Here is a 120609-nt window from a genome sequence, read left to right as displayed (position 1 = left end):
TGTAATATTTTCCCTTCAACTTTACCATATTGTGACAAAACCTAAATTTGCAATATTTAGCATTTAATAACAGTAAGTCAAGTTTTGCCTTCCATCCCCACCATCCCCCTAAAACTAGTGTCCAACAGAAACACCCCCACTGTGGTGGACATGAGTTGGCCACATGATTAGGAAAAGCAGTGAGGGGCGGGTACAGAGGTGGGGAGTAGTGGCAGCGCCTGGAAATAAGACCTCTACCCACAGGCTAAAAGTGGACACTCAGGTCGCAAGTTTTAGGGGAAAATCTAAGAGGAATAAAAACAAACAAACAAACAAACAAAAACTGGCAACTGATTTTACCTAAACAAAGATAACAATTCTTGTTGGCCCAATTTAAGTTGTAGATTAATCCCTGCAGATATAGTTTTGAGTTGCACTCACAGTGCATCAGAGAGAGAGGAAAATAACTTCGGTGAGTGTCCTTGAGTTCCTGCAGACTCCTGTGTGATTGGCATGTTCATGTGTTTACTACTGATGAGCAAATACAAGGGCAGGTGACATGGTGTTTCAGCAGTGCTTCTAGATGCTGTGCCCGCCGGCGACCTCACGGGCTGCCCCCGTCTGCTGCTGGAAGACGTTGATGGCGCCCTCGTCCTCCATTTCCAACTGTGCTGGGTATCTGTTTCATCAATTGGTTGCCCATCAAACCTGAATCAAATTTGTCGCATCGACAAGCCCTGGCTCTCAGAGTATGCCTTAATCAGCTTGCTCAGCAGAGTGTGCCTCTTGATTTTGAACTGGACAACTGACCCATCCTGCCCAGCCGCTTTCAGATGGATGTGATGGTTCTCTGTCTTTGCTCCTTCCTTGGGCTTCTCCTCGACATGGCTGTGGTGGCGGTGGGAGGGCAGGCCCCAACAACCTACTTTTAAGACTTGGAAAAGCTGGCTACCAAATTTATATAGCAGGGAAAGAGAACTGAATAGCTAAAGATATCCTAGAAAAGAAGAGTGAAGTGGGAGGACTAACACTTTCGATTACAAATCTTAGTATCGAGCCATAGTAGCCAAACAGCATGGCACTGGCACAATGACAGGAGTAACGATCAATGGAATCGAACTGAGGGTGTGGAAACAGGTAACCAAGTTTATGGGTATTTTATCTTTGATAAGGCCCCCAAATCCACTGAATTGGGACAGAATACTCTTCAACAAATGGGCATGGAGGAACTAGGTTTCAATAGCCAAAAGAATGAAGGAGGACCACTACCTTACACCCTATACAAAAATTAATTCAAAATGATTAAAGACTTATATGTAAGAGCCAGTACCATCAACTTCTGGGAGAAAGTGCAGGGAAACATCTTCAAGATTTAGTAACACGAAGTAGCTTCTTAAACTTTATGCTTAAAGCACAAGCAGCAAAAGAACAAACAGACACATGGGAACTCCTTAAGATCAAGAGCTTCTGTGCCTCAACGGTATTTGTTAAAAAAGGTGAAGAGACAGCCAACTCAATGGGAGAAAATATTTGGTAACCACATGTAGGATAAAGGCTTGATATCATGTGTATATAAAATATATATACAGCTCAAAAATAAAAGAACCAACAATCGAATTGTAAAATGGGCAGAGGATATGAATCGATACTTTTCTAAGGAGCAAATGCAGATAGCTAAAAAGCACATGAAGAGCCCTCTCTTTCTCCGCCGGCCCGCCGCGCGGCGCCCACGCCCCGCAGCAGCCGAGCCGCCCGCCCTCCTTCTCCCCCCTCCTCCCCCTCCTGCTCCGGCTGCTCTCCAACCACCACGGTGCCCTCTTACCCCGCCTTCACCGTGCTCCTCCGCCACCAGCCTCGACAGCCTTGCCGCCCTCACCTTTCCTCCTCCAGAACAGCTACTGGGGGAGTGGAGATAATACAGAGCAGCTCCCGGACCCATGAGGGAGATCAAAAGGACAGCGTACCCCATCCTGGAACGGCTGACTATCTGGGAGAACCAGCTCCGGTGAGATCACCAAGGGGCACGGGCTTTCCTGGGTGGGACGGCAAGCGACCGGAGTCCCTCCCTTCCACCTTCCCAGGCCAGCTGGTAGAATTGGACAGGCGGTCCCCTTAGGCCGCGGCGGCTGGTGCCCCCACCACACGAGGCCCCCCGGAACAACTGAGATAGTTGGGTCGGAAATCCCCAGACTGCGGAGAACAGTGACCGGGGAATCCCTTCCAAACACGTGACTCCCCCGTCGGCTGGGAACAGTGCACTCTCCCGGGCTGCGACAGCTGGCGCCCTCCCGCCACGCTTGGTGCCCCGGGCCGACTAGCTAATTTGGCCGGACGCTCTCCTGTGCTGCGACGGCCGGCGACCATCCCCGCCTTCGGAACCCCAGGCCGGCTGGCATTCTTCCAAGACGCTTCGGCTGCCGAACCTCCCCTACGGCGAGAATTTTCCAGAGTTAAAGGACCCACAGCAACTTTCACTGGTGGAACCCACAGACAGGCGTGTACCACGGGCGCCGCCTGCTGGGCAGGATAAGAAAAACAGAACCCAGAGATTGCACAGAAAAATCTTTCAACCTGTGGGGTTGAACACCCAGGGAAATCTGACTAAATGCCCAGACGCCAGCAGAAGATAATGGATCACGCTCAGAAAATTGAACATATGGCCCAGTCAAACGAAGAAACCAATAGTTCAAATGAGATACAGGAGCTGAAACAACTAATGCTGAATATACGAACAGAAATGGAAAACCTCTTCAAAAACGAAATCGATAAATTGAGGGAGGACATGAAGAAGACATGGGCTGAACATAAAGAAGAAATAGAAAAACTGAAAAAACAAATCACAGAACTTATGGAAGTGAAAGATAAAGTAGAAAAGATGGAGAAAACAATGGATACCTACAATGACAGATTTAAAGAAACAGAAGATAGAATTAGTGATTTGGAGGATGAAACATCTGAATTCCAAAAAGAAACAGAAACTATCCGGAAAAGAATGGAAAAATTTGAACAAGGTATCAGGGAACTCAAGGACAATGTGAACCGTACAAATATACATGTAGTGGGTATCCCAGAAGGAGAAGAGAAGGGAAAAGGAGGAGAAAAACTAATGGAAGAAATTATCACTGAAAATTTCCCAACTGTTATGAAAGACCTAAAATTACAGATCCAAGAAGTGCAGCACACCCCAAAGAGATTAGACACAAATAGGCGTTCTCCAAGACACTTACTAGTTAGAATGTCAGAGGTCAAAGAGAAAGAGAGGATCTTGAAGGCAGCGAGAGAAAAACAATCCATCACATACAAGGGAAACCCAATAAGACTATGTGTAGATTTCTCAGCAGAAACCATGGAAGCTAGAAGACAGTGGGATGATATATTTAAGTTACTAAAAGAGAAAAACTGCCAGCCAAGACTCCAATATCCAGCAAAATTGTCCTTCAAAAATGAGGGAGAAATTAAAACATTCTCAGACAAAAAGTCACTAAGAGAATTTGTGACCAAGAGACCAGCTCTGCAAGAAATACTAAAGGAAGCACTAGAGTCAGATACAAAAAGACAGAAGAGAGAGACATGGAGAAAAGTGTAGAAAGAAGGAAAGTCAGATATGATATATATAATATAAAAGGCAAAATGGTAGAGGAAAATATTATCCAAACAGTAATAACTCTAAATGTCAATGGACTGAATTCCCCAATTAAAAGACATAGACTGGCAGAATGGATTAAAAAACAGGATCCTTCTATATGCTGTCTACAGGAAACACATCTTAGACCCAAAGATAAATATAGGTTGAAAGTGAAAGGTTGGGAAAAGATATTTCATGCAAACAACAACCAGAAAAGAGCAGGAGTGGCTATACTAATATCCAACAAATTAGACTTCAAATGTAAAACAGTTAAAAGAGACAAAGAAGGACACTATATACTATTAAAAGGAACAATTAAGCAAGAAGACATAACAATCATAAATATTTACGCACCAAACCAGAATGCCCCAAAATACGTGAGGAATACACTGCAAACACTGAAAAGGGAAATAGACACATATACCATAATAGTTGGAGACTTCAATTCACCACTCTCATCAATGGACAGAACATCTACACAGAGGATCAATAAAGAAATAGAGAACCTGAATATTACTATAAATGAACTTGACTTAACAGACATTTATAGGACATTACATCCCACAACAGCAGGATACACCTTTTTTTCAAGTGCTCATGGATCATTCTCAAAGATAGACCATATGCTGGGTCACAAAGCAAGTCTTAACAAATTTAAAAATATTGAAATCATACACAACACTTTCTCGGATCATAAAGGAATGAAGTTGGAAATCAATAATAGGCGGAGTGCCAGAAAATTCATAAATACATGGAGGCTCAACAACACACTCTTAAACAACAAGTGGGTCAAAGAAGAAATTGCAAGAGAAATTAGTAAATACCTAGAGGCAAATGAAAATGAAGACACAGCATATCAAAACTTATGGGACGCAGCAAAGGCAGTGCTAAGAGGGAAATTTATTGCCCTAAATGCCTTTATCAGAAAAGAAGAAAAGGCAAAAATGCAGGAATTAACTGTCCACTTGGAAGAACTGGAGAAAGAACAGCAAACTAATCCCAAAGCAAGCAAAAGGAAAGAAATAACAAAGATTAGAGCAGAAATAAATGAAATTGAAAACATGAAAACAATAGAGAAAATCAATAAGACCAGAAGTTGGTTCTATGAGAAAATCAACAAGATTGATGGGCCCTTAGCAAGATTGACAAAAAGAAGAAGAGAGAGGATGCAAATAAATAAGATTAGAAATGAAAGAGGAAACATAACTACTGACCTCACAGAAATAAAGGAGGTAATAACAGGATACTATGAACAACTTTACGCTAATAAATACAACAATTTAGAAGAAATGGACAGGTTCCTGGAAAGACATGAACAACCAACTTTGACTCAAGAAGAAATAGACGACCTCAACAAACCAATCACAAGTAAAGAGATTGATTAGTTATTCAAAAGCTCCCTAAAAAGAAAAGTCCAGGACCAGACGGCTTCACATGTGAATTCTATCAAACATTCCAGAAAGAATTAGTACCTACTCTCCTCAAACTCTTCAACATAATTGAAGTGGAGGTAAAACTACCTAATTCATTCTATGAAGCCAACATCACCCTCATACCAAAACCAGGCAAAGATATTACAAAAAAAGAAAACTACAGACCAATCTCTCTAATGAATACAGATGCAAAAATCCTCAATAAAATTCTAGCAAATCGTATCCAACAACACATTAAAAGAATTATACATCATGACCAAGTAGGATTCATCCCAGGTATGCAAGGATGGTTCAACATAAGAAAATCAATTAATGTAATACACCATATCAACAAATCAAAGCAGAAAAATCACATGATCATCTCAATTGATGCAGAGAAGGCATTTGACAAGATTCAACATCCTTTCCTGCTGAAAACACTTCAAAAGATAGGAATACAAGGGAACTTCCTTAAAATGATAGAGGGAATATATGAAAAACCCACAGCTAATATCATCCTCAATGGGGAAAAATTGAAAACTTTCCCCCTAAGATCAGGAACAAGACAAGGATGTCCACTATCACCACTATTATTCAACATTGTGTTGGAAGTTCTAGCCAGAGCAATTAGGCAAGAAAAAGAAATACAAGGCATCAAAATTGGAAAGGAAGAAGTAAAACTATCACTGTTTGCAGACGATATGATACTATATGTAGAAAACCCAGAAAAATCCACAACAAAATTACTAGAGCTAATAAATGAGTACAGCAAAGTAGCAGGTTACAAGATCAACATTCAAAAATCTGTAGCTTTTCTATACACTAGTAATGAACAAGCTGAGGCGGAAATCAAGAAACGAATCCCATTTACAATCGCAACTAAAAGAATAAAATACCTAGGAATAAATTTAACTAAAGAGACAAAAAACCTATATAAAGAAAACTACAAAAAACTGTTAAAAGAAATCACAGAAGACCTAAATAGATGGAAGGGCATACTGTGTTCATGGATTGGAAGACTAAATATAGTTAAGATGTCAATCCTACCTAAATTGATTTACAGATTCAATGCAATACCAATCAAAATCCCAACAACTTATTTTTCAGAAATAGAAAAACCAATAAGCAAATTTATCTGGAAGGGCAGGGTACCCCGAATTGCTAAAAACATCTTGAGGAAAAAAAACGAAGCTGGAGGTCTCGCGCTGCCTGACTTTAAGGCATATTATGAAGCCACAGTGGTCAAAACAGCATGGTATTGGCATAAAGATAGATATATCGACCAATGGAATCGAATAGAGTGCTCAGATATAGACCCCCTCATCTATGGACATTTGATCTTTGATAAGGCAGTCAAGCCAACTCACCTGGGACAGAACAGTCTCTTCAATAAATTGTGCCTAGAGAACTGGATATCCATATGCAAAAGAATGAAAGAAGACCCATCTCTCACACCCTATACAAAAGTTAACTCAAAATGGATCAAAGATCTAAACATTAGGTCTAAGACCATAAAACAGTTAGAGGAAAATGTTGGGAGATATCTTATGGATCTTACAACTGGAGGTGGTTTTATGGACCTTAAACCTAAAGCAAGAACACTGAAGAAGGAAATAAATAAATGGGAGCTCCTCAAAATTAAACACTTTTGTGCATCAGGGAACTTCATCAAGAAAGTAGAAAGACAGCCTACACAATGGGAGACAATATTTGGAAACGACATATCAGATAAAGGTCTAGTATCCAGAATTTATAAAGAGATTGTTCAACTCAACAACAAAAAGACAGCCAACCCAATTACAAAATGGGAAAAAGACTTAAACAGACACCTACCAGAAGAAGAAATACGGATGGCCAAGAGGCACATGAAGAGATGCTCAATGTCTCTGGCCATTAGAGAAATGCAAATCAAAACCACAATGAGATATCATCTCACACCCACCAGAATGGCCATTATCAACAAAACAGAAAATGACAAGTGCTGGAGAGGATGCGGAGAAAGAGGCACACTTATCCACTGTTGGTGGGAATGTCAAAGGGTGCAACCACTGTGGAAGGCAGTTTGGCGGTTCCTCAAAAAGCTGAATATAGAATTGCCATACGACCCAGCAATACCATTGCTAGGTATCTACTCAAAGGACTTAAGGGCAAAGACACAAACGGACATTTGCACACCAATGTTTATAGCAGCGTTATTTACAATTGCAAAGAGATGGAAACAACCAAAATGTCCATCAACAGATGAGTGGCTAAACAAACTGTGGTATATACATACGATGGAATATTATGCAGCTTTAAGACAAGATAAACTTATGAACCATGTAATAACATGGATGGACCTAGAGAATATTATGCTGAGTGAATCCAGCCAAAAACTAAAGGACAAATACTGTATGGTCCCACTGATGTGAACGGACATTCGAGAATAAACTTGAAATATGTCATTGGTAACAGAGTTCAGCAGGAGTTAGAAACAGGGTAAGACAATGGGTAATTGAAGCTGAAGGGATACAGACTGTGCAACAGGACTAGATACAAAAACTCAAAAATGGACAGCACAATAATACCTAATTGTAAAGTAATCATGTTAAAATACTGAATGAAGCTGCATCTGAGCTATAGGGTTTTTTTTGTTTTTGTTTGCTTGTTGGTTTGTTTGTTGTTGTTGTTTTTTACTATTACTACTACTTTTATTTCTTTTCTTTATATTAACATTTTATATCTTTTTCTGTTGTGTAGCTAGTTCTTCTAAACCGATGCAAATGTACTAAGAAACAATGATCATGCATCTATGTGATGATGTTACGAATTACTGAGTGCATATGTAGAATGGTATGATTTCTAAAAAAATAAAAAAAAATAAATGGAATATAGACTGTAAAAAAAAAAAAAAAAAAAAAAGCACATGAAGAGCCGCTCATCTTCACTGGCCATAAGGCAGATGCAGATCAAGATGACAATGAGATATCACCTCACACCCATAAGAATGGCTGCTATTAAACAAATAGGAAACTACAAATGTTAGTGAGGATAAGGAGAAATTGGAACACTTATTCACTGTTGGTGGGAATGTATAATGGTTCAGCCGCTGTGGAAATCAGTTTGGCGATTCCTTAGGAAACTAAGGAATTTGAGTTGCCCTATGACCCGGCAATACCAATACTTGGTACAAATCCAGAAGAACTGAGGGCAATACACAAACAGATATTTGCACACTGATGTTCATAGTGGCACTATTCACAATTATCAAGAGATGGAAACAATTCAGTTGCCCATCAACAGACGACTGGATAAACAAAATATGGTATATTCATATGATGGACTATTATGCAGCATTTAGACAAAAAGAGATCCTGAAACATATGACAACGTGGATGAACCTAGAGGACATAATGCTGAGAAATAAGTCAGGCACAAAAGGACAGTTACTGTAGGATTCCATTGTTATGACTCAGGTAAAGGTAATCTCAGAGGTTACAAGGTAGCCTATAGCAGAACTAGAGGTGCACAAAGGGGGTTAGAGATGGGGAAAGGCTACTCAAAGAGGTTGAATCTCAATACAGGGGAACGGAGAGGGGTGATGAAAACTGCTCAAGTGGGTTGTAAGTCGCACTGCCATGTGGAAGTTGACCATGACTGAAAGGGGGTGTATAGTGCCCTGCGTCCCAAAGACTAAATGTATCATTATAAACAAGCTCTCACATGAACTACTTCAATGGTTCGATAGTGGACAAGGAGTCAATGGGAGAGGGATACGAAGGAAAACCAAAATTGCATGTTGTGGCCAACAGTTAACAGGCGGTTAGAGAGTGCAAATGGCCACAGTCTGCTAAACCCCAATCAACATCACTCCTGTTGACTTTTAAGAGCACCTGGGGCTTGAACTATGACTCTATAAAGGTTTCATGCACCAGGTTTCCCTTCCTGGAACCTATAATTCCCAGAGGGTTCCTAGGTCAGATAAGTCCTGAAACCCGGAGGGACCAGGGTCTCCAGGATTACCAGTTGATTGCATCCCCTGATCCTTCAGTGTGGATGCCCTTCTCAGCATGAAAGAGTCGGAACAGGCATTCCCCAAGGATCCCTGTAGAGTGGGAGAAGGATTAAAGGTGAGGAAGGAGGCATAACAGAGAAAACGGGATTTAACAAACGAGCAGGGCTGCTGAATCACTATATTAATATTCCTTCCAGCCTCCAGTGTTCTGGAGCAGTGAGAAGGAAAAGTCTGAGATGGTGGAATGGTAACCCATGACAAACTCTGGGCCTGCTCGGTAGCTGCTTGTTGAACTGTGCTTTGAAAATTATTGCTTTTTCCTGTATTTTCTTTGTATATATATTATATCATACAATAAAAAAAATCCTAGGAACTTCCCAGGAGAAGTGCAAAATATTTTAAATGTCTATAACGTCTGATGCTGATTCCGAGACAGCTTATTTGTATCTGTGCTGCAAATGGCCAAAGTTCCAAAAGCAAGGGGCCGAGCACAAATACCTATTCCTTTTTGACAGAGGCAAGATGGTGTACATTATTTTTAAAAGGCTCTGTTCCTTTTAACTTTGTTTAGCTTCTCTGAGATATTAATTTGTAAATCTTGAAGTATTAAAGACATTTTATTACATTTCTTTTTCCCCTTTTGGTCAGGAAGGCACTGTCAATCCCATGGTGCCAGGGCTAGACTCATCCCTGGGAGTCACGCCCCACGTTGTCAGGTAGACCTTCACCCCTGAATGTCACGTCCCATATAGGGGGGAGGACAACAACATTCCTTACAGAGAAAGGGGCCACATCTGAGCAACAAAGAGGCTTCCTGGAAGCAACTCTTAGGCCTCGTTATGTAAAAGGGAAGACATTTTGGAGTTGCTTCAGAGCCAACTAGATGCAGAAGTGCTGGAAGTGCCTAGAGAAAGCAGACACCTAGACACGGATGTTTGGAGATGCAGAGCCCAGCAGACGTCACCATGTGCCTTCCCGTGAGATGCTAGGCAAGCCCGAACCCAGAGTTTTGCCCTGGAGAAGCAAGTGAAGGCCCAAAAACATTTAGAGAGGAAGCCAAAGGAATCAGAACCTGGAAGCAACAGAACTGGGAACAAGGACCAGCAAATGCCACCAGTGCCTTCCCAGCTGATAGAGGAAACCTGAACGCCATCATCTTTCTTTGGAATCAAGGTATCTTTCTCTGGATGTCTTAATTTGGACATTTTTAAGGCCTTAGAACTGTAAACTTGTAACTGAATAAATCCCCTTTACAAAAGCCAAGCTATTTCTGGTATATAGAATTCCGCCAGCATTAATGAACTAAAACATACAGCAATTAGCAATATCTAGCTAAAGCTTGTATAAAAGCAGCCTCCAAAATAGCCTCTGAACTCCACTTAAACTCTCTTAGCCACTGATCTTATTTGTTACATTTCTTTTCCCCCTTTTAGTCCAGAAGTAAGTTGATTCCTTGGTGTCAGAACCAGGCTCAATCCTAGGAGTCATGTCTCCCGCTGTCAGGGAGACTTTCACCCCTGAATGTTATGTCCCAGATAGGGGGTCTCCATTTTTAAGATAATTTTGTTGGATATAGAATTCTTGGATGGCAAGTTTTTATTTTCCTCTAAGGACTTTAAAAATGCCTCCCCATCATCTTCCATGGTTTCTGATGAGAAACCCACTGTTAATAACAAGACAAGTCACCTCTCTCTTTTTGCTCACAAAATCCTCTCTTTGTCTTGGGGATTTTGACAGTTTTGCTATAATGTGTCTTGCTGTATCCCTCTTACAGTCTGTCCTGCCTGGAGTTCATTGCGCTTCCCAGATGTGGACATTCTGATGACTATCATCAGACTCGGGAATTTTTCAGCCATTTTTTCCCCCCAAATCCTTTTTCTGCCCCTTTCTTTCTTGTCCTTCTGGAACCCCAAATTTGCATATGTGGGTGTGCTTCATAGTGTCCCGAAGGCCCCTTAGACTGGTCATTTTTCTTCACTGTTTTTCTTTCAAAGCTATTAATCCTTTCTTTTGCCTGTGCAAATCTGCTGTTGATCCATCTAATGAGTTTTTTTCATTTCAATTACTATACTTTGCAGTTCTGAAATTCCTGTTTGGTTCCTTTTTATAATTTCCATCTCTTTATTTTCTTCAGAAAACATTTTCATAATTTCCTTTAGTTCTTTGTATGTGGACTCCTTTAGCACACTGAATATATTTAATGTAGTTGATTAGTCTTTGACTGATAACTTCCAGTGTATGCGCTCAGGGATGGTTTATGGCAAATTTCCTTTCCCTATGAATAGGACATACTTTCCTGGCTTTTTGTGTGTTTTATAACTTTATGGCTGAGAACTGGACATTCTCAGTATTGTGTTTTCATGACTCTTAAAATCCAATTCTCCCACTTCTCTGGGATTGCTGGGTGTCTTAGCTCCCTGAGCTGCTCAAGCAAACATGTGCAGTGGGTTTGCTTAAATGATGGAAATTTATTGACTCAAAGTTCTGAGGCCAAGAAAAAGTCCAGATCACAGCATCATCAAGGTAATGTTTTCTTCCCAAAGGCTGTGGTGTACTGTGGCCGCCTGCAATGACCCTTGGCTCTGGGCTCTTCTGTGACATGGCAAGGCACATACTGGCCTCTTGTTGCCTCTCCATTCTCTCCGGGGTTCCACTGAATTTTAGCTTTTTACTTTCCATGGCTTTTTTTGATGTGCCTGAATTTCATTCTGCTTATAAAGGTTACAGTAATAGGACTGAACTCATCCTGATTGGGGTGGGCCTCACCTTAACTGAAGTCACCTCAGCAAAAGGTCCTACTTACAATCCACAGGATTGGATTAAGTGTAAGAACATGGTTTGCTAGGTGTATGTAGCTCCAAACCAACACACTAGATGGCTTTTGTTTGTTTGTATTGTTCTGTTTTATCTCGATTACTGTTGAGGACTGGAGCTGTCAAGCTGTGACTTTTTCAATCAATTTTTGCTCCCAAATGGAGACTGGAAAGAGACAAGTGGAAAAAGTAGGTACTGCTTCTTAAGACTCCTCTGCTGCTTTTGCCTGAGGAGATTTGGAACTTTGGCCACCCTCAGAGCTGGCCCCCAGCGGTCTGCAGTGGTCAGCGATCAGACCACACACATCTGGATTTTCTATCACTGGAAAGCTGCACGAGGAGCCCCCGCTTCAGCCCCCACTACTGCCTGCCATGTGGATGGGGTTGGGGCAGTGTGGTGGCAGGAAGGTATTTACTGCACTCGCCAGCCTCTTCCTCCAGTGCGTCCCTGGGTGCTGCCCACTAGACTCCAGAGCTTTGGAATTGTCAATTCAGACAGTGTCTGCAATTTCAATCATTATTTTGGTGGAGGGACCAATTCCCGGAGCTTCCTACACTGCCATCTTCCTAAAATCCGTCATTATTATTTTTGTTTTAAACAATCAATACTCTTTAAAGAGATTTAAATAATAAAAAAATTGTCTTTCATATTTACCCATGTAGTTAGCATTTCCTACTCCTTTTTTTTGCTACATTTGATTTTTTTTTTCCTCCACAGAAAACACTAGAGAAACTTCAGGCCAAAAATACATCCTGAGTTTCAACAGTGTAGAGTTTTATTACATGAAGCATTAGGCAATATTAAAAGTCAATAATTTTTTATTTAAGGTATTCCAAGTGTTGAGTTTCATTCTACTGCTCATCAAACTCACCTAAGTTCCTCTGAAACTTGAGGCAAAATTTACCTTTATGATAACCCCTTTTAAAAGGAGTTCCAAACTGTTAAGACAATCTTGTCACAATTCCTTTAGTTGGTCTTGTTTTCATCTCCACTTGTGTATGGACGTACAGACCAATGCATCAAAAATTCCCTCCCTAGTATTCTTGGAAACTAATTTCTTCAAATTATTCACTGTAGGGCCTTCAGAATCAGAAGTGGTAGATCTGCAAGGTTCTCAATTTCAGACAACTTCTTACCATGTGTTTGCATCTTATTCACTACTAATTCTTCCCACAAAGTGGAGCCCTGTGGGATATGCCATACCTAAAGTCAGAAAAGTTCACTATTAGATCTTTCATACTTTTAGCAATGTTCTGTCTCGTGGTTCCTTCCCACAGATCTAATAAGTAGTTCTGTGATTAAAGCCAAGCCAAACTGTTAATTTTTTTAGGTCATTTCCTCCTCTTTTGTCCTTTGTGTAGATGTGCATTTTCATCTGGAATCGTTTTCCTTTTGCTTGAAGAATTTCCTTTAACTTATCTTGTAATGCAGGCAGGTCTGCTGGTGATGAGTTCTCTGTTTTATGTGTCTGAAAAAGCTTTATTTGCCTTCATTTGAAAGTTATTTTCATTGGGTATAGAATTCTAGATTGATAGTTCTTATCTTTCAGGAATATGAAGATGTTGTTCGACTGTCTTCTTGCTTGCATTGTTTCCAGTGAGGTATCTCCAGTATTCCTTAACTTTATTCCTCCGTAGGTAGCATATCTTTATTCTCTAGTGCCTTAAAATTCTCTCTTTATTACTATTTTGGGAGAGATTAACTTTATTGAGATATAATCCACATGCCATACAATTCACTCACTTAATATGAATAATTCAGTGTTTTCTAGTATAATCAGAGTAGTATAACTATTACCATAATTCTGGGACATTTTTGTCACCCCCTAAAAAAGCCCTCTGCCTATTAGCGACCACTCCTCATTTTTGCACACCCCCCTCAGCTCTAGGAAATCACTAATATACTTTCTATCTCTGTGCTTTGCCTATTCTGGAAATTTCATATAAATGGAACCATATAATATGTGGTCTTTTGTGACCAGCTTCATTCACGTTGACATGTTTTCAACATTCATCTGTGTTGTAGTGTGAATCAGTACTTCATTTTTGTTTCCAAATAATTCCATTGTAAGGGCATTCCATATTTCATTGATCCATTCTTCAGTTAACGGATATTTAAATTGTTTTCATTTGATAGTTATTATGAAGAGTGCTGCTATGAAAACTCATGTACAAGCTTTTCTGTGAATATAAGTTTTCCTTTTCTTTGGTACAAACTTAAGTGTGGATATTTTGGGTCATAGGGTATATCTATGTTTAACTTTCTGGGCTGGCATTCTGGAAGACTGTTCTCCAAAGTGGCTACACTAGTAATGTATGAGAACTTTAATTTCTTCCCATATGCACTAACATTTGTTATTATCTCACTTTTTTATTCTAGCAATTCTAGTGGTTGTAAATGGCATCTCACTGTGGCTTGATTTGCATCACCCTTTTGGCTGATGATATTGTGCTTATTGGCCATTTGTATATCTTCTTTGGAGAAATGTCAGTTCAACTCTTTTGCGCATTTTTATTTACTTTTTTTGGCATGAGCAGACTCCACTTTGCCCACTTTTCAATTGGGTTGTCTTCTTATTATTGAGTCATAAGTGTTCTTTATATATTCTGTATACATATCCTTTATCAGATATAAGTTTTGCAAGTATTTTCTCCCATTCTGTGGGTTGTTTTTTCTTTTTTCTTTTTCTTTCTTTTTTTTTTTTGATGCTGTCCCTTGAAGCACAAATTTTTTTTTATTTTATTGAAGTCCAATTTATTTATTTTTCTTTTGTTGCTTATGCTTATGGCTCATACATATGAAGGCTTTGTCCAAGGTCTTTGTGCTGGTTTGAAACTGTGATGTACCCCAGAAAAATCACGTTCTTTCAATCCAATCTTGTGGGGCAGACCCACTGTTGGTTGGGACCTTTTGATTAGTTTTTTCCCTGGTGATGTGACCTGCCAATTCAAAGTGGGTCTTAATCAGCTTACTGGAGCTTTTAACCAGGAAACATTTTAGAAAAGCTGATAAGCTTTTAGAGAAGCTTCGAGATACCAACAGAAAAATGCCCCCCGTATATGCTAAGCTAAGAGATGAAATCCAGAGTTGCTCTGGAGAAATTGATGAAAGCTCTGCAGATACTTAGAGAGGAAGCCACCAGAATCAGAAGCTGAAAGCAACGGAACCAGGAGCAAGGACCAAAGATGCCAGCCATGTGCCTTCCCATGTGACAGAGGCATCCCTGATGCCTTACTGTGGATATATTCATGGCCTTAGAACTGTACATCTGTAACCTAATAAATTCCCTTTATAAGAGCAATCCATTTCCAGTATATTGAAATCCAGCAGCTTTAGTAAACCGAAACAGTCCTTCATGACCCAAGGGCCCAGTGGTTGCTCCTATATTTTCTTTTAAGAATTCTATGGCATTAACTCTTGCATTTAGGTTTGTCATTCACTTTGAATTAACTTTTGTGTATGGAGTGAGAAAGGGGCCCACCTTCATTCCTTTCTACGTAGATATCCAGCTGTCCCATCATCATTTGTTGGAAGACTATTCTTTCCCTAATGAACTGTTTTGGCATCCTTGCTGTTTTGGTTTGCAAAAGCTGTCAGAAATGGACTGGCTTTAGCAATGGGGATTTATTAGCTTACAAATTTACAGTTCTAAGACCATGAAAATGTCCCAGTTAAGGCATCAACAGGACGATACCTTCTTTGAAGACCAGTTACCAGTGAGCTTGGACTGCTCCGTAAGAGAGCAATGCACCTGGTGTCATCTGCTGGCCCTTCTCTCCAGGTTTTGTCGCTTCAGCCTCGGCTGCTGTCTGTGTCTTTTCCCCTAAACTTCTCTGGGAGTTTCTCCCTATTTCATCTCTTTGCTTCTGCATCTCTTAGCTTCTGCCTTTTGTACTCTTATGAAGGACTCCACCTAGGGACCAAGACCCACCTTAAATGGGGAGGGCCACATCTTAGCTGAAGTAACCTAAGCGAAGGTCCACCCACAGGAATGGATTGAAATAACTTGACCATTTTGGGGGTCATAACAGTTGCAGACCAGCAATAGGAAGGTTTATTCCCAGACCCACTCTAAATTTATTCTATATAAGTCCATCTTTGTGCCAGTATCACACTGTCTTGATTATTGTAGGCTTGCGGTTATATTGTGAAGTCAGGAACTGTGAGCCCTCTAACATTGTTCTTTTTCAAGATTGTTTTGGCTATTCTGGGTTCCTTGGATTTCCATATCAATTTTAGGATTTGTCAGTCAATTTCCGCAGAAAAATAAAAGCTAGTTGGAACTTTGATAGTGATTGTGCTGAATCTGTAGATCAATCTGGAGAGTATTACCATCTTAACAATATTAAACCTGATCCATGAACTTGGGACATATTCACATTTATTTAGATCTTCTCTAATTTTTTAAACCATATTTTATGGTTTTCAGAGTATAAGCTTTGTTTGATTTGTTAGATTAATTCCTGAATGTTTTATTACTTTTGATGCTATTGTAAATGGAAATGCTTTCTTACTTTCATTTTCAGATGGTTCATTGTTACTGTAGAGAAATTCAATTGATTTTTGAATTTTGGTCTTGTATCCTGCAACGTTGTTGAACTTGATTATTGAATTCCTTGTATTTTCTAGATACAAGACTATACAATTTGCAAATCAAGGTAATTTCTTCCTTTCCAATCTGGATGCCTTCTCTTTCATTATCTTGCCTAATGCCTAGCTGGAACTTTATGATGATGAATGGAAGTGGCAAAAATAGACATTCTTATTCTACTGCTTTCTTAAAAACAATTCGACTATGATGTCTTGATGTAGTTTTCTTCAATTTCTTGTATTTTGAGTGTCATGGAGCTTCTTGGATCTCTGGGGTCTAAAGCCTTTATCAAATCTGGAAAATTCCTCAACCACAACCCCATTTTTGGACTCCAGTTAAATGTATGTAAGTTCTCTTGAAGTTGTCCCACAACTCACTAATGCTCTTTTCACTTTATTTTTTCCCTCTGTGGGTTTTATTTTGAATAGCTTTTATTGTTGTGTCTTCAAGTTTACTAATATTTCCCTTTACAGTGTCTGATCTTCCAAATCCAATGTATTTCTCATTTCAGACATTGTAGAGCTCATCCATAGAAGTTCATTTGGGTTTTTTTTATACCTTCCATGTTCCCTTTAACACCTTCCCTCTATCTAAGAAGAGACATCTGTGATGTAGCTTTTACTGTCCTTACTTATGAATTCTATCACCTGTAACATTTCTGGGCTGGTTTCAATTGACTGATTTTTTTTCCCCTTATTTTGGGTCACATTTTTCTGCTTTTTTTGCATGCCTAGTTATTTTTGTATTGGATGGCAGACATTACGTTTTTGGGTCCTTGCTATTTTTGCATTACTATAAATGATCTTGAGCTTTCTTTCTGGGGTGCAGTTTAATTACATGGAAGCAATTTGATCCGTTTGGGTCTTGCTTTTACATTTTATTAAGTAAGACTACAGCAGTGCTGAGTCTAATGCTCATTATTTCCCGCTGAGGACTCCACCCTGTGCTTGTGAATGACAAGGTTTTTCCAGTCTGCCTGGTGGGAGCTACACTGTTTTTGACACTGGGTGACTTCCTCCTCTAACCCTTTTGGGTGCTTCTTTTCCTGGCCTCAAGTGGTTCCCTCACAAGCCTGCTCTGATCAGACTTGCGAGAGAACTGCTGTAGCTCTCTGGAGTTTCTCCAGCCTCTCTCCTCTCTCGTGCTCTGCCTGTCGACCCTGGAGCATTGGTGCTCTAGTTTGCAAGGTGCCAGAATGCAATATAGCAGAAACAGAATGGCTTTTAAAAGGGGGAATTTATTAGTTGCAAGTTTACAGTTCTAATGTGCAAATGTCCAAGTTAAGGCATCCAGGGAAGGATATCTTGGTTCAAGAAGGCCGGTGATGTTCCGGGTTTCTCGCTCAGCTGGAAGGGCACGTGCTATGTCTGCTAGCTTTCCCTCCAGGCTCCTTCAGCAGTTTCCCCAGCGCTCTGTCCGTTCTTTCTGGGCTCTCAAGCGTTTTCTGAAATAGTCCCTCTTAAAAGGCTCTGGTAAGCAACCCCACTTGGAATGGGTGGGTCACATCTCCATGGAAACCACCCAGCTGAATGAGGACTGAAGGTCATGGCTTTCCCGGGGCCCACAGGGATCCAGGTCAGCACCCTTGGCCTCCCTGAACTCCAAACTCTGTCTCCCCAACACGGGGCTGCTGGGTCCCGCCTGGTGCCTCTTCTTTCCGTGGCCTAGAAATCCTCCACGGGGCCGTGGCAGCGCTCCCACCTCGGTGGGTCCTGCAGGGATCATGGCTTTCCTTGTCCAACGTCTCCGTCGCTCTTGCGGGAGGTGAGCGTGGTCCCTGCCACTTGGCTGGGCAGGAAGCACAGACCCCCGGTGGGGTCACAGCCCCACTTTGCGTCTGAGGCTTTGTGACCTGCCTAAGGTCACAAGAAGTAAGGGGCACCGAGGGTTCACACACACGCACATGCACGCCAGGCGGCACCCTGTGCAGGGTCTGGGGCAGGGGCCTACAGGCTTCCCAAACGCAGGGCAGCCAAGGCTGGCTTGGGCTGCAGCAGAGACAGTCAGCGTCGGCCCACCTGTGTCCCACTTCACATTCTCTCTTGACTCCGCTGCTGCTGTGAGTTCCTGCGTGCCTCTGACCAAGACAGCATGTCCTGACCGCCCTACCCAGATGCAGCCTCGTTGTGTGTGGGTGCCTCCCCCAGACACCCCGAGTGTGCATCACAGACGCAGGGGGCAGCAGCCAGGGCACCCGGCCTGTTCACACACACGCATGTGCACATGCAGCCCGGCCCTGAGATCACCGCTGCCCAGCCCTTTACAGTTCGCTTATTCCCTGCAATGCCCCATCTTTCAGTTTTGCAGAAAAAATGCAGCTCTGACTGTTAAGATACCTGAGGCCCCTTGCACGACCAGCCATGGCACGGGTCCCCGACCTGAACCTGTACCTTTACGGAGACACTGTTCATCTCCACACATGCTGAAACTGCACCTAGCTGCACACACATGCACTCATGCCTCTCATGTATCCATGTTGCAACACACACATGCACCATATCATACATACACCAGTGCACATGCACTTGTGTTGCACACATGGCACATGTGCAATATGTATGTACATAAGGCACACTGGCACCGTGCACATACCTCCAGGGCACACAGACACGCACATGTGCACACAGATGACATGGCATGCACACAGCCCACATCTGCGGACCTTCTGCTCTCCTTCCAGGCTGGCGGATGACAGCGCCCCATGCTCCCTGCGTGGCTGTCGGCTGCCCCAGCTCCTGCTGCCTCTGGTCCCTCCTACTTGGAAGATGCTGCCTCGCTGGATTTGGGCAGAACAGATTTGAGGCTGAGGCTAAGGTTCGCTGGGGGTAGTTTGAAGGAACTCACACATCCTCGGCCTCTGACCTCCGAGGGTCCCCGTGTCCTCAGGAGGGTGTCTGTGTGTGGCTGCCCAGGCCCTGACCTGTACGCTTTGCTGAGCCCCACCTATCCACAGACAGGCATCGGGGCCCCTGGCCTCAGCTAGGGCCCAGGAGTGGAGCCCAAGGCCACCAGGGGCCAACTAGGGCAGCGCACTCAGCAGAATTCCAGGAGCCCAGGTGCTCTGCTTTCCCGGCTGCAGAAAGGGCAGCGCTGCCCCGATCGGCTTGGTGGCATGGTGTCAGTGTTGAGGGAGTGGAGGAGGCCAGGTGGCCCAGCAGTGGGTTCTGGGGATCTTGGCCTTAGTCCAGGCATGGGGCTTGTGAACCCTCAACCCCAAGTCCCCATCTTGGGTGACCCCTTGGATTTCTGTCCCAGGCCAGCAAGAGAGGCCACGAGGTCCAGGGCCCTTAAGGCTGAGCCATTGGGAAATCCCACCCTGCCCTGGGTGGGAATCCCCCTTCAGAGCCCAGGCCCGCAGGCCCACAGTCAGTACTGAGGCCAGGCTGGCGGGCAGCCAGGCCTGCTGCTTGCATTTTCTCTTTGCCCAGCTGCTGCCCCTGAGTCCCTGCCCCAACCCTGCCAACTCCTTGCCCAGCCACATTGCCAGGACCCAAGTGATGGGTCCTGAGTGAGCAGGGTGCCCTGCTCTGTGTTGACCTTGTGTTTATATTGCTGCTGTTTGTATTTATTTATAGGTATCGTAATAGATGCTGTTTTTATTGCTTTGTAACAAGTTAACCTAAAATGTATCGGCTTGAAATGTGCATCTGTTATCTCAGCCATCCAATGTCTTGAGGTTCGACTGCCCAGCACATTCTCTTCCCGACTCCCTGTCACGGCTGGAGGCTAACAGTCACAGGCCCACAGAACCTTCCAGCTGGCTGCCCCCGGAATGACGAGAGACAAAGAAGTGGAGAAGGACAGATGGACAGACAGTGCTTGCTCACAACCTAACCTTGGAGTGACAGCCCCATGCCCTGCAGTGCCCTGCTGGCCACATGCCCTGGTAGGTGCCCATGACGTGGAGACCTGACTCAGTTCCCCTGGCCACCTGGGCCCTGGACCAGTGCAGCCCACGCTCCCGGAGCCAGGCCGCGAGGGGCGGGGCGGGGCAGGGGTCTCCGGTGGTGGGCTAAGTCCCTCTCACAAGCTGGGGCGCTAGACACCTCAACCCCGTCCCTACCCTGAATTTCCAAGTGCTTGGAGTTTAGCGGGACCTGCCAGGCAGACTTCTGTCACCACCAGGCCCGATTCTCTCTCCGACTCCAGCATTGTGCTGAGCTGCCGTTGAGGGGTCCCCAGCCTGGCCTCCCAAGCAGACACGGAGCGCGACACCCACGGGCAAAGGCAGGCCAGTGGGGTGCACAAGAACCCAGCATACTTTTCCTGCTGCTTGGTCCTGCCCTGGGGGGGGGGGGACTGTCACGGCCCCTGCGCCCTGTCCTGCTGGGTGTCCTGGCGAAAGGAAGTCGGGGCCCCCCTGGAGCAGTTTCCTCTGTGACTCAGCAGGTAGCGCCTGCAAAAAAAAACTAAGATAAAAACAGCTGGGGAAGAGAAGGTCCAAATCCCCCCATTTCCCCTCACCCCACCCGCTCAGCCTCTCTGAGGAGGAGGAGGGGACAGGAAAGGGTGGAGAAGGAAGAGACGGGAAGAAACATGGCACTGGAGAACCACTGGGGAGAAGACGGGTGGCCCGGGAAGGGCTGCTCTGCTGGGGAATCGCCCCCTCGGGTCAGAGGGAGAGCGATGCCCTCGAGCCTCCCCCCTCCCCGGAGCTCCCCCCAACTCCCTTGGCCTTGAGTTCAGGCTGAGCTTCTGGTGGCATCCCAGAGCTGCTGGTGCCCTCCCGCCAGGACAGGCTCCTTTGCACTGTCCACACCTCCTCTCTCTGTCCAGGCTCTGCCCAGGCCCAGCTTGGCGTCGGGTGGGGGTGGCTACTTTGAGAGTGGCGTGGAGGGAGCCAGAGCCGCCGTGCGCATTGCCTAAGGGCATGGCGGCTGTGCAGGGCGCTGCCGCGGACTCACCCCCTCCTCCTGGCCCAGCCTCTGGGCGCGGAAATGGCCGTCAGCACAGCCTGGGCACCACAGGGTCACTCCTCATCGGGGCCTGTGCGCCTTGGCGGCCGGAGCAAGGTGCGACTCCCAGGTCAGTGGCCGCTGTGCAGCGCTGCCTGGTGGCCTCTGGCTCTCACACGGTGGGTGAGGCTGGCACACCAGTCCCCTCCCATGGAGGGGTGGGGGTGGGGTCACCGCAGGGCCTGGTCCTGTGAGGCAGCCCCCCGAGCCCGGCCCCAGAGCCCTGTCCTGGTGGGTGTCCCAGGCACACGCTCACCTGTGGATGGGTCCTGGAGGGTTTGCTCTGAACCCAGAAACCAAACAGGTGAGGCTGGTAGACCCAGTCCACGCAGGTCACCCCAGCCAGAACTGCAGCCCAGGGCAGAAAGCAGGTGCCCCTCGCCCTAGCGGAGCAGCCATGGCCACATGCCCTCACCTTGCAGGGCCCCCGATGCGGCCTGGAAAGGCACCGTTTACAGAGCAGCTCCCTTCCAGCCCCGTGGGGCTCCCTCGGGAAGTCGGGGGCTTCCCCCTTCCTGCCTGGCCACAGGGGTCCCTCACACCTCACACCCCAAGGCTGGCCTCTGGCTCCAGGGCAGATCCAGGCAGAGCCATTGGGTGTTGGCGAGGAGGCAGAGGCGGGAAGGGCCGCCCAGAGCCCACCGAGTCCCCCGCCTCCAGAACCAGGCTCCCTAGGCGCGACCCTCCCGGGAACCAGGTTCTGACCCTCAGGCACCTTCCACAAAGGCGTTTCCCGTTTGAATTTAAAAAAACAAAACAAAACAAAACCTTCCACGCAGCCTCTGGCAGTAAATATTTCGGGGCACAGTCTCTGCAAGGTACCTCGGCCCCAGCGCGGAGCGCGGCCTCACCGCAGCCATGGCCTCCAGGGCGCACAGTGGCCCTGCGCTCCAGCGCGGGGGTCGGCGGCGGGTGGTGGGGTCAGTCCGGGCGGGAGCACGAAGGCGGCCCCAGAGCCCGGCAGCGGGGAGGGACCCCCGAGCGTGGGCAGCCGTGGGCGTCTGGCGAAGGTGTCTGGCGCCTGGGCCTCGGCGGCGGCGGGCGACAGGGCCTGGCGACGTGAAGGGCCCAGCTGGCCCAGGCAGGCCGCCAGGTGGCCCAGCAGGCGGGAGCGCACGTCGGCTGGGACGCCCTCGCAGCCGGCCAGGAAGCGGCTCACCTCGGCCAGGCACTCGTTGAAGCCCGCGCGGTACTTGCCCAGGACCGCAGGGTCAGCGTTGAGTGCGGCTGCAAGGGCGGCAGGGGCTTGCTGTGGGTGGCCTGGGTGCTGGGCGCTTCCGCTTCCCTCCCTCCTGCCCGCGCCCGCTCGCGCCTCACCTGTCACCTGCACGCGCCGTAGGCTCTGTAGATGCCTCACCGTCATCTCCAGGATGTCTGCTTTCTCCAGCTTTGCATGGCGGGAACTCTGGCGGCAGGGACGGGGGGAGGCTGTAGCCAGCCATGCCCTGGCCTCGGCCCCCCCGCCCCTGGGTGCCGCCACTCCCGCGCCGGGACTCACCTCTTTCCTGAGGGCGTCCAGGATAAGGGTCTTGAGCTGGGCGAGGCTGTCGTTGATGCGCGCTCGGCGCCGCTTCTCCATCACCGGCTTGGAGGACTGCGGGTCGAGCTGTGGCTGAGCCCCGGGTCCGGCCGCCCCCACTCCACGTCCCCCCTCGCCGGCCAAGACCCCACCTTGCGGTGATCGGTCGCACTCCGAGGCTTGTCCGGGGTCCGGCTGGCGCTGGCGGGCGCTGCAGTCAGCGGCGAGGCGCTCGGCTGCTCCGGGGCGTCCGCGGGCATGGTGTGTCCCACGCGGTGCGCTCGGCGGATCCCGGCTGCAAGCGCGCGCGGCGCTTTAAGGCCCGCGGCCCGGCGCGCTGGGCTGTGTGAACCCGGCTCCGCATTCTTTCCCACACTCGCGCCGCCAATGGCAGGACGCGCGAGGCCGCCGCCCCCGCCAACCGTCCGTCAAGCGCGCGGCGGGCGACAAAAGAGGGTCGGGGACCCCCGCCCGCGTCCAGTCTGGCACCGCCGAGGCGGGGCGGGGAGCCCTCCCCGCGGGGGGCTGTGAACCGCCGCGCCCCTCCCCCACCGCTTCCGGCAGCGCGCCGGTGGGGCCTGGGGCTCCCATGGCCCCCCTTCCCGCGGAACAGGGGCCACGGAGTTGACGGGGGTGGGGAAATCTACAAAGACCCGAGGCCTCACACCGGACCTGGAGCGTCTGTGGGCAGCCCTGCGCGGTGGACTCTGACCTGCGCCTCTGCCCAGTCTCCGGGCCCCCCACGCGCGGTGTTATGCCGCCCCTCCCCTTCTGCCGCCGCTGCTCTCTGCCCACCCAGTCACCCAGTCCTCACGAGCACTTACGAGGTGACTGCTGCCCCACCCCCCACCCCTCTCTTCCCTTAGCACCCAGCGTGGGGCCTGCAACACAATAGGGAGGGGCCAGCCCACAGCGGCCACCGGGCCAGGTAGAAGTGGGGAGGGGGCTCTACTGGTCGAGTCACCAGGCAGAAAGGTGGCCCCTGGCCACCCAGATGAGCTTCCTCATGGCAGGGCCGGCAGTGTGACACCGCAGGCGGGGCCTGGTGGAGCAGAGTGTGACAGCGCAGGCGGAGCGTCGTGGAGCAGAGTGTGACACTGCAGGCGGGGCGCCATGGAGCGGTGTGTGACACTGCAGGCGGGGCGTCGTGGAGCAGAGTGTGACACTGCAGGCAGGGCGTCGTGGAGCAGAGTGTGACACTGCAGGTGGGGTGTCGTGGAGCAGAGTGTGACACTGCAGGCAGGGTGTCGAGCAGAATGTGACAGCGCAGGCGGGGCCTGGTGGAACAGAGTGTGACACTGCAGGTGGGGCGCTGTGGAGCAGAGTGTGACACCGCAGGCAGGGTGTCGTGGAGCAGAGTGTGACACCACAGGCGTGGCGTCGTGGAGCAGAGTGTGACACTGCAGGCGGGGTGTCGTGGAGCAGAGTGTGACACTGCAGGCGGGGCGTCGTGGAGCAGAGTGTGACACTGCAGGCAGGGCATCGTGGAGCAGAGTGTGACACCGCAGGCGTGGCGTCGTGGAGCAGAGTGTGACACTGCAGGCGGAGCGTCGTGGAACAGAGTGTGACACTGCAGGCGGAACGTCATGGAGCAGAGTGTGACACTGCAGGCGGGACGCCATGGAGCAGAGTGTGATACCGCAGGCGGAGCGTCGTGGAGCAGAGTGTGACACTGCAGGCGGGGTGCCATGGAGCAGAGTGTGACACCGCAGGCGTGGCGTCGTGGAGCAGAGTGTGACACCACAGGCGGGGCGCTGTGGAGCAGTGTGTGACACTGCAGGCGGAGCGTTGTGGAGCAGAGTGTGACAGCGCAGGCGGGGCCTGGTGGAGCAGAGTGTGACACCGCAGGTGGGGCGTCGTGGAGCAGAGTGTGACAGCGCAGGCAGGGCGCCATGGAACAGTGTGTGACACTGCAGGTGGGGCGTCGTGGAGCAGAGTGCAGTGGTGGCCGGTGGCAAGCTGGCGACACAGCCAGGTAGGTACTCAGGTGACGTGCGGGGAGGATGCAGGCCTGTGGGGGCGGTGGCCTGGACCTTGATGTCCACTTTTAGTGTCGGCTGCCACAGGCTTTGTCTGGGACGGGTCTGGGGGCCTGGGGGACTGTCTCAGCCACTGTGGGAGTGGACGGTTGTCTCCTGAGGTGTGAAACTCGGGCTGGCAGGTTCACGCTGCCCGTATTCGTGCCCCTAGGGAATCCCGACACCTGGGGCCTCCCCTAGAAGCCTCTTCTCCTCTCTGAGACCAACCCTTCTCCGACAGGCTCTAGTCCCATGCGTCCTTCGGGAAGCCCTCCCTGATCCCGGCCTTAAACTGGCCCTAACTCAGGCCTCTGCAGCTGTGGCTAGCCCGGGGCCAGGCGGGGGAAGGTTCTGGAGCTGAGCGACAGCGGCAGATAGAAGAGACCGTGTCCTGGCTTCCTGTCAGGAGGGGTGCTCAGCCTGTCCCTTCGGCGAAGACACAGCACCGGGAGAGATGTTTCCTGTGCTGCGGACTCGGGGGCTGGAATTCAGCCTGGAGATGCGGCAGCAAGAGCCTGTGCCTCGTTTGTGTGATGGTTTCACAGAGGGGCACATGTCTAAACCCAACATCCCGTGTTCCGTAGGGGCAGTTTGTCGGATGTCAGTTGTGCCTCGTTCACGTTGTGAAGAGTCAGACTCAAGGCTCTCCCAGTCCTGAGCGTCCTGTCTGGTCAGCCTCACGGCCCTAGATTCAGGGGTGCTCAGTCAGACAACTGGATTTATGATTTTAAGAAGAAAGATAGGAGCATGCTGTTGAATTTGTTAACAAGTTAGGATATTCTAGAACTTAAGATTTATATGTTTAATTTCATTAAACTGACACGGCGCACTCAGCAGGGACAGATGCTTCTTCCTGTGCAGCCTCCACGAGCAGCTCCTGCTGGTGTACGGCCGCTGGGAGGGTGAGAAGCCGAGTGTACCTTGTCAGTTCTGTGGGGAGAGGAGAGTGTGTGTGCACGTGTGTGTGCATGCGTGCAGGTGTGCACGTGCGTGTGCATGTGTGTGCGTGTGTGTGTGTGTGCCTGCCCTTCTTTTTCCACTTTTAAACGGGATGGTCAGGAAAGTCCTCATCAAGTCGGCTTGGAGGGGGGAAGCAGTGTGGGGGGGTGTGAGTGTTCTGGGGGGGAAGCAAGTGCAGGGACCTGTGGAGGACAGGGGCGGAGTGGCACCTAGGGAAGGGTCCTGGTGCCACTGGGTGGAGGGCAGACTCGGGGGCAGTGGCAGGGGAGGGGTCTGCGGTCACCGCAGGGAGAGGTGAGGGCCGGGTCTTCAGGGGACGGCGCTCGGGCAAGGGTCCCTGTGGTGCTGCTGGGCAGGTGAGGGACTCGAGAGCAAAACCAAGCCAGCCAGGCATTGCTGGGGCCGAGCGTCCTCTCCCAGGAGCTGCAGGTGGGACCGTGTCTCCTCGGGTGCCTGCTTGGCCTGGAGCGGCCTGGGGCCTGGAATCCACACAGCGGGGGCAGTTTGGGGCAGACCTGGGCCCTGCCAGGCCTATTCCTGACCCTCAGAAGCTCCTTTGGCCACCATGGGTAGGGGTGATTTGCTGTGTAGCAAGCGATAAGCTGTGCAGGCCTAGAATCTCTTTTCTAAGCCCAGCGAGCACAGAAATTCTGTATCCTGTGCCTGGCAGTTCTGGGAGCTGCAGTTATCAAGGTGGGCGCCCTGGGCCAGGAGGACCTGCCTCTCACCTCTGCCTCGAGAGCACCTGCAGCTGCGCCCCCCCCCCACAAGCTTCCTTCTTTCTGCCCTCCCTCCTCCTCGCTCCCTCCCCCTCCTCTTCCCCCTACTTCCCCCTCCTCCTCTCCCTCCTCCTTCTCCCCCTTCTCCCTCCCTCCTCCTCCTCCTCCCCTCCTCCTCCCCCTCCTCCCCCTCCTCCCCTCCTCTCTCCCTCCTCCTCCTCCTCCTCTTCCCTCCTCCCCACCCTCCTCCCTCTATCTCATCTCTTGGCCTGTTCTGCTCAGTACCAAGGCCTTGTCTTCAAGTTCCCTGGGCCAGGATGGGGGTATAACTCCAGGACCCTGGTTCCTGGGTGGCACTGGCCTCAGGATACACCTCCCTCGGAAGGCGCTGGTGCTGCTGTGTTGCCCGGCTGTGGCCGCTTTGCTGGGCAGGGACCGGGTCATTTTGGGGTTCTTCCTGAGCCACCTGCCTGGAGCCCGGCAGCTCTTCCAGCCCTTGGGTGGGTGTTGGTTTCTGTGGCTGTGTCAGTTTTTAGTGAGAGGGGGGTACTCTCCAAAAAGGAGAAGTCCCGCAGATAGAGCACAGGAGCCTAAGAAAAAGTCTAAAATTTTGAATTTGTAACTTAAATATATTCAACATAAACTTTAAAATATCTAAGTAGGCAATTCTAACTTTTTTGTGTTGGAAGGGTCTGTCGCTAATATGGGGTAGGGAGATGCATCTATTTGATGTTCTGGAGAGGTTGGGCTCTCTAGGTCTCAGGACTTATCTGGACTAGGGACCCATCTGGAGGTTGTAGGTTTCTGTAAAGTTACTCTAGTGCATGGAACCCTTGTGGAATCTTGTATATTTATTGCCCGAGGAGTTCTTTAGAATTGGCTGGAACGGTCCTGGTTGGGGGTTGGCAGGTTATGACAGGTAGCAAGGTCTAACTGAAGTTTGCGTAATAGCAACCTCCAGAGTAGCCTCTTGACTCTGTCTGAACTCTCTCTGCTCTGTTTCTTGTAAGCCTGCGGTTTTCTTCTCACAATAGCAATACAGTTTACGCATGGGAAGAGTCAAGATATAAATTTAAAATAATAGAAAGAACGAAATTAAACATCCCCTCAACAATTTTGAGGTCCATGTGCCTTTTTATGATGGGGAGAGGGTCCAGGGTTCATAGGCAGAACAATTATGCTTTTTCCACCTTTTTTGTTTCCAACTTATTTTAGGCTAACTTGTACCTCTTCTGTGCTGTTTCTAATGGTAAAAAATAGAGCCATCCACATATCCAATAGTGGGGAATTGGTTAACTGAATTACAGTCTATTCTATAATTGATTCATTATTCTGTGCGGAGCATATGCAGCCATTCAAAAAACCTAAAATGTATCTGTCAGCCTCTCAGATATTTAGGATACACCTTCCCATGAGCCAAACAGGGCCCAACACAGGGAGGCCGATAGTATGCGTTTGTATTTTTTTTTTAATTGAGGGGAAATTTATGTATCACAAAACTAATCGTTTTAAGGTGAGAGGTCAGAGCATTTAGCACATTCACAAAGCTGTGCACCGCCACCTCTGTCCGGGCCCGAGCCCCTCCTCTGTGGGGCAGGGGCGCTCCTTTCCCAGCCCCACAGTCGGGAGCCCCCGTCCCACTCTGGTGGTTTGAGGCTGTGCGCCCAGAAAACCTCACCATCCTCAGGCCAGTTGTCCCCCATGACGGTGGGCCTGTGGGGTGTCACTTCCAAGGGGCTGCCCCAGGTGGGGCGACACCCTGCAGCCTGCAGGGGTTCCAGGAGGCGGACAGCAGGACGCGGGACCAGAGAAGAAGCTGGAAGCAGGCGCCGGGCTGTGCCACAGAGGGCGCCAGCCCACTCTAGACGTTCCCACGGCCTCCGCCTCTTGTGACAGCCAACCCGTCTCTGGTCGGCCGTCCCTTGGCCGCCTCAGCCAGCCAAGGCAGTGCCTATCGGTTTGGCTGTTCCGTACTCTCGTCTAAATTGTCAATATCACGGGGCCTTCGGCTCTGGGCCCCTTGCACTGGGCATGGTGCTTTGAGGTTCTTCCACTTAGCAGCAGTCGCAGCACCTCATTCCCTTCGTGGCTGCGTAATATTCCATTGTCGGATGTTGTGGGGTGAGACGCAAGCCCCAGAAGACATGCTCCAGTGCCCCTCTGCCCAGCGTGGAAATAGCACTGGGGGTCCCGACCCCTAGTGCTGGCACGCTTTGCCGAAGGAAAAGGTGGAATGAAGGAAAAGGTCCCCGTGGTCGAAGTCCAGCTCCCCAAGACTGCAGCCAGCAGCCTTCTTTGGAGACCTTGATGGGCTCGTGCCCTGCTGGGCGCACCCCCAGGGCACCAGGAGGGCAGGGGCCACTTGCTCCGAGCCTCTGCAGGCCACCGGGCCCTGGGAAGGCCGCAGAAGCCGAGGAGCTGCCGGGCGCCCCACAGCCACTGCCCACTGCTGCCCCAGCTCCGCACCTCCATTCTCCGGTGGCGTGGGGCACCCCACACGCACCCCTGGTGTGGGGTGCCACTCGCTGTGGTCTGAAAGTGCATTTTGCTAGTGGCTAACGATGTCGGTCAAACCTCCATCTTCTTTGAGAGATGTCTGTCAATGCCCGTTTGCGTTGGGTTGCTTGTCTTTTTGTGGTTGACTTGTAAGGCTTCCAGACCCTGATCAGATACAGGATTCGCAAATATTTTCTCCCATCCTGTGGGTTTGGTTCACTTATTTGATAATGCCCATAAGTTCATTTTTGTGCAAAATGAAAAATAAAGCTCTTCATAAAAAGAGAATCTGAATATATACTGTCCTAAATCCACGGCGAGGACCTGTGTGCACTTTGGATTGTGCTTTCCCTTTTTGTGCCTGAATAAGCTGGCAACGCCTCCCGCGTTCACTCACTTGCGGGGAGTACAATGCGAGCCGGCGTTGGCAGGCACTGGTTCCCGGCCTGGGATCTCGCTAAGGCCGGGAAGCGCCCGCACCGGAGCTTTCTGCGGGGACGGGGCGGGGGCTGCCTGGTGTCTGTTTTGGTTTTGCGTCCGCGGGGGCACGGCTTGGGAAACGGAAACCGAAACCGAAGCGGCCGGGGCGGCCGGTGCCTCCGCGCCGACTCCACCCCGCGTGTGACGTGAGCGCCCCGGGCCATAAAAGGGCTGCGCCGGGCTGGGGCCGCTACGAGACTCGAGGAGCTGAGCGGCCGGCGGGAAGCAGTGTCCGGGACCTCGGTCTGGAGGAAGCAGCAGCCATGGTGAGGCGGGGGCCGGGGTGGGGGGGTGGGGGGCTCGAGCCCTAAACCCCTTGGGGGAGGCCGCAGTGTCTGAGCGCTCACGCTGTCCCCGCAGGGCAGGGACCTGACAGTGAAGATGCTGGACGGCAAGGAGTTCGCGATGCCCCTGAACGACTCCACGATGGCGTCGGAGCTGCGGCAGCAGATCGCCCAGAGGTGGGGCGTGCCGGCTTTCCAGCAGCGGCTGGCGGTGCACCCCAACGGCGGGGCGCTGCAGGATGGGGTGCCCCTGGTCAGGCAGGGCCTGGGCCCCGGCAGCACGGTCCTGCTGGTAGTGCAGAGCGCTGACGAGCCCCTGAACATCCTGGTGAGGGACAGCAGAGGTCGCAACAGCTCCTACGAGGTCCGGCTGGGGCAGACCGTGGGTGAGCTGAAGCAGCAGGTGTGCCGGCGCCAGAACGTCCAGGCCGACCTCTTCTGGCTGAGCTTCGAGGGGCGGCCGATGGAGGACCCACAGCCACTGGGGGAGTACGGCCTCGAGTCCCAGAGCACCGTGTTCATGAACCTGCGTCTGCGGGGGGGTGGGGCGCGGCCCGAGGTGCTGCACTGAGGCTCCCTGCCCAGTTGTAATCCCACCCCGACCTGAAGCCTGGACAGTCAGGCGACAGTAATAAATGCTGACCCACACCGAGAAGCAGGGGCCTCGCATGTCTTCTCACCTTGTCCTAGCATCCCTGTGTCTGCCCCTGGCACCCCATTCTCGTGTCTGTCTGGCCCAGGGTGGCTCATGTTGGTAACCAAGGGGCAGGACCTCCCAGTCACAGGGTCAGAGCCTGGTGGCAGCAGATCGGTGGCCTTCTCCCCTCCGCGGACACTACAGACAGCTGCCCCCGCGCGCTGGGGACGCCCTCCTCTGAGGGAGAGAAGGGTTGCCGTCGGCCGTGTGAGCTCTGCAGGCCCTGCCCAGCCTCTGCACACCTGGGGCCTCAGAGCCCCCCAAGAAGATGGTGGACATGGGCCCTGGCCTGATCGGGTGGGTTGTGAGGGAGCTAGGGCTCAGGGGTCAACAAGAGAGCCCCCACCTCCTTCAGGGCTGAGCAGACCCACTTACTGGAGAGGCCATGGCCTTCCCAGACGGGGTGGCTCCCTTGGGCACATTGACAGCCCCTTCCTCACAGGATGCTTCTTGTCCCCTGATTCTGTGCCAGTTTCCCAAATGGGGCGCAGGTGGCCAGGCCTGGGCTGTCTTGGACTCAGGAGAGAGGTGGGGGTGGGCATGCACCTTTCGGGACAGACTGGACAGAGGCCATGGTCCTGGGGAGCTCTCAGGGGTCAGCTCTTCCACACCGATTTGGCTAGAGACCCACAAGCCCCTTCTGGTCAGTGTGTGTGGTGGGAGTCCATTCTGGGCTGGGTTCCCAGTTCTGGGTGGGCTGTGGCCACTCTCCGTGGACATGTGGACGTGGGGGTGGGGGCAGGGAGGGGGTGTTTCCAGACTCCAGCCTTGTTTCTTGGGTCTCATCATCCCACCTTTGGGCCTGACCTGTGCTGGGTGGAACTACTGGCCCAGGTGTGTGCCCGCCCCTTTTCCCGGCCAAGATGGGGGTGGGGTGGGGGGTGGTTTCTCCAGAAGGGTCTCCCGCAGGTCACTCTCCACAGCCTCTGGGTGGGAAATCCGTGGCTGGCTTGGGGTGCAGGCTGCAGTGCAGACTCAGCCCGGGGGGAACAGAGTGGGTTTCCTTTGCCCCCACCCCATCTTCAGCTGCCAGCCTCTGACTTGGACTCCCTGGGCCTCGGTTTACCGCCTACCTGGCCCGGCCAAGCTGGAGAAGAGTCTCTGCGGGGCCTGGGAGGGGCGTGGCCGGCGGCCCAGTGACGGAGTCGCCCCATAAGGACGGCAGGAGGCGCCGTCCGGCCTGCAGTGGGGCCCGAGCCCCGGGCGGTGCCAGCTAATTCCCGCAGCGCCCCGCTCGCAGGGCCCCGGCCAGTCCAGGGTCGCCCCCGCGGACCGGCGGTGGGGTGTCGCGGTTCCTGCGGCCCGGGGAGTGCGCCGCTGCGCAGGGCCGAGGAGTCAGGCGGCCTCCGGCCCCGCCCCCGCGGCCAGGGGGTCAGGGCGGCTCCCAGCCCAGCGCCGCCTCGAGCTCCTTGGAAGTCCCGTCACGTCCCTTCCAGATCATACATTAACGCGACTTCAGCCGCATTTCCTGGAGAGGGAGGCCCGGGAGAGGGAGGGGCGTCTGTCCGCGGAGAAACGCCGCCGCCGATCGCTCGCCCCCGGCCCGCCCCCCGCGCCCGGGCCCCGCCTGCGGCCCGCGCCGCTCTCCCGGCGCTTTGTTCGCGGAGAGCGCGAGTTGGAGGGCCCCGGGCTGGCCGGGGGCTGGCCGGGGGCTGGCCGGGGGAGGGGCTTCTGGTGCCCCGCCCCCTCCCCGCCTCCCGGAGCCGCGGCCGGTCCTGTCCAGTCCCGTTCCCGGCGCGGCCCGGCCCGCGCGCTCCGCCGTCCTCGGCCCCCGCCCGCGCCGCGCCATGGCGAGCCTGCGGCCGCTGCTGCTGCTTCTGGCGGTGGCCGCGCGCGCCCTGCCCGGCGCCGGCGGGACGTGTCCCGAGCGGGCGCTGGAGCGGCGGGAGGAGGAAGCGAACGTGGTGCTCACGGGCACGGTGGAGGAGATTCTCAACGTGGACCCGGTGCAGCACACCTACTCGTGCAAGGTGGGCCCCCGGTACCCCGACCGCCCCCCAGCGGCTCCCCGGCCCCCCAGGCCCCCTTGAGCGCCTCGTCCCCCCGGCCGCGGCCCTGCCCTCGCGATGCCGCCTCCGCGGCGACCCCGCCCCCAGGTCGTGGGAACTGGCCGCGACACTCCGCAGCCCCCTTGCGGCCCCCTTGGCGGCCGCCGAGTCCCGAATGTTCCCGCGCGCGACGGGCTGGTTCCTGCAGTGCCGCTGCGGTGCCTCCCTCCTCGGCGCGCCGACCTAGGAGACCCTGTCGGGTTTGCCCCGTGAGAAGCAAGCGCACCCCCCACGGCCACCGCGCCGCCCCCACCCTAGCCAAAGAAAGGAAGTGGGATGAGGGAGGTTGGGGCCGGTGGGCTGGGCGGCCCCCCCCAGAGGCCTTAGCAGGGGAAAGAGGGGTTGGGCAGAGAGATGGGGTGCATGGCTGAGCCCCCCAACCCCAGGAAGGCCCGGGGAAGGGGACGGGTGCTGTCGAGAGGCGTTTGGGGCCCATCCTGAGCCACAGGGGGTCAGGGCCAGGTGCACGTGCCCCCCTCTTCCGAGAGCCTGGGCTCCCCTGGCCTGGGAGAAGGTTGTATTCCCGGCCTCCCCTCAGCTGGAGCGGGGGTCCCTGGGTTGGGTGTGGTGGAGTCTGTCCCTGGGAGCCCAGACCCTCCCCAGCCCCCACTCCGCCCGCTACTCTGGCCCCCAAAACCACCTCCCAGACTAGAAACCATATCAGTTCTCCTCCAGGAGACTGGCCAGTGCGGGCTACAGCTGGGCTCCGCGCAGCCCCTCCCCTCCAGGCCCCCCCCCAACCCGGGGCACCCTGCCAGCTCCCTGCAGGATTTTCCTGACTTCCGCCCCGCGGCTCCTGGGTGTGGCTGGGGTGGGGGGAGGAGATGAAAGCCGCTCGGCCCCTCCCCTGCTTGGGCTGCGGGGCCTACTGTGTGTCCGAGGAGGGGGAGGGGGCAGAGAAGGGGCCGCTGAGGCGCTGCCCGGGAGACGGGAAGTAGACGGTCCCAGCAGGGCCCTGGGCGGGCAGACTGCCCCCCACATTGCCTCTCCCCACCCGTCCGGAAGCGTGGGTTCAGGGCAGGCCCGGCCCCCCAGTGCTCCCCAGGCCCCGTGGGTGCCTGTTCTAGAGGGAGGAGGCCGTGGGGTAACCGTGTAGGCGTCCCCAGGGTGTGTTTGTCAGAGCAGGTGCCTGCAGGGCGTCAGGCAGGAGGGTGGGGTGCCCTGCGCTGCCCAGACTTGAGTCTGTGGCTCCCAGGCTGCCTTGGCTGTGCGGCTGGAGCCCGGGCGGAGGGGCGTCCACTTCCGGGCTGCCAGGAGGCCTGGCTTTGTCCTCTTGGGGCCTGAGTGGGGTGGGCTGAAGCGACGGGGAGAGCAGAAGGGACTTAGAGGGCAGCCGCTCAGGCCAGGTGGGCCTCGACCCAAGTGCAGCCTGCGTTGAAGCAGGACCGTGTTGGGGTCTGGAGTCTGTCAGGCCTGGGAAGTGGGTGTCGCCCTCTGTGGGGTGGTCGTGGTTATGGGAAGCCTGTCCTCAGGGGGGGCCCATGTGGGCAGCAGCCTCTGGCTTCCCTACAGCTTCTGCCTGGAGTGGGGGCGCTGACCCCCGAATCCCCTCATGCATCCAGCCTAAACAACCAGGGATGGTCCCCAGCCCCCAGCCGGGTCTTTGCCTCTGGATCTGTAGCCCCCTCTCCCTCCAGGGTCAGTGACATGTGTCCCCATATCCACCCCAGGTTCGGGTCTGGCGGTATCTGAAGGGCAAAGATGTGGTGGCCCAGGAGAGCCTGTTGGATGGCGGCAACAAGGTGGTGATCAGCGGTTTCGGAGACCCCCTCATCTGTGACAACCAGGTATCCACTGGTGACACCAGGATCTTCTTTGTGAACCCTGCACCTCCTTACTTGTGGCCAGCCCACAAGAACGAGCTGATGCTCAACTCCAGCCTCATGCGGATCACCCTGCGGAATCTGGAGGACGTGGAGCATTGCGTGGAAGGTGAGAGGGGTGGGGAGGGCCAGGCCGGTGGTGGTCAGGGGCCAAAAGGGGGTGGCGGGGTGTGGACAGAGGAAGACGTCTGCTGGCTGGAGCACGCGAGGTCAGCAGCTTCAAGACCCCCTGCCCCCACAGAGCCAAGTCCCAGCTCTGCGCGAGGACAGGCCTCGTCTGCTCCTCCCCAGCCCCCCTCCCTGGGAGAGCCTTTCTCCAGGGGAGAAGCTGGACCAGGTGAATGTCCCCTGGCAGGTTTGGATCCTACACGAGCTCCAGGTGTGGAGCTGCCCTGATTGGGAGGGGGGTGTCCCTAGGTGAGATGAGGGCTCCTCGTCTGCCCCTGTATTTTGGATGGCTTTGCAACACCCTCCCTGCTTAGCCTCTGGGAGATCGGGGGAGCCACTTGACCAGTCCCTCCCCCGAGACGGTTCCAGTTGGGGGCTGAGATCCTTGGCTGGGGACCGGGGCTGGGGGGATGTAGGAGTTGCTCTCCACCCCCACATCCTGCCTGTCCCCTCCTGTCTCCTGGGAAGGATGTGCCCAGGGCAGCCAGGCGAGCCCACTTCCTGCCAGGGCAGTGGAAGGGTCTGTGACTTCCTGTCCCTCAGACTTGCTTGGTGCCAGCAGGAAAGTCCTACCTGCAACCTCACTCACTGCTCCGGCTCCGCTTGGCCCTTGCAAGGTCTCTGTGGGTCCCCATGTTTGCCTGGGAGCTGTGCCGGGGTTGTTGGACCCTCCCAGCCTGCGGTCAGCTGCCTCCAGACCTCCAGGGTCTGGGGCCGGTGGTCCAGAGAGACCTGTGGCGCCGGGCCCCCGCCTGCCCTTCCAGCCACTCTGCTGCGGAACCTAAACCCCTCACTGGGGCTCCTGGGGGGACTCAGTGGGTGGCCAGGTGGCCTCCTGGCCGGGGATGGGGGAGGCAGGGGCAGCAGTGACAGCAGCTGGGTGAGGGGGCGGGGGGCGGCCCGGAGACAGGCGGGGGTGTGGACATGATGCTCGGTTATGGGAATGGGTGGGTGGGTGCGGGGAGGCCCCCGACCCCAAGCAAGGGACTCCGTCCCATGGAGTGGTCTCAGAAGGGGCAGGAGAGGGCTGGGCAGTCCTAGCACTCACGGGGCTGCCGGGCGGGGCTGGCCTCAGGGTCTGACTGAGTGACTGCGGCCTCCACTGTGGGGACAGAGGGCTCGTGGCGGGAGGGTCACTCGAGGCTGTGCTCCGCGGGTCAGCTGAGAGGGGGGTCTACAGGAGACCCCAGACCACAGGAAGGAATGGAGCCACCAGCCCCAGCAGCTGAGACTTGGGAGCCAGCCTAGGACCCCTGTGCCCTGTGGGCCCCCACTGCAGTGTCCTGAGGGGCCTGGGGGCAGGTGGAGGAGGCAAAGCCCCCAGGTGGGTGCAGGACAGGCCAGGGTTGGGCACCAGGAGGCGTGACCACCCTGCCCCTGCATCCCTGATGTCAGGTGGGGCCTGGGAGGGGACAGGTCTAGGGAGCCATGGAGGGGGGCCACCTCCTGTTCTGTGGGAGGGACAGGCTGAGCCTACCGACCCCTCCCCACTCTGTCCCCAGCGGCACAGGGAAGAGACCACCCACGGGGATCCCAGAGGGGACACAGCCTCCATGGTGGCCGCAGCCCACTCCCCACTCCAAGCGGGGGAGGCCGTGGGCAAAGCTGGTTGTGTGTCTGTCTCTGGCTGACTTGTGTGTCTGTCTCTGGCTGACTGCGGCTGAGCAGCCGCCCTGAGGCCACTGTCCTCGGACCCCTGAGGGAGGGGTCTGTGCCCCCCAACTCAGCCGCCTCTAAAGGCACCTGCTGCCGGGCAGCACCCTGGTGCCCACCCCCGGGCCTGGCCTGCAAGCCTCCCCGCCCCAGCCCTGGAGGCCCCTCCCCAGCCCGCCGGATGCACATTCCTGGAATAGCTGAGACAGGTATGCGCTGCGCCTGCTGACACCTGAGGGGAGGGGTGGGGCGGGGCGGCTCTTTTGGAAGCAGACCCCCACCTCCCCTTTGCTCAGCGCCAGCCCCATGTGCCCTGAGGCGGGCGTCTCTGCTGGTCCGTGTCTGGGTCCCCCCCCGAACTCCCTCCCTAAGGCACAGGGGGCGGCCCCTGAAGCCCCCTGGAGGGCCGCCTACCTGGCTACGGGGCCCACCCCTCCCCATGGCGGGCCGGGCAGAGAAAGGTTGCGTTGTTTCCCCCTGCTGTGCCTGGCGCAGGCACTGGGCTGGGGTCCAGTGTGGGGCCAAGGCTGGCCGGGGGCCTGCCCGGCCCTGCCCAGCCTGCAGCCGGGGGTCCTGGCGGCCACCTCTCTGGCCTGGCTGGCCTGCTTCTGACCTGCAGAGGCCTCCCTTGTAGCCTGCCCGGCGCCCCCAGCCCCTCCCCTCCCCGGGCAGTCTGGCTGCAGGCGGGGGAAGGGGCCCTGAGCAGTGTGGGGAGTTCACCGGAGTCCTGCAGGGCTTTGCTGGCCAAAGCTGACCCCGCAAGGCCCGGCAGCGTGGCCACCTGGGGCCCCAAATGCCCCCCTATAGGAGGGCAGGACCAACTGGACCCCACCCAGTCCCGCAATCTCCTCGCCACTTTCCGCTGGAAAATGGAGTTATTTTGAAACTGCCCTTCCCCTCCCCTTTCTCCATCTACCCGGGCCACACCCAGGGGAGCTGGGCATCCCAGCCATCCCTGCCTGTGTCCCCCAAACCCGCCATCATCTGTAGTGGGAGCTGAGTCCTGGGCTGTGCAGACAAGGCAATGGGGGTGTTCAGGGAGGTGCTGGCAGGTGGCGTCACTGGGCAGGGATGGCTGGGGGAGAGGGGAACAGGGACTGCGGGGGGGGGGGGGGGAGTGGTCAGCAGACTTCAGGGCCACGGGGGTCCAGCCAAAGGTGACTTGGGCCATCCCCCTGTGCTGTTGGCCAGCGCTGACCCTGCCTGAAGGGTTAATCCCACCCCCACCCGATGGGAATCCAAGGCTGCCCACCAGCAGCTCCACAGGAGGGTGGGAACACAGCTGCACACACTGACCCCTCCTCCCACCACCCCAGCCCCCCCCGCCAGCCCCACACTCCAGGAGCTGCTCCTCTGATACAGGAGTGAAGGAGACCCAGCTGCCAGGCCTGGGGGCACAGGCTGGCAGGGGCCTCGGCAGCCCACCGCGTGGAGCCCCTCACGGCCCCAGGAAGCAGGTAGCACAGGCCATGAGAATGGGCAGCTGCCACAGGTGTGCAGCCTGCAGGAGAGGGGGCGGGGGCCCCACCTCCTGCCCTGGATTGGAGCTCCTGGCTGCGGGGCCTTCAGCAGGGAGTGAGGGCCCCCCCAGCCCAGATCCTGAGAACTTCCTTTGAGGAAGGCCCACTGCTGCCAAGGCTGTGCACAGCGGGACCTGGGAAGGGCAGGCAGGCTCCACCCCTGGCCCCCCCCATGGAAGGGAGACTGGGGGAGGGATCTGTCGTCACTGGCAGCAGCTGTTTACAGCTGTGTGCGTGCCTGTGTATGTGTGAGCAAATGCCTCTACACATGTGTGCTGTGCTCACACGTGCATGCCTGCAGGTGTACGTCTGTGCTTCTGTGTGTGCAAGCATGTGCCCTGTGCGTGTGTACATGTGCCTCAGGGTATGCAAGCGTGTGCCTAAATGCATGTGTCTGCTGCCTGCACACACACATCTGTGTCTGAGAGTGCACATGCCTGTGCCTGGACTAGGCTCCTCCCGCTCCCGCGCCCCCAGTCCTCATGTACTCGTGTCCATCCTGCCTGCTGCCCCTGGTGCCAGGCTGTGCCCCCTACTCCTGGCGAGGGGCACACACAGGTGCGGGGCCCTTCTCTGGAGGTGACTGGCGGTCTCTCGGTGTCAGTGTTGAAAGCACACACTGGCAGGACTGCCAGAGGACAGGTCCTGAGGGCCCATTTGGGTTCACTGTCCCCCATGTGTCTACTGGACCCTGGTGGCAGGACGGAGCAGGAGCGGCTGGGTCTGCTGCTGGCCTGAGGGGTCCCGCCCTTTCCACCCACCAGTGCCGGCCTGGGCAGCCCTGTGCCTGCACAGGTGGACGGTGCCCAGCAGGAAGGGGTGAGGACGCCAATCCACCCATCTCTCTCCCTGGGGGGCGCAGCGGGGGATCAGGAACGCAGGCTCATTCATTTGCTCATCGCTTTGTTCCTGCTTCGTGCGTGCCCACGCCCCATGCCACCTGCCAGTTCCGCAGGAGGGCAAAGGTGAAGGGGGCGGGCGGGGCAGGGAGCGGCTGTGTCCGGTGGGGGAGAAAGCTGCTGGGGGCCCCTGGCTGGCTGCGACCTCAGCCGACCGCCCTCCTGCCGTCCTGCATCCGCTTTCCTGTCTCTGGCGCTGCCTCATGCTGAGGGTCTCTCCGCCCCTTGCTTGCTGTACCCTACCACCCCTGCTCATCCCTGTGGAGCCCCTGCCATGTCCCCTGACTCAGGGAGCATTGAGCAAGCTGGGGCCACATCCCAGCTCCCCGAACTCCCCTTTTGATTCTAGAGCCGGCCGGGTCAGTCCGCAAGGGCAGGCTGGGGCAGCTGCGGGGGTACAGAGGGCACCTGCCCTGTTCCCACCTCTTTCCAGTTGCCCCTTGGCCGGCCCCACTCAGCTGCATCCTCTGGTGGCTGCAGCTGCCTCCCGCCAGGTGTCCGGCCCGTGGCGTTGTCCCCACGCCCCTACCCCCTGGCTCCTGGGCTGCTCCTTGCCCGAGGCTTTTCTTCCAGATTTGTGACCCCAGCCCCCACTCTAGCAGGCATCGGCCCCAGGCTGCTCCCATCCAAAGCCCACAGCCCCAAGCCCCACCAGTCTGTCCTTTGCATGGTGGAAACGTGATTAGAATGTAACTGCCCTGAGGGGAGGGTGTGTCCGGCGCCAAACCCACTTGTGGTGGGGGGCTGGCCAGTGAGGGAGGGGCCCTGCAGCCTGCGGGCCGAGCTTCGAGTACTGACCAATGAGGGGTCGCAGGCGGCGGTCAGCGTGTGTGGCCGCCTTCTCCGCTTGCCTCGCTGCCCGGCTGGCAGGTGTCACCCCTGGCCAACACCCTGCCAAGTGGCAGATTCGACCCCAGGCTGACCCTAGGGGCCTGCGGCACACTGGGCAGGAGTGGCCTTGGCCGGGTCCAGGCAGTGTGCAGGGGTGCCCCTGAGGACAGTGGGCAAGCACGGGGCTTTGGCCCCGAGCCCGGCGGGAGGCTCGCCCCAAACCGGCAGTCCTGGCCTGTGCTATCCCCCGGGCCGGGGTGGGAGGGACGTTGTGGGGGGCCCTGCCGGCCATTCCTCTTCCCCCGTCCCCCCGGACTCCCTGCTGGGCAACTCCAAAGACTCCAGGCCCCACCCCCACCCCTTCCTCTCCCAGCGAGCCGGACCTGCCGGCGGGAGGGAAGGAGGGGCCACCTCCTTGGGAAAAAGGCCGGCGCGGCCTTGGGGGCTGACTTGTCCGCCCTGGGCCCAGACAGTGCACACGCAGGCATGAGTCCCGAGGCCAGGAGGCCCTGTCGGTTGCTGGGACAGGGGCTTGCGTGGGCTGGTCAGGGCTGAATGAATTTGAGTTTGGAGATCCCAAAATAGCTCCAGTATCTGAGCTCTGCTCCCCAGGCTGGGCCGATGGCCTCAATGGCCCTTTGTCTGCTGTGTCGGGAGGCCTTTGAGAGCTCCTTGGGGTGGGGGTGGGGCTCCCCTTCCCCCAGGATTGTGGGCCTGCCCTGCCGGAGCATGTCCACCCACCCCCAAGAGCGGTCATAGACTGCCTACTGGACCTTGGCTGGTCCCAAGGTCTCAGCCTGTTGGAGGCGTCCCCTTAGAGACCCCCAGGGGCCCAAAGATTGCTGTGCACCAGCCCCTCCCCCATGCCTCCCGCCCGTTCCCTGCCCACTCCCTGATTCTGCTGGGGGTTCAGGCACGGGGTGCGAGTGGGTATGTGGTGTAGTGGGCACTGCCTTGGGGCCTCCCCGCCAGGAGGGGTGCTGGGCGCAGCCCTGGGCTTTCTAAGGCTCTAGAGGGGCTTTAAATGGGCACATGCGTGTGACTGCCCCAGGCACCCTGGAAGTCCCCTTCTTCCCCCATCAGCCTGTGGGCTTCTGGAAGCTAGGCTCTGCCCCGGGGTCCATGGTGGGGGGGGTGACACTGGTAGGACAGAGGGGCTGTTCTTGGGGGGCTGCAAGCAGTGCCAGTGTCCAGTGAGAAAGAGGGTGGGGGGCCTGCTCCCTGAGTGGTGAGGGTGAGACAGGCCGGCTCTGGAGTCAGGGGTGGTCTGAGCGCGATGCTTCTCAGGGTCACTTGCCATGCTGTGGCCTGGGGGACACCACGCTGTGTAGAGCGGCACTAACCGTGGTCAGGTCCACCTTTAGGGTGAGTGAGCTTGTCTGTGCTTGTGACCGTGAGCAGGTGGGTGCATGTGTGAGAGCTTGTACGGGTGTGTGTGAAAGTGTACGTGTGGTGTGCGAGTGTGCACTGGTGTGACAGTGGAGGTGGGGGCGTTGCAGTGCTGAGTGTGCTTGCAGCTGGGGTGGGGAAGCGGCTGGGGTCGTGCGGGGAGGGTGCTGCGTGGCCGGGAGAAGGGCAGTTGGGCGCAGGTGATCAGGTCCCGGCTGGAGGCGCCGGCTGTGGGCGGCTGATGGACACCTGAGGGTGTCTCCCAGAAGGCTGAGGGCGATGGGGGTGCAAGTGGGGAAAAGGGTGGGTCTCGAAACAGTCGCCCCCATGGTCCTGGCTGGGGAGGGTCTCAGGGTTTCAGAGGGGGGGTGCCCAGGAGGTGACGTGTGGGCAGCGGCACCTGGCCGGGTCCAGGGTGGCAGGAAGATAGCGAGGGGGTCAGGGATGATACAGAGCAGGGGATGGGCCTGGGGGCACCCTGGGGCCCACTGACCGCAGGCGCTGGGCGAGGACCTTAAGGACTGTGTGCCGGGGGGCAGGGGGGGCTGGGGGTGCTGTCACCCGCCCGCCCTGTGCGCCGTAGCCCCGACGTTCCCAGGGCGGCCGTGGCGGGCGGGGGGGTTGTGCTGGGGGTTGAGGCGTTTCCGCCGACTCCTGGGGGAGGGGCCGGGGTGATTTCTAGGCCTGCAGTCCCACGCCACGCCCCATCTGGGCCCCTGCCCAGCTCACCCCCCATCGGATATGAACCTGCATCCCCTCCCCTGCCGCCACCGAGGGTGGGGACAGCAGGAGTGGAGGCACGCGCACAGCACACACAGACTGAGGCCCAGACTCACACCCTCTGAGACCCCAGCCCCACACCACCGCTCTTTACACACTCAGCTGGGAATGAGCTGGTGCCTGGAAGGGTGGGAGGGGGCTGCCTCACCCACACGCCCCCCCCACATCACCCTGGCCTCTGCCCTTCCCAGAAGCCCCTGGCTGCCAGCACCCCCCACCCCTGCACCCCAGCCCCCGTGCCCCCAGCTCTTGCCCCACCCTGCGCCTGCTTCCTCAGCCTTTGCTCCAGCCCCTGACCGCCCCACCCCACTGCTGCCCCAGCCCCTGTCCCTGTCCCTTGACAGCCCCTGAGCCCTGTACCCCCAGCCCTTATCCACCTCCCTCAGCCCTTGGCCTCCCCCACCCCCCCCAGCCCCTGCCTCCAAGCCCTTGCCCCCCCCCCCCGTCCCTGCTCCCCTTTGTGCTCCCTCCATCCTCATCCCCCATCCGCTCGGCTTCTGGACTGCGACTCCCCACAGACGCCGGTGTCCCTGGGGGCACCCTCCTTTGTCTCTGCTCAGCGCCCTCCCTCCCCCAGCGCCCTCGCCCCTCACTCACCGCCTCAGCCGCCGGCGAAGGCAAAGGGCGGCCGGCTGTGGCCGAGGGCGGAAGCCGGGAGCGGCCCCTCCGCGCGCTCCTTTATTCTCATCCTCCAGCCACCGCGGCTGCGCTCCTCCCGCGCCTCCCGCTCCTCCGCTCGCTGCCATCCGCCGCCTCCCGCTTCTGCCTGGGGCTGGCCCCTCTGCGGGCGGCCCGGCTGCCTGCCCCGCCCGCCATCCGTCCGTCTGTCCCCCCGCGCAGCATGAGGAGGGGGCCGCCCCGGGCCTGCGCGCAGACCAGCCTCTCCAGGGGCGCGGGTGGGGCTCCCGTGAAGACTCGGCGCGGCCGGGCGCCTGCTGACAGCTGCCGGCAGCCGGGAGGGTTGTGGACAGCAGAGGGCCGCTGGCCCACATTTGGGACGCCAGGAGATTTCTGCAAACCGCCCCCTCCGAGTAGCTTCACGGCCCGGACAGAGCCCTGAGGGCTGGGGCGGGGACTGAGCCCCTGCGCGCTGCCACTGGCTGCCCGCCCGGACCCCTTCCCAGTGGCCCCAGCATGGGGGGCGCGGTCTTGCAGAGGCCTGAGGGCACCCAGTGAGGACCCCGCGGCCAGCCATGCCCCCGCCGCTGCAGCGGGACCCCCAGCGGCCGCACGGCGCCTCCTGCGTCGTGCACTACTTCACCACGCCCTGCAGCGCCTGCCTCATCCTGCTGGCCACGGCCGCGCTTGGCCTAGCCGCACTCCTCTTTCTCAGCTCCCGTAGGTGGCTGCTGGGGCCCCTGGGCCCAGGACGCTGACCTTTGACCTGTGTGTTGGGGGTGGAGGGGGTGGGACCCTGGGATGGGGACGTCCGGAGCTTGGCCCTGGCCCTGGCCCTGGCCCTGAGCCCGTACCAGGGTCCCCACCCACACCTCTGCAGCTGAGGGCATGGGGAGGAGGGGGCCCCTCTGGCCGGTGGGGGGCCGGTGCAAGCGGCCTGACTTGGAGATTTGCTTCTTTCCAGACAAACCTGGGGCCCACTTCACGCCAGCACCCCTGACACCTGCTGACGGTGAGTGGGTCTGTGCCTGGGGCGGTGGTCACTCTTGGCGGGGCCATTCTTGGGGCGTGGTAGAGCTGGGGTTGGAAAGAAGCTGGCCCAGGGCAGCGGCTAGAGGGGGTAGGAGGCCTTCGCTGATGTGTGAGGCCCCGGCGTGAAACTGCGAGCGAGTCCAGAGCCACAGGCTGAGGCGTGCAGAGTAGGGGTGCAGGGGCCCTGCTATCTGGCACTGCTGTCCTGTCCCCCTGGTTTGGGTGGACAGGGCAGAGGCTGGAGACGGGCAGATGCTGGGGGGCAGTTGTCAGTGGAGCGCCATGGTGAGGGAGGGGCGGGAACCCTGTGGACCTCTTTGTGGGGCAGGGGCCTCCCTGGGGGCTGCTGTGATGAAGCTGAGCCCCTTTGGGGCTGGGAGGATGTGAACGCCTCCCCTGCCCCTCCACCCGGGAGCTCTGCAGACCTGCCCTGCCTGGTATGCCTCGATAGAGCTGTCCATGTGTGGGGCAGGGCCCCAGGGAAAGGGAGTTGGGGGACCTGGAGCTGCCGGGGGTGCGGGGGGAGGGCTGGGTTTGTCTCTGGGGCAGGGTCCTGAACCTCCTGCCCTTGGCAGCATCCTCAGTCCAGTTGCTTCCTGGGTCTTGGGTGGAGCAGTTGACTGGTCATCGCCTGAGAGACCAGGCTGGGGTCACACGGGAGTAGGGGCCTTAGGGACCCAGGAGAGGAGCTGGACTCGGGCCCAGCCTGGAGGAACCTGTCTGCGCCACCAGGCTGGGGTCATCTGGGGCCACTGGCTGGAGTGCTGGCCGAGCTGGCCTTGTCCTCCCTGACACTCAGGGTTTATGCCCCCTGCGGCTGCCCACGCTCCCCAGGGTGCCCCAGCTGCTGCGCAGAGATGGGGGACTGAGATCTCGGGGCAGTGGGGTTGCCCACCCTGAGCTGCAGGGCGTGGAGGTGAGGCCACTTGGGCCCAGGACTCAGACACGCTGCCCGGCGGCAGGTCCAGGGCAGGGTTTCCTGCAGGCCAGATGCCCGCTGCCCCTGTGGGAATGTGAGGGCACCACCCCTCTCCCAGCACCCTCAGTCCCCCACGCCCCCACGGCTGTGCGCGTACCCCCTTCCTCCGCCACCAAGTTGTCATGCATAGGCCCCCCATGTCCAATCAGTGGCTCCACCGGGCAGCTGTGAGCGGCCACGGGCCCCTGAGCGACCCGGCCACGGGCAAGGGGCAGCAGCGGGGCACACGGACCTCATCGGTGCCCAGCTCCCTTCCACGTGAGGACGCATGAGCAGCACACACATGGCATGCACGTGTGCGGGCAGTGTGTGTGCGTGTGTGGCTGTATGTGAGTGTACATTTTGGATTCAGTGATGCTCCAGGCCTTGGGACTGAAGTGGTCAGGGTGAGGGCCGTGTGGCCAGAGGGGCTTGCCTGAGCAGGGAGACAGGGGCGTGCCCAGGTCACAGCACCGGGAGGTAGATGGGCTGGGATGGCCGAGTCAGGCTCCTGGCCCCTTTAGGGGCCCCCCACCCCAGTGGCCCCCTCCCACCAGGGGCTCTGTTTCTAGGCTGTGCTCCCACAGCCCTTGCCCACCACGGGGGGCCGCGAGACGCGGGCAGGCCCTCATCATTATCACCTGGCCTCTTGAGGAGGGGACACGGCCGCGCTGGGGGCTCGGGCTGACGGGCCTTGGCAGTGACCAGCATGTTGGTCCCAGGGTGCAGTGACCTCGGCCATGGGGTCGGGAGCTGGTGGGGACTGAGGAGCCTGGCAGCTGGGGCGGGGGTGTGTGGGGAGGGGCTGGGCTGCAAGGAGAGCACACACATGGTGGTGTGACCAGTTGACAGCCCAGAGAGCAGCCAGCTGGGGGTCGGCAAGGGCCCCCTGGACCGACCTGGGCCCCGATTCTCACTACCGTAATTATTATACTAGCTGCATCCTTAAGCGCTTTGCAGATGAGAGCTCCTTGGGACTCACAGCAACCGGCGAGGCAGGTCCCACTGACCCCATATATAGATGGGGAAACTGAGGCATGGAGCAGGGACTGCCTGCAGTCAGTCATGCAGACCTGGGTGTCCGAGGGGGGAGAGGCGCCTTGGCAGGGTGAGAGAGGACAGGCCTGCGTCAGCTGGAGCGGGGTAGCGTGGGGTCTCTGTGCTCCCCACATTTGCCTCCCCAGGAGCCAGTGCTGGGTGGGGGCGGGGGTGCTCACAGACACAGTGCGGGCCTCTGGGGGGGCTGTTGCCATGGCAACCGCTGGCTCCTGGGGTTGCCTCCTCCTGCCCCTTCCCTGCACCGCTGAGGGCATGGGGGTGGGGAGCCACGCCCTCCTCCCACCATGACTTATTAATGATATTGGACCCAATTAAACATTTATTGAGTTGTAACAGCTGCAGCCCCTAATGCCCCCCCACCATGGGTACAGCAGTCTAGTGGGCACCAGGACCGGTGTCTGTGGCCACCAAGTGGGGGCCAGTGCAGCCACCTTTCTGGGGCCGTGTAAAGGCTAATGGTGGGTGTTCACAGTTAAAATATGAAAAAAAAAAAACAGTCAAGCCCCATCCCCCTGGGAAGGTCATTGTGGCCGGACCTGGAGGCCAGGAGCAGGGCCCCACTGGGACTGGGACTCCCAGGGCCCCAGGGCCAGCCCCAGAGAGCCACAGCGGGGTGCCGGCTTGAGGGGGGTTGGCTTCAGGGGAGGGGCTGGCGGAGAGGAGGGGGAGCAGGCCCGCCGGGAGGGGCCTCTGGAGACCACGCAGTGGGAGGCAGAGGGAAGAGGTGGAAAGAGAGAGGAGTCAGGGACTCTGGGGCTCAGGGAGTCCCAGTCCTGGGGCCGGCCTGGTGGGGAGGGGGTGCTGCACCCACCCCGAGGCCGGGAGAGGCGGGCGCTGGCCCTCCTGGGGAGGAGGGGGCGTGCACTGAAGCTCCAGCTGTCCTGAGCTTCTAAGGTCATTTCACGGTTCTGTTGGTCTTAATCTCATCTACGATTTTTGAGTCAGTTACATATTTAGCAGGAAGGCTTGAGTGGGCAAAAGACAGGAGCCTGAGAGGGGACACTCAGGTACGCACTTCCAGGTGCTGCTTCAAGGCTGTGGGCGCGCGGCGCTGTTTCTCCTGGGTGGTGTCTTCCCGGCGGCGTCCGTGGTCTGTCTGCCTCCCTTTTCATTCCTGACACTGGCCACTTGTATCGTCTCTTTTCTTTACCAGTTTCAACATTGTGCCAATTTTACCTTTGTTTTCCGAAGAATCAGCACTTGGCGTTTATGGTGCCACCACACCATCCCTTTGCTCTGGCCCCTTATTGTTTCCGTTGCGTTGGCGCAGATGCGCTTTTTCTGACTTCGCCGTGGGCGCGCTCCCGGAGCGCATCTCGGCAGTAAGCTCATCATTATTCAGTCCAAAGAACTTTCTACTTCCCATCACAATTTTTTTGTCCCAATTTAATATTTATCTTAATTTCTAAATGTGCCTGGGTTTTCTAGTTCTCTTTTTCCTATGGATTCCTAACTTTAATTCACTGTCATTCGTGTTATTGAAACATTTTACAATTTGTTGAACTTCACTTTTTTTTGCCCTCTGTTAGACCCATATTGTATATTCTGTGGGTTCTCAAAATAAACATATCCTGTAGCTGCTTTTGTGTAACATTCTATAAAGGGCATTTTAGGTCGAGTTGGTTAATCATCTTGACTTGAACTTTTTGAACCTGTGTGATTACAGACTTTTTGCCTCTGTGAGCTGATAATTATGTGGAGTGGTGAGTTAGGTGTGGGCTCGGCTCTGACGGGAGGGGGCACGCTCTGGTGGCTGAGTGTGCACGAGTGTGTGTGCACGCTGCATGCCAGCTCTAACTGGCCCTGCCCTGCAGCGTGCCGGGGGATGCTGTGTGGCTTTGGTGCTGTGTGTGAGCTCCGTGCGGACGGCCGGGCATCCTGTGTGTGCAAGAAAAGTGCCTGCCCCAGCCTGGTGGCCCCCGTGTGCGGCTCGGACGCCTCCACCTACAGCAACGAGTGTGAGCTGCAGCGAGCCCAGTGCAGCCAGCAGCGGCGCATCCGCCTGCTCAGCAGGGGGCCCTGCGGTGAGGGGTCCCGGGGCCGCGGTGAGGGGTCCCGGGGCCGCGGTGAGGGGTCCCAGGGCCGCAGTGAGGGGTCCCGGGGTGTAGTGAGGGGTCCAGCGGGCCCTGTGGTGAGGTGCCCCCGGGAGGGGAGGAGGGGGCCAGTCAGGTACTGGTGTGAGCTCACCTACCCTGCCCCACAGGGTCCCGGGACCCCTGCTCCAATGTGACCTGCAGCTTTGGTAGCACCTGTGCCCGCGCGGCAGACGGCCGTACAGCTGTGTGCCTTTGCCCCGCGACCTGCCATGGGGCCCCTGCGGGCACCGTGTGCGGCAGCGACGGCGCTGACTACCCCAGCGAGTGTGAGCTGCTGCGCCACGCCTGCGCCCGCCGGGAGAACATCGTCAAGAAGTTTGACGGCGCCTGTGGTGAGCCACCCGTGGCGTGAGCTCTGCATGTGCACGCGTGTGCGACGTGGACTGCGGGCAATTGCCCTGACCCCTGCCCTCCCGGCAGACCCCTGCCAGGGTGCACGCGACGACCCGGACCGTGTCTGCCGCGTGAACCCGCGCACACGACGGCCCGAGAGGCTCCTACGGCCAGAGAGCTGCCCCCCACGGCCGGCGCCCGTGTGCGGGGATGACGGTGTCACCTACGCCAGCGAGTGTGAAATGGGCCGCGCGGGGGCCGCCCGGGGCCTGGCGCTGCAGAAACTGCGCTCCGGCCGCTGCCAGCCACAAGGTGCGCCACTCCGGGGCCCCCGCATTCCCCTCAGCCCCACGCGCGCCCCTCAGCCACCCCCCCCGCTCGCCCCCGCCTCCCAGTGACCCCTGACCTCACGGCGCCCAGACCAGTGTCCGGAGCTGTGCCTGTTCAACGCCGTGTGCCTGTCCCGCCGGGGCCGCCCACGCTGCTCCTGCGACCGTGTCACCTGCGATGGCGCTTACCAGCCCGTGTGCACCCAGGATGGGCACACATACGACAGCGAGTGCGAGCGCAGGCAGGCCGAGTGCCGGCAGCAGCGCGCCCTCCCCGTGAGACACCGTGGCCCGTGCGGTGAGCCCTCGCCGTGGCGTCCGTCCTCACTGCCATCGCCATCGCGCCACACCCTCCTGGGGGCCTGGGCATGGGCGGAGGCTGGTGGGGGGGGCGGCAGGTGCTCGGGGTCCCAGCCCGGGGGGTCGGCAGGGCCCAGGCCGGGCTGCAGCGCTGCCCCACCTCCCTGTCTCGGTCAGTCTGTCTGTCCCTCTCGCCGCGTCTGTCGGCTCTGCTCCTTGGCACTCCTGCCCTCTCGGCTCGGCCTCTTGTGTCTTCCAGCCTGACCTGCCGGCAGGAGGACGCGCCTGCCCGGCCCGGAGCCTGCGGCCCGAGGTCCGCCCCCGAGTGGTGGTGGGGGGGCTCGCTGCTGCCTGGCCTGGCCGTCCCCAAGCACCTGGCGGACCCTCCCCCTACAGTCCCGGGTGTGACGGGGTGCAGGCTTCTACCCCCCACAGAGAGTCCCTCGTGCCTGCCCATGGGGGTCCCCAGGGTGCCAGAGGGCAGTGGGCAGAGCTGGGGTGCCCAGGGCCACTCAGGTCTGTGCCCCCGCCACTCTACGCAGGTCCTCTGTCCCAGCCGTGTCTAGCACACACAGCCCTTCTCCCCGGCCCGCACTGCTCCGCCATCCCGTGCTCCGGAGGGGGTCTGCTGCCTGGGGCTGGGGGCTTCACCTGCTGGGAGGGGATGCAGGGGCAACCCGCTGAGTGCCACCCGCCTCCCCTGCAGACCCAGCCCCCTCCCCGTGCCGTGGGGTCCAGTGCCCGCCAGGGGCGACGTGCGCTGTCAGGGATGGGGAGGCCGCGTGTGAGTGCCCGCCCGCATGCGTGGGCACCTACGACCCCGTGTGTGGCAGCGACGGCGTCACCTATGGCAGCGCCTGCGAGCTGGAGGCCACCGCCTGTGCCCTGGGCCGGGCCGTCCATGTGGCACGCAGGGGGCCCTGTGGTCAGTGCTGGGCGAGGGGGCAGGGGCCCGGGGCTCTGGGGGTGCCGCAGCCACGGTGACATGCCCTGTCCCCAGAGCGCTGCGGGCAGTGCCGGTTTGGAGCCCTGTGTGAGGCCAAGACCGGGCGCTGTGTGTGCCCCTCCGAGTGTGTGGCCACAGCGCGGCCCGTGTGCGGCTCTGACGGGCACACCTATGCCAGTGAGTGTGAGCTGCATGTCGCCGCCTGCACTCGCCAGGTCAGCCTGCACGTGGCCTCGGCCGGACACTGCCGTGAGTGGGGCCGGGAAACCGGGTTCTGGGGACTGGCTAGGCTGGGGGCCGGGGGTGTCGGGGCCTGCTGACCCCTGGCCTGTGCCTGCCTGCAGTGGCGTGTGGAGACACAGTGTGCGCCTTCGGGGCTGTGTGCGCGGGGGGCCGCTGTGTGTGCCCGCGGTGCGAGCACCCTCCCCCAGCGCCCGTGTGCGGCAGCGACGGCGTCACCTACAGCAGCGCCTGCGAGCTCCGTGCCGCGGCATGTCTGCGGCAGACCCAGATTGAGGAGGCCCGGCCAGGGCCCTGCGAGCAGGGTGGGCCCTGGGACCGTGGGCAGGCGCGGGGGGCCGCGGGGAGGCCCTGTGCTGACTCGGCCCTTCCCACAGCTGAGTGCGGCTCGGGGGGCTCCGGCTCCGGGGAGGACAGCGAGTGCGAGCAGGAGCTGTGCCGCCAGCGCGGCGGCGTCTGGGACGAGGACGCAGAAGACGGGCCGTGCGTCTGCGGCCTCAGCTGCCAGGCCGCACCCCAGAGCCCGGTAAGCCCCAACCCTGGCGCGGGTGGGCTGCGCCGAGGGGACCCGGCCCTCACTGAGCTTCGCCTCCAGGTCTGTGGCTCGGACGGCATCACCTACGGCACCGAGTGCGAACTGCAGAAGGCGCGCTGTGCGTCCCAGCCGGACCTGCGCGTCGCAGCCCTGGGCCCCTGCCCAGGTGGGTGTGCAGCGCGCACGCTCGGCCGTGTGCCGCCATGTGCTCAGCTCCCGTGTGCCGTACCACCCTCTCGGCGCCTTCTTGGGGAGGGGTGGCAGGAACACATCCCTATGCCCGTCTGCACGGACACGCTCCGCTATGCACGGCTCCGGCTGCACGCATGTGCGCAGGCCCGTGGGGGGACGGCCGGGCAGCAGGGGCCGTGCTGGGCCTGCACGGCGTCTCAGGACAGGCCCTCGCCCACAGGCCCCACAGCAGCCCCGTGGCCGCCCACGGTAGCCCTGCATTGTGCCCAGACACCCTTCGGCTGCTGCCAAGACAATATCACGGCTGCCCAGGGTGTGGGCCTGGCCGGCTGCCCCAGTGAGTACCCCCCTCCCCGAGCACAGGCCCCCACGTGTTACCACAGCCCCCACGTGTCACCGCAGCCCCCACACATCACCGCGGCCCTGCCTTGCAGGCGTGTGTCAGTGCAACCCTCACGGCTCCTACGGCGGCCCCTGTGACCCGGCCTCTGGCCAGTGCTCCTGCCGCCCAGGCGTGGGGGGCCTCAAGTGCGATCGCTGTGAGCCCGGCTTCTGGAACTTCCGCGGCATTGTCACGGATGGCCGCAGCGGCTGCACCCGTGAGTGCCCTGGGCCACGTGGCCCATCCTCACTACAGCAGCCTGGGCCAGGGCTCTGCCTCCCGCCGCTGCCCAGGGCTGGCCTGGCGGGTGGGCCCCTGGCCTCGGATGGAAGTCCCTGCAGGCTCAGGCCCCTGGCTCCCCCCAGCCTGCAGCTGCGACCCCCAGGGTGCCGTGCGGGACGACTGTGAGCAGATGACCGGCCTGTGCTCCTGCAAGCCTGGGGTGGCCGGTCCCAGGTGTGGCCAGTGTCCAGACGGCCATGCCCTGGGTCCCGCTGGCTGTGAAACAGGTGAGGCCAGGCCCTGCCCAGCTCCCTGGGCTGGGGGTGGGTGCCGCATGGGGCTGGGCCCTGAGCTCAGGGGTCTGTGTCTGCACCCCAGATGCCACGGCCCCCGTGACCTGCACTGAGACGCGCTGTGAGTTTGGGGCGTCCTGCGTGGAGGAGGCTGGCTCCACTCGCTGTGTGTGCCCGGCGTCCTCCTGCCCAGAAGCCAATGCAACCAAGGTGGGGGGTGGTGGGCAGCAGGGGATGGTAGGGGGGGGTGGGGGTGGAGCAGGGGGATGCTGGGCCGGGAGGGGGAAGCAGGAGATGGCAGGGGGCAGAAGCAGGGATGGCATGTAGGAGGAATGAGCAGGGGATGGCGGGCAGGGTGGAGGGTGTCCTCTCCCAGCACCCTCGCCTTGGGCCCCAGGTCTGTGGGACGGACGGAGTCACCTATGGCAATGAGTGCCAGCTGAGGACCATCGCCTGCCGCCAGGGCCTGGACATTTCTGTGCAGAGCTCTGGTCCCTGCCAGAGTATGCAAGGTTTGACCCTTGACCTGCCCACTCCCCCCTCACCCCCTGACCTGCCCGCTCCCCCCTCACCCCCTGACCCGCCCGCTCCCCCCTCACCCCCTGACCTGCCCACTCCCCCTCACCCCCTGACCCGCCCACTCCCCCCTCACCCCCTGACCCGCCCGCTCCCCCCTCACCCCCTGACCCGCCCGCATGACTCTGACCTCTGACACCCTGACGCTGCCCACATGGACCCCTGACCTCTGACACCCTGACGCTGCCCACATGGACCCCTGACCACTGACACCCTGACGCTGCCCACATGGACCCCTGACCACAGTCCCCCTTTGCTTCCCCTGCAGAGCCTGCCTCTCCCAGTGCCCACCCGACCTCAGTCCCCGAGACCACCCCTAGGCTTGTCCTCAGCGGGGCTTTGCCGGCCCCACCCAGCGCCCTCCCCCTGGCTCCCAGCAGCGCCCCCCTCGGCCAGCCCCCTCGACCCTCCTCGCAGGCTTGGAGCCCAGCCAGCATGCTCAAGACCACTGTACCCGCCACGGCTGCCCCTACCACAGCTGGCCTGGCTTCATCCGCCTTTGGGGAGCTGGGCAGCGCAGACGGCGACGAGGAGCCAAGTGGAGACCTGGAGGCCAGCGGGGCCGGCTCTGGGGGTGAGCCCGGGCTCGGGTGCAGTGGGCGCAGGCGCAGGGGCTTCCGCCAGAGAGGGGCTCAGACCGCACCTCCCCAGGGCTCGAGCCCCCCGACGACCTTGGCACCAGGACCCCCGGGCCGCCCGTCGAGAGGGCTTCCTGCTTCAATTCGCCCTTGGGCTGCTGCTCGGACGGCGAGACGTCCTCCCTGGATGCAGAGGGCTCCAACTGTCCTGGTGAGTGGGTGGCCAGGGGGCCTCGAGGCCTCGGACCCGCCCGACTGCCGGCCGCTGGGGCTCCGAGGAGTCTGTGGTAATGCGCCGGCCCCCCGCCCGGGCCCCATCGCCCCACTAACCTCATGGCCATCTGACTAACCCGCCCCACCCTCCGCATGGCCCGTGGCTGGCCCCAGAGGCCAGTGGGCAGGGCCTCACTGCCCCTCCCCCACAGCCACCAAGGCCTTCCAGGGCGTGCTGGAGCTCGAGGCCGTCGAGGACCAGGAGCTGTTCTACACACCCGAGCTGGCCGACCCCAAGTCCGAGCTGTTCGGGGAAACAGCCCGGAGCATCGAGAACGCGGTGAGAGCGCGGGGGCGGGATGTCCAGCCCTGGTCCTCCTCCCGGGACAGAGGACAGTGCTGGGCAGGAAGACATCCGGACCGTGGGAGGACACACAGAACCCGGGAGGACACCTAGACTGTAGGAGGGCACACAGAACCCGGGAGGACACCTGGACTGTAGGAGGACACACAGAACCCGGGAGGACACCTGGACTGTAGGAGGACACACAGAACCCGGGAGGACACCTGGACTGTAGGAGGACACACAGAACCCGGGAGGACACCTGGACCGTGGGAGGACACACAGAACCCAGGAGCACTGGGTGGGAGGACACACAGAACCCGGAAGGACACACGGACCGTGGGAGAAGGGCAGCAGTCGCCCAGGCCTGGGGCGCCCCCGAAAGCCCTTGCCTCTCCCTGGCCCAGCTGGACGACCTCTTCCGGAACTCAGACGTCAAGAAGGACTACCGCAGTGTCCGTCTGCGAGACCTAGGACCTGGCAGCTCCGTCCGTGCCGTCGTGGACGTGCATTTTGACCCCAGTGAGTGCCTGTCCCTGCCACAGGCGGAGGGGCCTGCCGAGGGCTCCGCGGTGCTCAGATGTCCCCTCCCCCCTCCAGCCACGGCCTTCAAGGCACAGGACGTGTGCCGTGCCCTGCTGCAGCAAATCCAGGCGTCTCGGCGCCGGCCTCTGGGGGTAAGGCTGCCCCTGCAGGAGCACCTGCGGTTCATGGACTTCGGTGAGCTGCCCAGCACTGACCGCCTGTCCCTCCCTGCACCCCAGGGGCTGGCGCCCAGCCCTCTGACAGCTCTCCCTACCTCCCAGATTGGTTTCCTGCATTCTTCACCACGGGAGCCACCACAGCCCCAGCTGGGGCCACCGCTGCTACCCACCTGCCCTCCCCCGTGACTCCCCGGGCCCTCTACCCCAGCCACACAAACCGGCCCTTCAGCAGGACCACGGCCCCCCCTCACACACGCCGGACCCCCACCACCACCTGGAGCCGCGTGCCTGGACGCCGGCCCCTGCCCCCAGGCACCCTGAGGCCCCCGAGACCCTGCGACTCTCAGCCCTGCCTCCACGGTGGGACCTGCCAGGACCAGGATGCCAGCACAGACTTTGCCTGCAGCTGCCCCCCGGGCAGGGGGGGTGTGGTCTGCGAGGAGGGTAGGACAGGGTCAGCGGGGGAGGAGGGCAAGGGCTGGGGTCTGGGCACTGGCTGGAGGAGGAGGCGGGGGAGGAGGTTGCTGCCAGGTCTCTGGGCCAGCTGGGGGTAGGGGGCCAACGGGCCGGGGGCGAGGCCCTCGCCCAGGCCTGCCCTTGGGTCCGCAGCGCTGCCCGCCCCAGTGCCCTCCTTTGGGGGCCACTCCTTCCTGGCCTTCCCCACGCTGCGTGCCTACCACACGCTGCGCCTGGCGCTCGAGTTCCGGGCTCTGGAGCCACAAGGGCTGCTGCTCTACAACGGCAATGCCCGCGGCAAGGACTTCCTGGCGCTCCTGCTGCTCGGCGGCCGCGTGCAGCTCAGGTGGGGGAGGGGCGGGGCCAGCTGGGGGTGGGGCCAGCTGGGGCGGGCCTGGCCTCTCCCCCACCCACCCACCCCCGCCCCGCCGGTGCTCATTTCCCTGCAGGTTCGACACGGGCTCAGGCCCCGCCACCCTGACCAGCTCCGTGCCCGTGGAGCCAGGCCGGTGGCACCGCCTGGAGCTGTCACGGCACTGGCGCCGGGGGACGCTGTCCGTGGATGGCGAGACCCCCATCCTTGGCGAGAGCCCCAGTGGCACCGACGGTCTCAACCTGGACACCGACCTCTTTGTGGGGGGTGTCCCAGAGGAGCAGGCCGCCACGTGAGCACAGCCCCGGCCCTCGGCCCTGGTGGGTGAAAGCTGCAGGCATGAGGGCTCGGCCTCTGACCTCTGACCCCTCTGGCCCACAGGGTGCGGGAACGGACCTCGGTTGGCGTGGGCCTCAAGGGCTGCATCCGCCTGCTGGACGTCAACAACCAGCGGCTGGAGCTGCGCGGCGGGCCAGCAGCTGGGGTTCGCAGCTCCGGCGTGGGCGAGTGCAGCCCCCACCCCTGCCTGCCCAGCCCCTGCCGCGGTGGAGCACCCTGCCAGGCCCTGGAGGCCGGCGCCTTCCTCTGCCTGTGCCCACCCGGCCGTTTCGGTGAGGACCCCGCAGGTGCAGGGCAGAGGCGGGCGCGGGCCGCGGCGGGGGCGGGGTGAGCCTGTGGGACCCCAACTGCCGCCTCTCCCGCCCGTCCAGGCCCCACCTGTGCTGTCGAGGAGGATCCCTGCCAGCCCAACCCCTGCCACGGCGCTGCCCCCTGCCGTGCACTGCCTGGCGGCGGGGCCAAGTGCGAGTGCCCCCTGGGGCGCGGGGGCCCCCTCTGCCAGACAGGTGAGGACGGGCGGGGGCCGGGGTGGAAGGTGTGTGGGTTTCAGCCAGCCAGGGCGGGTACGGGCTTCAGGTCAGGTCGGGGTGGGGGCCTGGGGGCCTGGGGGCCTGGGGGCCACCGTCCCGGGCCCCAGTGCCTGGTGACCCCCTCGTCTTGCGCAGTGTCCGGGCCCCAGCTCACCTGGCCCCTCCTGGCTGACTTCACCGGCTTCTCGTACCTGGAGCTGAAAGGGCTGCACACCTTCGAGCGGGACCTGGGGTCAGTGGACAAAGCAGGGCGGGGAGGTGGTCGCAGCCGGCTGGGAGGCATGGGTGCCCTGCAGGGCCTGGCTGACCCCCTGGGGCCCAGGGAGAAGATGGCACTGGAGGTGGTGTTCCTGGCCCGCGGCCCCCATGGCCTGCTACTCTACAACGGGCAGCGGACAGACGGCAAGGGGGACTTCCTGTCCCTGGCGCTGCGCGATGGCCACCTGGAGTTCCGCTACGACCTGGGCAAGGGTGCGGCCACCATCAGGTGGGTCGGGCGCGTCTCCGGGCCGAGGGCAGCCCCCGGGCCTGGGGCCACGTGACCCTCACGCTCCCTCCTCACAGGAGCACGGAGCCCGTGGCCCTGGGCACCTGGACGACAGCCACACTGCAGCGGAGCGGCCGCAAGGGCATCCTGCGGGTGGGCGACGGGCCCCCCGGGCTGGGGGAGTCTCCGGTGAGTGCGGGGTCCGTGGGGCCAGCCCTGCACCCCTCCCGCCTGCCCTGCCTCCCCTTCGTCTCCAGGGGCGTGCTGTGCAGCCCCCCAGGCCTGGCTCTCACTGGACTGTTTCTCTCTCCCTGTCTGTCCCGTGCCCTCTGTCCGTCCGTCCCCTCTCTCTCTGCCCCACTGCTCTCTGGCTCTCGCTCTGCAAACCCCCACCCTGCTCTCCGGATGTCAGAAATCCCGCAAGGTACCGTCTGCGCCCCTGAGCCTGCTCGGCGCCTCTGCCTCCCCCTAGGGTAGCCCCTCCCCCCCGCGGAGGCCCTATCTGGGGGTGAGCCCACCACCCCATCGGGCCAGGCCCCCCTCACCCAGCTCCACCCCCCAGGTGCCGCACACCGTCCTCAACCTGAAGGAGCCTCTCTACATTGGGGGGGCCCCTGACTTCAGCAAGCTGGCCCGGGCAGCCGCCGCGTCCACGGGCTTCGACGGCGCCATCCAGTCGGTGTGTGGGGCGGGCGCCTGGGGGCCGGGCGGTCGTGGGGCGGGCGCCTGGGGATTGGGGGCGGGCGGCCGTGGGGCGGGCACCTGGGGATTGGGGGCGGGCGGCCGTGGGGCGGCACCTGGGGATTGGGGGCGGGCGGCCGTGGGGCGGGCACCTGGGGATTGGGGGCGGGCGGCCGTGGGGCGGGCACCTGGGGATTGGGGGCGGGCGGCCGTGGGGCGGGCACCTGGGGATTGGGGGCGGGCGGCTGTGGGGCGGGCACCTGGGGATTGGGGGCGGGCGGTCGTGGGGCGGGCACCTGGGGATTGGGGGCGGGCGGCCGTGGGGCGGGCACCTGGGGATTGGGGGCGGGCGGCCGTGGGGCGGCACCTGGGGATTGGGGGCGGGCGGTCGTGGGGCGGGCACCTGGGGATTGGGGGCGGGCGGTCGTGGGGCGGGCACCTGGGGATTGGAGGTGGGCGGCCGTGGGCAGGGGGCTGGGCCCGTAGCGGCAACCCTGCCCCTCCCTGCACAGCTCTCCCTCAGAGGCCGCCAGCTGCTGACCAAGGAGAACCTGCTGCGGGCCGTGGGGGTCTCGACGTTCCAGGACCACCCCTGCACCCGAGCCTCAGGCCCCCCCTGCCTCCACGGGGCGCCCTGCCTCCCGCGGGGGGCCACCTACGAGTGCCTGTGCCCTGGGGGCTTCTCGGGCCCGCACTGCGGCAAGGGTGAGCGTCCCCCGTGGGGTGGGGAGCGGGGGGCTGGACCAGAGCCCCTGCCGAGGTCCGGGCCTCACCCACCGTCTCCCAGGGCTGATGGAGAAGGCTGCCGGGGACCTGGACGCGCTGGCCTTCGACGGACGGACCTACGTGCAGTACCTGAATGCCGGGAGCGACAGGTGAGGGGCCCGGGCCCACAGTCCTCGCACGAGTCCCTCTGCTCCTGTCCACGCCGCCCTCCTTCTTCCTTCTCACTGTCTGTCTCTTTGTTTCCAAGCGAACTGACCAATGAGATCCCAGTGTAAGTAATGCCCCGCCTCCACTCTCCTCGCCCCGCCCCCGCCCCTCAGGGCCGAGGTTTTCAGTCGCAGGTGGAGGAGGCGGGGCCGAGGGGCAGGAGCTCCGGCCCAGCCCTTCCCTAGCCCCATGGCGCTGGGGGTCTTCCCTCCACCAAGGGTCCTGGGCCCCCCAGCCTCGCTGCCCAAGCACCTGCCCACACCTGCCAACCGCACGCCTGCCACGGGCGGCCCCTTGGGGGGCGGGGAGGGGCTGCTGCGCCGTGACCCTGCCTGCGTGCCCGGCTCACCTGCCTCCTCTCCTCCTGCCTCTAAGCCCCGAAGCGCTGGATCCTGGGTCCCCCCGCAGGTGAGAGCGTGGCAGCGCCCGAGGGACCCGCCGCCTTGGTCTCACTCCCTCTGTCTCCTCCCCTGGCTTTTTGTCAGTCCTGCCCTTCTGTCTGTCTGTCCATCTGGCTGTTTCCCTGGGCTGCCGCTGCTGGCACCTGTGGCGTATGTTTCTTCCTGGCTCAGGCCACCTCGGGTTCCCCCCACCCTGACCCCTGGGGCCCCTGCCCCGGCCCTGATGCCCCTCTGCCCGTCCAGTGAGAGCGCCCTGCGGAACGATCACTTTGAGCTGAGTCTGCGCACCGAGGCCACGCAGGGGCTGGTTTTGTGGAGCGGCAAAGCCACGGAACGCGCAGACTACGTGGCACTGGCCATCGTGGACGGGCACCTGCAGATGGCCTACGACCTGGGCTCCCAGCCTGTACTGCTGCGCTCCGCCGTGCCCGTCAACACCGGCCGCTGGCTGCGGGTCAAGGCGCACAGGTTGGCGGGAGACCAAGGCACACAGGTCCCCTCCCGAGAGGGGAGGCTGCAGGGCCCCAAGGCCTTTGCACACCCCCTGCCCCACCCACGGGCACTCCCTGGGGGCCGGGCACCTCCAAGGCGGCAGGGTGGGCCCTGATGCGCCTCCGCACCCCTGCAGGGCGCAGAGGGAAGGCTCCCTGCAGGTGGGCAACGAGGCCCCTGTGACCGGCTCCTCCCCACTGGGTGCCACTCAGCTGGACACCGACGGGACCCTGTGGCTGGGTACGTGCCAGGGGAACAGGGTGGCATCTTGGGGGCCCCAGGGATGCAGGTAGCTGTTCCTGGCCGTCGGGTATCAGGTTCATCAGCCGCCACGTCCAGCCAGGTGACCATCTCTGTGTCTGTCCACAGGGGGCCTGGAGAAGCTGCCCGCAGGCCATATCCTGCCCAAGGCCTACAGCACAGGCTTTGTGGGCTGCCTGCGGGACGTGGTGCTGGGCCAGCGCCCACTGCACCTGCTGGAGGACGCAGTCAGCAGGCCAGAGCTGCGGCCCTGCCCCATACCCTGAGGTGCCTGCTGCCCACTGTGGACCTGCTGTAATTACTTTCTATTTTTGTAAACTCGTTTTTTTGATATGGTTTTCTCAACTGTGTTGGCTGGAGGGACTGCTGCTGTGGCCCTCTCCGTCCAGGCAGCCGTGCTGCAGAGACAAAACCTGGTGCCTGCAGGCTCCCCAGGGACCGGTGGCAGCGGGGATGGCAGAACGACGACAGGATGGACGGCCCTCCTCTAAGGGCCACTGCGGCCCGGCTCCCAGCGCTGGTGCCCACTCCAGCTGCTCCATTTTTATGTGGCCACCCTGCTGGCCCCTCGCAGCCACTGGCCCATCTGCAGGTGCTTGTGTCCCCAGCAGGAAGGCATAGCTGGCATGCAACAGGGTCCCCCCGTGAGACCCCCAAAACGCACGTCGAGCTGCCCCCCGCTTCCTGGGAGTGAAGTGGGCTGACCCTCACCCAGCCCTGCCTAGGCCATCCCCGCCTGGGCCTACTGTGCCTGTGCTGTGACTTAGAGACATTGTTATGTCCCCCCCAGCCGTGTCCACTCAGCCCCAGGGCTGCAAGGAGCAGAGCTGTCCGAGGCCCTGACCCCAATTGTTCCGGGCTGTGGAGGGCCTGGAGGGCACGTGGCTGCCACAGAGGGTTGGGGTCCACGCCCACTGGGCAGCAGCACCGCCACCAAGGGACCCAGGACCAGCAACCGGAGTCCTTCGCACAGCCGTCCCCTCCACCTGGGGCGGAACTGGCGCCCTCCCTGTGCCGGCCAGGGCTGCTCATCCTCATCCAGGCATGGCCAGGGGGTGGGTGCAGGGGACGCTGTGGCCTGGGGTCTGATCATGTCCCACATCAACCCCCCTGCCCTGAGCCAGCCCTCTGGGGACAAGAACAGACAAAGCTGGTGGGGAGCCCTCACACTCACACTCGCACACTCGCACTCACACACACTGGCATGGCCGAGCCCTGGGGGGCCGCGGGCGGGGCAGCCCTCGCGTGAAATAAAGTCTGGAAACTCCTGGATGGGGGTCGCGTGTCCTTCCCTCCCGGGCTCGGCCCCAGGCCTCGGGGCGCGGGTGTGGCTCTCCCCGCAGCAGCTCAGCGTGCAGGGGCCCCGCGGGTGAGCGTGTGAGAAGCTGTGAATAAAGCCAAACCCGCAGCAGCGGCCCGTGGGGCTGGGGTCTCCGGGGTCTCCGGGGTCTTCTCGCTCTTGGCGGTGAATGTGGTGCTGGGGTGGGGGTGGGGGCGACCGGGCTGCGGCCCCACGAGGGACAGTCCCTTGGCAGAGAAGGCCTGTGTGGGGAAGGGGGCAGCCGAGTCATCCCTGTGGAGGCTGGTGGGCGCTGGCGGCGCACGGGGGTGGGCGGCCGGGCTGGGCAGAGGACTGGGGGCTTCCTAGGAGCCCTGGGGAGCCCCGGAAGGGCTCTAGTTGACGGGGAAGCACACAACTGACCAGTGGGGTGTGAGTGAGATGGGAGAAGGGGTACAGGAGAGGTGGTCAGAGGGGAGGAGGGGCACCTTAGCACACTGAGCGCTGTGACCCCTCAAAGGCCACTGGTTGCCGGGGCCCAGGACGAAGCCCCCAGCCACGGCGGAGCCCCGCCCCCCTCACACCTTGGGCAAAGCCCGAGGGGTGTGGGGCCCGGGGGGAAGGTGTGGGCCACCCCCGCAGAGGTCCCAGCCTCACGTGCCCGCTGGAAGGGTCTGCATTGCTGGGGGGGCCTCTGCGGCCTGGGGAAGCCCTTGCTTGGCGCTGACCCCCCGCCCCAACTGGTGATGACCTTTTGGCCTGTCCTCCAGTCCTTAGGCCCATGTCCACACCCCTCTCAGGTGCGGCTGGCGGCTGAGGGCCGGGCTGCAGGTGCAAAGTGGGCGGCGTGTCCCTTCCGAGAGGCCTGGGGACTGGGCAGGCTGGGGGCTGCGGTGGGCTTCAAACCTCAGCCTTCTGGGTGGGGGGAAGCCGGGGCGGGCTGGGCTCCTGGACGCTGGGCAGTGGAGGCGTCTCTAGAAGGGCTGGTGAGGGTCTCCAGAAGTGGGGTTCTGGGGAGCAGGGTCTGGAGAAAGTGGGGGGACCAGCCCAGGCCGGGCCTTCGTGTGGCACCGAGCGTTCCTGGCTGGCGCCCCGGCAGCCACGTGGCCTGTGATGTGTGACTGAGGAGCTGGAGTCGTGGGTTTCAGTTTAGCCCGTTTGCTTCATGGTCTCTTGGCTGCAGACAGCAGGTGCCTGGGGAGGGGGGGTTGGCTGAAGGGGGAGCAGAGGTGCGGGCAGTGGCCACAGGCTGGGGCAAAGGGGACCCAAGGAAGAGAAGGCACGGGGGACCTGCAGACCTGGGGGTGGGCAGTGGAGGGCAGGGGTGCCGTGGGCGGCACCGGGGACTCGCAGGAGGGGGCTGTGGTGGAAGTGCTGAGGCTGGGCCAGGACAGGCAGCAGTGGGGGAGGGGCCGACCAGGGGCCGGGGCAGGGTGGGGCAGCCAGGGCTTGTCTGGCGACCAGCAGATCTCATTTCCATTCTAGAAAAATCTCTCTGGCTGCCCTGTGGGGTGGGATGGAGGGACAGGAGAGCCCTGCGCCCGTGGTGGGGTTGCAGAGTCTGTTCTAGTCTGCCAAAGCTGCCAGAAGGCAACACACCGGGGATGGGTTGGCTTTTAATAAAAGGGGATTTATTTAGTTAAAAACGAACAGCACTTCAGAGGAAAGGCAGCTAGCCTTCACCTGAGGGTCTCCATTACATGGGAAGGCACAGGGCAGTGTCTGCTGGCTCCCCTCCCGGCTTCTGGGTTCCCGCAGCTTTCCGTGGGGCGATTCCTTTCTGCACCTCCAAACGCCCGGCCTGGGCGCCTTGGGCTGTGCTGCTCTTCTGACTTCTCTCTTTTAAGCCTCCAGCGCATCAAATTAAACCTCACTCGTCGCGGAAGGCACTGCCCTTAGCTCCCCCAGACGCCACCAGCCGTGGACTGGACGAGCTCCACTGGCAGCCGGCTGGAGGCCACAGCAGCACAACGAGGCCCCAACCTTGGGCCAGGCGGACACCTGAGCCTACCGCCACGGGGTCCCGGGTTCGCAGCCCCCCACCTTGCTCGCATCTGTGCAGCGCCGTCCGGAAGCCCCACGCTGGGACTCTCGGCAGCCCTGGGGAGCCTGCGCCCCACTTTGGGAGAACCAGCTACCGTGTCCCTTCTGGGGGTGAAGGGCGCTGGCAGGAGCCCCTCCTTTCATTCCTGTCTCTCCTCTGACCCTCTTTGTGGGGGCTTCAACCGGGAGCCTCGAACCCCCTGATCCAACAGGGGACCCACAGGACAAAAGCCACCAGAACCCAAGGCAAGATTTCTGCACCTAACGAGAGCGACCTGAAGGAGAGGCCAGCAGACCCCGGGCCCTTGGTCAGGAAAGGGCTTGAGGCGGAGGAGCCGGCCAGGTCACGGGTCAAGGGAGAGGCCGCACCCGGGCCGAGCCCAGCACAGCGTGTCCCTGGAGATGGGACACCAGATGGAAAGGGCAGGTGGGGGGCGCGTCACGTCCTTGGCCTGTAGCAGTCGCCTGGGCCCTGCTTCGCTGCAGCCGGGGCGGGGTGGGGTGGGGTGGGGCGCGAGGCCTGGGGGCCAGACCCTGGGGGCGGGGCGGGGCAGGGTGGAGGCAGGACAGGCGGGCAGGGGACCGTGGGGCTCTGCAGCACAAGAAGCAAGATTGTCCCTGCCCGGCCCTGCCCCTCCCCCCACCCGCCCACCATCTGCTCATTCATTTTTAATTCAAATAAGAAATGTCCTGAGGAAGCATGTTGTAGGCAGTGCAGGCTCCTGGAGGGACCCACACACACGCTCTGTGTCAGGGAGGTGGCAGGAGGAGAAACAGGAGAACAGGGGAGGACAGGGGCCGGGGGAGGGGCTGGGGGAAGGACTGAGGGAGGGGCTGGGGAAGGGGGGCCAAGGGGAGAGACCAGCGGAGGGGGCCCGGGGGGGAGGGGCTGGGGGCTGGGGCCCCTGCTCCAGACCAGCTTGGGGAGAGCCAAGGAGGAGGTGTGTGGGTGCCGCATGTGGCAGCCAGACAGCACAACGGGTGGGGCTGGTGCAAAGGCCCCGTGCCCCTGACAGGAGCCCGGACATGCCCTTTCACCCCTGGGTGGAGGCAGACAAAGCGGAGCAGGCAGGCCCCCGAAAGAAAACTCTGGGAGGGGGGCAGTGCCAGGCTGGGGGCCACATGTGGTAAATGAGCAAATCATGCCCCTCGGGGGTTCCCTTGGGAAATGTCTGGGCCGGGCGGTGATTTTCTGCGCACCTCCCCATCCTAGCCCAGCTCCCCCAACCCACAAGCCCCACTCGTGCCCTCTGGGACTGTGGCAAGGCCAGTGGAGGGCAGTGGAGGGTGCGGGGCTGGGGCTGGGGGCTTTAGAGCACCTGGGAGGGGCTCCAGCGGCAGCCACGCCGGCTCTCGTCTACCTGGAGAGGCCCGCGGCCAGCATCGCTCCAGGGGCCCCTTACCTGAGAGGAGCAGGGTGGGCTCAGGGCCCCTCCATGGGCAGCGCCCATCTGCACAGGATGGGGCGGGAGCTCCCTCACCCCTGGGAGACCCGCGCAGCCCCTTCCCCTGCGTTGGCACAATCCATGTCGTCTTGCGTGACAAGGAAGCACTTGGAGCTGACTGCGCCAACACCATCTACGTCAGGTGTGTGCCTGGGAGTGGGCGGGTTCGGGGGTGTGTGCTGCACAGGCGTGTGTGCCAGGTAGTGGGCACGCATGGGGTTAGGTATGTGCTGCATGGGCATGTGTGCCAGGGGCGAGGCCAGGTGCCCACAGGCCTTCCGGTCCTGCTCCCTGAGCCACCTCCGCTCTTGGCACAGGCCTGTGCTCGTCCCCCGCAACACGTCCCTGGAAACAGCGGGGGGTGCCCCCGCCCCTCCTCCTTTCAGAGTAACCTGGAGAGGCCAGGCCACGGCAGGTGCCCGTGACTGCGCAGGCGGCCCAGGTCCGTGGTGCACCAGGAAACCACACAGGTCGTTGCCACGGCACCCAGGGAGGGGCGCCCACTGGGTGTGGCACCGCGGAGTGGAGGCCCGGGCGCTGGCTGTGAGCGGAGCCAGTGACACCCTTCACCCCCCCGCGCAGATCAAGCGTTTCGGGCACAGGCAGGGCTGCCAGGAGCACAGCGCGGCTGAGCACCAGCGCCTCGGGCACCCAGGTCCAGCCAGGGAGAGGGGTGCCCGCCTGACGCCACTGGCGTGGGGGCTTCCCCGGCTGACCCCGCCGGCCACAGGCCAGAGGTACCTGATTCTGTCTCAGGCCCAAACCTCCTGAGCCCTGGCGCTCTGCCCCCCCACCCCCCGGCTGGCCCTCCGTGCACTGGACGTCCTGGTAGGCACGACTGCAGCTGGGTGAGCTCTGGGCCTGGACTGCCGGATCAATGTCTCGGACGGCACCCAGGGATGTGCAGGCCCCAGGGCCGGGGTGGGCTCTCGCAGCATCACGGTGGTAACCGCGGCCCTGCCCCCAGCACCCGCAGGGCCTGGCCTCGCCCATGACCCCCCCCCCCCGGCCCTGACCCTTGCCGTCCCAGGCGTCGGCAGCGTGAGTGGGGCCGTTGGGAAGGGGCCAGGCCCGGGGTCCGGCAGGAGGCAGGGAGGTGCTGAGCAGTGGCTCTCGGTCCCGGTGCTCCCCACAGCACCGCTGGGGGTACGGGGGGGATGCCTGGACCGCGCTCCTGGAGCAAGCAGCCCTGGGTGACCACCTGCAGTGGCGTGAGCACGTGGCCACCTGCGCTTCACTCACGTGTGGGGCTGCGTGGACCATCCTCACTGGACCTGCCCCCACATGGTGCCCTGCGGACCCCCCCAGAGCTCCACATGGCGGCCGCGCCGGTTCGGAATGGTCAATGCTTGTGGAAGGAGAGAAGGCGTGCGGCTCTGCCCGCGTGGCTCTGTGTGCATGGGTGTGCATGGGTGTGCGGAGCGTGCGTGTGCGTGTGAGCTGGCGGGAGGTGGCCACGCAGGAACATGTTGTGTCCCTGGGTGGGGCATCCCTGCTGGTCACGCCGCAGTGGGTGGGGTCCCCAGCCCAGGTCCAGCTTGGTGCCGCAGGCTTGGGGGGGGGGGGGCATGTGAGCAGGGGGTGGCTGGGGCCAGGCCCGGCCCCCTAAAGCTCATGCCCGCCCACAGCAGGGGCCCAGGCTGAGCGTGGGAGCAAGAACCTTACCAGGCCTGGATAAAAAATAATTTATTTACAAACGTGCCCTTCCTAAAGGAGGGGGCAGCTGGGAAGCCTCTGCTTGGGGGGCTCGCCTGGGCCTCTGGTCAGAGGGCGGTGCTAGCGCCTGCCGCGGAAAGGAGCCACTCCCACGGGAGTCAACACCGTGGGTGGCGAGGGGGCGGTGCCTCCAGGCTGTCTCTTCCGGCCTCGGTTTCCCCGTCTGCGTGATGGGAGTTGGAGGGGTCGTCTTGGGGGCCCTTTCCCCATCCCAGGGAGCGGGGGGCTGACGGGCTGAACGAGAGTCAGGGTCCCCAGTGACGGTGGGGCCTGGAGGGGCCCTCAGAGGGGCGGACCCGAGGGGCGGGGCCGGGGGCGGGGGGCGGGGCCGGGGGCGGGGCTCGCAGCGCAGGCTCCCGGTCTTGAGCGCGCAGTGCACCGGCCAGAGCACCAGGCAGAAGAGGAGCAGCAACAGCGCGGAGACGAGTGCCCCGCGCCGCCAGGCCCGGCAGCGCGCCCAGCAGCGGGCCAGACGGGGGCGGGCGGGCCCCGGGGGCGGTGCGGGCAGGCTGGGCGTGGCGGGCTTGCTCAGGCCCACGTCCACGCACAGGCAGCCGGGTATGCCGGGGCCGGGCGGGCGGCAGCACAGCTTGGTGCCCTCCAGCCACACGTGTTGCTCCCGCCGCAGGTGCGCTGGCATCCTGGCCAGCAGCGGGCGGCTGGTGCGCAGTGCGGGGGCGCCGGCGGCGGGCACCGCTGTGGGCTGCCGGCAGAAGGGGCAGGGAACGGCCTCGTGGCCTGGGCAGCCTGTGGGCTGTGCCGCTGCCAGTCGCGCCAGGCACTCCAGGCAGAAGACGTGAGTGCAGGACAGCTCCTTGGGTGTCTTGAAGATGTTGTCGTAGCCCGAGAAGCAAATGGAGCACTCCAGCGGGGAGGCCACCCTCTCGGAGCCAGGGGTGCTGGGGGACCGGGGGCTGCTGGACGCGCTGGGTAAGTGGGGGTTGCTGTTCTGGCGCGTGGTTCTGGGGCTGGTGATGCACTCAGGCAACCAGGGACTGCTGTTCTGGTGGCGGGTCCCAGGGCTACTGTTCTGGCGGGGGGTCCCGGGGCTGGTGTCCTGGTGGGGGGTCCTGGGACTGCTGTCCTGGCAGGGGATCTCGGGGCTGCTGTCCTGGCGGGGGGTCCTGGGACTGCTGTTCTGGCGAGGGGTCACTGGGCCGTTGTTACGGTGTGGGGTCCTGGTACTGCTGTTCTGGCAGCAGGTCCCAGGGCTGCTGTTCTGGCAGGAGGTCCTGGGGCTGATGGCCGGACCATTGTCCATTGGGCTGCTACAGCCAGGATGTGGCACGGCGGTGCGCCACACCTGCTGGCCTGATGACATGGCTCTGAGCTGTAGGGCAGAGACCACGTGAATGACCCCAGGCTGACCCTTTCCCACAAGGTCAGTGTCCCACCCCCTCTTGCCCAGCCCCACCGATCCCATGGAAGGAGCGTGTGCAGCCAGCAGCACTTCCCGTTAAGCTCTGCCCTCCCTGCCGCCCCACGCTGAGCTGGGGGTGGGCTTCCACGGGACTGGGTGGCGCTGCTGGTCTCAGGGTGATGGCAGCCGCAGTCACTGCATGGCCCAGCTCAGCAGGTGATGCGCACAGGGGTCCCAGGGGTGTCTGCAGCCTGGGCTCAGTGGTGCTGGGCGGGGGGAGCTGGAGCCTGGTGGCCCGAGGAGCTTATGTCCCAGCCTCAGCCTGGCACCTGCCCGTCTGGCTCCTTGAAATGCCCCTCGGCGGGGGCGGGCGGTGCCCTCAGGGGGAGGTACAGGGCCCTGCCCCCAGCACCCCGCCCCACGTGGGGCCTCCCCGCTGAGCAGGGCGCTGCTGTGAGGGGCCTTCATGGGTCCCAGCTCCCCCCACCCTCTGGGCTCAGCCTCTACTGCCCCCCCCCGTGGCAGGCGCCTCTCCTGTGCCCCCCTAGTGGGCAGAGCAGCCCAGGGGCTCTGGGAGCAGCTCCCTCTGCGGCGGGAGCCAGGCCACCCGCCCCCACGTCCTGGCTGTGGTGACGCACTGTGAAGACGCGCGCGCTGCAGCCTCATCCCCACGAGGTCGTGCCACTGGCCTGTCACCATGTGCTGTCACGGTCAGGTGCCTGGGCACAGCAGGGACCCGGGCCAGGCAGGGGCTGGGCAGGGGCTGCGGGAGGGACTCACCCCGGCCTGTGCACCCCACAGGAGGCACCCGCCCCGCAGTACACCCCGCCCTGAGCGTCTGCCCACACAGGTGAGACGCTGGCCAGACCGGCAGGCTGGGCCAGTCCTACCTGATGGCGCGGAGGGAGCGGCGTGGCGCGCCCTGATGGCCCCGGCCCGGGCCCGCAGTCTGACTCCCTCCTCCAGGCCGCCGACCGCTCTCCCCAGCAGGTGCTCCTTGCGCCCAGGCGGCTGCAGCTGCTCAGTGACCCTGGCTCTGGCGGGCAGGGAGGTGGCGGGGACGGCGGGTGCTGGCTGGGGCGGCCACGTCGGGGCAGGCGCGGTGTGCGGGTGGCGCAGGTGTATATGTGCCCAGGGCGCGGCCCGAGGCCTCGGGATTGGCTGCCTCCCGTCCTCTCCCCGGCGGGGGGCGGGTCCACGGAGGGACAGAGTCCTCCCCACACACCCCTCTCGTCCGCCTCTGCGGAGCGGCCCCCATCCCCTCGCCCACCCCAGGGCCCAGAGCTCCAGGCACCCAGGAGGAACCCCCATGCTCTGGCCTTCGTGCTCCCCTGCCCCCGCTGTGCTCCCCCGCCCCCAGCCCTGGCTGTGCCCTCCCCGCCACACGCACACGCCTGTGCTTCCCCCAGCCCGGAGTCAGGCCGCGGGCGAGTGGTCTGTCCCCGAGGCCTTGTGGATGTCGGGGCTGGATAGGCAGTGACCCCAACACCTCCCCCTGCCTCGCTGGGGCCTCAGCACGAACCGTGGGGAACCAGGGACCTTGCCACTGTGCGGGGGCTCGGCACCCCGAGATGGGACCAGAGATACAACTTGGAGAGGGTGTTGGGCTTGGGGGTGCAGTGTCAGAGGGTGTCTGCCAGGGAACGGAGGGCGCCCAGTCGCCCCACAGGCGAGCCCGGCCCCAGCCCCAAGCAGGTGCCCACTGTCCAGCTAAGCAGGTGCCCGGAGCCGGCCTGGGCCCACTCGGGATAGAGGCCCCACGGCCGCAGCCCCAGGAACTCAGGTGCTCACTGAAGGGGGGCCCAGAGACGGGGAAGGCCAGAGGGGGTGGGGGCTCAGAGGGGGGGCTGGGGGCTCAGAAAGGGGGTGGGGGCTCAGAGAGGGGGGCTAGAGGGGGCTGCGGGCTCAGAAGGGAGTGGGGGCTCAGAGAGGGGGTGGGGGCTTAGAGGGGGGGTGGGGGCTCAGAGAGGGACGTGGGGGCTCAGAGAGGGGGTGGAGGTTCAGAGAGGGGGTGTGGGCTCACAGAGGGGATTGGGGCTCAGAGAGGGTGTGGTGGCTCAGAGAGGGGGAATGGGGGCTCAGGGAGGGGGTAGGGGCTCAGAGAGGGGGTGGGGGCTCAGAGGGGGGGTGGGGGTTCAGAGAGGAGGGTGGGGGCTCGGAGAGGGGGTGGGGGCTCAGAGGGGTGGTTGGGGGCTCAGATGGGGTGGGGGCTCAGAGAGGGGGTGGGGGCTCAGAGAAGGGGCTGGGGACTCAGAGAGGGGCTGGGGGCTCAGAGAGGGGCTGGGAGCTCAGAGGGGGCTGCAGGCTCAGAGGGGGGTGGGAGTTCAGAGGGGGTGGGGCACAGAGAAGGGGTGTGGATATGAGGGGGGGCACAGAGGGGGCTGGGGGCTCAGAGGGGTGGGGCACAGAGAGCTGAGGCTGGAACCCCACCCCCGTGGTGGTGTGGTGCTTGGTCACCTGCCGCTCCAGGAAGTGCCCGAGGGCCCTGGGGTGAGTGAGCTCTGAGGTCACCCGGCAGTGCCTGTCACGGCCCGAGGAATGAGTCCCTGGAATGTGCAGCTCAGGGTGCTGACCGGGCAGCACCGCCACAGGAACGGCAGCCCAGAGACCCTGCCCTGGCCCTTGCCCCCGGTGCATGCCCAGGGCTCACAGGACAGCAGGGGCTGGGCCAGCTGTGTCCGGGCAGTGGGTGCCGGCCCCCGCCTCAGCCCGCTTGCTCGCCTGTCCCCAAGGCAGGACCCTTGCGTGACAAGGCCAGCCGGGCGGCGGTGAGTGAGGGGTGTCTGTGTGCAGGACGCATCCACGCGAAACGTCCATGGTGCATGCGGGGCCCGCACCTCCTTTCCCCATCCCCTCGCACCGGCTCCTCAGGTCACCCCACGTTCTGGAGCCCCAGAGAACCAGGGAAAGGCCCCCCAGTGCCCCTTGCCATCATGCACCGTCCTCCCCGCCCCCGTGAACCTTGGCTGGACGGGAGGCACACCTGATCAGGTGAGCAGAGGTGACCTGGCTGGCATCACCCTGGGTGCGAGCGTCACCCGCCCCACACCCCAGGCGCACCCCCTGCCCATGATAACCCCCAGTGCAGCCAGTCAGGGGAGGGGGGCACTCCATGTGGACAGACCAGAAAGGCCCTGCCGGCCGGGGCCGGGGGGGGCCCTTCTCATGCCCCTGTGCTGGCCCCAGCCTCGCCCCTGCAGTTCGGGGCGGGGACGCTCTCCCCGGGCACAGGTGGTCTCCCTGGCAGGTGCTGTGCCCTTAGGGCTGGCCTCGGACCCCTGTGGCTGCCCAGGGCCTGGACGCGGTCAGCAGTGACCGTGGCGGCCGAGGCTTGGGTCCCGGGCTGCGCTCTGCCCTGACGTCTGCTGGGGTGCCGGGCAAGCTGCCGAGGGAACGCGTGACCGCCAGGGAACCAAGGAAGCGTGGGCAGCGCGACCCAGGACCCTCCCCACGGCCCCACTTGTCTCCCCCAGCAGCACCGAGCGGCCGGCCGAGCCCTGCAGCGGGGGCCCCGGAGGCTGAGGGCAGCGCGGGAGCCACTGGCGAAGCCTCCCCTGCGCGGTACCCGGGGCCGATGCCCGGACCTGCGCACCTGCAAGGGCGGACAGGAAAGCCCCCCACCTTCACACCCCTGCACCCCCTTTCTGGTGACATACGTGTAACATAAAATACGCCATTTCAACCGATAACCAAGTTATCTTTAATTGTGATAAAATATCCATAACAAACATCATTTTCACCATTTTGTGTGGACAGCTCCTTATGCCAGCACGCGGACAAGACTGCACCTGCCACTTTTCCAGGCCGTCCTCTCATCCGGCCAAACCCCACGCCACCGTGGGAACCCCTCACACCCACTCCCACCCTGGGCCTCACGATCCTGCTTTTATACAAGTCCGTTTATCCCGAGCCTTTCATGCCAGAGAACCCACGTAACGTCTGTCCTGCCAGCCTCATTGGCTCCACTCCGTCAACGCGCTGTCGCCAGGCTTACTGCATCGCGGCCACCTCCTGGCCGCTTCCTCTTTCGGCCAGACAACGATCCCCGCAGGGGAAGGCCGCGGCGCGTGGGCCCGGCTGGATCCCACCCTGGGCCCTGCCCCCACTGCCTCAGTTCAGGCCAGGGGAGCCTCGCAGGATCAGCTCCTTCTGGCTTAACTTTCCGAGGAGCCGCCAGCCTGGTCCCCGCAGCGGCCGCACCAGTTCCCATCCGCCAGCAGCGCAGGAAGGCTCCCATTTTCCCACAGCTTCACCAGCGCTGACTGTTGTCCATTAAAAAAATAACAACCATCCTAGCGGGTGGGAAGCGGCATCTCGTTGTAGTTTTAATTTACATTTCTTTAATGGCTAATTATGTTGACCATCTTTTCATATACTTATTGCCATTTAATTATCATCTCTGGAGAAATTTTTATTAAAATCCTCCACCTGTTTTCTGCTTTAACTTTTTAAATTGTATGACATTTATACAAAGCAAAGAAAGAACAAAGCAGGAGTTTTCAAAGACTCTTCGACAAGTAGTTACAGGACAGACCGCAAAGCTTGTCATGGGCTACCATTCGATCCTCTCAGATTTTTCCTTCTGGCGGCTCCAGAATACAGGAGGTTAGACGGCTCAAATATTTTTTTTTTCACCACAATCAGCTATTTTTCTTTCCTTTTTGTAAAAAATAACATACATACAAAGAAGCAATAAATTGTAAAGTCCACCGCAACTATTAGTTGTAGAACAGATTTCAGAGTCTGGTATGGGTTACAACTCCACAATTTTCGGTTCCTGCTTCTAGCTGGTCTAAGATAGTGGAGACAAAAGAAATATGAATGTAACGATTCAGTGGTCACACTCATTTCTTAAACCTGGCCTTCTCTGCATGACTCCAGAATCACCTTTGATCTTTCTCCCCCTCTTTAGGGGTGTCCTTCACCCACCTTTAAATAGTTTTTCTTGTTGTTGAGTCGTGGGTGCTCTTTATGTATTCTGGATACTGTGTCACTGGCAGGGCCCTGCCCTCTGGCCTCAGCACACTGAACTGGCAGGTCTCGCTGTGTAGGCACTCGACACCCAGGCCAGGGGTGTCCCGAGCTGGCACCCACCTTCCCGCCTCTGCCTGGAGAGGCCCTGCCAGGGTCTTCAGTGCGCTGGCCTTGGCTGGCGTGGCAAAGCTGGAAAGGAGCCGGCGGGCCCTGCTGGCAGGAGGGAGGAGATGGGGTAGGGGCGAGGTGGCAGGCGCAGGTTCGGCGGGGGGGAACCCAGAGCACAGGTGGGAAGTGGACACCCACGTGGGCTGTGGGTTGGGACTTGATCTGGGCCCAGAGGCAGCGGGAAGGGCCTGAGGCGCCTTATCCTGGACCCGCGGCCTTACAGGGCCCACCGTGCCCAGGTGAGACGGACGGGCTTGGTGCAAACACAAGCTCGAGTTCCCACCCCCTGGGCTGGCCACCTGCCCCGCAGCCCTCTTCACCCTCCTCCTGCACCACTGCCGGGGGCGGCCACGAGACTGGGGGAGGTCTGGCCACGCCGCGGGCACAAGGCGCCGTGGGTGCGTCAGCTGTGGGCTGGGGGGGTCCACACTGGGCCGCCCTGTCCTGCCTCCCTCTCTGCAGGACCAGGATGGCCTCTCCCCCTGCTGCCTGCCTGGCCTCCCAAAGCCTGTGTGCTCTGCCCTTGGCCTTGCAGGCATCCTGGACACTGACACCTAAGACCCCCTCCCCAGGCACAGGACAAAGATAACATGGCAAGGCCCACGGGGCCAGCCCTGCTGAAGACGAGACGGAGGTCAGAGTGGGGACACTGAGGGGCAGGGTGAGGCAGGCAGGCTGACGGGATGGGATGGATACCCAGGCCGGGGTCTGGGGGCCTCCCCAAGCCGTCCAGGGCAGCGGGGTCTCCCTGATGCTCCAACACCCCTCCCAGCTCCCGGCGGAGTTTCTATCTGGGGGGCCCACTGACCATAAGGGGGCTGCAGTTTGGGTACAGCCAGAGCCCCAGACACAGCCAGGGGTGAGCACAGAATCGGGGGCAGACATGATTGGGGGGATTGGAGGGCAGACAAAGCTGGGGTTGGGCATGGAATGGGGAGTGGGCAAGGGATGGGGGTCAGACACAGCGGGGGTGGACATGGGATGGGGGGCAGACACAGCGGGGGTGGACATGGGATGGGGGGCAGACACAGCGGGGGTGGACATGGGATGGGGGGCAGACACGGCGGGGTGTGGGTAAGGACTTGCCGGGGCCCAGGGAAGACCCCGCACCTCCCTGCTCAGGGCAGCCGGCAGAGTGAGACCCAGCCTGCGTGGGGTGACGGCTCCTGGGAAAAGCCAGAGCCAAAGGGTCCAGCCGGGCCGGCCCTTCCTGCAGCCCTGGCCGCACGGACACCGAACCTGGGACTGCTGTGCCGTCTCCTGTGGACGTGCCCCGCTCGGCCCCACCCCACCTGGCAGCGCCCTTGGGCGGAGACCCAGCTCCAGGCGCCCTGGCCTGGCCGGTCCTGCAGGAAGCAGTCCTTGGGGGTGTGGCGCAGAGACAGGGCACCACAGCAACGGGCAGGGGTTCAAGGGCCCATGGGGGCTGTGGCTACCCATGGAGTCTCCTCCTGTGCCCCTGAGGTGAGCATGGAGAATCTGCCTCCACCCACTCACGAGGGCACCACCTGGGGCAGCAGCCTCTCAGACGCCCTCCTGGGCTTGCAGGGGCTGCCCCTGGCTCTTCCAGCAGGGTCGGGAAGCCGCGGGGGTTCCTGCATCCTTCAGGAAGGCTCGGCAGGGGCCCAGCGCCAGGGGCTCTGGGCCACGTGGGGTGTTGCCCTCCCGGGAGCCTGAGGGTCATGGAGGGCCCTGGAATCACCTCCTTCCGCCCGGGAGCAGTGAGGTCCACTGGGTGGCCACATACTCCTAGCGGGGGCGGTTGCCCCTCAGAAGCCGCAGCTCTGGCCAGGGGTGTGAAGTCACATTGTGGCTGCTGGCGGGGATGTGGAGACACTACGAACCCCGGGGTCAAAGCCTCTGCCCTCTGGCCGGGTGATGCTGTGGTACCTCCTTCCCCGCTGCCCCAGCCCAAGCCGGGCTGTCCCGGGACCCCCAGGCATGGGCCCTGCAGTGCCCTGGGGAAGGAGAGGGCCTTGGCCCTGGGGGTTGGGCAGGCAGCCGGGGGCCCCTCTGCGGCCCCTCCTGAGCCTGGGGCCTGAGCCCCGCTGGCCCTGACCACTCCATCCCACCCATCGCAGCCACTGCCGCGTCCAGGCCGCAGGTTCCAACAGGGGCCGTCACACCCACCCGAGAGCAGGACCTTGGTCCACGCACCCACGTTCATTAGATCCTGACTCCCTCAGACAGTCCTAGAATCGCCTCCATGGAGCTGGGACCCTGACCCCAGCACAAAGGGCCATCATAGAGCCGCCACGGCACGGCCGGGTCCTGACACCAGGCCAAATGTGCCGCTTGCAAACAGGCTCTCTGGAGCCATCTCAGCGACGGCGACGCCAACCCTGACGGAGGGGCCTGGATCCTGCAGCCCCGCCGGCACACGCGGGAAGATGGACACACGAGGAACAGCGCGACGTCCGAAGGGGCGGCCCTGCTGCCGACCCCCACTTGTGGCCGCAAATTCCGGCTGCTGAGCCGCAGGTGGACAACCGGAGCCTGCGTCCTGCGGAGTGGCCGTGGGGCAGGGATCCCCAGGATGGCAGTGGCTCCAGGCCGGCCCTTCCCGAGGCCACAGGCCACTGTGGGGACAGAAAGGCAACAGTGTCCCAGCCTCTGGGTGGAGCCGCGCCACCTGCACAACTCCCGGGAGCCAGTGGTCCCAGGGCCACCCTGCCAGGAAACTGCCCGCCGGGGCCGTCTGCAGGGGCTCACACTTGGCAGAAATGGCGGCAGCGACAGCGCCCATGCTCCCTCAGGTCCCAGGAGGGGCTCGAAGAACCCCCGCCTGCACTGGGCCTCACTGCTCCCAAAGAGGCGGGTGTGAGGCCGTGAGGGCCAAGTGGGTTCCGCTGGGCCCTCCCCGCTGCCCGGCACCCGGGGCAGGCGTTCTCGACTCTGTGTCCCGCGTCTGCAGAGGGGACAGATGGACAGATGGACGTGGAGAGCCTGAGCGGAAGCAGCAGAGAAAAGCCCCTGGCAGCCTCACTGCCCTCTCCAGGGCACACCACTGTCCGCCCGCCATGGCCCCAGGCGGCTGGAGACTCAGAGTCTATAGAAGATAGACTGGACGGAGCGTTGGGTGACGGAGCTCGGGGAGTGCGGGGAGGGCAGGCTGGCCGCCTCCCGAGGGACCCCACACAGGGTGCGGCCAGCCAAGGACACAGAGCGGTGGGGGCCCGCGGAGGGGGTGTCTGTGGTGGGGGTCCATGGCGGGAGGCCCACGGAGGAGTCCATGGCAGGCTACACACTGCTGACACGGGCCTCCCCCGAGCGGGGGGCAGCAAGGTCTGCGGCGGGCTGTGGCCGCTCACGTCTTACGTAGCGGGGCTTCTGAACTGGAAGGGGCCAGAGAAGCTGCGTCAGGGCCGGGGTGGGGGCGGGCATGAGGGTCTCATCCCCGGGGGGGCAGCTGCCCCTCAAAGGCCCCCATGTAACTTGTACACGGACACTGGGCAGAGCTGAGACCCCTCACCCCAGGGCCCAGCCTGGTGGGGGGGCCACACCCCCACCCCAGAGGCACAGACCAGAGTCAGATGGCTTCGGACAGCACAACCTGTGCTCTGCAGGAGACAGGGACAAGGTGCCCCGCACGTGGATGGCCAGAAAGGCCAGGGACCGCTTGCCCAGGCCAGCAGGGGTGCAGCAGCCCCACTTTCTTGGAGACCCCAGCGCGACCCCTGGAACGAGCCCTGGGGGCTGCCAAGGGGGTGGATGAGCTGGGCCGTTTGGCCCTGGGGTCTCCTGAGCCCCACCACGGGCGGAGGAGGCTGGCGGTGGATGCGTGGACTTACCTGAGGGCCGCGGCGGGGGAGTCACGGCGGCCTCGAGAGAGAGAAAGGGGCCATGAGAACCTCCAGGGGCCACCCGCCACAAGGGACACAGGACGGGTGGGTTTACTTACGCCATCACTGGGCCGTGGGGCCAGGGCTGTGGGGGAGGAAGGGAACGTGTCGGGGGCAGGGTCGTGGGGGAGGGGCAAGGCCACGGGGGCTACGGGGAAGGGTCAGGGTCACCGGGCTGCAGAGGCGATGCGCAGCTCCTGGGTTGGGCACTCACTGCAACCCCCGCCCCCCCACCCCTCTCAGCACGGGGCAGACACCCACTGCCCTAGACCGGGGTGGGGGGCCCTGGCCCCAGCCTCACCCTCTTCTCTTCAGGCTGCTCAGAGGCAGCATTGGACCCAGGGACAGGCAGGAGGGCAGGGGCGACAGGGAGGCCACCCGAGTGCCCTGGCCCTGGGATGGCCATCACACCTGCCGCCCATGTCTTCTCCACGGGGCTGGGGTCAGACAGGCAGGGGGTCTTGCCTGCCCTGGCCTCCGAGCATGGAGGGCACCACAGCCCAGCTGGACATGAGGTCCGGGACCCCTGGGGGCTCTGGTATGGCTTGCTGTGCCCCAGGGGGTGGCGTCCCCGGTCGTGCCCTATGTGGAGGGCTCAGCGGGCGGTGTGCGGGGCGGGGACCCCAGGCCTCTGCAGGGTGAGGGCGGCACCTTTGTCTCCTCCGTGGATGGCACCGAGGGCCCTCCGGCTGCGCTTGAGGTAGAAGGAGGCGGCCACGGACAGGATGAGGCCCGAGCTCAGGAGGAAGGTGCCCAGGAAGAGGGGAGCAGCCACACGGGGGCCGTCTGCATGGAAACACCGTGGGTGGGGCCACGGGAGCAAGAGGCCACCAGGGCCACATGCCCCACACGCCCCGGCCCCGGAGGGAACCCCAAGGGAGCCCCGACCCCACGATGGCCGCCAGGGCCCACGCCCCCACCCCTGTGGCCCGACAGGGGCAAGCCTTGCCCTCCTGCGGCGCCAAGGGACGTACCGGAGGCGGGTGGCCCAGGCGGGCCTGCACTTCTGTTCACGGGGAAGGGCCCTCCGCGGCCGGCAGCTGTGGGGGACAGCAGTCAGTGGCCGCCACGGGGCAGTCCTGGGACCCCATGGGGGGAAGGAGGTGGAGAGCAAGGCCTGACGTGGGGCCTCAGCCACACTCTGCCGCCAGAACGGTCCAGCAACTGCCCCTGCGCCTCCGGTAGGCTGCGGGGGGGGCTGCATCCCGCACCGGGGGGGGGGGGGGTTGTGTTCTGCACTGCGGGCTGCTGTCCTCACCTGGCCCTGGGAGCACATGGGGACAAGCCCACTGCACTCATGGACGACGCAGCTGCGCTTCCAGAAAAAGAGCAGACTCCACGGTGGAGCCTTGAGCCCTGCCAGAGGTCTGGAGGCCCCTGGGCTCCGCCCCTCCTGCACACCCCTCAGAACCAGGCGGCCGCCTGGGGGTCTGCACCTGACATGGCCACCCGGGGGTCCACTCCGGCTCCCCAGTCCATCTCCCCTCCACCGTCTGCCCCCCTGGCAGCCCGCAGCCCTCGGGGTCTGTCCTCAAGCCGCCCCCTGCGGAGACACTCCCTCCACGCAGCTGCCCTTCCTTCCCTCGCTGCCCGCTGCCCGCTGCCCGCCTCCACCCCTCCACCCCCGCCCAGAGCCCCAGCTGGGCCTCAGTGGAAGCCCAGAACAGAGTCCGGCTCTGCCAGGCCAGGGGCGCTCCAGGCACAGGGCAGGCAGCCGGACCGGCACCCTGCGCCCAGGCCCCTCCACCTGCTGCCTCCTCTAGTCCCTGCCCACCCAGTCCCCGACCCCACCTGGGCCCTTGGTGGGGTGACTGCCCATGACTCACGCTGGGCAGACAGGGCTCGCGTCTCCGCACCCAGGTCCCAGGTACCCGGCTAAAGATGGGGGTCCGAGACGGGAGGGTGTGGCCCTGCCTCCAGGAGACCTTCTGAACTCAGGGACAGGAGAGTGAACGCAGCCCCTCCCAGGGCAGGTGGAGGCTGCCAAGGTGAGGCAGGGCATGGGCATCCCAGCCCCGACCCCAGGGTCAGCTGTGCCCACCACAGGTCACACACCACCCACCCCAGTCCCGTGCCCCCTCCTGGGTGTCCTCTCCCCCCTCCGCGGCCCAGGCCACTGGCACGGCCTGCAGCCCCCAGCTGTGGCCCCAGGGGAGCCCTTCGCCAAATGCCACCCATCCCCGTCCCCATCCCACTGCTCACTCAGGCGTGAGTCTGCACAGGGTCCCCACTCAGCCCCCCAGTAGGCGCTGCGGGGAGAAGGCTCGGGGGTCTCCACACCCAACCTCTAGCTGCACGGGGCCCCGCCACTTTCCCACCACTCACTCCCCAGCCCCTGGTGCCCACCCCTGTCCGCCCCCCGCCCAGCGCCCGGCCCCTGCGGCTCCATTCCCACCAACCCCGTACCGGGAGCCCCACCCAGCGAGCCCATCCTCTTCCTCCTCCAAGGCCTGCGTCAACTGCCTCCTGTTCACCTTCCCGGACAGTATGTCCCTGCAGCTGCAGCGCCCAGGCACAGCACGTGTGTGTGTCCGTGCGTGTGTCTGAGTGTGTGCATGCCTGCGTGAATGCCGCCGCGTGTGCACCACCCACCACTGGGGTTGGGACACCAGCACAGTGGCGCTGCTCTGCAGGCCCCTGGAGTCGGCCACGCCTGCTGACCTGGGCCACACAGGCCTGTGCCCGGGCAGGTGCCGCTGGCGTCCAGCTCATCCACACAGCACTAAGGCCGCTGGACCTGGGGAGAGGACAGCTGTGAGCTCCCAGACCTGGGGGTCTTGGGCTGGCGGGGGCCAGGACCACTGAGCAGCTCATGAAGCCCCATCGGAGCTCTGGGGCGACAGCCCCAGGGACACCAGGGCCCAAGGAAGGATAACGCCCAAGTGTCCAGATGTGAGGCGGGTCCTGGGCTGCCCCCCTCAGCAGGCTCCCCAGCCCCAAGACTGCGCTCCCCACCCACCCTCTGACCCTCAATCACCCCCCCACGCCTCTGCCCTCTGTCCCTATGACCTCTGTCCCTCCCTACATCCCTGAGACCTCTGTCTGTCCATCCCTCCAACCTGTGTCCATCCCGCTCTCTGTCCCTATGACCTCCATTCTTCTGTCCTTCCATCACTATGACCTCCGTCCCTCTGTCCCACCCTCTGTCCCTCGCCCCTTCACAGCGACCTGTGTTCCTGTCCCTCCTCTTGGCAAGGTCCCAGCCGTGTTACAGACGTACCTGCCTCCTGCCTCCTTGGGGAGCCCCAGGGGCAGGATGGGGTCTGGCTCCGTTTTGTGTTCTGAGCCCCCCACAGTTCACGGCAGGGCTAGTGCTGGACAGACGCTTGGAGCGTGACTAACTGACCTCCCTGTGCCGTTCCCCCCACAGCAAGGGCCCTGTGCAGGGTGTGGGGAGCCCTCAGGCCCCCGCCAGGTTCTGACCCAGCAGGTTGGGCTTTGGCCAGCATGAGAGGGCAGCAGGTGGTGCCGCTGGGGGCTCCAGGCCCCTTCCCGGGCTGTGAGCCCCTCTCCTGGGAGCGGCTGGCCCTATGGCTGTGGTCCTCCACTACCCGGCTCCCAGTATGAATGCCCACTGCCCGGGTCTCCCGTTCAAATGCCCGCAGCCCAGGGTCTCCTGTTCAAACACCCGCTGCCTGGGGTCTCCCATTCGAATGCCCGCTGCCTGGGGTGTCCTGTTCAAATGCCTGCGGCCTGGGGTCTCCAGTTCAAACGACTGCTGCCTGGGGTCTCCCCTGGCTTGGGGCAAAGCCCCTTGCAGCTACTGCCACTCATGCATGAGATTCAGTCTGCCACAAGTGGAACGCGGGAGAGCTTTCAATCAGTGAGATCACCTACATTAGCTCTCAACTCGCAGACTATGGCTTTAAAACTTAAAATGTAAAACTCAGTGCTAATTCTAAAGAATCATTCACAGGAATAGGAAACATACATGTTCCAGGATATGAGAACATGTGGGAAAGTGCGCAAATGGCCCTGACCTGCTGAGCGGGAGGGAGCCCCAGGGGGCGCTGGCATGGGGGCATCTGCCCTGTGCCACAGTGGCCTTTCCGGCCCCAGGGCCCACCGAAGTGGCCCCCTTAGGGCGCGAATGAGGAGCTGGAGTTTCAGTTTCTTCGGCTCCTTCAGCAAACGCCATAAAATGGGTTGGGTTAAATGTTGGGAATTTATTAGCTCATGGCTTCGAGAATCGGAAAATGTCCAAACTGAGGAGCCATGAGGGATGCTTCCCCCTCTCCGGCGGCACCCCCCGGGCCGGCACGTGGCGGCGTCTCCTGGCCGCTGCTTCTCCTGCGGGTCAATGAGCTCAGCTTTTGCTGCCGGGGTGCGCTGCCTGTGCTCGCCCCGCTTCCGGGGTGCATGCCTGCGCTTGCCCCGCTTACGGAGTACACTGTCTGCGCTCACCCCGCTTACAGAGTGCACTGCCTGCACTCGCCCCACTTCCAGGGTGTGCTGCCTGCACTCGCCCCACTTCCAGGGTGCATGACTGTGCTCGCCCCTCTTCCGGGATGCACTGCCTGCGCTCGCCCCACTTCCAGGGTGCATGACTGCGCTCGCCCCTCTTCCGGGATGCACTGCCTACGCTCGCCCCTCTTCCGGGATGCACTGCCTGTGCTCGCCCCACTTCCAGGGTGTGCTGCCTGTGCTCGCCCCACTTACGGAGTGTGCTGCCTGTGCTCGCTCCACTTCCGGGGGTTCAGTTCTGGGGTCAGCACACGTGCTGGCAGGCAGGGCCTCGCCTGGACTGGCCCCATCACAGGGTCCTGCTCACGATGACTCAACACAGGAGTGGGTCAGAGACACGACTGTATTTTTCTGCGGTACACACAGCTCCACACCACCATACTCTCCCCTCTGGATCCCCAAAAGATGTGTTCTTTCGACATACCAACTGCATTCATTGCTTCATAATATCCCAAAAGTCTGAAGTCATTTCAGTGACAACTTAGTACAAAGTCTCATCAAAGTCAATTACGGGTGTGTCTGTCCTGGGGCACCCCGCTCCGAGACCGGAGAGACCTAGAGGGCAACTTATCTGCTTCCAGTGCATGAAGGAGCGGGAGGCACAGGATAAACGTGGAGAGATGGGCAGCACACCCCGCAGGGAGAAACTGAAGGAAGACAGGGCCACGCGCCCAAGCAAGTGCAGCCCCCCTCAGAGCATCCTCCAGACCTTCAGCTCTGACAGGCACCCTGGGGTCGATGGTTTGCCCTCGAGGCGGCAGCCTCACCCCTTTCCAGTGCTTGTACAGTGGCTGTGCTCCCCAAACACTGGGGCGAAGGCCCCCTCTCCGAGCTCCAGCGCAGATGCGCCCTTTCCAAGCACAGGCGGGTCTGCTCTCTAGTCCTCCGCCCAACCTCAGCTTCCATGGTTCTTCTTTTGAAATGATTTTTTCTTGAATCTGACATTTTCTGTCCCTTTTCATCCAGGCTGGCAGTGGTTCTGTTCACACACAGCATTCAAAAGACTTGTCGGTTTTGATGTGTTCACAGGGGCCCTTCTGGAAACCTGCAACTCCCGCCCTGACCTGCGTTTGAAGGGGCCTGCTGGGCCCAAGTTCTGTTAAATCCTCACTCGAGGCTCTGTTCCTTGGGAGGCTCGCTTTCTGGAAGCTCAGAATTGCCCCCACCATCAGTTTCTGGCTTCTCTGTGCCCAAGTTCAGTTCTCAGCTTATCCCTTCCCTCCTGCACTTCACTATAAGCTGCAAGGAGAAGCCAGGCTGCACTTTCCACACTGAGCTTGGAAATCACCTCCACCAAATATCCAAGCTCAGTGCCCTAAATTCTGCCTTCCATCTGACACCAGGACTCAATTTTGCCAAGTTCTCTCCACTTGAAAACAAGGGTGGCCCTTCTCCCAGTTTGCAGTGACACGTTCATTGCTTCTGTCTCAGGGCTCTCGGAAGGGCCTGCAGCACCCGTATTTGTAACGACAGTCTCTGCAAAGCAGCCTGGGCCCTCTCCACTGAGCATCTCACAGTTATTTCAGCTTGGCCCAGGATCCAATCCCAAAGCTGTTCCCAGTTTTGGTATTTGCAATAAAGCACCCCACCCCAGTACTGGAATCTGTTCATTTCCTCAAGCAAATACCATGAAGTGGGCCCTCTTAAACACCGGGAGTGCATTAGATTATGGCTTTGAGCTAAAACAAAGTCCAAACCAAGGTATCATCAAAGTGATGCTTTCTCCCTGTGCCAATTTGAATCTGTGGTGGACCCCAGAAAAGCCATGCCCTTTGATCCTCATTCAATATTGCTGGGTGGGAGCATTTTGATTCCATGAAGACATGACCCACCCAATTGTGGGTGGTAACTTTTGATTAGATGATTTCCATGGAGGTGTCTCCACCCACTGAAGGTGGAGTTGCTTACTGGAATCCTTTAAAAGAGGAAACATTTTGGAGAGAGTCCCTTTTCGGTAGAGCCACGAGAAAGCCAGCAGACATCGCCATGTTTGCCATGTGCCCTTCCAGCTGAGAGAGAAATGTCAAACGTCGTTGGCCTTCTTGAACCAAGATATCTTTCCCTGGATGCCTTTGATTGGACATGTCTATGGACTTGTTTTAATTGGGACATTTTCTCGGTCTTAGAACTGTAAACTAGCAAGTCATTAAATTCCCCTTTTTAAAAGCCATTCCGTTTCTGGTCTATTGCATTCCGGCAGCAGCAAACTAGAACAGTGCCCAAAAACTGTGGCATTCTGCAGCTGGCCTGCTGATCCCAGGGACCTTGACTCATCACAGGGGACAGCACACAGCAGCGTCTGCTGGTCTCTCCCTTCTCTTCTGGGTTCAGCAACTTGCTTCCTGGGGCTTTTTGCAGGAGCAGTTAGGTTCAGGTGTCAACCTGCTACCCTGTAGCTCTGTTGCTAAATCATCAGCATGTGAAACTCACCTATGGCTGACTACATCTGTGGTCAGCTAAGGGGAGTGCCTTCCGCAATGAGCGACGTTGAATTTAATTCACTAGAGGCTTAAGAGAGGTTAGCGGAGCTCAGCAGCCCAGCATAGCTCAGCTCAGCACTCAGAGCCGACCCAGACCCAGACAACTGGAGATGCAGAGAGGAAACATCTGGGGAAGCCGTCTGACCCCAGACGCCAGGAGGGAAGGTCAGCAGGCATTGCCGTGTGCCTTCCTATGGGGCAGAGAAAGCCGGAGGAAAGTTGCTGCTTTTCTTCCAAAGAACCGGAAATCTGTAACTAAATAATTCCCCTTCATAAAAACCAGCCCAACTCTGGTGCATTGCATTTCAATAGCCTTAGCAAACTAAAACACTCTTGTCTGAGAAAAGACTCTTCAATAAATGGTGCCTAGAGAACTGGATATCCACATGCAAAAGAATGAAAGAGGACCCATATCTCATACCCTACACAAAAGTGAACTCAAAATAGATCAAAGACCTAAACATTAGATCTAAGACCATAAAACTGTTAGAAGAAAATGTAGGGAAATATCTTATAAATCTTATACTTGGAGGCAGTTTTATAGACCTTACACCCAAAGCAAGAGCATTAAATAAATAAATAAATAAATGGGAACTCCTCAAAAATAAACACTTTTGCGCATCAAAGAACTTCATCAAGAAAGTAAAAAGACAGCCTACACAATGGGAGACAATATTTGGAAACGACATATCAGATAAAGGTCTAGTATCCACAATTCATAAAGAGACTGTTCAACTCTACAACAAAAAGACAGCTAATCTGATTACAAAATGGGAAAAAGACTTGAACAGACACTTGTCAGAAGAGGAAATACAAATGGCCAAAAGGCACATGAAGAGATGCTCAACTTCCCTGGCCATTAGAGAAATGCAAATCAAAACCACAATGGGATATCATCTCACACCCACCAGAATGGCCATTATCAACAAAACAGAAAATGACAATTGCTGGAGAGGATGTGGAGAAAGAGGCACACTTATTCACTGTTGGTGGGAATGTCAAATGGCACAACCGCTGTGGAAGGCAGTTTGGCAGTTCTTCAAAAAGCTAAATATAGAATTGCCATATGACCCGGCAATACCATTGCTAGGTATCTACTCAAAGGACATGAGGGCAAGGACACATTTGTACACCAATGTTTATAGCAGCATTATTTACAATTGCCAAGAGATGAAAACAGCCAAAATGTCCATCAACAGATGAGTGGCTAAACAAACTGTGGCATACATATACGATGGAATATAATGCAGCTGTAAGACAGAATAAAGTTATGAAGTATGTAACAACATGGATGGACCTTAAGGACATAATGCTGAGTGAGACTAGCCAAAAACAAAAGGACAAATACTGTATGGTCTCACTGATATGAACTGACATTAGTGAATAAACTTGGAATATTTCATTGATAACAGAGACCATCAGGAAATAGAAATAGGGTAAGATATTGGGTAATTGGAGCTGCGAGGACACAGATTGTGCAACAGGAATGAATATAAAAACTTAGAAATGGACAGCACAATACTACCTAACAGTAATACAATTACGTTGAAACACTGAGTGAAGCTGGATGTGGGAATGGTGGAGGGAGGGGGGCTGGGGGCATAAACGAGATCACAAAGAAAGACGATAAAGGTTGAGATGTGTAATCTAGGAATGCCTAGAGTGTATAACGATAGTGACTAAATGTACAAATTTTAAAAATGTTTTTGCATGAGGAAGAACAAAGGAATGTCATTACTGCAGGGTGTTGAAAATAGATGGTAATTAATATTTTAAAATTTCAACTTATGTGTGAGACTAAAGCAAAAAATGTTTCTTTGGTACAAAATTTATATTTCGACTAGTGCATTTCCTAATATAACTTATGTAGATAGCTTAATTGAACACCATAAGTACATGGAATCTTGGGTAGGACATGAGGTTTTATTGGTTTGTCCAGAGTGATGCCCCGAAGAATCCCAGAGTGATTTGATCAGTGAGTGGAAAAGTATTTGCAAAGTCCCCTTTGGGGAATGGTGAGAACAGGGGAAAATTCAACCTCACCAAGTTGAATTCTTGATATTCTCACAAGCAGTGTGAACAACCAAAGCTATAGGGTGAGCCCCCAGTCTTGCGGTTTGTTCGTATGAAGCTTAACCCCACAAAGGATAGGTCAAGTCTACTTAAAATTAGGCCTAAGAGTCACCCCCAAGGGAACCTCTTTTGTTGCTCACATGTGGCCTCTCTCTTCAGCCAACACAAGCAAACTCACTGCCCTCCCCCTGTCCACGTGGGACATCACTCCCAGGGGTGTGGACCTTCCTGGCAATGTGGGACAGAAATCGTAGAATGAGCTGAGACTCAGCATCAAGGGATTGAGAAAACCTTCTCGACCAAAAGGGGGAAGAGAGAAATGAGACAAAGCGTCAATGGCTGAGAGATTCCAAACAGAGTTGAGAGGTTATCCTGGAGGTTATTCTTACGCATTAAGTAGATATCACCTTGTTGTTCAAGATGTAGTGGAGAGGCTGGAGGGAACTGCCTGAAAATGTAGAGCTGTGTTCTGGTAGCCATGTTTCTTGAAGATGATTGAATAATGATATAGCTTTCACAATGTGACTGTGTGATTGTGAAAACCTTGTGTCTGATGCTCCTTTTATCTACCTTGTCAACAGACGAGTAGAACACATGGAATAAATATAAATAATAGGGGGAACAAATGTTAAAATAAACTTAGTCTGAAATGCTAGTGATCAATGAAAGGGAGGGGTAAGGGGTATGGTATGTATAATTTTTTTTCTGTTTTCGTTTTATTTCTTTTTCTGTTGTCTTTTTATTTCTTTTTCTGAATTGATGCAAATGTTCTAAGAAATGATCATGATGATGAAATGCAACTGTGATGATATTGTGAAATACTGATTATGTATGTAGAACAGAATGATCAATGATCATATGTTAGGAATGTTTGTGTTTCTTGCCATTTTTTAAAAAAAACTTAAAAATTAATAAATAAAAATAAAACACTCTGTCTGAGCCTCCTTCTGCCTCTAAAGGACTTGCCTGAGGGCCACACCTTAACTGCAGCCCCTCACCCAGAGGTCTGCTCCCGACGGCCACCGCCCACAGAAACATCTGGAACATGTTTTCCTGGAGCACATACAGCTCCAAACCACCCTGATGGTCTGTCTGCTTCACTGATGTTTTCTGCATTTCCATCGTCAAGGGATTCTGACTTGGGCCCCCCACAGATCAGAGTTCCACCTCAACACGCAAGAGTCGTCTTGGGGGAGTGGCAGGGGTGGGGGGCAGATGTGAGGAGGAAAGCCCAGAGAGAGATGGGGGCATGAGGCGGGGGACAGCCTCTGGGGGCAGACCCGCCAGGTGATGGTATCTGAAGCCCACAGGGGACCTGCCTTGGGTAGCCAGCAACTGGGGGGATGGAAGGATGCACACCCTTCTCGAGTGGGTGATTTGGGGTGACTCCAGCGTGGCTGCACTTGTGCCTTTCATCCCCTCATGCAGGGCACAGTAAAGGACACGAGGGTGAGTGGGGAAAGGAAACATGGCATCCACATGGACCACGAACCAGCCACGAGCCTCCCACCGCCCGGAGCATAGCTGAGCCCCCTGAACTAGCCTCAGCCAAACAAGGGTAGAATGCCCCCACCCAGTCACTTGCCCTCGATTCCCCTCCCATCACCTGCCCCCGCAAGGGCCCTGAGGCAAGGAAGAGGCAGCGCTGCTGGAGGGCCACACCCCAGGATGGTGGCTCTGGTGGACAGGATGCACTGGAGGTGGCCCAGGTCAGCAGGAGGCACTGCACAGGGTGGCTGGGGCTGCCGTCAGCCGATGACAACCAAAGTTCAGCACGCTGACCTGCCTGCTGCCGGACCCCCACCACGGCCCCTCCCCACCACAGCCCATCCCTGCCGTGAACCCTAGCCACTGTGCACCCGCCCCATGTAGACTCCGTTCACTGGGGACCCTGCCCGTGGACTCTGAGATGAGCCTCCCTCTTCCTGAGGTCCATGGTCTCTCACCTCTAGGGAACCGGGTGGGCAGCTGGGGGTTCTATACAGTCCAGTGGGGGCAGCTGTGTGGAGACCCTATTTCAGACTTGGCAACAGGTCCAGTTTGGCAGAGAGAGGATGAAGACCCTAAAAGCCAGAGAAGCACAGCTACCCAGCAGAGGGGCCAAGGCCCTGCCAGCCACCAAGCTCTGGAGTGGGGACACGCTGGCATCTTGGGCCTGTGTTTCAGTGACCCCTGAGGGCTGAAGGAGTCGGAGCTCTGGGTGAAGGACTGCGCTGCCCACCCCATGTCAGCATGCGGGGCCCTCACTACTTCCTGGAACTGGCCACAGGGAAGGAAATGCTCAGTTTTCTGCCATGACAGACACCTACCATACTCTCTGTGGACTTGCCGACAACTTCCACCAGGACCCCCGCCAGGAGGATGGCGTGCGGGAGAGCCATGGCCAAGGGTGCAGCCAGAAGGATGGCGTGCGGGAGAGCCATGGCCAGGACCCCCGCCAGGAGGATGGCGTGCGGGAGAGCCATGGCCAAGGGTGCAGCCAGGAGGATGGCGTGCAGGAGAGCCATGGCCAGGACCCCCGCCAGGAGGATGGCGTGCGGGAGAGCCATGGCCAAGACCCCCGCCAGGAGGATGGCGTGCGGGAGAGCCATGGCCAGGACCCCCGCCAGGAGGATGGCGTGCGGGAGAGCCATGGCCAAGACCCCCGCCAGGAGGATGGCGTGCGGGAGAGCCATGGCCAAGACCCCTGCCAGGAGGATGGCGTGCGGGAGAGCCATGGCCAGGACCCCCGCCAGGAGGATGGCGTGCGGGAGAGCCATGGCCAAGGGTGCAGCCAGGAGGATGGCATGCAGGAGAGCCATGGCCAAGGCCCCCACCAGGAGGATGGCGTGCGGGAGAGCCATGGCCAAGGGTGCAGTGTCTGCAGCACAGAGGAGGGTGCTGTGGGGCAGGATGCCTTCTTGGCACTGGAAGGGGTTGGGTGGCTCCAGTAAGGTAGAAGGGGATTTACCTGGCCCTCCAGGTAAGAGCTGTACACCTGGGGTCACCCTCACATGAGTATGATCTGTTTATGTGGCCCAGGGCTGCTAAGTGTCCAGGAGTCACCTCTGCTGTCTGCCAAGCCCCCCAGCCCTCCCCACACAGGAGGCCGTGGTCTGCTGGACTTCCTGAGCCTGGCGGAGCTGGGCATCTAAGGGATCGCTGTCGGAAGGAATCCATGCACCACCGCCAGGAGGACGCACAGGGAGCAGGTGGGAAGGGAGGTGGGTCTGTCTCCGTGAGTGCCAGTCACAGTGCAGCTGGCAGTGGGAGAAGCGCTGGCCACCACCTCGGGGCGCAAAGCCGCTGCCCTCTGCCCCAGGAAATCTGACAGGCATCTTAAGCATTTTAACCCAGAAAGTTTCCTGCTGGGCCACAATGGCGCCCGCTGGGCGGACCACACCAGTGGGGGGCCACCTGTCTTAGCTATCTGCAGCTCACCTGTGTGGGGGTTGGAGCGGTGTGCACCCCAGAAAAACATGTTCTTCGATCTAACCCATGCCGGGGTTGCGAACCGGTGTAAGGCGACTTCAGTTAGGGTGTGACCCAGGGTGGGTTTCCAGACTGTCACTGAGCCCTTTAGAAGAGAATAAAATCGCGCTGAGCGCTGCGCGCTGCGGGAGCTGCCGGGAGGCCAGAGGGCGGTGGGCGGGGCGCCGGGCCGGGAGCGGGGCGGGGCGGGGGGCCGGGAGCAGGGCGGGGCGGGAGCGGGGCGCCGGGGCGGCAGCGGGGCGGGGCGGGGCGGGGCGGGGCGGGGCGCCGGGCCGGGAGCGGGGCGGGGGCCCGGGAGCAGGGCGGGGCGGGGCGCCGGGGCGGCAGCGGGGCGGGGCGGCTGGCACAGCCGGGGAGCGCCAGCCTGCGGGAGGGGCTCGCCGTGACGCGAACTCCCCCCCGCCCCCCCGTGAGCCGCTTCCCGCCGTTTAGAGCCATCCGTGCCAGGGCGCTGCTGGAGCAGCCTAGGACCCCACGCGAGTCTCTCCCGCCGCGTGACGGCCAAGCGCAGCCCCGCACCCCGACGGCGAGGGCTCCGGGGCGTCGGGAGGAAAGGGGCAGTGGCACCGCAGTCAGCAGACTGGCCGCTCCAAACACGGCCCGTCCCTCGGCAGGGGAGAGGACACCCCCGCGGGGCGCCGCTGTCCTGAGGGGAAGGTTTTAGTAGATTTCCAGGCGTGTGCAAGGTGGTGACCACAATGATAACCTGTCCCAAGCAGAGCTGGGTCACCTGCAAACACGTCGGGGCCTGGGCACAAGCACGCAGAGGGTGGTGGCTGTGCAGGGGCGGGTTCTGGCTCCTCTGGGGCGTCTTCCGGCGCGGGGCGTGGGGCGTGGGGGCTGGGCGGGGGCTCCTTTTTCTGCTGCTGGTGCCGAGAAGGTTGCAGGCTCAGCGCTGCCCCCTTTAGATTTGGGAGCTGGCCACCCCGACGGGTGAGCTCGGAGCCCCAGGGCAGGGGGACAACCGCAGGGGAACTGGCTCACGTGTCATGGGCCTCACCCCCCCCATTTTAAAAAGCTAATTCACTGCCTGGCCACACAGCTGTGGGCTTTCCCAGCCCCCCTCCGTCTCCAACACGCAGCCCTGCAGCGGGCACGCAGACCACCTGGCCCCAGGGTGGCCCTTCCCTGCTTTCCCCCCATCTGACACCTACTCAGCTGGACCCCTGGAAGGCCCAGGCCCGTGCGCTCAGGCGCAGTCAGTGGCAGGCTTCCCAGAGCCACCGTAAGTCCCAAAACAGCCTTCAGGTCAGGGATCAGAAGGCCCCAACTGTGGTCACCTTTCGTCTTCTAGCTCCTCTACTTCACGGAGCCCTAATCCACACCCCATACTGCACCTGTCGAAGGCAGTGCACGCCTCAGTGAGCTGCCAGCCCTGCACAGTACCCCAGACCCACACCCAGCGGCTGGTACCCAGTGCCCCACAGCCAGCACCCTGTGCCCAGCGCCCAGCACCAACTTCTGTCCTGGCGGCGAATGACAGCTACGTCCACGGGCTCCATCAGTCTCGCTCCCCTAGATCCTAAGGGACGCCCCACTGTACAGACCATACTCCGCTCCCCTCCGCCTACCTATGGACGTGCAGTTGTCTCCAGTTTCCTGGCAATGGCAAAGAAACCTCCTAAGAACACGCATGGGCAGGCCTGTGCGAGGACATCTGCTTCCGGTCACACAGAAACAGAGGGGCCGCATCTAATGTTTCAGAGACGGGCCACCGCCTCCCAGGGGCCGGGCGGGCCCACTCCACAACAGCGCGCATCACTGCTGCACCTGGTGTGAATTGGCACCTGGTCGTGTTAACACACACTTCCCGGTTGGAGAAGGATGGCGGGCACGTTCTCACCCGGGTACTGGCCGTTCATAGCTCTTCTTCTGTTAAGTGCCTGTTCAAATCGTTAGCCTAATTTAAATGGGGTTGTTCATCTCTCACTACGTTGCAATGGTTCTTTGCTTTAGTATCTGGTGCGAGGTAAAAGTCAAGTTGATTTTCCCCCATATGTATATCCAGTCATTCTAACTCCATTTTCCTTTTCCCACAGAATTCCCGTGACTTCTTTGTTGAAAATCAGATGCCTGTAAACATGCGGGTCAACTTCTGGCCTTTCTATTCTGTCCGTCCATCCGCAACGTGATGGTTTACCAACTGCAGTCTTCATTACGTAGCTTTACGTTTGTTTTATTCATCATCATGATCATTTCTTAGAACATTTGCATCAATTCAGATAAAGAAATAAAAAGAAAACAGAAAAAAATGCATACATACCATACCCCTTACTCCTCCCTTTTCTGCAAACAGTGATAGTTTTACTTCTTCCTTTCCAATTTTGATGCGTTGTATTTCTTTTTCTTGTCTAATTGCTCTGGCTAGAACCTCCAACACAATGTTGAATAATAGTGGTGATAGTGGACATCCTTGTCTCGTTCCTGATCTTAGGGGGAAAGTTTTCAGTTTTACCCCATTGAGGATGATGTTAGCCGTGGGTTTTTCATATATTCCCTTTGTCATTTTGAGGAAGTTCCCTTCTATTCTTATCCTTTGAAGTGTTTTCAGCAGGAAAGGATGTTGAATTTTGTCACATGCCTTTTCTGCATCAATCACAATGATCATGTGGTTTTTCTGCTTTGATTTGTTGATATGGTCTATTATATTAACTGATTTTCTTATGTTGAACCATCCTGGCATATCTGGGATGAATCCTACTTGGCCATGATGTATAATTCTTTTAATATGTTGCTGGATTCAATTTGCTAGAATTTTGTTGAGGATTTCTGCATCTAGATTCATTACAGAGATTGGTCTGTAGGTTTTTTTTTTTGTAATATCTTTGCCTGGCTTTGGTATGAGGGTGATGTTGGCTTCGTAGAATGAGTTAGGTAGCTTTCCCTCTTCTTCAGTTTTTTGAAAAGTCTGAGCAGGATTGGTACTAATTCTTTTTGGAATGTTTGGTAGAATTCACATGTGAAGTTATCTGGTCCTGGACTTTTCTTTTTGGGGAGCTTCTTAATAACTGATTCAGTTTCTTTACCTGTGATTGGTTTGCTAAGGTCATCTATTTCTTCTCAATTCAGTGTTGGTTGTTCATGCCTTTCTAGGAAGTTGTCCATTTCATCTACATTGTCGAATTTATTAGCATAAAGTTGTTCATAGTTTCTTCTCATTATTTCCTTTATTTCTGTGGGGTCAGTGGTTATGTCTCCTCTTCCATTTCTAATCTTATTTATTTGCGTCTTCTCTCTTCTTTTTGTGAATCTTGCTAAGGGCCCATCAATCTTATTGATTTTCTCATAGAACCAACTTCTGGTTTGGTTGATTGTGAAATTCATTAATTAAATTAAATTAATAAAATTCATTCATTAATTAAATTAATAAAATCAATTTAATTTATTCCTGCTCTAATCTTCATTATTTCTTTCCTTTTGCTTGCTTTGGGGTTAGTTTGCTGTTCTTTCTCTACTTCCCAGTGAACAGTTAATTCCTCAATTTTTGCCCTTTCTTCTTTTCTGATATAGGCATTTAGGGCAATAAATTTCCCTCTTAGCACTGCCTTTGCTGCATCCCATAAGTTCTGATATGTTGTATTTTCATTTTCATTTGCCTTGATATATTTAGTGATTTCTCTTGTAATTTCTTCCTTCACCCATTGGTTGTTTAAGCGTGTGTTGTTGAGCCTCCACATACTTGTGAATTTTCTGGCACTCTGCTATTATTGATTTCCAACTTCATTCCTTTATGATCTGAGAAAGTGTTTTGTATGATTTTAATCTTTTTAAATTTATTGAGACTTGCTTTGTGACCCAGTATATGGCCTATCCTTGAGAATGATCCATGAGCACTTGAGAAAAAGGTGTATCCTGCTGTTGTGGGGTGTAATGTCTTATAAATGTCTGTTAAGTCTCACTCATTTATTGTATTATTCAAATTCTCTGTTTCTTTATTGCTCCTCTGTCTAGATGTTCTGTCCATTGATGAGAGTGGGGAATTGAAGTCTCCAACTATTATGGTAGATGTGCCTATTTCTCTTTTCAGTGTTTTCAGTGTTTGCCTCATGTATTTTGGAGCATCCTGGTTCGATGCATAAATATTTATGATTGTTATATTTCTTGTTGAATTGTTCCTTTTATTAATACATAGTGTCCTTCTTTGTCTCTTTTAACTGTTTTACATTTGAAGTCTAATTTGTTGGATATTAGTATAGCTACTCCTGCTCTTTTCTGATTGTTATTTGCATGAAATATTTTTTCCAACCTTTCACTTTCAACCTATGTTTATCCTTGGGTCTCAGATGTGTTTCCTGTAGACAGCATATAGATGGGTCCTGTTTTTGAATCCATTCTGCCAGTCTATTTCTTTTGATCAGGGAGTTTAATCCATTGACATTTAGTGTTATCACTGTACGGGTAGTACTTTCTTCTACCATCTTGCCTTTTGGATTTTATATGTCATATCTAATTTTTCTTCTTTTTACCTTTACTGATAGTCTTCATTTCTACACTCTCCTCCACACCTCTCTCTCCTGTCTTTTCGTATCTGTCTCTAGTGCTCCCTTTAGTATTTCTTGCAGAGCCGGTCTCTTAGTCACAAATTCTCTCAGTGATCTTTTGTCTGAAAATGTTTTAATTTCTCCCTCATTTTTGAAGGACAATTTTGCTGGATATAGAATTCTTGATTGGCAGTTTTTCTCTTTTAGTAATTTAAATATATCATCCCACTGTCTTCTCACCTCCATGGTTTCTGCTGAGAAATCTAGGCATAGTCTTATTGGGTTTCCCTTGTATGTGATGGATTGCTTTTCTCTTGCTGCTTTTAAGATTCTCTCTTTCTCTTTGACCTCTGACATTCTGATTAGTAAGTATCTTGGAGTACGTCTATTTGGATCTGTTCTCTTTGGGGTTCGCTGCACTTCTTGGATCTGTAATTTTAAGTCTTTTGTAAGAGTTGGGAAATTTTCAGTGATAATTTCCTCCATTAGTTTTTCTCCTCCTTTTCCCTTCTCTTCTCCTTCTGGGACACCCACAACACGTATATTCGTGCACTTCATATTGTCTTTCAATTCCCTGAGTCCCTACTCATATTTTTCCATTCTTTTCCCTGTATTTTCTTTTGCTTGTCAGATTTCAGTTCCATCCTCCAGTTCACTAATCCTATCTTCTGCCTCTTGAAATCTAACATTGTAGGCTTCCATTGTTTTTTTCACCTCTTCTACTGTGCCTTTCATTCCCATAAGTTCTGTGATTTGTTTTTTCAGACTTTCAATTTCTTCTTTTTGTTCATTCCTTGCATTCTTTATATCCTCCCTCAATTCATTGATTTGATTTTTGATGAGGTTTTCCATGTCTGTTCAAACATTCTGAATTGTTTCAACTCCTGTATCTCATTCGAATTGTTGGCTTGTTCCTTTGGGCCATATCTTCAATTTTCCTAGTGTGATTTGTTTTTTTTGCTGGCATCTAGGCATTTAATTATCTTAATTAGTTTATTCTGGAGATTGTTTTCACTTCTTTTACCTAGGGTTTTCTTGCTGGATGAATTTGTTGCCGTCTGTTCTTTGACATTCAGTTCAACTTTTTCTAGACCACATAGCTTAGGTTTTTTTAAGAGATCAGAATGTTTTAGTTCTTTTTTTCTTACCCTGCCTGAATGGTGCCTCCCCCCACTCCCCTTAGGAGGGTCTACCTAGGTATTATAGACCCCAGCCGGATTTTCCCAGACCAAACTGGCCTCCTATCAGGAGGAAAGAGTCACCTGCGTTGGTTTTCCCTGAGGGCGAGACCCAGCAGGTTGAAAGGCTTTCCTGTGAAGTCTCTGGACTCTGGTTTTCTTATCCTGCCCAGTATGTGGTGCTTGTCTGACTGCAGGTCCCACCAGCATACGGTGATGCAGTACCTTTAACTTCAGCAGACTGTCCCTGCTGGGGCATGGTAGAGACAGAGGAGAGGTTGTAGCCTGGCTTTAATCACTTCCCTTTTCCAGACCGTGGGGTCTGAATTCCTTGAGGGAAGACAGAGTCTCAGACAAGCTTGTTTCTGCTTGTGCCTGGGGCCGTTGCAGCCTGAGAAGTCCTGCTGCTGTATCCAAAGGCAGTCAAGCCTTTGTAGAAACACAGCCACAAAAACTTGTTTCTTTTTTTTTCTTTTTCCATCAGCCCTGCTCCCTGGGTGCTGGGGCAAAAACCAGCGACCTCCACTTTGACCAGGTTCAGTTGAGCTGGAAGCCATTTTTTCATAGTCAGAATTTGTTAATTAATTCCACAATTGGAGCTTGGTTGCACTCAGCCCCTGCTGCTGGTGAAGTCCCTTTCCTGTACCCTCTGGGAAGCAGCCTGTGGGGGAGGGGCACCAGCTGCCACGGCTTGGGGCACTTGCGGTTCTGGGGGGCTCACAGCCGGTCCCTCTGGTCCAGACTGGGGTACGCTGTGTGTCCGGTCACTGCCATGGCCCAAGCAGTTGTTCTGTCCTGTTCCTGGCTATTTAGTAGCTGTTCTGGAGGATGAACTAAATCCCGCACCTAGCTGAGCCACCATCTTGGCCCCTCCCCCATCCGTTACGCAGCTTTCAAGAAGCTCTTGAAATCGGGGGGGGGGGGGCGGGGGGGCGGGGGGCAAGCCCAGCTTCCTTTGTTTATCCACTCTGGCAACTACAGGATCTTTGCACTTCCATATTTTAGAATAACTGTGGCATATTTCTCAGGGACTGGAGCCTAGCCATGCTTAAAATTTTTTAATCCTTCTCTCCCTCTCTACATTCACTCTCTGCCCTCCGTACCTGTAACCCCCCTCTCTGTTCCCCCCTTCCCCCTCTTGTTGTAGACCGCCCATTTCCGTAGCTCACCACTAAACCGCAAGCCTTCCTGTTATTCTCTTCACTCCTCTATACCTAACCTAAGCCCTCAGCCTAGCAACTGCCTCCTGCCTTGTGTGATTGGCTGTCCCTTCCTGACGTGTGCGCCCAAGACTCCACCCCTCCCCGAGAGTACTTAAGCCCCACTCTTACCCCGCTCTGGGTCGTCCGAGCCCCGGGGTCTTCGGACCCCAGACGTCTCACTCCTCGGGTTCCCGGGTGGCCCATCCCGGAGTGTAACAATAAAGCTTAAAACCCGCATCTGGCCTCAGTGAAGACTTTTCTCGCGACCGCCGGCTGGGGAAAGCGCCCGCTTCAGCTTACCCAGGTTAATTCCCGCGAGCTCGCCCCAAACCCACCCAGTGTACCGGTCGCGCGGCCCGGCTGAAGCTATCAGCGGCAATAACCTTGCTGATTTCTATAAATAAGCCTGCTGGGATTTTGACCAGGATTGTGTTTGAACCTACAGATCAATTTGGGAGAATCAACATTTTAACAATATTGCATCTTCCAATCCATGAACATGCTATGTCTCCATTTATTCAAGCCTTCTTTACTTCTCCCAGAGGTGCCGTCCAGTTTACAGTGAAGAAGTCTTGCATATCTTTTGTTAAATTTATTACTAAATATTTTACTTTTTTATATGATTGTAAGTAGATTGAAATTTCTATTTCATTCTCCAGCAGTTCACTACTAGTATACAAAAACACAATTAACACTTGCAAATGAACCTTATTTCTGAGACCCTGCTAAATCCACTTAATAGTTCTGTTTTGTAGATTCTTTAGAGTTTTCTGTATAAGTCATCTGTCATCTACAAATATGGTTTTACTTCTTCCTCTCCAGTCTTAACGGCATTTATGCGGATTTGCATTCTGCGAGGCGCTGCCGGGACTGAGTGTGGTGCTGGGCAGGACGGTCAGCGGGTCCCTGGCCTTGTCCCTGACCTCAGGGCCAGGTGGTCAGCGCTTCACTGTGAAGTGCGGGACTTGGTCAAGGTCTTCACGTCCTTACCAGGCTGAGGACCTGCCCTTCCATTCCCAGTCTGCACAAAGTTTTTATTTATTTTTTAATCATAAAAAGGTTTTGAATTTTCTCAAATGCTTTCTCCATCTATTAAAATGATCATAGTTTTTCCTTCATTCTATTAAAATGGTGTCTTTTTTCTATTTATTCAATCAATTCTTGAAAGATGGTGGTTGCACGACTGTAAAAACAGCTTTGCATTGCTGATTTGAAACGAACCTGAGGTGAGACACATCCACAAAACATCATGCCCAGCACGGGGGAGCACTCGTCCCCAGGCCTGAGCCGGCCACAGAACTGCCTCCATGAGTTCCAAAGGATCAAAATCGTTCTGAAGGCTGCGCACGTGGCTCAGTGGTAGAATGCCCACCTTCCATGTGGGAGACCTGGACCATGCACCCCCCCAAAAAAAACAACAAAAACCATACTGAGTATATTCTCTGACTACAATGGCTTAACATTAGAAATCAGTAACATAAGCCATTAAGAAAACTAATTTTTTTTGTATGCTGTGCAGTGGGTATCACATTTCATTCTTTTTCCATGTGAATATCCTGTTATCATAGCACTATTTGCTGAAAGTTTTGTTTTTGTTTTTGTTTTTAGGGTGCACGGGCCAGGAATAGAACCTGGGTTCCCCTCACAGCAGGCAAGAATTTTACCACTGAGCCGCCTGTACACCCCAACTCTGTGAACATTAAAAACCAGACTCATAAAATAACCCATAGGTCAAAGAAATCGTAAGATGAATTTAAAATATTTTAACCGAATTTTAATTTTTAAGGAAAACATACCAAACTTAGTAGAAGCAGCCATAACAATGCTTAGCAAGGAATTTATACCTTTAAATGCCTATATTATATTTTGTTTCTTTTTTTATTTAATGCCTATATCATAAAAATGAAACACGTATAAAATCAGTGATCTATGCCACCATTTTAAGAACATAGAAAAATAAGAGGAAATTAAACCCAAATTAAATAGATGAAAGGAAATAATGAAACTAGAAGTGGAAAGGAAGGAAACTGTGCTGGTTTGAAAGAATGTATGTCCCCTAGAAAAGCCATGTTTCATCTAAATCCCATTTCATAAAGGTAGAATAATCCCTATTCAATACTGTATGTTTGAAACTGGAATCAGATCATCTCCCTGGATGATGAGATTTAGTCAAGAGTGGCTGTTAAGGTGGGTTAGGTGACGACATCTCTCCACCCATTCGGGTGGGTCTTGAGAAGTTTCTGAAGTCCTATAAAAGAGGAAACATTTTTGGAGAAAGAAGGAGATTTGGAGACAGCAGAGAATGCTGCAGCACCATGAAGCAGAGAGTCCCAACAGCCAGTGACTTTGGAGATGAAGAAGGAAAACGCCTCCCGGGGAGCTTCATGAAGCAGGAAGCCAGGAGAGGAAGCTAGCAGATGACACCGCGTTCGCCATGTGCCCTTCCGGATAAGAGAGAAACCCTCAACTTCATCCACCTTCTTGAACCAATTATCTTTCCCTGGATGCCTCAGATTGGCCATTTCTATAGACTTGCTTTAATTTGGACATTTTCACAGCCTTAGAACTGTAAATGTGCAACATTAAATTCCCCTTTTTAAAAGCTATTTGGTTTCCGCTATATTGCATTCTGGCAGCTAGTAAACTAGAACAGAAACAGAAAATGGACAAAAATTAGCATAAAAAAGTCAAAAGCTGGCTCTTGGAAAAGATTAATAAAATAGATAAACCTTTAGCAAGAGAATTGAAGAAAAAAATGCCAACCAAAATTCCTAACATCAGAAATGAAAGAGGGGACATCGCTGTACGCCTACAATCCTGGGAGGACGGTAAGTCAGCATCAGAAACCACGCCGCGCCGGGCCACGGCTCCAATGCAGACCAAGAGGACAGGCTTGTAAAGGAACGAACTAAAATGACACAAAGTGAAGCAGAAAATCTACAGCCCTCCATCCATTAAAGAAGCGGCGATGGGGCAGCCGGCCGGAGGGTCCAGGCGGACAGCCCCGCGGGGGGCCGGGAGGGGCACCCCATGCCCACGCGGGGCCGGCCTCGGGGGGACGGTGTCCGCAGCCCCGCCCCGCCCCGCCTCGCGGGCGGCTGGGCCCGCGCACTGGGCAGCTCCCCTGCGGCCGGGGCGCCTCGCGGCCGCCACCTGCTGGCCACACGCGGCAAGTGCAGCAGGCGGGCTCCCTGCCTGCCTAGGTTTCAACGTAGTGTTTTTTCCTTAATGTTCTTTTCTTCATTTTCCCCCTTTCAAAAACATATTATTTCTATACATTTTCATTAGTACTATAATTGTTTTTTCATGGTTTACTTTTATACATATTTTAAAGTTGTGTTGATTCTTTCTTTTCTACTTCATATTCCACATATTATTTCCATTTTTAACTTTTTTCTCTTAAATTTTCTTTCCCTCTGGTGGGCACCAGCCTGACTTCACACCCAATATATCTTGGGGTGTCTCCTTTTGGTTCTGGGGCCTACTAGTGTTGAGGTGTGCTTTCTTGCTATTTTTTCATATTTTTATTATGTTCTCATTTTATTATTGCTATCAATTCTTTTCCTTTTTTTTTTTTTGGTGCCTGGGCTGGGAGTCGAGCCTGTGTCTCCTGTGTGGCGGGCAGACGTTTGGCCACTGCAGTACCCGAGTCCCAACCCCACTTCTAGAGCACCCTGGAGTTGAACTGAACCCCTACCTGAGATCTGGGCCCTGGTGTGGAGAATAACTGACAAACCAAGCGCAAACGGAACCCTTCAGCAAAAACAAGTACGTACAAAACTTTACAAGAGTGAAGGAAGCCAACTTGCAGAATAACCATATCAAGGTTATCAAATGCCCTGAGCACAAGAGAAAATCACAAAGCACAGGAACATCCAGGCAGAAAGGGCCCAGCCAAACGACGACATCAAAATTGCAGAGAGGACACAGAATCCGGAACAAGTACTCAAGGACATTTATAAGGAAATAAAGGACACCAGGAAGACACCAGAAGAGCATAAAGAAGAATTTGGAAGAGCAAATGGAAAAAAATGGCAGATCTCACAGAAATGGAAGATTCAGTACACCAAATTAGAAATGTACTGGAGACCACGATAGCAGATTTAAAGAAGCTGTTCTAGCTTGCTAGCTGCTGGAATGCAATATACCAGAAATGGAATGGCTTTTAAAAAGGGGAAATGTAATGAGTTGCTAGTTTACAGTTCTAAGGCCAAGAAAATGTCCCAGTTAAAGCAAGTCTATAGAAATGTCCAACCTAAGGCATCCAGATAAAGATACCTTGGTTCAAGAAGGCCGATGAAGTTCAGGGTTTCTCTCTCAGCTGGAAGGGCACATGGCAGAAACGGCGTCATCTGCTAGTTTTCTCTCCTGGCTTCCTGGTTCATGAAGCTCCCCAGGACACGTTTTACTTCTTCATCTCCAAAGGTCACTGGCTGGTGGACTCTGCTTCATGCTGCTGCAGCCTTCTCTGCTCTCTCTGAATCTCTTTTCTCCAAAATGTTTCCTTTTATAGGACTCCAATAAACCAATCAAGTCCCACTCAAATGGGTGGAGACATGTCATCACCTAATCTAGCTTAATAACCACTCTTGACTAAATCACATCATCCAGGGAGATGACCTAATCACAGTTTCAAACATATAGTATTGTATAGGGATGATTCTACCTTTATGAAATGGGACTTTGATTAAAACATGGCTTTTCTAGGGGGCATGCTTTCTTTCAAACCAGCACAGAAGCAAAAGGAAGAAAAAGTGAGCTAGTAATCAGAACAACTGAACTAGAATGCACAAAAGAACAAATGGCAAGAAAGATGGAAAAAATGCAACTGGGTCTTAGGGAAATGATGGACAATAAGAAGTGCACAAATATTAGAATCATTGGTGTCCAGAAGGAGAAGAGAAGAGTAAAGGGCTGAGAATGCTAGTGGAAGATATAATCAGAAAAAGTTTCCGAACCTTTATAAAAGATAAATATGCAAATCAAAGAGGCCCAGCGAACTCCAAATAAAATAAACCCAAACAGACCTACTCCAAGACACACTAACCAAAGTGTCAGGTGTTGAACTGAAATAGAAGTTCCTGAAATAGCGTGGGAAAAGCAACCTGCGACACACAAGGGAAAACACGAAAGACTGACTTCAGACTACTCAACAGGCACCTTGGAAGAGAGAAGGCAGAAGGTGTGATAAATTTCAGATCCTGAAGGAGAAAGACTTCCAGCAAGAATTCTTTATCCAGCCAAGTTGTTTTAAAATTGAGGGAAAGATGAAAATCTTCAAAGAGAAACAAAATTGAGAGAACTAGACAAATAGACAGCTTCCCTACAAGAAATACTAAAGGAAGTCTTTTCAGCTGGAAAAATAAAAAGACAGGAGAGGGAGGCCTGGAGGAGGACACAGAATTGAAGAAAACCAGTAACGGTAATTTAAAGAGTAGAAAGAGAGAGAGGGAAAATAATATACAGATCTGACAAGTAAAAACTAAAGGGACAGGATAGTAAAATCAAGAACCACTTTTACATAATTACTTTGAAAGTTAATGGACTAAAATCACTAAGTAGAAGATACAGATTGGCTGAATGGATAAAAAATACCTAATCCTTCTATATGCTGTTTACAAAAGATGCATCTTACATGCAAGGACACAGTAAGATTGAAAGTAAAAGGATGGAAGAAGATCTTCTATGCAAAGTGTGACCAAAGGAAGCAGAAGTAGCTATACTAATAGCAGACACAATAGACTTTACATGTAAAGTCATCATAAGAGACAAAGAAGGACAATACGTATTAATAAAAGGGACAATTCACCAGGAAGAAATAACAGTCATAAATGTATGTGCCCCTAATCAAGGCGCTCCAAAGCACAGGAGGCACATATGGAAAAGCTGAAGGGCGCTACAGACAAACAACAGGAATAGAGGGAGACTTCAATGCACCACTCCCCACTACAGAGAGAACGACCAGACAGAGGATCAGCAAGGAAACAGGGACCTAAACAATAAGCTAAGTTAATTAGATCTAATGGACATATGTAGGTCACTACATCCCAAAACGCCAGGACACATTCTTCCCTAGTGCACATGGAACGTTCTCCAGGACAGCTCGTACGCTGGACACACACCGAGTCTGTATGAATGTAATAAGATTGAAGTTATCCAGAGCACTTTCTCTGGTCACAATGGAATGAAGCTGGAAATTAGTAATCACCAAAGAACCAGAGCTTTCACAATATATGGAGATTAAACAACACACTCTTAGATAATCAGTGGGTCAAGGAATAAATTGCTAGAGAAATCAGTAAATATCCGGAGACAAACGCTAATGAGAATACAACATATCAAAACTTATGGGATGTGGCAAAGGCAGTGCTGAGAGTGAATTCTTTTTTTAATTTTTATTAATAAAACCAATCAACATACAATTGAACACTTCTCTTTTTTTCATCACATAATTGTATATTCATCATCATGGTTATTTCTTAGAACATTTGTATCAATTCAGAAAAAGAAATAAAATGAAAACAGGAAAAAAATCATACATACCATACCCCTTACCCCTCTCTTTCATTGACCACTAGCATTTCAATCTACTAAATGTATTCTGACATTTGTTTCCCCTATTATTTATTTATTTTTAATTCACATGTTTTACTTGTCTGTTGATAAGGTAGGTAAAAGGAGCATCAGACACAAGGTTTTCACAATCACACAGTCACACTGAGAAAGCTGTATCATTATACAATCGTCTTCAAGAAACATGGCTACTGGAACACAGCTCTACATTTTCAGGCGGTTCCCTCCAGCTTCTCCATTATACTTTAATTAAAAAGGTGATGTCTATACAATGCGTAAGAATAACTTCCAGGATGACCTCTCAACTCTGTTTGGAATCCCTCAGCCACTGACACTTTATTTTGCCTCAGTTCTCTCTTCCCCCCTTTCGGTCAAGAAGGTTTTCCCAATCCCTTGATGCTGAGTTTCAGCTCATTCTAGGATTTCTGTCCCACGTTGCCAGGAAGGTCCACACCCCTGGGAGTCATGTCCCACATAGAGAGGGGAGGGCAGTGAGTTTGCATGTCGTGTTGGCTGAGAGAGAGAGAGGCCACATCTCAGCAACAAAAGGGGTCCTGAGAGTGAAATTTATTGCCGTAAATGAAAACTTGGGGATTTAACTGCTCACCTGAAGAATTCTGAGAAAGAACAACAAACTCACCTCAAAGCAAATAAAAGAAATAATAAAGACTAAAGCAGAAATAAACAAACTGCGAACACTAAAAGAATAGAAACAATAAACAAAAGTAAAAGTTGGTTCTTTGAGGAAATCGTTAAAATTGATGGACCCCTAGCTAGACTAACAAAGAAAAAAAGAGAAAGGACAAAAAAAAAAAATCAGAAATGAGAGAGGGGTCATAACTTCAGATCATGAAGAAATTTTAAAAATCATAAGAGAACATTATGAACAACTATATACCAACAAACTAGACAACTTAGATGAAATGGACAAATTCCTAGAAACACACAAAATACCTACACTGACTCAAGAAGTAGATCTCAACAAACCAATTACAAATAAAGAGATTCAATTAGTCATGAAAAATCTTCCATAAAGAAAAGCCCAGGACCAGATGGCTTCACAGAGAAATTTTATCAAATATTTCAAAAAGAATGAACACCATCCTGCTCAAACTCCTGCAAAAAACTGAGAAAAAAGGAACACTACCTAACTCATTTTATGAAGCTAACATCACTCTAATATCAAAATTGGATAAAGACCATACAAGAAAAGAAAACTACAGACGAATCTCCGTAATGAACAGAGATGTGACAATTCTTCACAAAATACTAGCAAATTGTATCCAGCACATTAAAAGAATTATACATCATGACTAAGTGGGGTTCATACCAGGAATGCAAGGGTGGTTCAATATAAGAAAATCATTCAACCTAATACAGCCCATCAATAGACTGAAAGGGAACAAAATCACATGATCATATCGATGGATGCTGAAAAAAGCATTCAACAAAATCCAGCATCCTTTCCTGATAAAAACACTTCAAAAGTTAGGAATTGAAGGAAATTTCCTCAATATCATAAAGGGCATATATGAAAAACTCATAGCCAGCATCATACTTACTGGTGAGAAATTGAAAGCATTCCTCTTGAGATCAGGGATGAGACAAGGACGCCCACTGTCACCACTGTTATTCAACATTGTCTTAGAAATACTCGCAGGGGCAATTAGGAGAAAGAAACAAAAGGTATCCAAATAGGAAAGGAAGAAGTAAAACTTTCATTATTTGCAGATGACATAATCCTATACTTCGAAAATGTTGAGAAATCCACAGAAAACTATTTGCGCTAATAAATTCAGCAAAGTGGCAGGATACAAGATTAATATACAAAAATCAGTAATGTTCCTACACACAAGCAATGACCTATCCATGGTGACAATTAAGGAAAAATTCCACTCAGAATAGCAACCAGAACCACATATCTAGGAAAAAGCCTAACCAGGGATGTGAAGGACTTGTACATAGAAATTTGCTGAAAGAAATAAAAAATAACCTAAATAGATGGAAAGATATTCCATGCTCATGGATAGGGAGGTTGAATGTTATCAAAATGTCAATTCTACCCAAACTGATTTACACATTCAATGCAATAACAATAAAAATCCCAACGACCTACTCTGAAGACTAGGAAAAGATGGTTATCAAAATTATATGGAAGGAGGCAGGCCACGGCATCTCAGCAGGCAGAGTTCTTGCCTGCCATGCCAGAGACACGGGTTCAATTCCCAGTGCCTGCCCAAGCAAATAAATAAATAATTTTATGGAAGGGAAAGAGACTCTGAATAGCTAAAGAAATCCTAAAAAAGAAGAAAGTGTGGGAGGACTATCACTTCCTGACTTTAAAGCCAACTTATCAAGCCACAGTGGCCAAAACAGCATGGCATTGGCACAAAGATAGAAGGACTGACCGGTGGAATAGAATCGAGAGTGCACAGACAGACCACCAAATCTATGGGCATTGGATTTTCGATAAGGCTCCCAAATCCACTGAACTGGGACAGAAGTCTTTTCAACAAATGGGCATGGGAGAACTGGATCTCAATAGCCAAAAGAATGAAAGAGGACCCCTACCTTACACCCTATACAAAAATTAATTCAAAATGCATTAAAGATTTAAGTGTAAGAGGCAGTATCATAAAACCTCTAGAAGAAAATATAGGGAGATGTCTTCAAGATGTAGTAATAGAAGGTAATTTCTTAAACTTTACACCTAAAGTACAAGCAGCAAAAGAAAAAATAGACAAATGGGAACTCCTTAAGAGCTAGAGCTTCTATGCCTCAAAGGACTTTGTTAAAAAGATAAAGAGGAGCCAACTCAATGGGAGAAAATATTTGGAAACCACATATCAGATAAAGGGTTGATATCCTGTGTACATAAAAATATATATATACAGCTCAACAAAAGAACAAACAACCCAATCATAAAATGGGCAGAGGATATGAACAGATACTTTTCTGTAGAGTAAATACAAATGGCTAAAAAGCATATGAAGAGTTGCTCATCTTCATTAGCTGTAAGGGAAATGCAAATCAAGATGACAATGAGATACCATCTCACACCAGTTTAACAAGCAGGAAGCTATGACTGTTGGAGAGGATGTGGGGAAAGAGTAACACTTATTCACTCTTGGTGGGAATGCACAATGGCTCAGCTGCTATGGAAATCAGTATGGCAATTCCTCAGAAAACTAAACATTGAGATGCTCTACGACCCAGCAATATCAATACTCGATACATACCCAGTAGAGCAGAGGGCAGTGACTCGAACAGATATTTGCACACCAATGTTCAGAACAGCATTATTCACAACTGCCAGGAGATGGAAACAAACCAGGTACCCATCAACAGATGAGTGGATAAACAAAATGTGTTATATACATACAATGGAATATTATGCAACATTTAGACAAAGTGATGTCCCGAAACATATAGCAGCGTGGATGAGCCCTGAGGGCATAATGCTGACTGAAGTAAGTCAGACACAAAAGGACAGATACTGTGATCCCATTTTATGTCTCTGGCAAACCTCCCGTGTTCTGGAGCAGCTAAAAGGAATAACCTGAGTTGAGGGCTCAGGAGCCCATGACAAACTATGGGCCTGTTCTGCAGCTGCTTGTTGAAGTGTGCTTGAAAAATTACTCCTTTTTTCTTTCTTTCCTTTGTATATAGACATTATACTTTACAACAAAAAAAAATGGTAAAAGACAAACTATGTTTTTTTGAGGATGCAGTTTTAATAATTAATCAAATGGCATTTAAGATAGTATTTAATATTTAGAATTTAAGAAACTCTATCTGTATCTGTAGATTTTTTTCCTTCATTGATTTAATTTAAAATTGGTTTATGAAACACATTGTACAAACAGGCTTTACAATGATTATTTAGATATTTTATTTAAATATGCCTAAAGATAAGCTAACTTAGATATCCATTTTAGATGGTTAAGATTTTCATATGTTAATTGCAAAAACATTTGTATCCTCATATTTTCCTGAAATCAGGAAAATGTTTAGTAATACGGTCATTACTATAGCAACATAGATATTTGTAATAACTTTCAACTTGATATTTTGAGAACATTCACGGTTGTGACAGCTGATCAAATGGTATGTAAGTTAGTGTTTAATATTTAGAATTTAAGAAACTCTGCTCTGAAATTGTAGATTCTTTTCCTTGTTGCCTCAATTTTAAATTGGTTTATGAAACTCACTGTGCAAACACAGATTTTACAATGATTACTGGGATACTTTATTTAAATATGCCTATGGTATTCTGTCCTGTAAACTACTTGTTGAAGAGTGCTTTGAAAACTATTGCTTTTTCCTTTGCTTTGTATATATATTATACAATTAAAAAAACATTTAAAAAATATGCTTATTTTAACTGTTCTACTTTGCTAGCTGCTGGAATGCAATATACCAGAAATGGAATGGCTTTTTTATTATTATTAATTAAAGAAAAAAAAGAAATTAACACAACATTTAGAAATCATTCCATTCTACATATGCAATCAGTAATTCTTAACATCATCACATAGATGCATGATCATCATTTCTTAGTACATTTGCATCGATTTAGGAAAAGAACTAGCAAAACAACAGAAAAAGATATAGAATGTTAATATAGAGAAAAAAATTAAAATAATAATAATAATAAAAAAAGAAAAGGAAAAAAAAACAAAAGACACAAACAGACAAACAAAAAAAAACTATAGCTCAGATGCAGCTTCATTCAGTGTTTTAACATAATTACATTACAATTAGGTATTATTGTGCTGTCCATTTTTGAGTTTTTGTATCTAGTCCTGTTGCACAGTCTGTATCCCTTCAGCTTCAATTACCCATTATTTTACCCTGTTTCTAACTCCTGCTGGACTCTGTTACCAATGACATATTCCAAGTTTATTCTCGAATGTCTGTTCACATCAGTGGGACCATACAGTATTTGTCCTTTAGTTTTTGGCTGGACTCATTCAGCATAATATTCTCTAGGTCCATCCATGTTATTACATGCTTCATAAGTTTATCCTGTCTTAAAGCTGTATAGTATTCCATCGTATGTATATACCACAGTTTGTTTAGCCACTCTTCTGTTGATGGACATTTTGGCTGTTTCCATCTCTTTGCAATTGTAAATAACGCTGCTATAAACATTGGTGTGCAAATGTCCGTTTGTGTCTTTGCCCTTAAGTCCTTTGAGTAGATACCTAGCAATGGTATTGCTGGGTCGTATGGCAATTCTATATTCAGCTTTTTGAGGAACCGCCAAACTGCCTTCCACAGTGGTTGCACCATTTGACATTCCCACCAACAGTGGATAAGTGTGTGGCATATTTCTCAGGGACTGGAGCCTAGCCATGCTTAAAATTTTTTAATCCTTCTCTCCCTCTCTACATTCACTCTCTGCCCTCCGTACCTGTAACCCCCCTCTCTGTTCCCCCCTTCCCCCTCTTGTTGTAGACCGCCCATTTCCGTAGCTCACCACTAAACCGCAAGCCTTCCTGTTATTCTCTTCACTCCTCTATACCTAACCTAAGCCCTCAGCCTAGCAACTGCCTCCTGCTTGTGTGATTGGCTGTCCCTTCCTGACGTGTGCGCCCAAGACTCCACCCCTCCCCGAGAGTACTTAAGCCCCACGCTTACCCCGCTCTGGGTCGTCCGAGCCCCGGGGTCTTCGGACCCCAGACGTCTCACTCCTCGGGTTCCCAGGTGGCCCATCCCGGAGTGTAACAATAAAGCTTTAACCTGCATCTGGCCTCAGTGAAGACTTTTCTCGCGACCGCCGGCTGGGGAAAGCGCCGGCTCCAGCTTACCCAGGTTAATTCCCTGCGAGCTCGCCCCAAACCCCTACCCAGTGTACCGGTCGCGCGGCCCGGCTGAAGCTATCAGCGGCATAAGTGTGCCTCTTTCTCCGCATCCTCTCCAGCACTTGTCATTTTCTGTTTTGTTGATAATGGCCATTCTGGTGGGTGTGAGATGATATTTCATTGTGGTTTTGATTTGCATTTCTCTAATGGCCAGGGACATTGAGCATCTCTTCATGTGCCTTTTGGCCATTTGTATTTCCTCTTCTGAGAGGTGTCTGTTCAAGTCTTTTTCCCATTTTGTAATTGGGTTGGCTGTCTTTTTGTTGTTGAGTTGGACAATCTCTTTATAAATTCTGGATACTAGACCTTTATCTGATATGTCGTTTCCAAATATTGTCTCCCATTGTGTAGGCTCTCTTTCTACTTTCTTGATGAAGTTCTTTGATGCACAAAAGTGTTTAATTTTGAGGAGCTCCCATTTATTTATTTCTTTCTTCAGTGCTCTTGCTTTAGGTTTAAGGTTCATAAAACCGCCTCCAATTGTAAGTTTCATAAGATATCTCCCTACATTTTCCTCTAACTGTTTTATGGTCTTAGACCTAATGTTTAGATCTTTGATCCCATTTTGAGTTAACTTTTGTATAGGGTGTGAGAGATGGGTCTTCTTTCATTCTTTTGCATATGGATATCCAGTTCTAGGCACCATTTATTGAACAGACTGTTCTGTCCCAGGTGAGTTGGCTTGAATGCCTTATCAAAGATCAAATGTCCATAGATGAGAGGGTCTATATCTGAGCACTCTATTCGATTCCATTGGTCGATGTATCTATCTTTACGCCAATACCATGCTGTTTTGACCACTGTGGCTTCATAATATGCCTTAAAGTCCGGCAGCGTGAGACCTCCAGCTTCGTTTTTTTCCCTCAAGATACTTTTAGCAATTCGGGGCACCCTGCCCTCCCAGATAAATTTGCTTATTGGCTTTTCTATTTCTGAAAAATAAGTTGTCGGGATTTTGATTGGTATTGCATTGAATCTGTAAATCAATTTAGGTAGGATTGACATCTTAACTATATTTAGTCTTCCAATCCATGAACACGGTATGCCCTTCCATCTATTTAGGTCTTCTGTGATTTCTTTTAACAGTTTTTTGTAGTTTTCTTTGTATAGGTTTTTTGTCTCTTTAGTTAAATTTATTCCTAGGTATTTTATTCTTTTAGTTGCAATTGTAAATGGGATTCGTTTCTTGATTTCCGCCTCAGCTTGTTCATTACTAGTGTATAGAAATGCTACAGATTTTTGAAGGTTGATCTTGTAACCTGCTACTTTGCTGTACTCATTTATTAGCTCTAGTAGTTTTGTTGTGGATTTTTCTGGGTTTTCAACATATAATATCATATCGTCTGCAAACAGTGATAGTTTTACTTCTTCCTTTCCAATTTTGATGCCTTGTATTTCTTTTTCTTGTCTAATTGCTCTGGCTAGAACCTCCAACACGATGTTGAATAATAGTGGTGATAATGGGCATTCTTGTCTTGTTCCTGACCTTAGGGGGAAAGTTTTCAATTTTTCCCCATTGAGGATGATATTAGCTGTGGGTTTTTCATATATTCCCTCTATCATTTTAAGGAAGTTCCCTTGTATTCCTATCTTTTGAAGTGTTTTCAACAGGAAAGGATGTTGAATCTTGTCAAATGCCTTCTCTGCATCAATTGAGATGATCATGTGATTTTTCTGCTTTGATTTCTTTGGAATGGCTTTTAAGAGGGGAGTTTAATAAGTTGGTAGTTTACAGTTCTAAAGCTGAGAAAATGTCCCAATTACAAGAAGTCTATAGACATGTCCAAGCAAAGGCATCCAGGGAAGATACCTTGGTTCAAGAAGGCCGATGAAGTTCAGGGTTTCTCTCTCAAGTGAGAAGGCACATGGCGAACACAGTCAGGGCTTCTCTCTCAGATGGAAGGACACATGGCGAACATGGCATCATCTGCTAGCTTTCTCTCCTGGCTTCCTGCTTCATGAAGCTCCCTGGGAGGCGTTTTCCTTCTTCATCTCCAAAGGTCGCTGGCTGGTGGACTCTGTTTCTCGTGGCTATGTCATTCTGCTCTGCTCTCTGAATCTCTTTCATTCTCCAAAATGTTTCCTCTTTTATAGGACTTCAGAAACTTATCAAGACCCACCCAAATGGGTGGAGACATGTTGTCACCTGACGCAGTTTAACAACCACTCTTGATTAAATCACATCTCCAGGGAGATGATCTGATTACAGTTTCAAACATACAGCACTGAATAGGGATTAGAAGAAATGGCTGCCATTACAAAATGGGATTAGAATTAAAACATGGCTTTTCTAGGGAACATACATCATTTCAAACCAGCACATTAACCTTACTAAGATATCCATTTTTGGTGGTTCTAAATGTCTTGCTTGTTTTCTTAAATAAAAATGTTTTTTAAAAAAGCCATTGAAGAGATTTAAGCAGAAAAAAAAAATGATTGCAGTTCACCACTTTAACAGACTAAAGGAGAAAAATCATATGATAATTTCAAGAGCTAAACAAGCATTTGACAAAATTTAAGGCCCATTCATGATAACTCCCAGCAAACAAGAAACAAGAAAACATCCTCAATCCGACAAAGGAGATGTTTAAAAGAGCCTACAGGTAACATCATAATCAACAGTGAGATACTGAGCCTTTCCCACTAAGACTGCAAACACTAACGTGTCTGAATTCTCATTGCAGAATACAACCGCAGGTTCCAGCCATTCCAAGACGACCAGAGAGCAAAATGAAAGCCATAAGGGACAGGAAGAAAGAAATAAAACTGTCTCTAAGCAGACAACATGGCTGTTTACAAGGGAACTCCTAAGCTACAAAACACAAAAGCAATCATGTACCATGACTTACACGTGATCTAGCAATGTTCCAAGCACACACAGTCAATATACAAAATTAACTATACCCCCAAAAATAAATAAATAATTTTTTTTAATTAACTATTTCTATATTCTAATAACAAATAATTGGAAAATGAAATTTTTAAAAAATGTCGTTTCAATGGCATTCTGCCAGGTGAAATGGGCGGCCACTGACGATATGTTCCCAGAAAGCGACATTCCTGACCCCAGGCCCCTTGGGTGTGGGTGCCCGCAAAGAGCCTTTCGGTAAGGGGCCTCAGCCGGGGGTGTCCAGCTTGCAGGGTCAGTGAAGGCCCTATGGGGGGCCCCAGGAGTGGTCAGCGGCTTTAAAAGAACCAAGAGGGATGGCTTACGCCCTCTTACTTCAAGACCTACGATTAAGTTACAAGGACAAAGAAATCAACCTGGGGAGACAGAACAGAGGCCAGGAGGAGACTCCCACAAAAACATACCCGACTCTCAACAAGATGCCAAAGCAGCTCAATTGGGAAAAGCTGGTATTTTCAACCAAGGGCGTGGGAACATCTGAATACTGACACAGAACACACAGGGATCCTGGACTCACATCGCACAAGGGGCTGGTTCAGACATCTCAGTGTAGACGCTGCATCTATGAAGATTCTCAAAGAGGACACAGGAGGATCTCCTCATGACTGTAGTTAAGCAAAGGCAGGGTACAAAAAGCACAAACAATACGCTTTCCCTCCCTGGAAGACAAACCCTGCCCTAAGGGCCCGAGGGGAAGAGCGGGTCCTAGCGGACCACGGACTACATGCCGGAATCTGTGCTGAGAGCCTGTGATGGAGGGACCTGGCCTGAGCGCCGCTGGGAGAAGGTGTCTGGACCGAGCGCAGGGTTAGGGTGAGGGCTGATGGCAGCGGAGTAGGCCCACCCGGGCTGGCCGGGCGACCAGGGCGCAGCAGACCAGCCCGTGGACGGCGTCGCGCAGCTGCAGCAGGTTCCAGGGAGCCGGGGCACGCGGACCCCTCTCAGCTTTCCCAACATCCGCCTAGCTCGGCGCCTAAGGACTTTCCAGGAGGGGAATATGCCATGGCAAGGGGATAGCGGCGTCAGCGCGCCTCGGACGGGCCACCCACAGGCCGGCCACCGGGCGCAGGGACTGGCCGGCCGTCCCACCCCAAGCCCCGGTGGGGTCCATAAACCCTCCGTGCAAGCCCCTGGGCGTGCACACACCCTGCACGTGAGTTATCCCATGCCCATTCGCTAAAAAGTGCTGTCAGCTTCAACTCTGAAAACTTTGTCGCAGCAAAAACACCGAGACTGGGCAAACGGAGATTAAGGAAATGAAAACCGCGACGGGAGTTTCTGTAAATCGGCCCCCAAGAAAAACGACGCCACGGCCGCTGTGCCTTTACCGGTGCGGCCTGCAGGGAAGCGCGCGGGTGGGCGCGCCGGGGAGCTGCCGCTGCCCGCAGGGACGGTGGGTGCCCTCGGGCGGATGACCAGGACCCCGGCCGGACGCCCCGCGCAGGGAGGCCCCACGGGACGGACTCGGGCAGGCCTCCGTTCACGGAACCGGGCACAGGCCAGCAGGGCGGGGCTGGCGGGGCGGCCGCAGTCCTCGGTAGGCGGCCGAGCTGCGAGCTGGGGTGAGAAAGGGGACCTCGCCGGCTCTGCGCCGCGGCGGACGACACGCAGACAGGGGACCCCAAAGTGCAGCACGCGGAGGCCCAACGTGCCGCCGCCCGCGGCGCGGAAAGGACTTTCGGCGTGATTTTCCCGCCAACCTCCGACTGCCCCAGCGTTCGATTTTAAAATGAAGAGTGACCTGCGCGGCTACCCTGGGCACTCGCGGCCGAGGGGGCGTGCGTGGGGCGCGGCTCGGCCAGCAGGAGCCGGCGCGCAGCCCGTAGCTCGCTCCTCCCCTAGGCCCCGGGAGACCCCGCCCCACGCGCAGAGCCTCCTCCCGACCCACCGCCCGAGCCCCGGGTGCAGGCTGGCCGGGTCGGGGCGCTCGGCGGGGCTGCGAGGCGGGGGCTGGGATTGCAGCGGCACGGCCAGGGCCCCGGCCCGCTCGAAGCACGCCCCCGGCCTCGCGGCAGGACCCCCAGCGCAGCCCGACGCCCCGGCCTGGGTCCCCACTCCCTTCGCGGCCGGCGGCCCCGCTCCCCGCGTCCCACTCACCCCAGCGCGCCTCGGGTTTCCCCCTCGTGCCCCCGCCCCCCGGCGGCCGCGCCGCGCCCACTGGGACTTGTAGTGTCTCCGCCGGCCCAGCCCGCCACGACGGATGGTGGCTCCCCGAAGAAAACGACAACTCCCGGCGGGCCGCGCGGCAAGTGGCTTCCGGCGCCGGAGCCTCGAGAGCCGCGGGAGCTGCGCGCGGCGCTCTCTGGGAAGTGTAGTTTCGGCCCTTGTCGTCGCCGCCGGGCTGGGCAGGAGCGGACTACATCCCCTAGGCTTCCGTGCGCGCCACCCGGCGTCGGCGTTGCTAGGAGACGGGGTCGCCGGCGGCCGCGGGTCTGCAGTCCATCGCCTAGCGGCGACGCGAGGAAACTGCGGGTTGGGCCCGACTGCGCCGGGCAATGAGTCCACGACCTGCTCTCCGATGCGCCGCCGCCCGTTAGAAACCGGTGTGCGGCGGGGACCAAGCCCCCTGCCTGCGCGCAGGCGCGTCTGGGCGCCTCGCGGCCGTTTAGTTCATTGTCAGAGCCCTTGCTTTGCAGATGTAATAGAAATAGTTACGCCTAAGTACCCTAGCTGACAAATGCCTTTTTTAATGCAGTTTTATTGAGCTATACTCACACACCGTACAAACCACCCCAAGTACACGGTCGCCGGCCCTCCCAGCTTCGCATGGCTGTGCAAATATCCTCCTGATCGATTTACAACATTTTCATGCTCCAGAAAGAAAACCCAAACCGCGCATACCTTACCTACCCATATCATTTTTCCTCTTATTCTTCTTTTAAACATTTTTAATTATGAAATGTATACATACAAAAAAAACAATAAATTTCAAAGTACATTGTAACAGTAGTTATAGAAATTTTCTCAGCCTTAGAACTGTGAACTAGCAGCTTATTAAATTCCCCTTTTAAAAGCCGTTCTGTTTCTGGTATATTGCATTCTGGCAGCTAGCAAATTAGAACAGTCCCTAATATTTTAGACAGTGTCAGGGGTTTCCCCAGCAGGAAAGCTAATAGTTCCATATTTATTCTCCTGTCCTTTAAGGGACTTTGCCAATAATTTTTAATTAATTGCCCAACATACTCTGGGATGTATCTGGGCATTACCTTAAGCCATATGGAATCACAAGCCCTCACTCCCATTCTGGGCTCCATGCGTTCGGGTTGTTTGAATGATCTATCCAGGCAGGTTGAGTTAGATTATGGGCTACAGAAAATTTAGGTTTTAGACAAAATAAACCTCTCTTCCTTTGGTCTCATACAGTAGGTGAAGTTCTAAAATGCAGACAATGTCCTCCTTTCCCTGTATTCTGAATTACCTTAGTTGCAACCCGATTGGCTTCGTTCTTATCTCGAATTGGAGCCTGGTCTCTTTTTTGGTTTCTTTAACAGTCGTGCCACATGGCAATGCTGACTTCCATAACTAGAACTCTGCTCTGAGTCTTAGGTGTCACACAGGTAGCCAAAGTTCCAGAGAAATACCAGCTATACATTCACATACAGCCTCTCAAAGCCTAGAAATAGCAATTACAGCTCTGGACTAAAGGTGACTGCTATAAGCACTCACAATCTAGGCCCCAGTTTTCTTATAGGTATTTTCTAAAAGAGACCACAGAATATTTGTTCCTTTGTTCTTTTGTTTCTGGCTTATCTCCCCCCATTAGTGACCCATAACATAGGTGTATTTGGTACTGCTGACGAAAGAGTATTAAATGTTACTGTAAGTATAGTGCATCGTTTGCAATAGGTAGCTTGTGCTGACAATACCTCCTCAAATACAGTAGGGAGTTTAGGATTTGAAGGAACAGTAAACAAACTAATGTATTTCAAAGCAACAATCGCTGCAGGCTTTCCTCCCTAGGGCCGGGGGTGCCTGCTCGGTGGCCGTCGGGCTCCTGCGCTGTCCCTGTGGACGCCAGTCTGGGAGGCGGACGGGAGCTGGGCAGGGAAAGGGGCCTCTGAGAAGTGTTGAGACCCACAGTGCGCGTCTTGGAGGAAGTCCTGCAGCACCTGCCCTGCACCTGCGGGTCCCAGCAGGACAAGGGTGCTTGGAGGCCACTGTGCCCCTGACCTCCTCTGGCTGACCGTGCCACCGGCCTCCTGCGGGCTCCGGCCACCCCCGCTGACCCACCTGTGCGCGGCCGTCCCCGGGGCTCCCAGAGGGCAGCAGGGGGCTGTGACACGTCCCCAGGTCGGCGCGGCGGCCAGCGGGTGGAAGGGCAGCGTGGCCACGGCCTCAGCCTCCTGCCCCCACATGCCACCTCTTCGTGAACCCGGCCAGGACGTCCCCATGGCCGCGTGTGTACGGATGAAAGGGCGGCGGCCCAGCCCAGCGGCCCGGCACAGGTGGTCTACATCTCCCGTGGATGCTGCCTCAGGCCCTTCGTTCCAAGTGGAATGGCCAACATTTGCAAGGGCCGTCGAACTGCACGGCCGCCCCAGGGAGGAAAGGACGCAGGTCCCCGCGGCGCACACTCTGGCCTGTCTGCCGGTGACCCGGCGCGCGGCATGGCGACTACCAACAGGCGCGAGGGCGCCACGGTGCCCGGGGTCATGACCTCCCACGGCTAGCGCCACCAGCAGGGCCACCCATCTGGCCAGGACCCCGGGAAGTGCCCACAGCCCTTCTACCTCCCAGGTCCCCAAGCACCAAGCCCCACCTGGTGCCGGGACTGTACCTTTCTCTTCTTCTCATGTCTCTGTCTGGTTTTGTGTTGTTGGCACGATCAGCTTGGACGCCAAACACAAGACAAAGTAACAGAGGCCATGACGCGGGACGAGCCACTTCTGCCAACCCCACCCGACCCGGAAACTCCCTACTCACAGGGGATGTGGGGACAGGAGGTGTGGGGACAGGAGGTGGTGTGGGGACAGGAGGTGATGTGGGGACAGGTGGTGGGACAGGAGGTGATGTGGGAACAGCAGGTGGTGTGGGAACAGGGGATGTGGGGACAGGAGGTGATGTGGGGATAGGAGGTGATGTGGGGACAGGAGGTGTGGGGACAGGAGGTGGTGTGGGGACAGGTGATGTGGGGACAGGTGGTGTGGGGACAGGAGGTGGTGGGACAGGAGGTGATGTGGGGACAGGAGGTAATGTGGGGACAGGAGGTAATGTGGGGACAGGAGGTATGGGGACAGGAGGTGGTGTGGGGACAGGTGATGTGGGGACAGGAGGTGGTGTGGGGACAGGAGGTGTGGAGACAGGAGGTGATGTGGGGACAGGAGGTGTGGGGACAGGTGGTGTGGGGACAGGAGGTAATGTGGGGACAGGAGGTGATGTGGGGACAGGAGGTGTGGGGACAGGAGGTGGTGTGGGGACAGGAGGTGATGTGGGGACAGGAGGTGTGGGGACAGGAGGTGGTGTGGGGACAGGAGGTGTGGGGACAGGAGGTGTGGGGACAGGAGGTGATGTGGGGACAGGAGGTGATGTGGGGACAGGAGGTGGTGTGGGGACAGGAGGTGATGTGGGGACAGGAGGTGTGGGGACAGGAGGTGATGTGGGAACAGCAGGTGGTGTGGGGACAGGAGGTAATGTGGGGACAGGAGGTGATGTGGGGACAGGAGGTGTGGGGACAGGAGGTGATGTGGGGACAGGAGGTGATGTGGGGACAGGAGGTGGTGTGGGGACAGGAGGTGATGTGGGGACAGGAGGTGATGTGGGGACAGGAGGTGTGGGGACAGGAGGTGATGTGGGAACAGCAGGTGATGTGGGGACAGGAGGTGATGTGGGGACAGGAGGTGTGGGGACAGGAGGTGATGTGGGAACAGCAGGTGGTGTGGGGACAGGAGGTAATGTGGGGACAGGAGGTGATGTGGGGACAGGAGGTGTGGGGACAGGAGGTGATGTGGGGACAGGAGGTGATGTGGGGACAGGAGGTGTGGGGACAGGAGGTGGTGTGGGGACAGGAGGTGTGGGGACAGGAGGTGTGGGGACAGGAGGTGATGTGGGGACAGGAGGTGATGTGGGGACAGGAGGTGGTGTGGGGACAGGAGGTGATGTGGGGACAGGAGGTGTGGGGACAGGAGGTGATGTGGGAACAGCAGGTGGTGTGGGGACAGGAGGTAATGTGGGGACAGGAGGTGATGTGGGGACAGGAGGTGTGGGGACAGGAGGTGATGTGGGGACAGGAGGTGATGTGGGGACAGGAGGTGGTGTGGGGACAGGAGGTGATGTGGGGACAGGAGGTGATGTGGGGACAGGAGGTGTGGGGACAGGAGGTGATGTGGGAACAGCAGGTGATGTGGGGACAGGAGGTGATGTGGGGACAGGAGGTGTGGGGACAGGAGGTGATGTGGGGACAGGAGGTGATGTGGGGACAGGAGGTGATGTGGGGACAGGAGGTGTGGGGACAGGAGGTGATGTGGGAACAGCAGGTGATGTGGGGACAGGAGGTGATGTGGGGACAGGAGGTAATGTGGGGACAGGAGGTGTGGGGACAGGAGGTGATGTGGGAACAGCAGGTGGTGTGGGGACAGGAGGTAATGTGGGGACAGGAGGTGTGGGGACAGGAGGTGGTGTGGGGACAGGAGGTGTGGGGACAGGAGGTGATGTGGGAACAGCAGGTGGTGTGGGGACAGGAGGTGGTGTGGGGACAGGAGGTGATGTGGGGACAGGAGGTGATGTGGGAACAGCAGGTGGTGTGGGGACAGGAGGTGATGTGGGGACAGGAGGTGTGGGGACAGGAGGTGATGTGGGGACAGGAGGTGTGGGGACAGGAGGTGATGTGGGAACAGCAGGTGGTGTGGGGACAGGAGGTAATGTGGGGACAGGAGGTAATGTGGGGACAGGAGGTGATGTGGGGACAGGAGGTGTGGGGACAGGAGGTGGTGTGGGGACAGGAGGTGTGGGGACAGGAGGTGATGTGGGAACAGCAGGTGGTGTGGGGACAGGAGGTAATGTGGGGACAGGAGGTGATGTGGGGACAGGAGGTGTGGGGACAGGAGGTGATGTGGGGACAGGAGGTGTGGGGACAGGAGGTGATGTGGGGACAGGAGGTGGTGTGGGGACAGGAGGTAATGTGGGGACAGGAGGTGATGTGGGGACAGGAGGTGTGGGGACAGGAGGTGATGTGGGGACAGGAGGTGTGGGGACAGGAGGTGATGTGGGGACAGGAGGTGGTGTGGGGACAGGAGGTGATGTGGGGACAGGAGGTGATGTGGGGACAGGAGGTGTGGGGACAGGAGGTGTGGGACAGGCTACAGCACCCCCTGCACTTCTTGATCCGTGCGTCCCGAGGAACTGCCCGATACTGACTGATTTCTCTGGCAGTTTCCTCCTTAACCCACTGATTATCTAAGAGTGTGTTGTTTAATCTCCATATATTGTGAAAGCTCTGGTTCTTTGGTGATTACTAATTTCCAGCTTCATTCCATTGTGACCAGAGAAAGTGCTCTGGATAACTTCAATCTTATTACATTCATACAGACTCGGTGTGTGTCCAGCGTACGAGCTGTCCTGGAGAACGTTCCATGTGCACTAGGGAAGAATGTGTCCTGGCGTTTTGGGATGTGGTGACCTACATATGTCCATTAGATCTAATTAACTTAGCTTATTGTTTAGGTCCCTGTTTCCTTGCTGATCCTCTGTCTGGTCGTTCTCTCTGTAGTGGGGAGTGGTGCATTGAAGTCTCCCTCTATTCCTGTTGTTTGTCTGTAGCGCCCTTCAGCTTTTCCATATGTGCCTCTTGTGCTTTGGAGCGCCTTGATTAGGGGCACATACATTTATGACTGTTATTTCTTCCTGGTGAATTGTCCCTTTTATTAATACGTATTGTCCTTCTTTGTCTCTTACGATGTCTTTAAAGAAAAAAAGTCTATTGTGTCTGCTATTAGTATAGCTACTCGTGCTTCCTTTGGTCACACTTTGCATAGATCTTTTTCCATCCATCTTACTCTGTCCTTGCATCTAAGATGCATCTTTTGTAAACAGCATATAGAAGGATTGGGTATTTTTTATCCATTCAGCCTATCTGTATCTTCTACTTAGTGATTTTAGTCCATTAACTTTCAAAGTAATTATGTAAAAGTGGTTCTTGATTTTACCATCCTGTCCCTTTAGTTTTTACTTGTCAGATCTGTATATTATTTTCCCTCTCTCTCTTCCTACTCTTTAAATTACCATTACTGGTTTCTTCAATTCTGTGTCCTCCTCCAGGCCGCCCTCTCCCTCTCCTGTCTTTTTTTTTCAGCTGACAGGACTCCTTTTAGTATTTCTTGTAGGGTAGGTGTCTTGTTGACTAGTTCTCTCAATATTTGTTTGTCTTTGGAGATTTTAATCTCTCCCTCAATTTTGAGGGATGTTCCAGTTTGCTAGCTGCCAGAACGCAATATACCAGAAACGGAATGGCTTTTAAAAGGGGGAATTTAATGAGTTGCTAGTTTACAGTTCTAAGACCGAGAAAATGTCCCAATTAAAACAAGTCCATGGACATGTCCAATTTAAGGCATCCAGGGAAAGATACCTTGGTTCAAGTAGGCCAACGACGTTTGACATTTCTCTCTCAGCTGGAAGGGCACATGGTGAACATGACAACATCTGCTGGCTTTCATGTGACTCTACCAAAAAGGGACTCTCTCCAAAATGTTTCCTCTTTTAAAGGATTCCAGTAAACAACTCCACCTTCAGTGGGGGGAGACACCCCTCCATGGAAATCATCTAATCAAAAGTTACCACCCACAATTGGGTGGGTCACATCTTCATGGAAACAATCAAAATGCTCTCACCCAGCAATATTGAATGAGGATCAAAGGGCATGGCTTTTCTGGGGTCCACCACAGATTCAGACCGGCACAAAGGACAACTCTGGATAAAGAATTCTCGACTGAAGTCTTTCTCCTTCAGGACCTTAAATATGTCCCACCTTCTCCCTTCTTTCTTGCAAGGTGCCTGTTGAGTAGTCTGAAGTCAGTCTTATGTGTTTTCCCTTGTGTGTCGCAGGTTGCTTTTCCCACGCTGTTTTCAGGAATTTCTATTTCACTTCAACACCTGACACTTTGGTTAGTGTGTCTTGGAGTAGGTCTGTTTGGGTTTATTCTATTTGGAGTTCACTCGGCCTCTTTCATTTGCATATTTATCTTTTATAAAGGTTCGGAAACTTTTTCTGATTGTATCTTCCACTAGCATTCTCAGCCCTTTACTCTTCTCTTCTCCTTCTGGACACCAGTGAGTCTTATATTTGTGCACTTCTTATTGTCCATCATTTCCCTAAGACCCAGCTGCATTTTTTCTATCTCTCTTGCCATTTGTTCTTTTGTGCATTCTAGTTCAGTTGTTCTGTCTTCTAGCTCACTTGTTCTTCCTTCTCCTTCTTTAAATCTGCTATCGTGGTCTCCAGTACATTTCTAATTTGGTGTACTGTATCTTCCATTTCTGTGAGATCTGCCATTTTTTTCCATTTGCTCTTCCAAATTCTTCTTTATGCTCTTCTGGTGTCTTCCTGGTGTCCTTTATTTCCTTATAAATGTCCTTGAGTAGTTGTTCCGGATTCTGTGTCCTCTCTGCAATTTTGATGTCGTCGTTTGGCTGGGCCCTTTCTGCCTGGATGTTCCTGTGCTTTGTGATTTTCTCTTGTGCTCAGGGCATTTGATAACCTTGATATGGTTATTCTGCAAGTTGGCTTCCTTCACTCTTGTAAAGTTTTGTACGTACTTGTTTTTGCTGAAGGGTTGCGTTTGCGCTTGGTTTGTCAGTTATTCTCCACACCAGGGCCCAGATCTCAGGTAGGGGTTCAGTTCAACTCCAGGGTGCTCTAGAAGTGGGGTCGGGGCTCGGGTACTGCAGTGGCCGAACGGCCGCCCACCACGCGGGAGACTCAGGCTTGACTCCCAGCCCAGGCACCAAAAAAAAAAAAAGGAAAAGAATTGATAGCAATAATAAAATGAGAACATAATAAAAATATGAAAAAATAGCGAGAAAGCACACCTCAACACTAGTAGGCCCCAGAACCAAAAGGAGACACCCCAAGATATATTGGGTGTGAAGGCAGGCTTGCGCCCAACAAAGGGTGAGAAAATTTAAGAAAAAAATAAAAAGTAATAGTAATAAAAATAAATGAAATAAAATAGAATATTTTAAAATAATATATAAAATAAGAAATTTAAAGTAAAGAATCAATAAAAAAATAAAAATATAAAACATGTAAAAATAAGAAAACAAAAACAATTATACAACTAGTAAAAAATACAGAAATATATATTTAAGGAAAAGAAGGGAAAAGGAAAAATGAATATTAGGGAAAAAAATCAAAACCTAGGCAGGCAGGGACACTTGCCGCGTGTGGCCAGCAGGTGGCGGCCGCGATGCGCCCCGGCCGCAGGGGAGCTGCCCAGTGCGCGGGCCCAGCCGCCCGCGAGGCGGGGCGCGGCTGCGGACACCGTCCCCCGCCCCCCAAGTCCGGCCCCGCGTGGGCATGGGGTACCCCTCCCGGCGTC

At 56.2% G+C, this 120609-nt stretch overlaps 5 protein-coding genes across 6 annotated transcripts; 2 read left to right on the top strand and 3 right to left on the bottom strand.

Annotated features, from left to right (window-relative positions):
- Nucleotides 1-19056: 19056 nt before the first annotated feature.
- On the bottom strand, nucleotides 19057-23161 carry HES4 (hes family bHLH transcription factor 4). Of its 2 annotated transcripts, XM_077151636.1 has the most exons (6): nucleotides 23042-23161; nucleotides 22869-22964; nucleotides 22688-22775; nucleotides 21320-22597; nucleotides 20677-20811; nucleotides 19057-20176 (listed from the first exon to the last, which is right to left on the bottom strand). In XM_077151636.1, the coding sequence occupies exons 1-4, from the start codon at nucleotides 23147-23149 to the stop codon at nucleotides 22218-22220; spliced, it is 672 nt and encodes a 223-aa protein (XP_077007751.1). In that variant the 5' UTR covers nucleotides 23150-23161; the 3' UTR covers nucleotides 19057-20176; nucleotides 20677-20811; nucleotides 21320-22217. The 2 variants fall into 2 exon arrangements, with proteins under 2 accessions (XP_077007751.1, XP_077007750.1); XM_077151635.1 differs by having other exon boundaries at nucleotides 19057-20811.
- Nucleotides 23162-29586: 6425 nt separating this feature from the next.
- ISG15 (ISG15 ubiquitin like modifier) lies at nucleotides 29587-30504 on the top strand. The gene is made up of 2 exons (XM_077151634.1): nucleotides 29587-29828; nucleotides 29923-30504. Exons 1-2 carry the CDS (start codon nucleotides 29826-29828, stop codon nucleotides 30415-30417), a joined length of 498 nt encoding a protein of 165 aa, XP_077007749.1. The 5' UTR covers nucleotides 29587-29825; the 3' UTR covers nucleotides 30418-30504.
- A 2785-nt stretch (nucleotides 30505-33289) lies between these two features.
- AGRN (agrin) lies at nucleotides 33290-59826 on the top strand. Its single transcript, XM_077151633.1, has 37 exons — nucleotides 33290-33597; nucleotides 34262-34523; nucleotides 43237-43284; nucleotides 47136-47345; nucleotides 47525-47749; nucleotides 47838-48062; nucleotides 48171-48377; nucleotides 49086-49304; nucleotides 49380-49574; nucleotides 49670-49870; nucleotides 49943-50091; nucleotides 50161-50266; nucleotides 50513-50629; nucleotides 50727-50891; nucleotides 51040-51183; nucleotides 51275-51399; nucleotides 51587-51701; nucleotides 52034-52339; nucleotides 52417-52554; nucleotides 52769-52896; nucleotides 53307-53421; nucleotides 53500-53619; nucleotides 53706-54047; nucleotides 54213-54405; nucleotides 54509-54724; nucleotides 54814-55043; nucleotides 55143-55277; nucleotides 55437-55533; nucleotides 55624-55788; nucleotides 55866-55977; nucleotides 56201-56212; nucleotides 56351-56467; nucleotides 56982-57174; nucleotides 57257-57344; nucleotides 58047-58271; nucleotides 58432-58535; nucleotides 58665-59826. The coding sequence occupies exons 2-37, from the start codon at nucleotides 34457-34459 to the stop codon at nucleotides 58820-58822; spliced, it is 5712 nt and encodes a 1903-aa protein (XP_077007748.1). The 5' UTR covers nucleotides 33290-33597; nucleotides 34262-34456; the 3' UTR covers nucleotides 58823-59826.
- A 12830-nt stretch (nucleotides 59827-72656) lies between these two features.
- On the bottom strand, nucleotides 72657-74764 carry LOC143675073 (uncharacterized). Its single transcript, XM_077151630.1, has 2 exons — nucleotides 74254-74764; nucleotides 72657-74120 (listed from the first exon to the last, which is right to left on the bottom strand). Exons 1-2 carry the CDS (start codon nucleotides 74285-74287, stop codon nucleotides 73708-73710), a joined length of 447 nt encoding a protein of 148 aa, XP_077007745.1. The 5' UTR covers nucleotides 74288-74764; the 3' UTR covers nucleotides 72657-73707.
- A 23-nt stretch (nucleotides 74765-74787) lies between these two features.
- On the bottom strand, nucleotides 74788-112188 carry C2H1orf159 (chromosome 2 C1orf159 homolog). The gene is made up of 6 exons (XM_077151631.1): nucleotides 112178-112188; nucleotides 87821-87956; nucleotides 76358-76423; nucleotides 76035-76169; nucleotides 75333-75468; nucleotides 74788-74876 (listed from the first exon to the last, which is right to left on the bottom strand). The coding sequence occupies exons 2-6, from the start codon at nucleotides 87858-87860 to the stop codon at nucleotides 74849-74851; spliced, it is 405 nt and encodes a 134-aa protein (XP_077007746.1). The 5' UTR covers nucleotides 87861-87956; nucleotides 112178-112188; the 3' UTR covers nucleotides 74788-74848.
- Nucleotides 112189-120609: the final 8421 nt, after the last annotated feature.

This window comes from Tamandua tetradactyla, chromosome 2, assembly GCF_023851605.1.
Source record: "Tamandua tetradactyla isolate mTamTet1 chromosome 2, mTamTet1.pri, whole genome shotgun sequence".
In the NCBI taxonomy this organism is placed as follows: Eukaryota; Metazoa; Chordata; class Mammalia; order Pilosa; family Myrmecophagidae; genus Tamandua; species Tamandua tetradactyla.
This window is presented reverse-complemented; position numbering and strand designations above follow the sequence as displayed.

Bases quoted from the DNA above. Each gene is read 5' to 3' on its own strand.
- HES4 (XM_077151635.1), bottom strand. From the start codon at position 23,149: ATGCCCGCGGACGCCCCGGAGCAGCCGAGCGCCTCGCCGCTGACTGCA. The intron at 22,965-23,041 runs GTGGGGTCTTGG...CTCGACCCGCAG, and splicing joins GTGCGACCGATCACCGCAAG to TCCTCCAAGCCGGTGATGGA. The intron at 22,776-22,868 runs GTGAGTCCCGGC...CCCTGCCGCCAG, and splicing joins TGGACGCCCTCAGGAAAGAG to AGTTCCCGCCATGCAAAGCT.
- AGRN (XM_077151633.1), top strand. From the start codon at position 34,457: ATGCTCAACTCCAGCCTCATGCGGATCACCCTGCGGAATCTGGAGGAC. The intron at 47,346-47,524 runs GTGAGGGGTCCC...CCTGCCCCACAG, and splicing joins GCTCAGCAGGGGGCCCTGCG to GGTCCCGGGACCCCTGCTCC. The intron at 51,400-51,586 runs GTGGGGGGTGGT...CTTGGGCCCCAG, and splicing joins CAGAAGCCAATGCAACCAAG to GTCTGTGGGACGGACGGAGT.
- LOC143675073 (XM_077151630.1), bottom strand. From the start codon at position 74,287: ATGGGCGCTGTCGCTGCCGCCATTTCTGCCAAGT. The intron at 74,121-74,253 runs GTGAGCCCCTGC...CTGTCCCCACAG, and splicing joins TGCCGCCATTTCTGCCAAGT to TGGCCTGTGGCCTCGGGAAG.
- C2H1orf159 (XM_077151631.1), bottom strand. From the start codon at position 87,860: ATGTTTTTCTGGGGTGCACACCGCTCCAACCCCCACACAG. The intron at 75,469-76,034 runs GTGCCGCCCTCA...CCTCCCCCACAG, and splicing joins CATCCACGGAGGAGACAAAG to CCCTGGCCCCACGGCCCAGT. The intron at 74,877-75,332 runs GTAAGTCCACGC...GGCCCCTTCCAG, and splicing joins TCCCCCGCCGCGGCCCTCAG to TTCAGAAGCCCCGCTACGTA.